Source organism: Jaculus jaculus, chromosome 4, assembly GCF_020740685.1.
Source record: "Jaculus jaculus isolate mJacJac1 chromosome 4, mJacJac1.mat.Y.cur, whole genome shotgun sequence".
NCBI classification, from domain to species: domain Eukaryota; kingdom Metazoa; phylum Chordata; class Mammalia; order Rodentia; family Dipodidae; genus Jaculus; species Jaculus jaculus.
Window position 1 is genome coordinate 146116386 of NC_059105.1, and position 121355 is coordinate 146237740.

Below are 121355 nucleotides of genomic sequence, written 5' to 3' on the forward strand. Positions count from 1 at the left end.
GATGGCTTCACAGGTTTGCCTGCAAAGCCAAAGGACTGAGGTTTGATTTCCCCAGGAGCCACATAAGCCATGTGCACAAGGTGGCACATGCATCTGAATTTCATTTACAGTTGCTGAAAACTGTGGCACACCCATTCTCACTTGTTCTCTCTCTCCCTCTCTCTCTCTAATAGATCCAATTAAAAAAAAAAAAATAAGCGGCATGATCTTCAGAGACATTCTCCTACTTGGCCTACTTCTGCCAGATAAGCCCTGTGTCCCAAAGATTCCACAACTTCCCAAAACAGACCTGTTCAGGACCAGGTCTTCAAACAAATGAGTCTTTGGGGGACATTTGAGACTCAAATCATAATCATACCCTGTCCACAAAATTATGATATAGTGCTGGGAAGTTTATAAATACATAAGGCAGGATAATGGAGGTATAACATTGACATTTCTATATGAAATCTACTGAATCCAACAGTCCTTGTTGGTAGGGATGGAGTAATAAAAGTATTTTTGAGATCAATGACTGTATAACAGGTACTGAGGCATGTGTTAATTTGTCCATGCCATGAAGCCCTATCTGGTACAGTAGTTGTAACTAAAGTTAGCTCCTGGGTAGTATCATTTGTGATACTACCCTGTCATGCCCTAAGGCTCATCTGTCATGTGCAGAGGATAAGTGGGTAAGTTGAGTGGGATCTGGTGTCCACCATTATCACGCATCTCTCAAGTTTTGTATGGAGTCATTAATATCTACAGTCCCCTCAGGCGTATGTTGTTGCTTTTGATTTTTTTTTCTCTCTCTCCTCTCTTCTCGTCTTCTTCTTTTTTTTTTTTTTTTTTTTTTTTTTTGTTTTTTTCTGAAGTAAGGTCTTACTCTAGCCCAGGCTAACCTGGAATTCACAGTCAGGCTGCCCTTGAACTCACAGAAATTCTCCTACCTCAGCCTCCCAAGTGCTGGGATTAAAGTTGTGCACCACCACGCCCAGCCAGTTCTTTTTTTTTTTTTTTAATGTTTTATTTACTTATTTACAATCAGAGAGACAGAGAAAAGAAAGACAGACAGAAAGAATGGACGTGCCAGGGCCTCCAGCTGCTGTAAACAAACTCCAGACGTATGCACCACTTTGTGCATCTCACTGTATGTGGGTACTTGGCAATTAGACCGTGGCCACTAGGCTTTGCAGTCAGTCACCTTAACTACTGAGCCATCTTTCTAGCCCTGGCTTATTATTTTCTTAAGTAGAGAAAATTCCAACTGGCCACCACAATAGCCCTCACGTCCCAGGTCATGAGCAATATTAATATGAGAATTCTATTAGTACTGAGTGTTTGTTCCAAATTATGCATCCTGAATATGGGAACATATCCAAAGGATAGCCTCTGGGACCCATTGTACCCACAAAACTAAGATCTGGGCTAAGATCTCATAGGTTACTTAGCTTCTTTAAGCTCAAACTATGAGCTGCAACATTAAATGTGAAATCTCCAATTAATGAGTCTGTATTGATAAATTTGTCCTAACCGAACTTACTCACCATTATCCCAAGCCCTTAATTTCCAATTCCATATGTTACTGAGAACTTGCTTGTGTCAATTAGAAAACTTAAACAATTCTTTAAAGTGTTATGCACTTTCTTGTGGAGTAATTTATACCTCACCTTGTAGGAGCCTCTTGGTCTGAGTTCAGTAACAAGTCCAATAGCAAAGAAGAGTGGTGGGGATGTGTGATGGTTTGAATTAGGTGTCCTACATAAACTCACATGTTTTGAATGTTTCATTCCCACCTGATGGCAATGTGGGAGGTGCCATCTTGCTGGAGGAGGTATGGCGTTGGGAGTCGGCTTAGTGGGGTCCCAGCCAGCTTCCCTTTGATAGAGCTCTGCTTACTCTTCTTGTGGTGACAGTTGTGATATTCAGCCTCTGCTCATGCCCTCTTTTCCCTACCACCATGGAGCTTCCCCTCAAGACTGTAAGCCAAAATAAACACTTTCCTCCTTGTTGTTGGGGTAAAACACATGACCAGCTACTTTTGGTCATGTGTTTTATCCCAGCAACAAGCATTTGGGAGGCTGACATAGGAGGATTGCTCTCAGTTCAAGGCCAGGTCAGCCTGGGCTAGAACAAAGCCTTACCTTCAAAAACCAGAAAAAAAGCTGGGTGTGGTGGCACACGCCTTTAATCCCAGCACTTGGGAGGCAGAGGTAGGAGGATCACCGTGAGTTCAAGGCCACCCTGAAAGTACAGAGTTAATTCCAGGTCAGCCTGGACCAGAGTGAGACTCTACCTCAAAAAACCAAAACCAAAACCAAAACAAACAAACAAAACAAACAAACAAACAAAAACCAGAAAAAAAAAGTAACTATAACAGGGTAGATCCTCAGGAAAAACAGAATCAGATCTCTATCTGGAACAGATTCTAGAAATCTAGTTAAATAGAGGGTGGGGAGAATGAATTTATTGAAGCTTAAAGATAGAAGGGGAGTTTGATAATGGCAGAAAAAGCTGACCCACTTTCACAGGTCCATGCCAAGAGAAAAGCAACCACCACCAGCACAAGTGAGCACAATTCAGGAACCCAAGGCAGAGCTAAAACACTGTATATCTTTAGTCCCAGTAGCAAACACCTTAGGGCTGGACCCTAGGATCCATCCACAATGACACCTCCTCCAGCCAAGCAGCTGGAGATCTAAATTACAAGTTTTAATAAACTCCTGAATCAACTGGGAGACATCCATTCAAACCCCCACACATATGAACTAGCTGATGCCATGATACAAGCCACACATGATAAGCTGGATGTCTTCCACAGCAGAAATGTATCTCACAGCTTGATTAGCTCCAAGTCCAAATCCACAGTTTCAGCAGCTTTGAAGACTGTGAGGGAGAATGTGTTCCTTATCTTTCTCCTAGCTTCAGGGACTTTGAAGTTTAATTTTTAATTTTTATTTTATTTTTGCCCCAGCAGTATCATTCTGGTCTCACATTCTCATGGTATTGTACACTTGTATTAGTGCCCAACTCTCTTCCCTTCAATACAGTGCCATACATACTTAATTAAGGGTCCATCCTACTGCCAACCATATAGATACTTGGATCTATCTCACTATGTGATCATGCCATCTCTAACAACCTTATTTCCAAACAGGTTCATAGCTGGTATTACTAGACATTGAGATTTTAGCTTATCAACCCCTAAGAGCTCTCCTATTAATTCTGCTCTTAGAATGTTAATATCTGGGCATATTACACACATTTTTGTCACCCCTCCTCCCCTTTCTCTGCTGAACTGGAAGTCCTTAGGTAAAATAATTTAAAAACTGACTTTGGCATTCTGTAAGAATTGTGTTCTGTTTCTGTACCTGTTGCCAAGTTTCATCTTTGTACACAGGAATTCCATTAAATTGTTTAGATCTTAGGTGTGAATAAACAGCCAACACTCACTAGATAATGTTTCTAAAAGAAGAGAGGCACACTGAAGTAGAGGGACTTACACAAACACGCAAAAATAGAGGGACAATAAAAATTGTAATATTTGGGCTGGAGAGATGGTGTGGCAGTTAAGATGTTTGCCTGCACAGCCAGAGGACCCCAGTTCAATTCTCCAGGACCCATGTAAGCCAGATGCAGAAGAGGATGCATGTGTCTGGAGTTCATTTGCAAAGGCTGGAGGCCCTGGAGTGCCCATTCTCTCCCTTTCTCCCTCTCTCTCAAATAAATAAGTGAAATATGTTTTAAAAAGAAAACAATAAAGTTATCTTAGAAATAAAGCAAAATAAATCGATGAAGGGGAATAAATTATCAATACTACAACATAGGTATAAAATAATTTTATATACATTTTTCTGCAGAGTTGCCTTCTGTGTCTTTTTTTTGTTTGTCTTTTTAGGTCTCACTGTAGCCCAGGCTGTCTTGGAATAGTCTCAGGCTAGCCTCAGACTCATAGTAGTCCTCCTACCTCTGCCTACTGGGTGCTAGGATTAAAGGCATGCGCCATCGCACCTGACCTGTGTCCTCTATTCTTACTGTAATCCAAACTTGTCTAGGCAATACAGTGTTCATTTCAGGATGTCTCTTTGCTGTCTTTTATTTTTTCATGGAAGTGAATCCTTGTATTATAAGTACCTATAGAGATGATATGAACCCACATGATATATTAAGGAGGAAGACTGAGAAAGGTACCATTTGATTTAATTTGATTCAGATGTCTCCCATAAATTTATGTGTTCTGAATGTTAGGTCCCCAGATGGTGACAATTTGGGAATTGGATCTTCTTGGAGGCAAAGTATTATTGGGGTTAGGCTGTTATAACTAGCACCCCCTTGCCAGTGTTTGGCACACTCTTCTGCTGCTGGTGTCCACCTGATGTCAGCCAATTGGTGATGTCCATCCTCTGAGCATGCCATCAATTCTCCCTGCTATCATGGAGCTTCCCCTTGAGTCTGTAAATCAAAATAACTCCTTTCCTCTCATAAGCTATTCTTGGTAGTATACTTTCTGCCAGCAACTTGAAGTTGACTGCAACAATAAAATTGGTTCTGAGAAGTGGGGTTGTTACTGTTAGCAACCTGAATGCATGGCTTTTGTCCTTTATGGATTGATTTGAGGGAGGGAAGTGGAAGGATTTGAGACCTTGGCCTAAGAGATGCCTTATAGTGCTATAAATATAGCTTGATAAACCTCTCTGGTTAGAGTTAAAAGACCTGAATACAGTAAGAACTGTGAGGTTTGGTTTATGAAGGTAAAAAAGAGCTTTGCCTGGACTGAGATGGAGGCAGTTTGTGTAAGAGGTTTGCTGTTATGCCCATGTCCTGAAAACTTGTGCAGGGTTACATTGTATAGACATGGACTGTTGTGAGCAGAGGGATATGGAACAGGGAAAAAAAAAAAAAAAGGAAAGAAAGAAATCTTGAGGCTGAAACTGCTATTCCTTCAGTTGCAATTGTTTGAGAGATTACAACCACTGAGATTGGGTCAGCTGATCTGCATTGGGACAACAGGAAGGATGAGCCTGAAGAGGCTTGAATGTGGAATGAGAATCCTGTTCATTAAAATCTACTTTATTTATCCCCTGGATTAACAAGTTAGTAGCTCACCTGCTACTGTGGAGTATAATAAATGTAGGAAATAGAGAGTGATTGAATTTGCAATTGTTTTGTATTTTGGAAATTACCATGGGCAATGTGAAGCAGGCTTGTTGGATTACCTGTGTGGAGGTCCAATGGAGCCATAAGGATGGACTGTGGGTTTCAGTGGAGACCCAATGGAGATGCCAGGACTGTGTGATGACTGCCAAAGAGAGCTGCAGACAATGGATAAAGTTTTCTGGGACTGTGAGTAGCCTAGCTGGAGGGGTGGAATTGGAACTCCAGAGACTAATCACTGGTTAGATTTATTGGACTTGGAGACTTGAAACAACAGTTTGATGTTTGCCCTGTTTGTTTTAAATCTTTAATTTCTCTACTATGCCCAGTGCCATCTAGTGCAGTGTGAATGTTTGTTTATTCTATGCCATTATGGTTCTTTTTGTGTGTGGGGGGGTTGCATATTATGGCTCACTTAAAAGATCTTCTACTATGAGGATATTTGAACATCACTGGGATTGATAAAAACTATGAGGACTTTTACAGTTGGACTGAATGTATTACATTTTACATCATGCATGGTTATCAGTTTATGGGGGCCAGGGGTGAAATGTGATGGCTTAATTCTGGTGTTCCCCATAAACTTATGTGATCTGAATGCTAGGTCCTCAGCTGGTAGCACTTGGAAATTGTATCCTCTTAGAAGCAGTGTATTTTGGGGGATGGGCTTGTGACTGTTATAGCCAGCTTCCTTTTGTCAGTGTTTGGCACACTCTCCTGCTGCTGTCCACCTGATGTTGGACAGGAGGTAATGTCCACTCTCTACTCATGCCAGTCTTTTCCCCTGCCATTAAGGAGCCTCCCCTTGAGTCTGTAAACCAAAATAATCCCTTTCCTCCCAAAAGCTGCTATTGGTTGAGTGGTTTCTGCCAGCAACTTGAAGTTGACTGCAATAAGATGCTAAAAGACCAATAATGCTATCACTTGATTACCAAAGGAAACCATTTTCTACCTACATAGCCACTCTTTCAATTAATCATGAGGAATAATGAAGTCATTTTCAGTGCTGTGAGATATCAAAAATAAATCTTGCTGGGCGTGGTGGCACACGCCTTTAATCCCAGCACCTGGGAGGCAGAGGTAGGTGAATTACCATGAGTTCAAGGGCACCCTGAGATTACATACATAGTGAATTCCAGATCAGCCTGGGCTAGAGTGAGACCCTACCTTGGAAAACCAAAAAATAAATAAATAAATAAATAAATAAAAATCTTTATTACATTCTTTCCTAGAATTGTATTTTTAAAATATTTTTTAAATTTTTATTTATTTATTTGAGAGTGACAGAGAGAGAGAAAGAGGCAGATAGAGAGACAGAGAATGGGCGTGGCAGGGCTTCCAGCCATTGCAAACAAACTCCAGACATGTGCGCCCCCTTGCGCATCTGGCTAACTTGGGTCCTGGGGAATTAAGCCTCTATCCCGGGTCCTTAGGCTTCACAGGCAAGTGCTTAACCACTAAGCCATCTCTCCAGCTCAGAATTGTATTTTTTGATGTGCTTAAGCCAAGCAATGGCTTAATGTGTAGAATGTGAGATCCAGGAGAGGAAGGGTCTAGCCAGAAGAGCAACAAAGCAGAGACATTCCAAAATGACCACTGTATTGGACCTGGAGAAAAACCGTGCTCTGATTTGAACTGGAGATCAAAGAAAGCTGCAGAGGGTCATAATCAGGAAAATAAGTGAAATTTGACATATACAAGCATTTCTAGACAACAAGGTGACAGTCAATTTCTATTGTCAGCTTGATTGGATCAGGAATCGAGAGACATGCCTCTATGGTATATATGTCAAGGCTTCCAGGAAGGAGATAAGACTTGTCCAGAGTAGAGACCCCTTCCAATGCACATGAAAAGTTTCCAGGAAAAAGCAGTGCTTTTGTCTGGCTGTCCTTGCCCCTTGCTGGTGAGTACACCTATCTCACTGCTGTCAGCCTTCACAAACATCAGAGTTCAGTTTCTTCAGCCTTCTACTGTGGACTGAAGATTCATACCTCTCCAGGAACCTTCAGTATCCAGACTGGGCCTGCGGTGGCAGCCAGCTTTGTGAACTGCCTCTCCAGTCTGCAGGTAGTCATTGTTGGACTGCCCAGACCATACTCTATAAGCCAGTCTCATAAATCCCCTTTGTAACACATACCCATTCTATCAGATCTGCTCCTCTAGAGAACCTGACATAGTCATTGATTACTTTGCTATCCAAGGATGCAACATGGAGAATCTAAAAAGGAAAGAGGGAGGAGGCATTAAAGGAGAAGGATGGAATCAGTTAGGAAAAAAGCTGAATAAATGATGGCCATTCATGAAGGGAAGGCTTGCACCTTGACCCCTCTACGTTACTAACTGCTAAAGACTAGCGTGTCAGTTAAGTAAGGAGATGCTAAGCAATCCCTTGTGGAAAAAGAACATTCATTTGACTAGCTTCTAAAATAGCACGCTTTGTGGAAATGGCTTCAGATGACAAATGATTACTAGATGTGGAGTTCCAAGTCTGACTGAAACCGTTTTGCTGAAATAGGAAATTAAAGTAACATATTATTACAAGGAATCATTACAAGTTTTAAAGAATTATCCAGCGACATTGCATGACATTTAACTTAACTTCCATTACCTGGCCAATTTTGGAACATGTCTACAGTGTTTTAGCAGTGGTTCAATTTATGGTGAGTAGATGCTTTAGTTCCAGGGACTGTAAACACCTGGAAGCTGTGGGGCATGAATACAGCCAAGATACTAATATACACTTGAAACTGATTCCCCATTGCCTCTTAAGAACTTGAATAAAATGCTTTAACTTTAAGTGTGAAACTCTTTTCTTGAGGGGAGGGGAGTGTTAGAGGTAGGGTTTCACTCTAGCCCAGGCTGACCAGAAATTCACAATGTAATCTCAGGGTAGCCTCGAACTCATGGCAATCTTCCTACCTCTGCCTTCCAAGTATGGGGATTAAAGGGTTACGCCACAATGCCCAGCTAAATAAATACATAAAAGCATTCATTCCAGGCATGGTGGCATATGCCTTTAATTCTAGAACTTGGGAGGCAGAGGTAGGAGGATTGCCCTGTGTTTGAGGCCACCCTGAGATTACATCGTGAATTCCTCGTCAACCTGGTCTAGAGTGAAACCCTACCTTTAAAAATCAAACAAACAAACAAAAAAAGAAAAAGAAAAAAGCATTCAAAGTGTTTTAATTTTTTTCAGCAATTAAAATTTCTTAAAGAACTAAAGATTGAAATGTTTTATTTTTTCATTAATAAAAAGGATGAATTATGCACTGTTATTTTTCATATTTGGAAAAAAGTATTATGTAAGCTGGTTTCAATAGCTACTTTTATTTTATGTCTATGGTAACAATCACATGTACTATTGCACATGACTATATTAAAAAACGTAAAAGCCGGGCGTGGTAGCATAAGCCTTTAATTCTAGCACTCAGGAGGGAGAGGTAGTAGGATCAGAGTGAGTTCAAGGCTACTCTGAGACAACATAGTGAATTCCAGGTCAGCCTGAACTAGAGTGAGACCCTACCTCATAAAACAAACAAACAAACAAAAAGGTAAATATTCCCTTTCCCAATTGAATATTAACAGTTATTTTCATTTTGTGTGTATCTGTCCACCTCACACAAATAAAACTACCTATATGTAGTTTGCATTGTTCTGGTTTTTAGAGATGAAAAAAATAGATGCTGTAATTTTTAAACAGCAGTTAGTATAGACAAATTTGGCCAATACTTTTAGATAACCTCAATGCCTTAAAACAGATGTGCCATAAATGCCACCTGCTGACCCACTGCTGCACTTTCAGAGTATTTGCAGTTGTTTCCTAGTATATTAAAGTGAACCTCCTTTCACATATATTTTTACATATGGCTTCTTTTGTTCCTATAAAACAAATTCATAAAAGTGGAAATTTCTAGATTAAAAAAATATAAAATTAACATGGGATACTAAATGACATGGTTAAAAAGAAGAAAAATCAGATAGAACACAGAGATGTAAAAGTGAAGTTTCAATTACACACAGATTGCTTTCACGCAAATAGGAAGAATGGAGTGTTTATTATATTATGTATATTATTGTTATATTGTACATACAAACCCAGTGGTTTGGATCATGATGACCATTAATGTGTTTAGGTACACTAGTAACTATCTATTTTTTTCTATTTTATTTTAATTTGTGTATTTGAGAGCGAGGAGAGAAAGAATGGGCACACCAAGGTTTCCAGCCACTGCAGACCAACTCCAGACACATAGTCTACTTTGTGCATCTGGTTTATGTAGGTGCTGGGGAATTGAACCTGGGTCAATTGGCTTTGCAGACAAGTGCCTTAACCCCTAAGCCATCTCTCCAGGCATATAGTGACTAGCTTGATATTAAACATTTAACCAAGTTTTTGGCTTTTCATAGGCAATTCAGTAAGTTGTCTATGGCAGATTTTTAGTTGACAGGCACTTTAATTGGCAAATGCCATTGCTCAATAGATTTTAATACAAAATGGATATTTTATGGATTATACCCAGTACCAGATTTTCAAGAGTTATATTGACCTTTCAAATAATATGCAATTTTTTGAGGCAAGCCCAACAGAATGGACTTTTTCTTTTTTGATAGAGAGATGGAGAATAATTTGGCACCACTGCAGTTGAACTCCAGGCATGTGCACGACTTTGTGCTCATGAGCCACCTTGGGTCACCTTGCATATCTGGCTTACCTGGGATCTGAAGAGTGGGACATGGGTCCTTAGGCTTCAGAGGCAAGCGCCTTAACCTCTAAGCCATCTTCCTAGTTCTAATATGCAAATTTTCAATGTCTGTTGTTTTCTTTCTAGAGCACACAAGATTTGAGAATCCAGATGAAATGAGTGATAATTACTTGGCTAGTAGTAATTAGTCTCATGAGAAATGCTGAAAGGATGTGCCTAAAGTAGACAAAAATATGTCCCCCCTGCAGGGACTATAGTATGTGACAATGGGTCTTGATGAGAACGTATGCTCACTCACTGAAGGGAGGGCTCCCTTTGCTCCAATGTGTTTCCAATAGTGTCAGGCACATAGGAAAGGTGCCATGCACAATAGTTGACTACACAATATTCATATTGAGCTGAGGATTAGGGAACATGGGCTTTAAAAAAAAATCACTTTTTATAATCATGGAAAATGCTAATAAAAATTTTTTAAAAAGTCATGTGTTCCCAGTATTTAAACAAGAGCTTAAGAAACATTCATTCTAAATCGTATAAAAACGCAACCGACTGCATTCAAGTGACAGGTTGGAGTACATGGGACCTTGACATACATATCCAACATCACTGTTCTACTTCCTAGCCTTAATTTTTTTTTTTGGTTTTTTTTTTTTGTTTTTTTTTTTGAGGTAGGGTCTCACTCTGGCTCAGGCTGACCTGGAATTCACTATGTAGTCTCAGGGTGGCCTCGAACTCTCAGCGATCCTCCTACTTCTGCCTCCCAAGTGCCTAGCCTTAATTTTTAAAGGCATTCCCAGTGCTAGATTAGCTAGTCTGATTTTAGGACCATCCTTGTGTGACATACTGTGTACTTTAGGTATGTGATGCAGCACTATTTAGAGGAGGGAAAACAGGTCTGTGATGGTTTGATTCAGGTGTCCCCCATAAACTTAGGTGTTCTGAATGCTAGGTTCCCAGCTGGAGATTTGGGAATTAATGCTTCCTAGAGGGAGTGTGTTGTTGGGGGCCGGCTTATGAGTATTAAAGCCAGTTTCCCCTTGCCAGTGTTTGGCACACCCTCCTGTTGCTGTGGCCCACCTTATGTTGGCCAGGGGGTGATGTCCACCCTCTGCTCATGCCATCATTTTCCCCTGCCATTGTGGAGCTTCCCCTCGAGCCTGTGAGCCAAAATAAATCTCTTTTACCCCGAAGCTGCTTTTGGTTGGGTGATTTCTACCAGCAATGCAAACCGGACTGCAACAAGGTCTGAAACCCAGAAATTACACAATTGGTACATTCAGTAAACTCTAAGGAGAGTCTTTAGAAAGCAAAGCCTGGTGCCATTATTTTAAGAATTGGTGGTGGTTACTTTCTGGATGATTGCTATGTGCAATATATATCAAGTCCCCTCCAGTGCAGGAAAATTCTGGAACATACCCAGGATGTTCCAAAAACTTCCCTCCTATTCCTGACTGTTCTCAGTCAGGCCCTTTAGACAAGCCTTAAGTTGTCTTCCGTCTCAACTAAGCATTTACTATGCACTGTGGCTGTACATTTGCAGACTGAAGTGTGTTCACAAAAGTAACATTAACTTTTAAAAAATTTAAAACCTTTATTAAAAAATTTACACTCTCCTTCCTGGTCTATTCTAATGTTTTTTACTTTTCTGACCTCCTCCAACCATCCAGGGCAATCTGTTCACAGGTCCAGTAATATGCAGGTCTTGTGCAGGTAAAGACAATTGCTGTGAGGTCATGAATGCACTGGCCTTTGTGTGAAGATACAATGTACTCCTTCTCATTCTTTGGCTCTTTCTGCCACTGTAGTCTCTGAAGTATGTGGTGTTAAACTGAAGCAATACAGATTTTTTTTTCAGATTTTTATTTTATTTGCAATTTTAGTTTCAGATTTTTTTTTTTTTTTTTTTTTTTTGCCAAGCCAAAGGGGATAGTGGCAGGGATATTTTGCTTCAAAGCTAGGTAAAATTACTACTTGGAAAAAAGTTTTACACATTTTTGTTTTAGGTGGTAATACAGATTTTAAAGAAACAAAACATGCAAATAAGGCCCTTTCCTTTCATACTAAAAATACAAGTTAGCCTGGTGTAGTGGTGCACACTTTTATGCCCAGCACTTGGGAGGCAGAGGGCAGTCTGAGAGTACATAGTGAGCCCAGTTCAGCCTGAGCTAGAGCGAGAACCTACCTCAAAAAACATAACAAAGGCTGGAAAGCTGGATTAGCAGTTAAGGCCCTTGCCTGCAAATCTTAAGGATCCAGGTTTGATTCTACAGTACTGATGTAAAGCCAGATGCACAAAGTAGGGCATGTATCTAGGGTTCACTTGCTGTAGGCCCTTGTACACCCATGCTCTCTCTGCTTAGAAATAAATATAAAATATATATAAAAAAACATATATATATATATATATATATATATATATAGAGAGAGAGAGAGAGAGAGAGAGAGAGAGAGGGGGGGGGGGGGCAAGTTTCTATTTTTGGGGGAAAAGGACCAGGTAAAACTATGATGTGAATCTGGTTTAACAAATAAGCTTTGCACTGGGCATAAAGATTAACACTACAAAAGGGACAAATAATTGGTAGAAAATTAAAATACAATAGGTAAATTTTTTGAAATAAAATTTGTCATTGGCTCGCCAAACAAAATATGCTTTCAAAAATTTCAGAAGCTTTTTGAAATTTATTTCTAAAAGTCACAAACTCTTAAAAAGTAACAAATCTATACTAAAGGTACGTGCAGCAGCAAAATAAAAATAAGCACAGGAATACAAAAATGAACATAGCAATTTTTTAATTAACACAGTATTCTGGATACAAGTATAATACCACTAGGTGAGGACTGCCTTTACCTCAGAAACCTATGATAGCATGGGTAGAGATAAATCAGGCTTTAGGATAGCCTCTTCACTAGTCACATTTCAATCAGTGCTGACCACAAGTTAATGCAATTCCTTTTAGGCTAAGATTTTCAGTGAAATTATACAGCTAATCCTCCATGTAATACAGACCAATTTAACATGTTTTAAGGTAATCTGTCCTCATTTAATGGCAAAATGGGGTAAGTCAAACAAGGAGAGTCCTTACAAAGGCTAAGCATCCTTTTCTTTTAGGCCACCTTAAATTTTATCTTGCTTATATGTGTTTCCATTAACATTCAAATACAAATTTAGGCAAGTTTCAGCTTAATAATCCTGCCAACTATGCTTACTAAAGTTTCTATGCAATTAATACTTCAGGACAACCCAAAGATGATACGTAACTGGTTACAACAGTAAGATGTAAAACTTTTTAAAAGTTTTCTGGTCCCTTAAAATTTAGTAGGGCCACAGGCATTAACTGGAAGTAGCATTTGTTAAATAGTAATAAAAAAAGCCTTAATCAAAGATGATAATGATAAAATATATAGGCTCTCATACACAATCTTTCTAAATTTTCACCCTGTAAAAAAATGATTACAATGTCTTTCAGGCTTGCTATATGCTCCATATAATTAAAAAGAAACCAACAAGAAATTCAACATTTCAACAAGCTAGAACTATTTACTGTAAGCATATAGTGAAATTCTGGAAAACATACTACTATACTTTGAGAAAACACTAATGGTAAGCATGTGTTGAAGGCAGCTTATAAATGAAACATTACATATTATATGATTATGCATACAACTTATCAAAAAGGCTGCTATTTTTCCAAGAATAGCATCACACTAAACACTATATAATTAAGACTGAAAGCTTCTGTACACATGTTCTCTCTGCCTCCAAAGCAGCACATGCCTCTTAGACATTCTCTTGTTATCATATACCCATTGTGGTCTCACAAATTTTTGTTTGAGCAGGCTAATATAATCACTTAACTATTAAACAAATTTAACCAGTTTCAGGGAACAAGTTTCATAATCAGTAAAGGAACATAAACATTAGCTTCCCCTAACAGAAGGGGAAACTCGTATGTGGGAATAGTTGCAAGCCTGGAAAAATACTTCTATAGGAACAGACTATGAAGTCAGTAATGAACTCAAATGTGAATTATCTTTCTAGTGCAACATCAGTCTCCTTACTAGACTAACAGCTGTTCTGCCATGTTTGTTGGTAGTACTAATTAATATTCAGACAATACTGAACAGTTCAAATCACATGGAATTCTGAAAAACTAGAATGATTATTTTTTACTCTGAAAATAGTGCTATAAAACTCAATTATTTTCTTAGCTTCTTCAGTGTCCTACCATCTTCATTTAAACATGGTCGCCTGCAATTCTTTCCTGAGGAAGTGAAAACCAAACCCATTGAGCTGTGGCCTTGTGTGCTTTACCAGCTGCAGCCTGTGTCGGGTGTTATGGGGGCTGCTTGAACATAGCCCAACAGGAGAAAAACATAAACTTCAAATTTTGACAAGTGATTTTTTTTTTTTTTTTTGGTAGCATTAAGCTTTAAAAGTAGAAAACAAAAATATAAAAGCAGATGGTCATTTTTCTGATAGCCTGACTTAGGGTTTACAGTCTGTAAAAGACCCTATAGACAACTGTTTCTTAAAGATGCAAACTGTAGTATTTTTACTAATGTTAGCTTTTTACTTAATGGAAATTTGTGGCACAATGACGTCAAGTCATATAAAGTTATAAAATGCCACTGCTTTGTAAGAGAAACATAAACTCCAATGTTTTCAAATATATTTTTTAAAAATATTAAAGCTCTAGTTCTGTTATCAGTTGCTAATTTAAATTTGAACCCCCTAATGAAGAGGACTTATCTGGGCTAAATAACTTTGATAACCTTACAGTATAGTGAGGTTCTAATAAACTAGACATGGCTGACCTTAACCAGAACTGATTATTTCTGACTCAAACAGCTAGGCAGCAAAAATCTACTACAAAAATCTTGCCCCAGTTTCCAGAAAACTGCTTACTTGTCCAAGTTTAAAAACTTTCTGCCATCAGAGGCAAAGCAGATAAAAGTGAAAGTAAAATTTGTTTTTAGTCTATTTGCCTAAATAAACTCTTCAAAAATCTTAAGGAAAAGTGATGTCTAGACAGCATCTTTATCATTTGATCTGTCAGCCAAAAAGTAACTACTAATTCCCTGTACAGAGGAAATTCAATTGCAGTATTTAAAAGATCAGTCCCATAGTCTTAACACCAAGACATGAAAAAGTTTGCAAATCCAAGACGATGCTTAATATGAAAGCCACTGTTCAAAAATTTGTGTTCATTGTAAGACTAAAATCTTGTCACTGCAAAATCCTCCACTTTAGTCTTTCAGTCACTTGAAGCTGCTACTAAAAACAGTACATCTTTAAAAGGGAGAGAGACAGGAAGTGAAGGAGAGTGAAGTGAAATACATATTAACAGTTTGAAATGAAGTAATTTTTTTCCTAGGGATCTCAAGCAGTAAGAACCTTTTTGTACATTCCCTTATGGATCTCAAGCTAAATGAACATTTTCTACCTTCCCTTCCACTTTAAAGAGGGTCCTCTAGTCAGAGTAATTCCTTTAAGTTACTGTGAGTGCTATGTCATGGCAGCAGCTTCAATTTCCTAGGCTAGACTCTTCAATCCGAATAACTAAGTAACCTCATAAGAATATTCATACATGGCAACGGGCTAAAAATGCAGGGCAATTCCTCCATGCACACGCTCAGGAGAAAAACCATCCATTTTAAAGATCACCATCAGGTACACTCTATACCTAAGTTTTGCTTTATACCACTGGTGACTAAAATTAATAGTTTTGCAGTGAGGTCTTATTTTCTTTCTGCCTGCAACTATATACACATTGCAAAACTATTCCATATCACATGATTTTAAATGAAATAAATATAAAAATGAACTACACAATCAACACGTTAACTTTAATACTCCACATTATTTATCTTGATCACAATGGTGATAACCTCCTTGTCAACAATCTTGTGAGTTGAGGAGCTGATTCTCATTCTCATAGCCATCAGGCAGATACGCTCTCCTCAGCTGGTCTGACTTAGGTATGGAGCCTCCATTCTTCACATGGCGAGACAGGAAAGCACGAACTGCTGGATGATCGGCCTTCTCCAGGGGGATGTTGGCTTCCAGGCACATTTTCACAAAGTCCTGGATAACACTGACTTTCTCTGTTTGTGCAGTACTGTTGCACTGGAGAGACGCAGTGAGTGGCCTCTGCTTCTTCCTCACGTTCTGCTCTTCAAATTCCGCCTTCCTCTTGGTATGAGTCTTTGACTTGAGGTGGTCACTAATGGCAGACTTGCGGACATGATTCAGAACCACATTGCAAGACGTGCAGAAGAGTTTTCCTCCGTCTTCGTGGAGCTCACCTCCAAATTCAGTGACTCGATCCAGGGGTGTCACATACAAAGCAGTCTTAGAACGATTACGAGCAGGTGGTGCCGTTACTACAAATCGTTCCATTCTGACTTTGAGTAAGGTTCTTTCAAGAGAAGAAAAACAGGTTAGTATTATGACAATACTCACTCGAAGTAATTAGCAGATAAAGGCAGGGTATAACCATCTTAAGATTAAAGACTTCAAAAAACTTAATTCACTGGATTCCTCAGGACTGCCAAAATTACTTTAATTTTTCTGGTAGGCTGTGTGCCCTAAGTCTCATCTAGTTAAGAAAGGCAAAACTAGCAAATTATGGGGAAAAGCCAGGCCCATTCCACGATTCTTATGACAGATAAATTAGAACTGAGAAGAAATAAGTCAAATTGTTATTCCAGGTGCCTCTTTTATTTTTTATTTTTATTTATTTATTTTTTTTGGTTTTTCGAGGTAGGGTCTCACTCTGGTCCAGGCTGACCTGGAATTAACTCTGTAGTCTCAGGGTGGCCTTGAACTCATGGCGATCCTCCTACCTCTGCCTCCCGAGTGCTGGGATTAAAGGCGTGCGCCACCACGCCCGGCTCCAGGTGCCTCTTTTAGAAAATCCTGATCACAAGTAAAAATCATGAATATTATTTATATTAATTTTGTCCAATTTAGATATGTGCTTAAGTTTAAGGAGTTCTAGGGTAAATATTTAAAGAATTTAACTTGGTACAAAATTTATAGTGATATGTGAGCTACTAAAGTGTATAAAGATGGGTATAAATTCCAAAGGGTGGTGGTAATCAAGCTATCCAAAGTAGTTGGGCTTGGTGGCCAATGCCCTTAGGCAGAGGTAGAAGGATTCCTGTTTCAGGCCAGCATGAGACTACAGAATGAGTTCCAGGTCAGCCAGGGATAGAATGAGACTCTATGCTTTAAAAAAAAAAAAAAAAAAAAAAAGTAACCAAACAAAAAACTAGAGTATCAGGTGTTTCCGAATTTTTGTGAATTGCTAAATTCTTGTTAGGATTCACAAGCACATCTGGCCAAAAGTCTATTTTAATAGGTCTACATTTTGTGTTTTTTCCACTACATTTTTTGATGCACAGCTCTCATTTGTCAGATTTTGTATTGAACTATTAGTTAAAATGACAGAGAAGACAGCTAGGAATCCTACCTAGTACTTAATGAATCATCACTGCAAGTATTTGCACTTTAAGTTAATGACATATATTTTTATATTCCTGACTATGATCAATGGCTGTAATCCAGGATTGCAAAACACTAAATGGTAAACTTTCTATGTATCTGGATTTCAAACTTGAAGTTATATATAATCTTTAAAAAAAAAAACCTGCATTTTTCTCAGGAATGCAGTCCATCTCTTTTTGGGACAACAAGGTCTCTCACTGGCCTGGAGCTCACCAATTAGGCTAGACAGGGTGAGCTGCAGGGATCCTCCTGTCTCTTCTCTACGTTGGGATTACAGGCTTTTTACACAGGCATTCGGACTCTAACTCAGGTCTTCATGCTTGTGAGGGAGGCATTTACCCACTGAGTTCTCTCTTCAGCTTACAAATATTTACCTCTTTTTAGTATAAAATGCTCAATCACTTGTGAACAGTCAATACTTTCCCCTGTCTTTTTTTTTTTTTTTAAATAGTTTATTTGAAAGCAGATATGGAGGGGTAGAGGGAGAGAAAGGGCATGCCAGACTCTCTAGCCACTGCAAACGACTTCCGATATACCTTGTGTATCTGGCTTTCGTGGGTACTGGTGAATGGAACCTGGGAACCTTCGGCTTTGCCTACAAACGTCTTAAGCACTGAGTCACATCTCCAGCCCACCTGTCTCAACATTAGAAGCTTGTTCATGCTACCACAGACGGAAATATCTATTCAGTAGAGCAAGTGATTCGGGTCACAAACCCAAAAGGACAAGAAGTTTTAAAAGCAGACAAGGTATTTTAAACAAATGAGGAAGTTAAGGGCAGCAACTTGCCAACAAAAATGAAGCAATAAGGAATTTACTCGAACAAAAATAAATAAGTAAATAAAACTCATCAGTTTTCAAATTTCAATGTTTACCGAATTAGTTTCCAGTTTTTTTGTTTGTTTGTTTTGATACTTAAGGTTCTCCAGCGCAAACCCAGGCACTTTTCCGTTTGCTCCAAGCGGGAAACGCCTTGAAATCAGATTTTCAACAAGTGGTGGTGGGGGAAGAGTTTCTGGGCTTGCACCCGGTTTTCCCTGCGGCGCCGGGAAGTCATGCCTATACTGAAAAACACCAACAAACAGAGAGGGCGAGGGAGAGGGGGGAGGGGAGGGGAGGGGAGGGGGAAGGGACGGGACCGGGACGGAAAGGTGAGGGTCGGCCCCAGCACGTCCCAGCCGCCCGCCGCGCACGCAGGTGTCTCGGGCCCGCCCTTCTAGGCAGCCTCCCGCCGCACTTCCCACCGAGTTCCTCCCGCCCGGGCGCGAGCCTCGCAGCGCCGCCCCGCAGGCCCGGGGCTCGGGCGGGGTGAGGCGGGGCGTCCCCGGCGAGCGTCTAGACGCCCTCCTCCCGCCGAGCAAGGTGGCGCCCCGGCCGTCGGCCCCGCTAGCCGGGCAGGGCCGCGTCCCAACGGTCGCCGGGGGCCCGGGAACTCGGCAGCCGAGTTGGCGGCAGTCCCCGGGCGGGGGCGGGCGGGCGGGCGCCGGCGGCCGCTGTCAGGCTCCCGTCTCCTCCTCCTCCCGCCGCCGACGGCGCCCGGCCCCGCCCCCCGCTTCGGGACGGCAGGCCCCGGGCCCACGGCCCGCACCAACGGCCGAGCCCACCTTCGGTCGGCGTAGCTCCTCGGAACGGTGGGATTGAGGCCGTGGTGAGGGGAAGTGGACGAGACACGCCGGAAACGAGAGGAGGAGGAAGAAAAGGAGGAGCAAGGCGTTGAAGGAGGAGGGCCCGCGGCCGCCGTCGTCCGCTCCAGCCCCGCCGCGGCCGCCGTGTCCCCCGCCGCTCCCCGTCCTAGGCGGTACTCAGCAACCGCTTTGCGGCATTGACCAATAGCCCGCGTGCCTCCCAGACTGACGGCCGGATCAGCCAGTGGCAGTTGCGGGGCGGGTCTGAGCATGATTGGCGGCTCTGCTTCTCCAGTGAAAGCTGGGGGCGTGGGTGGGCGGAGCCGGAAGTAGAGCCCAGCCGAGTGGCCCCTGTCCGGCTGGGGCGGAGGGAAAGGGGAGGGAACTAGAGGAGGAGGAGGAGGTGAGCCCAGGCAGCTACAGCAGCGGCGGCGGCGCAGGGGCTGGGTACGCGCTGGGCGGCGAGAGCCTCATGGCGGAGGAAGAGAGCGATCAAGAGGCCGAGCGCCTGGGAGAAGAGCTCGTGGCCATTGTGGAGTCCCCTCCCGGCCCCGTGGGGCTCAGAGCTCCGGGCGACGGCCGAGGCGGCGCCGGCGGCGGCAGCTGCGGTGGCGGCGCCGGGATCAGCAGCCGGGATTACTGCCGACGCTTCTGTCAGGTGAGGCGCCTGTCGGCCGCCCCGACTTGTCACCCGGCCCCCGGGCCTCTCGGCGTGTCCCGGCCTCGGGCCCCTGCGTGCGGGCTGTCTGCTGGACTCGATCCTGCCACGGGCCGGGCGCGCCAGTAGGAAGCCCCGCCGGCACCCACCCGGCTCGGGTGGGGGACGGGGAGCGGGTGGGGGGGGGGACGGGCGTACTTCGGGGTGCGGAGAAAGTGAGTTTGTTGGGTTGAAGGGCTGGGTAGAAGCAGGGTCAGCTGGCCGGAAAGCCTGTCCTGACAAGCCTCTCGCTCCCCATGGCGACCCCTTCCTGCCCGAGGGTCCCGCCTTTCTTCTGCGCCCTCCCTGTTCTTCTAGCTGCTTTCGGATCTCTGCCGAGGTCTCCGCCGGCCTCGCTCCTAATCCTGCGTTCTCTGGCCGGGAAGGGTGGCTGGAGGTCTCTCCCCGCCTCCTCGCTCCTGTCACTGCCACCCCTCCCCCTTCGGGGGTCTCCTGTCATCCCCTCTCTGGTCCCGCCGGGCCAGTTCTCCAGTTGGCTTTGGCGTTGACCCCCAAGCTCGGAGAGAGGGGCGTGAAGGGAGAGTGATTGTCATCTTTCCTTTTTTGACCCCCTTTTCCTGCCCGACGCACACGGTTTCTTAATTAACTGCTCACGGAGAAAGTCGTTTTCCTTAAACTATTGCTCCGGTTACACCACCCCTCCCCCTTCCTTTGCATTACAATGTTTTGTTTAGGCTGTAGAATTCAGTATCCAAAAAGTGACCGAAAATTTTCTTTACTCGGACAACTTGCATTAGAATTGGATCTAGTTTAGTGTTTGACTGCAGTAAAATATAGCACCAGTCTACTTAGGTAGGGATAAAGTTTGTGTAAAATACATACATTTATAGTTTAAGTGTTTTGTTATCATTCATAACACTTTTTATTGGAAAAAATACTATTTTTTAATCCTACCCCCTTTAAAATTTGTTTCTTGAATTAATAGGATTTAGTTTCTGGCTCCACCACATCTTGGTTGTTTGCAAGGTACTTAACCTCTCAGTGCCTCAGTTTTCCTTTTCTGTCAATTAGGATAATTGCAAATGGGCAAATAAGGAATTGGCTAAGTTAGTTATTCCTTTGATTGTGGAAAGAAGCATGCAATAGAGCTGACAAGGAGTGGGCATTACAGTTACTGACATTTGGTTTTATGCCCCTCTAAGTATTGAAAAAGTATGAAATTGGTATTTTCTGCTTTTATTGATGCTTAAATACAAATTGCTTTTGACATTTCCACCAGTATCATAGATAAGTTTGGAGACTGAAACAGCTGGTGGCATAGTGAATTTATCTTGTTCCCCATTTAGTGACTTTTTCGAAAGCGTATTTTTTATCTTGATAATTGATGCTCATTGAGGCTCAGTGCCTTGTTTCAGAGAATTTTGTCTTGTACTTGTTTTATGCTGGAAACCATAACCGTTGATAGACTTTGCCTCTATAGGAATTTTAAACTTTAAAATGATAGACATGTTTTTTTAAAAAATCATTTAAGTGAGGAAGGGAGGGAAAGAGACTGTGTGTATGGGTACCCCAATGCCGCTTGCCTCTCTGCAAATGAACTCTGGAACGTGTGCTTAACTTTTTGCATAAGGCTTTACGTGGGTCCTGGGGGAATCAAGCCCCGTTGGGTGAGCTTTGCAAGCAAGCACCTTTAACCACTGAGCAATCTCCCCAGCCCTATAAATTGATGTGTTTAGTGTATTCAAGGGCAGAAAAGGTTTTTGCATAGCGCTCCCTCGGCTCCCTCGCTCGCGCGCGCTCTCAGTGTGTGTGTGTTGGGGATTGCACCCAGGGCTAACTCTCCCACTTAGCTCTACTCCCAGCCTGCTATTGATCATATTAATATTGTTAATTTATTTAAAATAACTTCTCATTGCTGAAGAACCAGAAGTTTTGAGCACCAAAACATATTTGGAGAACTTTTGACTACTCATTTGTTGGTGGAAATAAACTTTTAACAAGTGAACCCATTTAGCTTGGGAAAAACTGTCTTCAATAGGGTTTGGGAACTGAGGCACGTGGATCACAAGTTCAAAGCTAGCTAGAACTACACAGTGAGACCCTGACTCAAAACAAACAACCAAAGCTTGATCATTGGCAGTAAAATATTTTAAGAATGAAATTGACTTTTTTTTTTTTCTAAAGGTAGGTAGGTTCTCTAGTTTAGGTTGACCTGGAATTCACTATGTTGTCTCAAGGTGGCGTTCCTCCTACCTCTGACTCCCCAGTGTTGGGATTAAAGGTGTGCACCACCACGTGGGGCTGAAATTGACTTTTATAAAAATTCTACCTACTGAATATCCAAGAATAAAACTGAAAAAAGGAAAACGTTGCAGACTTTCACTAACTGTATTCCTGTGCTGTGCTGCCATGATTTCATGTTACGGTGCTTCACCTGCAGCTTTGTTACCCACTGTGGGCTACTCCTGTGATCATCAGAACGTTGTGTCTGTTCTAACTCCACCTGTAGGTGAGCTCTGAAACTTTTTTCAATTTAAACTTTTAGAGGGAATAAAAGAATCACCTTTAATGAGTTAGATTCCATGTACTGTAATTAAATACTACTATATTGTTTTATTTACCAGTAAGTGAAACAGTGGCTTATAAAACCTAATTCCCAAAGATTATTTTTTCCTAAATATTTGATCCCTAATAACTTAATATTAAGTAATTTGCATTCATTAGTGAATTGCATAATGACGAGTAATCCTTAAAATAGAAACTATTGGGGAGGTAATATGATGGAGAATGGAATTTCAAAGGGGAAAGTGTGGGGGGTGGGGAGGGAGGGAACTACCATGGGATTTTTTTTTTATAATCATGGAAAATGCTAATAAAAATTTAAAAAAAATAGAAACTATATACGTAAACAAGTGATAGTTAAATATATAAATTCTAGGGCTGGATAGATGGCATAGTGGTGAAGGCACTTGCCTGTGAAGCCTAACTCCCCATAACCCACTTAAGCCAGGTGCTTATGTGGTGCATTCTATCTGGAGTTTATTTGCAGTGGCAGAAGGCGCCCATTCTCTCCATTTCTCTTTCCCTCCCTTTCTCTCTCTAATAAATAAATAAATATTTATAAAATAAATAAAAAGTAAAAAATATGTATTAAAATGGTAAATTCCATTCACATCTGAGCAGTAGTGAGAAGAAAGGCGCCCATTTATCTTCCTCCCTTTGTCCGGAAATATGCATCAAAATTTCTTGACGGTTGGGTGTTTGAAAGGAGAGGAGGGGGAACAATTATTTTATCATAAGGAAAAGGGAAATAGAAGAAGGGATAGAAAGTGGGACTGACTGCTTCTAGCACTTCCTCCCTTGGTCCTTGTTAGTTATCTTCTCAACAGATGCTTAAACAGACTTGCCCTTTAACCCTTATCTAATCTGCTTTGATGATGAAAAGGAGGGGAAGGTACCTTTTATTGAGAGCTTTTTAACTCTTAACCTTCAGGTATCAAGTTACATGGCTAGAACTGAAGCCTGAACTAACTAGTTAACTTATCTTAGATTCCAAAGAATGGGTAAACTGGGGTTGGACCTATTGAAAGGCAGATTAAAATGATAAGTCCCCAAATATTTAAATTTTGTAGGGGGGGAGGGGGGAGGCAAGTTGGTTCAGTGGAAGGGGAAAATTCTATAAAAGTTTAAAAATTATTCTTTCATTATGCCATAGTGGTAAAAAAAAAAAAAGGATATTTCAGGGAACAGGTTATTATTCTCTGTCTTGTTAGTTGCAGGCACCATTCCCCCAAGTCCTAAAGGCTACAGTAATTAGAAGTTGTTTTGGCAATATATTGTAAAGGAAGCAAGTGAAAGTACTTCTTCCTGATGTTGGTGTCAGGATGAATCTAAGATGAATAAGCATTTCTGGAGATACCTGGATGTTTTAACTAAAGTAACTGTAAGATTATTTTGTACTACATTGAGCTTGATAGCCATCTCATGAGGAAGACCTGGGTGTAACATGAGTGTTTGAACATACAGATTTTAGTATTGTAGCTAGCTTATAGATAGGCTTAAATAGATGGAAGGTATTAATGTTTCTGTGATGTGAAATCCCCTGAGGGTGTTAGGAGTGGCATTAGAGATAATCTAATCTGTTAGTAGGTTATACTTTGTATCTCATAGTGAACTTTAGAGAAAATTTAGAAATGTTATCATCCTTTAAATTCTAGCTTGTTTATAAGCATTCTGTTTATAACCAAATGCTCCTGGGGAAGCCCACTAAATTGTAAAGCAACTGCATTTTCTCTGTGGTGGGATCTCAGAGATTCTGTTTCCTGCAGGGACATTTGGTAGCCTCAGAATAGTTTCGATTGTTGTGACTGGCAGCTAGGGGGTAGAGGCCAAAGATGCTGCTGAACATCCTCTAAGGTACATGAGAGCCCCACGACAAGGAAGGATCCAGACTCAAATACCAGTACTCCCAGGTTGAGAAGCCTGCCTGCCTTTGTTTTGAAACTTTGAGTATTTTATTTGTATAATGCAAATTCTGACCAAAAAAATTTTTTTTAAAGTACTTAGTGGTTTTTAAATAAGTTGTAAGCAACTGGTGTGGTTTATGGATTTTTGTTTTTATAAAATGTATGTTACTTTTTTTTCAGAGAAATTTAAATATTATTGTCTTATGAAAAAATCAGCCCTAGTCTCTTAAAATTTACATAAAATCCCTAGTTACATGAAGTTTCTCAGTGTATATAGTACAATTTTTCAAACCAATTCTTGTCACTAATTGAAATTATCTTTTAATTTATCTATAATTTTATCAATGTACATAGTTTTAGAAGTCATATAAGGCCTGAATATGAAGAATTACTGTTTGCTGCTAATGGAGACCTGATGTAAGTGGTTTAAACAAGGTCAGTGTTTATTTCTCCTATAAAAAGTCTGACAAGAGGGGCTGGAGAGATGGCTCAGCACTTAAAGGTGCTTGCATACAAAGCCTGATGGCCCAGGTTCAATTTCCCAGTACCCACATAAAGCCAGATGCACAAAGTGGCACATGTGTCTCTTCATTTGCAGGAGTCCTTGACCTGCCTGTTCTCTTTTCTTCCTAACCTGAGTTTGTCTCATGATCCATTATATCTGATTTCCAAGTGACAGGAACAGGGTCTTTGTAATATTAGTGAAAAACATCTTTCCCTAAATTTCATTCAGTGACTTCTGACACGTTTAATTAGTCCCATCCACCAAGAATGTTAGAGCTATTTAAACTTTCTGTGTTTTCTTGACCAATTTACTATGATTCTATTTACGAAGTAAGGAAGAAAACAAAGATTGATATTATAAGGGCCTTTTTATTTGCCGTAGCTTACAAAACATATAATAAAAGCCATTCTCTAACATCCCTTTCCTTCTGTCCTTGTTCTTCAGTCCATCCCTTTATATTTATCTCTGATTAATTGCAGATGTGATCAGCTCGCCTAGTTGAGGGTGAAGGTAGGGACCACCTCCCCATTTTTCTTTATCTTTAATATTGTATTTTATTTTTTATTTTCTTTGTTTGAGAGAGGGAAAGAGAGAGAGAATGGGTTTGCTAGGGCTTCCAGTCACTGCAAGCGAACTTCAGATGCATGCGTCACCTTGTGCATCTTGTTTAAGGGTACTGGGGAATTGAATCGAGGTCCTTTGACTTTGCAGGTAAGCGCCTTAACCGCTAAGCCATCTCTCCAGCCCCTCTCCATTTTTCTATTCAGTATATCCAGTGTATGTACTCATTGAGTCTACCCCCATTTTCTTCCTACTCCTTTCCTCAAGGAATCACCCTTTCTCCCATTGTTCAGGTTCTTTCTTAAAGTTCAGGCTTTCCAGAAAATTAAAGGAGTTAAGTTCCATTGTTTTGACACTAGGGAGAACCTGGGGAAGATCCTTAAGCTGATTTTTGACTATGTAATGTTGACTATTCTTGTACTTCCATGTGTAATGCCTCAAATTCCTGAGATTTTCTGGGATTCTAAAGGCCTTATGCACAAATCAGCATGCTCCTAAACAACCCCTACTGATAGTTTGGATTTCAGTTTCTCAGGTCTGTTAGGTTAGTTACCCTGCATCCAGTTTCAGCTACCTAGATATAATCATCTCTCCTACATTTTCCTTTTCTTTTTCTTATGGGTTTAGGTTTTATAAAATGAAATCGCCTTCACTGTTATTTTAGTGGCCTTTGCAAGTGAGAACAAAAGTAAATGTGTGCTTACTTTGCCACATTTAACTAGACATCTCATTTGTTTTCTGGCTTAGTAAAGAATAATAGATATGGAGATAAAGAAAAGGAAAATACTGAAAGTGATTTATTTTCTTTAGCAAGGAATACCCTACTTTTTACATGTATGTGTTAGGCATGTTCATGTGTGTGTAGGTGTTCATGTAGGGTTCATGTAGGCACTTGTGAAGGCCAGAGGTTGATACTGGGTGTCTTCATCTGTGGCATCTTGTTAATACTTAAAAAGTTTGAGATTTTGGATTTTTGAGTTAGAGATGCTCAGGCTTAAGTATAAAAGCTACTGGAAAAACAGCAGTTGATTGCTCTTTTATAAGTAAAAAAGACCAAAATATGCCTAATTTCAAGCGGTGAGTGGCTTATTAACATATGCTTATGGCTGAATTTGATAATAGATAATTTTTTCTTACACCTGTTTATTTTCTGGGATTTTTCTGAATTAAATCTTTTATAAATGAAAGAAAAAAATGGAAAAATATTTATTTCCTTGACATACAGATTACTTTCAGAAACAAAGTACAGTTAATTTTGAGTATGATGGAATAATTTTCATGCATATACTATATGTGGTGTATGCATTTTTGTGCATGTGTGAAGAAGCCAAAAGAGAATGTGGGTGTGTCCTCCATTGCTCATATATGTGTTTCCTTGAAATGGAGTTTCTTATTAATTTTGGTGCTTGTGGGTTTTGCAAGGCCCAGTGATTCTCTGGTCTCTGCCCCGACGGCATTATAGGTATGCATGGATGGTCATGGCAGCTGTTTATGTGGGTTTTGAGGAGAAGAAGAACTCAGGCCCCTCTGGCCATCTTGCTCTCATGGGAAGCACTCGTAGCCACTGAGCTATCTCTAGCCCAGAACATGCTAAAAATTTCTGGCTCCTGAATATGTGAAATGTTTATCTTTTATATTTTAAAAAGGATGATTTGCTAAGTCCATCAATGAAATCCTGTTCTTAAGTAATGTATTGATATAAAGTCTTCATCAATGAGGTCCTAAACTGACATAAATTATTGACCCAAAGCCTTACCTGTATGTTTACCATTGCTTTATAAATAACCAGTAATTATATAATTAAAATTTTTTAAAAAATCTATTTCAGGCTGGGGTTGTGGCCTAGTTGATAGGTCTTGCCTAGAATACTTGAGCCATGGATGTAATCCCCAATTTAAATTTTGTAAATAATAAGGTAAAAGGAAGCATTTTAAACTTAAGTTTATTGCTTTTAAGTCTTTAAGTGATTTTTGTAGCCCTGTCAAAAAGGCACCAGTTGTGCTGATATTTTTGGCACCATTTTTTCTCATCTAATTTTTCTGCCAAAATGTGCTAAATTAACGCCTTAACCATTAAAAAATACTTTAAATCAAATTTAAGAAATACTTGTAGCTGGGCCTCAGGGTACAGGCCTGCAACCTCAGCTGCTTTTAAGGCTAAAGCAGGTGGATTTCATGTGAGGCCTTAATAGGAATTCCTAGTAATGCAAAAAGATTTATTTATTTATTCATTCATTCATTCATTCATCCATTTATTTTTCAAGGAATGATCTTGCTCTGGTCTGACTTGGGATTCATTATGTAGTCTCAGGCTGTCCTCAGACTCAACAGTGATCCTCCTACCTCAGCCTCCCAAGTGCTGGGCGGGATTAAAGTCATGTGCCACCACACCTGGCCAAAATGAATTTGTTTTAAAACAAGAAAGAAATCTGCTATAAGTGTCCGATGGTATATTAGGAAACATGTAAGCAATCAAATCTAGTGTATTGAGTTCTGTTTCAGTTGTACATTGATATATAATGGTGAAAACTTTAGGAGAGGGTAAAACACTGGTAGCAACATATATATGACTAGAGATTGATCCGTGAAGTATGTTATGTAAGATCCTAAAGTTGAGTACTCTGTATCATCAACTCCAAAGCAGTAGTGACTAGGAAAATAATGGAAATACTTCTCATCTAGGCAGTAGAGAAACTGTTGATGTGAATGTTGAAGCTTGTCACTTGCCAGGTTTTGCGGTACAGAGGTGTGTGTGTATTAACATTTTGATAAATGCCATGAAGGAGTACATTACTACATGGAGAGCTCATACACATGATTACTTTTAGATTCTTGAGCAAAGGGAGTTCTGCTGTGGTTTAATTTGAGCATGCTCAATTTAAGGTACTTAAGCTTCATCTTAGCAGAGTTTAAAGATAGCTGGACTTGTAGAAACCATAGCACAACAAGAGAGACCTGGTTTTTGTTGCTGTGTGGATGGTATTTGATGCTGGGTGTCCACATGACTTCTCTCTGGGGAAAAAAAAAAATTAGAGAGTAAGAAGAGGACTTAGAACTGAAGTTGAGGAATTGCAAGATTAAATGGTCCAGTCAGAAGGAATGAGCTTTTAAATGAAGCTTGAGAAGGATTAAATAACTAGAAAACAAGGGGATAGTAGTGTCAGAGAAGGCAAGGTGAGAAAATGTCTCAGAAATGGATGAGTGGTGACCAACAGCAGAAAACTTTTGAAGCTGGGTGTGGTGGTACACACCTTTAATCCCATCACTCAGGAGGCAGAGTTAGGGGGATTGCTGTGAGTTTGAGGCCACCCTGAGACAACTACATAGTGAATTCCAGGCCAGCCTGGACGAGAGTGAGACCCTACCTTGAAAAACCAAAAAGAAAAGTTCATTTGTTGAGAGGACATGGAACGGGTTGGAGAGGAAAGAGAACAGAGGTCTAAAATAGCAGCTACTTAGTGAGGTAGATTAAGTTTTCAAAACATAAAGCAGTGGTAAATGAACAGGTAAGAGTGCAAATACAGGACCATTTCAGTTTGCAGATATTAATGTAGAGCGACCACTAATATGTACCTGTGTTTATTAATGCCGATCTGCCTGGATAAAGGCATGGAGAACCTGACTCATTTATTCAGGATTGGATGATACACTGTAGTTGATAAATTAATTAAATTTGAAGAAAACTTTACAGGCATGTTTCCTAACTTTGTGAAAAAAACAGCATAGAGAAATGAAAGATGAAGAAAAAGGAAAAGTAATTAGATTAGTATAGAAGTTCAGAGAAAAATATATTACATACATATATGCACACATGACATGCATTTGTACATTATCCCAGTAAGAATGTACTCATTAATTTGTATTTCTAGAATTAGAGCTTATTGACATAACCGGGATGTTTTGACTATAGTTGAAATGTTCTAAATTATTATCACTAATTACTGTTGCTTTTTTGAGAAGTAGTAACATAGACACAGAATTTTAAAAAATGACCAAAGGTAGCAAAACTTACTTTTGTCTTAGTGTTATTTCCTATTGCTAAAATAGAATATAGCAGGTTGTATAATTTACAACAAATCTGTGTGGTTCTGAAGGATGAGATTCCAAGGTCCAGGGACTGCATCTGGTAAGGGTCTTGTTCCTGACTTCAATCACGATGGGAAGCACCGTGTTTCAAGAGCAAAGGCGCCTGTGCACTTGGGTTTCTCTTGTTAAACCACTAGTTGCATCATGTTTGCTGCTACCTTTGTGACATTATGTAGTTCAGGTTCCAAGGCCCTGACCATCAACATACCAACGCATACCATCAACAAATATTAAGTTTTGAAAACATGAACTTTGGGAGACATTCCAACTACAGCACCAATAATTTGATATGTGTGTATAACATTTGTAATAACTAAAAGGTTTTATTGGAATGTTTTATGTATGTATATGTGCTATATATGCATATTTCTCCTGTTGTGTTTGCCATCTGTCACCAAGTATGATAGTTGCTTGTCTGTTTTAACTCATTTAAGTTGCTACAATAAAATAATGTGTCATTCATTCAAAATGGCCTGGATATCCATGGCCTCACAGTGCCTGACACTACGTGCATAAGACCATCATAAGAGGAGGAAGAGATCATGACATCAAAAGTAAAAGAGGGGCTGGAGAGATGGCTCAGCGGTTAAGTGCTTGTCTGTGAAGCCTAAGGACCCTGGTTCGAGGCTCGGTTCCCCAGGTCCCACGTTAGCCAGATGCACAAGGGGGCGCACGCGTCTGGAGTTCGTTTGCAGAGGCTGGAAGCCCTGGCGCACCCATTCTCTCTCTCCCTCTATCTGTCTTTCTCTCTGTGTCTGTCACTCTCAAATAAATAAAAAAAAATTAAAAAAAAAAAAAGTAAAAGAGACTGATTGAGATGGGGAGGGGGTATGATGGAGAATGGAGTTTCAAAGGGGTAAGTGGGGGGAGGGAGGGTATTACCATGGTATTTTTTATGATCATGGAAGTTAATAAAAAAAATAAAAAAATAAAAAATAATGTGTCATTATTTTCATTTTTCAGATAAGGAAATTAAGACCAAGAGAGTATATGACTTGGCCAAGTCTTGTTGCTAACATGTTATATTTGGCTTTTGGGGCCTGGGTTACCTCACTTAGTATAATCCTTTCCAGATCCATCCATTTTCCTGCAAATTTTAATAATTTCATTTTCCTTATTGCTGAGTAGAACTCCATTGTATAAATGTGCCACATCTTCATTATCCACTCAACAGTTGAGGGACATGTAGGCTGGGTCCATTTCCTAGCTATTTTGAATACAGCAGCAATAAACATGGATGTCTAAGTATCTCTAAGGTAGTGAGATGAGTCCTTGGGATATATGCCTAGAAGTGGTATAGTCATATGGAAAATCTATTTTTAGCTGTCTCAGGAACCTCCCCCCCCCCACTGATTTCTATAATGGTTGTACCAGATTGCATTCCCACTAATAGTGTAGAAGGGTTCCTGTTTTTCCACATTCTTGCCAACATTTATTGTCATTTGTTTTCATGATGCTCACCATTCTGACAAGAGTGAGATAGAAATATCAAAGAAGTGAATGTGTCTCCATACTTCTTATAGGTCTATTTAAGTGGTTAATCTCATCTTGATTTAATTTGGGGAGGTTATATACATCAAGGAAACCATCCATTCTTTCAGATTTTCAAATTTATTGGAATATATATGCCTGTAAGGGCTCTTGCCTAAGACATGTAAGAACCCAGCTTTGATTCTCCAGAGCCCATGTAAGCCGGATGCACAAGATGGCACATGTGTCTGGGGTTTGTTTGCAGTGGGTAGAGGCCCTGGCACACCCATTTATTCTCTCTCTTTCCCTCTGGATCTAGTAAATAAATAAAGATTTCAAAACTTGCCATACAGCACAACAATAATCCAAATACAACACAGTTCTGAACCTTTGCTGCACTGCATGTAATGCAGCTCGCTGCCTGTGAGTGTTTTTGCAAGAAACTTTAGTGGCATTGCCAATCCCTCTCTCTCTCCTGTCATTGTTTTCATAACACAGTAGGGTTAGTAGTTGGGATGAAGAAAATGTATAGCCCAAAGTTACTAGTAGGCCCTTTAAGAAAAATGTGTCAGTCCCTGTCCTAGATTCTTATTTATTCTTTGCAACAATTTTATAAGCACTATTTTTGTCTTCATTTTATAAATGATGCAACTGAGACTCAGGCTAAGTAACTACTCTTAAAATTTATCTCTAGATACAGTTATATCTCAAGATGATGATAATGCTTGTATATGGATAAAATAGTGATGGATGATTATTTTCTCAAATATTATACAAACTATAGCAGTATGCATAACATTATGAAAAGAAGAATGTGTAAAAGTTAGGTAGATGAGCTATTAGAACTCATTCATTTTTAAGATTTCATGTAATCCTGAGTGCCTTTTTAAAATTTTTTTAATTTTTAATTTTTTTTTTTTTTGAGGCAATGATGGAAGCTTTTATTTAGGAAAAACACCAGCTGCCAGGACTGACTTTGAAGAGCAGAGCCCAGTCAACTTGAGATTCCAGATAGTGGGCTATATAGAGCTTTTCATTTGGTGGAAGGTGAGGAAGGGAAAAGAACTCCTATGCTCTTTACATTAGCCATTTCAAATAGCTAGGGTGTGAGACCGGAAGTGACCAGGTGACCTGGGAGATAAGGGGGCAGTCTTGGGACAAGGAAGGGATAATGGTCAGGGATTCCTTGAGGACTGTGGATAACCCACTTCCTTATGTCTTTGTTGTCCTGCTGTCCTTGGTGACTCCATTTTTGGGAGCCTGTCTTTAACATTGCAGCTTTTTGTTAATTAGGCAGAAGGCTAATTTTTTCATGTTGACCATAAGGGCGATAAGTTCTTATGGGAGAGGCTGGATAATGCAGTCTATAGGTCTCCCTTCAGGGCAGGTGATGAAGCAGTTTCATGGTGGCTAGAGGTGGCGGAGTGGTGAGCTCAACAGCACTAGTGTAGCATGTTGCTACAACTTGGTCCTGAATGAACCAGAGACTTCTTTTGTATCATCCCTATAATGAGCTATCTTCAGGGAAGTTGCTGGCAGATACCTGTTATAGAGAAGGTGAGCGAGATGGGCTCTGTGTACTCTGTGAAAAGGCAGAAGGGAGAAGAAAGGAGCTTGTTACTCTGGTCGATAGCTGTGACATCAAAATGCCAGGCATAGAGGGAGGATAAGCATTCAGAGGCAAGGGATAGAGGGCTTGGGGCAAGAGAGAGGAGGCAGGGGGGCATTTTGGCATCAGGGGAAGAGTAGGAACACAAAAGAGTTTAAGTGCAAGATTGTCCGTTGGGGTGGCAGTGTACTTATCCATGAGATAGGGTAAGGTCTAAGGAAGGAGGGGCCCCGAGGAATAGCTCTGATTCTTGCTAAGGCACGTGGAAGGAGCTGGGATCAGAGTAGGTGAAATTAATCAGGGATGGGCAGAGGCAGAAGACTTGAGTTAATGTTAGAGTCTAATATTGTAAGTCAACATAAGACAAGGGAACCTATTAGTCTGAATCATTGTTAATATTGTAGTTTATATTTTTCTCACTGGGTTAAGACCATGGAGGCTGCCAGAATTAACTGTATATTTTGCAGGTTGATAATGGCTCTGTAAGAGAGACTTTTTTAGGGACTTGTGAGGAGTTCTATGACTCTCAGCATTGTCATCTGCTAGGATAAGTCAAGATTGTGCTGACCAACTGGCCCCTGTTTTGGGATGCCTGAAGGACTGATTTTCCTCTGATGTGACTCTCCTGTTGCAGGTACATATCTCTGGGTCTCCATATCCTCTGATCAAGAAGACAGGTAACTTTACCAGAAGCTAGAAGTTAGTACTGTCCCATCATCTCCTGTGGCCTTCTGACCCGGGAGCAGGAACCAAAATGTTGGTTATCCTTTTAACTCCAATGTTTCCAATTGATTTTGGCTTCTACATATGGTTATTACTCAGGAAGACTGTACATATCTCATTAGCCAAACAGATTAGTTAAAAATGGGTACAAAACATATCTGGTTAGCAAAGCAGATCTGGTTAGAGAATGACACAATAATTCAAAATCATTTTGATCAATATTTGAGTTGTCAGGTGACAGTGTAAGCTATGTTTGTAACATAGAAAGTATGCACATTCTATCTTTTACATATCTGTCAATTACAAGTATAGGCAGAACATTTTAGTAGCCCTGAACATATTTTATCAATAACTTTAATCTAGAAATTGCCTGCCAGGAAAAGACAAGACAGTATAAAAAGTTGGCATCTGTGTTTGAAAACTACATTGGCTAGTCTGCATACCAATGTTAGTACCAGTTACTTCCCAAACTGGAAGTAGAATAGCAATTTAAGATTATTTTTCTAGGACAGGAAACATGTCTTAAATATCAGTATCTCTATAAGCAATGAAGTTAAGGTGCCAGAAATGAGACAATTAATTGAAACCTTGATTGAGACTGATTACCCATAACTCAAGAATAAAATAAAACTTGGTCACTGTTGAGTTACATTAAGAATACTATGACAAGTTAATTCCAGGTCAGCCTGGACCAGAGTGAGACCCTACCTTGAAAAACCAAAAAAAAAAAAAAAAAAAAGAATACTATGACAGACACGAAGTTATTTCTTAAATAAGTTATCTTTTACCATTGAACAATTTTAAGGTTTAAGTAAGGAAATATTTATGATGGTTACAGGAAGCTTAGACAAACTATATTAACATTGTTTGTGTGCAGTGGGTTTTCCTAAGACATGGGGAGCTGTTTCAATTTTCCTAAGAACAAAATTACAATAAGTCACTTTTAAATAAGAGTTAGATTATAACCTCTGATAATCACCAGCAAAACCAAAACCAGCATGAACAAGATGAAAAACATCTTGAAATTACAGTTTTAGCCAGGCATGGTGATGTATGCTTATTGATAGCCAAGCATCATGGACTTTGTGTATCAAGCTGGGGCCAGGATCCAGAGATTCTGTGTGCTTGCAGCCCCCTGGTTCTGCAAGGCTGGGAAGCTAAGAAAGAGCCATTTTGTTTTTTTCTTCCTAAATTCCAAGGAGAATTTTGGACTTCCTTCAGGGCTACAAGGCAGCTTTCTGCTCCTGCCATTTTACAACTCTTAAAGAGTAGGGAAATCTTGCATTTCTTTTTGTCTATGATCTTAATTACTTTTTATGTACCTTCTGGGGGACACTCAACAGTAAAAATTGGCTATGCTATCTAGTTCAGTGGGTGTGTTGGAGAACATCCCCCCAATGAAATGGCACTGCTCAGAACAAATCATTCTGTAGCCTTAAGGCTGTGAGCCACATACATACTCACACACATACATTGATTTCAAGTGCACTTTTCATATAGATTCCAGACAACCATTTCCCCTTCATATATTCATTCATTCATTCAGAAGGTGCATTCCCATTTTAAATTTCTGTTCTACTTACAACTCTAGAGACTACAATAAGGGCTGGAGAGATGGCTTAGCGGTTAAGCGCTTGCCTGTGAAGCCTAAGGACCCCGGTTCAAGGCTCGGTTCCCCAGGTCCCACGTTAGCCAGATGCACAAGGGGGCGCACGCGTCTGGAGTTTGTTTGCAGTGGCTGGAGGCCCTGGCACGCCCATTCTCTCTCTTTCCCTCTATGTGTCTTTCTCTCTATGTCTGTCGCTCTCAAATAAATAAATTTAAAAAAAAAAAGAGACTACAATAAACTTTGTTACTGGGCAGAAGGTCAGGAGATGCCGAGGGAGTTGGAGGAACTGTTTTAGTCAGGTCCTCTAGGATGTCTGGGTCAAAATCAGAGGGTGAAGACAAGTATGGGGGAGAGATCGAATGAGAGCGCATTCCTGAGACTTTGGCTAAAGGGACCTGGTGAGAAGAGCAGGTAGAGCAGAGGGAAGGCCGCGCGTGCATAATGAAAAATACGGTGTTTCAGACCATTTGCCTGTATGTTGGCAGAAGTTTTTAAATCAGTGAGAATTTGAAAATCAAAAGTGCCATTCTCAGGCCATATGTTGTGGTCAGGCAGAGTTGCAAAGAGGGATAAGGTCCAAGAATCCTAGAGCCTTTAAATTCTTAAGGAGCCAGGGAAAGAGCAAAACAAGGGTGAGAGAAAGGAACCAAGGCTTTAGCTGGGTTTAAACAGAACACCAATATGAGCTCCTGGCCTGTTAGGATGAATGGGGCCTGTACTTCCCACATGGGCAGAGGCCATACAGGTCGCAACTGTTGACTTTTTAGCTTGTTAGTGGGCAAGGAGGGCAACTGTGCTCCTAATGGTGAAAGCAGCTGGAAGTGGAAGATGAGAGCTCAGGAGGGAGAGGAGAGGGAGAGGGGTTTTCTCAAGATGTTCCAGCTGAGCCACAGGCACCCCTTAGGGTATGGTAGATGAGAACAAGAGACCCAAAGTGTCGAGTGTGTGTGTTTCTTGAGACATGGGGTTGGGGCCTAAAAGCGGCCAAGCTGTGGAGACTGGCATGAGGAGGGATGAAACCCGAGAGCAGGCCAACCTGAGAGGGGCACATACTGAGAAGTAGGGAGGAAAAGGGAAGAAGATCAAGGCTGAATCATGGTGGATGTGAAAGCCAATGCCAGGAAGAGATGGTCCGAAGTCTTCAGAGGATCAAATGGCAGCTTGGTGGTCTGCTTAGGAAAAAGGAGGTCTGGCCACCCAAGAGGGCAACTGGAAACCACCTCCGAGTCACGAGCACCAGATGTAAGGTTCAGGAGTGACCCAAGATGACAGAGATCACTCTGAGACAAAGATGAAAGCTTTTATTCAGGAAAAGCACAAGCTGCCAGGACTACCTCTCAAGAGCGAGGCACGGATACACATGAAACAGTGGCACTAGGGTCCCGCCATCTGTGCTACATGCTCTGAGGTTAACTCTGAGTGTTGTGAAGTTTGAGAAGCGCTAGGATGAACACAGACTTAGACATTATTGGTAGGTATAAGATTGGAAAAATAGACCGGCTCAGAACATGGCTTAGTAGTTTGAATTTAGTGGGCCAATATAGTGAGTAACCAGGAAACAGTGGAGGGATCATATGAAATTTAGCTCTTGAGAACATGACTTCCAGCTATGCCTCACCTCTGAAAGTTTCTGTCCCCTCCAGTAATGCCATCAAATTATGAGTCCATTGAATTAATCCATTTATTAAGCCTGACCACTTGTGATCCAGCCACCTTCATCTGAGGGCTGAACTTTCAGCCCATGAGGCTTTTTCATATTAAGCCATACACACTGCAAGGACCGTGCCAAGTTGTGTTTGTTTTCACCTCAGCAGGGTGTCAGCCAGTTCTACTGACTGTCAGACCCATGACTTGTATTCAAATTTCCTGGAAGGCCTCAGCAAGTGTCAGCTGGGCTGCTTGCTGTGTATTTATGGTTTTTGTGGCAGTTATGTTCCCCAACCTTTCTTCATCCTTGAAAAGTAGTATCTAAATTTCCAGCTTTTCCTACTTTACAAATTTCCATAGATTGTAACCCCAAGCCACGGGTTTTAATTGATGTTTCCTCTTTAGAAGTAAGACAAGCTAGGAAATTTTAATTCATGTTTCTTTGTGTTTTGGTACTGTATGTTGAAGTTAGTGTGAAGGCTGTAGCATTAAAGCTTCAGCTGTGTCTTCTAAAATATAACACACACACACACACACACACACACACACACACGTGCATGAAAAGCTCTAAGCCTAGTCCCCAGCCCCAGTGTTCTGTTCTTGTTGTATGTTTCTCCCTCCCCAATTTTGTGACAAGACAGTTTGAGTCCAGTGTTACCTGGCCTGTGGCCACTTCTCTCAAATTCTGAGGCCTATTGAACTTAATCATAAGGCACTCTTCCTGTGCCCCATACTTTTACTTATATAATAGCCACCAACAGTTACCTCAATAGAGCTGTTTTTGATGTTTCTGAATGTTTTTTCTTACAGTTAAGGACTATCTCTTGCGGGGCGGGGGGGGCTTGAGATAGTCTTAGTTTGGCCCTGGCTGGCCTAGCACTCACTCTGTAGTTTCAGGCTGGCCTCGAACTCACAGCAGTCCTCCTACCTCTCCCTCCTGAGTGCTGGAACTAAAGGTGTGCATCACCATGCCCAGAACCTTACTCTCTTTTTTTCTTTTCATAAGTTATTTTAATATCAAGGAAGAATATTAACATGAACTTCAAAAGTACTATTTGTATTTATAGTTCCAACATTGAATTAAACCAAGTGTTTAAGAGTTTTCATGTGTCAGGATTAATATTCAACCTGAGGTCCACAGGAATGTTGCAGAAAGAGGAGAAAATAGTGAACACCTTATAGTGCCAGTACCACTGCAGTAGAAGGCAAAGCTGACTACATTGAGAACTGGATGCTATGACATAATTGAATCCATGAAGACAGAATATTGTTGAAGAGATCAGGAGAACCTTGTTCAATATATATCCTTCTATACTTGTCCAAGCTCTTTACACAGGGAATATAAGGGGAATCTCAGGTGCCAAGTATGAAGCTGGACATAAGACAGGATTCAACATGAAATTAACTGCTGGAAACTTGGTCAATGGCACTGAAACATGGAAACACCAGGTACCCGAACCAAGTGGGTTGAGTCATCCACAATCATCTATGGACAAAAGGAGAGGAGTGTGCTATTCTGAGATGGCCCAGAAGACAGTCCCAAAAAGGCACACTTGAGAAATATATTTTGAAATAATTCTGAACTTGTGGAAATACATTCATTTCAAGGTATTGGGCTGAAGAGATTGATCAGTGGTTAAAGGTGCTGTTTTCAAAGTATGATGGCCTGTGTCCAGTTCTCCAGTACCCATGTAAAGCCAGATACACAAAGTGGTGCATGCTCCTTGAATTTGTGTGCAGTGTCAGGAGGCCTTGGCATGACCATACTCTTTTCCTAGCTGGCTCTTTTACCCTCAAATAAATAAATAAAAATACTTTTGAAAATTACCAGAATTATATGCACAGAATATATATACAGAATTGCTCGCACTTGTTTCTTCAAATTCTCCTTTTTTCCCACAGAACCTTACTCTTTTTGACCATTTGTTTTTTATTCTTAATTGTTCTTGGTCTTGTATAATTTAATTTTATTGGCATTCCATTTTGTCACATTTCTTCCAACAGTAGTAGGATATTTCATGTATGATCAACAACTGAGTTTTTAGTATTGCTTACTATTTAAGTGACTCTTGTTTGGCCATCCTTTTTTTTTTTTTTTTTTTTTTTTCAATGAATGCCGGATATTGCACTTGAGTGAAAATCGCCAGTACTTCAAAGCCAGCCTGGGCTAGAGTGAGAACCGGTCTTATGATTTATTTATTAGAGAAAGAGAGAGAATGGGAGCACCAGAGAATGGGAGAATGGGAGAATGGGCCTCTAGCCGCTGCAAACAAACTCCAGATGCATGTACTATGGTTTATAAGGGACCTGGAGAATCGAACCTGGGTCCTTAAGCTTTGCAGGCAAGTGCCTTAACCACTAAGCCATCTCTCCAGCTCCCCCCCCCCCTTTTAATGAATGCAATAGGATTTACTTCAATAGGAGTTTTCAATGGAAGTTTCATCTTGGTGGATTAGGCATGGCAGGAAAATACATACCACATCTTACCAGAACCAGGAAGCAGAGAACTACTCTTTAACTTTTGGTCCTTTTTATAAGGTTCTCACTTTACTCCAGGCTGACCTGGAACTCAGTCTAGAGTTCCGGCCTGGCCTCACACTCACAGTGATCTTCCCACCTCTGCTGGGATTAAAGGTCTGCACAACCATATCCAGCTTGATTCTCAATTGTCCATCAATGAGAAGGTAACTGACAAACCACCATAATGCCAGAGTAAATCCAGGATCTCTGATCTCATCAAGATGTGTTCAGTATCAGATTGAGCTACTGTCTTTCTGACTTGAGAGGAAGAAAAAGAAAAACCCTGTTCACTTGAGCATTAAGTCCAGGACTGACCCCTTCATTTCTCTTCAGTTTTCCTTAACTTTGAATTCCTAGAACACTTACCTGGATAGCGCCATGCTGTGTCATATAATTGCAATTTATAGTAATTTGTTAATTTAAGGCTCCTACCAACATGCCATTATGAACTGTTCTTCAACTGTAATCCAAAAGAAAACATCTCTCCATGAATTGCTTCTTGTCAGGTATTTCATTATAGCAATGAAAAAAAATACAGAAAGTTGGCACCTAGATGTGGGGCCGTTGCTGTGATAAACCTGATTATGTGGCACTTAGGCCTTTGGAACTGACATGTAGGAGAAGTATGGAAGAATTTAGATCTGTTTGGAACTGGTGCTAAAAAGGTTCTTTGGTATTATAAACAGAGCTTAGTGGGCCATTGTGTTGGGAGTTTAGAAATCAGAATGCTAAGAGAAATGCAGATAGTAGAGGCCTGGCTCATAAAGTTTGAGAGGAAAACAAGGATTCTATCAGAAACTGGCCTCGTTGTCATTTGTGTGTTATTCTGCCAAAGAATATGGCTGCGTTCTGCCTCTGTTCTGAAAATTTGAGTGAGAGCTGAATACAGGAGTGATGAATCAGTTTCTTAGGTGGAATAAATTTCAAGACAGTTTAGCATTCAGATTGCGGCCTGGCTACTCCTCACTGCTATTATTTGGATCTTCAGACAGAAAGAGTAAAAAGGTATGAAAAGTTTGGACTTTGGTGAGGAAAAGTATTGAGCAAGTTTAAGGTTTCTTAAAAGGAGAGTGCAGAGGACAAAAGATCTGTAATTGTTAAAAGATTAGTGAGTGCCATTAGGGCTGGAGAGATAGCTTAGTGGTTAAGCACTTGCCTATGAAACCTAAGGACCCTGGTTTGAGGCTTGATTCCCCAGGACCCACGTTAGCCAGATGCACAAGGGGCTGCACACATCTGGAGTTCCTTTGCAGTGGCTGGAGGCCCTGGCGTATCCCCCACCCCACTCACTCTCTCTTTCTCTCCCTTTGTGCCACTCTCAAATAAAAGTAAACAAAAAAAAAATTAAAAAAAAAAGATTAGTGCCATTAAAAAGAAACCTCTTTCTCTTTACTGGGACAATAGGAAAGATAAAGAGGTCAAGACCCACCTAACTGAAGACTCTTATCTAACTTGTGAAAATGTAAATTCTTTTAAAAGGTAGGGGCCTAAACTGAGAATGCCACTGAAGAAGCTTCTTGCTGGAAGCAACTGCTTAGGGAAGTGTTTCAAAGTCAGCACAGTGATCCAGTATGGTGGCACATGCCTTTAATCCCAGCACTCTACTTGGGAAATAGAGTCAGGAGGATTACTGTAAATTCAAGGGTAGCCTGAGGCTACATAGTTCCAGGTCAGCCTGGGCTAGAGTGAGACCCTACCTAGGACAAAAACACACCAAAAAAACCACTCTACCATAAGGTCAGTATAGAGAAGGTGATACAACCATGGCCCAAGGGGGCCCAGGCCTCATACCAAGCTGACAGCAGAACTTGGCACCATTGTCCATGTGGTACTGGTTTCACAGGCATGAAGGCTGATGCTATAAGTAAAAGTTAATGCAGGATAACTGATTTAATAGAAATCTATTTGAAAAAGACTGATAAATTTTCTGATTGAAAACCGAAATGCAAACAATCCTTAAGCTACATTCCTATAATCATAGAGTCATAAATAGGGATGTGACAGTGGCATTAATTGTGCCTAAAATTAGCTTTAAGTCTCGTGATCTACTCTGGGGACTGTGGTTTAAGGAACATGGCAGAAATACCTGGTGGTTTAAAAAAATGGCCAATATTTTGGGCTAGAGAGATGGCTTAGCAGTTAAGGCACTTGCCTGCAAAGGCAAAGGACCAGGTTCTCCTCAGAACTCAAATAAGCTAGATGCACAAGGGGGCGCATGCAATCTGGAGTTCATTTACAGTGGCTGGAGGCCTTGGCACACCCATTCTCTCTAGCTACCTGCCTATTTCTGTATCCCTCTCAAATAAAAATAAAGTATTTTTTTAAAGGATGGTAAATATTTAGAGAAGAGACTATAACAATTTTATGATAGCTACCACCTAGTATTTGACATACTTATGTTTTGTTTATATAATTTTAGGACTTCAAACTAAAACTGATGGATAGATATCATGGTTTTTGCTTCATGAAGAATATTCTGGGCCTGGAGAGATGGCTTAGCGGTTAAAGCATTTGCCTGCAAAGCTAAAGGACCCAGATTCGATTCCCCAGGACCCATGTAAGCCAGATGCACAAGAGGGCACATGCATCTGGAGTTCGTTTGTAGTGGCTAGAGGTCCTGGCATGCCCATTCTCTCTCTCCTTCTCTCTGCCTCTTTCTCTCAAATAAGTAAAAATAAAGTAAAAAAAAAAAATTAAATAAAAGAATATTCTGAGGCTGGAGAAATAGTTCAGTGGTTAAGGTGCTTGCTTGCAAAGCCTAATGGCTGGCATTCGATTCCTCAGTACCCATGTAAAGCCATATACACAACATGGCACATGCATCTGGAGTTCCTTTGCAATGGCTTGAAGCTTTAGTGCACCCAGTCTCTCTCTGGAAATAATTTTTTTTTTTTTTCAAAGAACATTCTCCAGGATTTGGTGGCACATGCCTTTAATCCCAGAACTTGGAAGGCCGAGGTAGGAGGATGAGTGTGAGTTCAAGGCCAGTCTGAGACTACATAGTGAATTCCAGGTCTGCCTAGGCTAGAGGGAGACCTTACCATGTTAAAAAAAAATGTGTTTCTGGTAATCATAGTTATGTTAATAAGGTGTCAATCTGCACAAGGGGGAAGGAGACCAACACAGAGAAAAATCAACTCCTATCAAATCAGAGAGCCAAAGCCTCAGAGGCCCCCAACACCTCATCACTGAAGCAGACCAAAAATGAACCCAACATGGCACAAGGAAATTTTGCAGAAGAGGAGGTGGAAAGAATGTCAGAGTCACATGTTGGGTCATGATATGCAGAGACATTTATCATACCAATAACTGGGGGCTAACTCCACAATGTACCACCCATTTACCTCAACAAGGAGGGGCCAATGGGGAGGGGGAGGTCATGGATGAGCCTAATAATGGTACCAAACTGCCTGTATTTGCTGAATAGAAAACTAATAAAAATTAAAAAATGAAAAAATAAGGTGTCAATCTAGTTTATTTATTTATTAGAGAGATGGAGAGAGAGAGGGAGAATGGGTACACTAGGACCTCTACCCACTGCAGATGAAATCCAGACACATGCAGCACCATGTGCATCTGGCTTACATGGATCTGGAGATTTGAACCTGGGTCCTTAGGCTTCACAGGCATGCACCTTAACCAGTAAGCCATCTCTCCAGCTCAAAGATGAATCTTGTTAGGGAAATGACTTGGCCCGTTGTGGTGGTCCACACTCGTAGGGTAAAGCTGAAGAGGTGGAGGCATGAGGATCAGGGAAACAACTTGTAGAATATCCTTTTAAATATCTATATGAAAAGTCCTCCTTCCAAAATATGGCATTTTGAATAAGATAAAGAATGATTCTGGGCTGAGGAAATGGCTTAGCTGTGAAGACATTTGCCTGTGGAGCCTAAGGCCCTGGTTCAATTCACCAGGACCCACATAAGCCAGATGCACAAAGGGGGCACATGCATCTGGAGTTTGTAGCAGCTAGAGTCCCTGGTGTGCACTTTCTCTCTATCTTCCTCTTCTCTCTATCTCTCAAATAAATAAATAAAATATTTTTAAAAAGAATCATTTCTATGCTTCATATTCTCCCTCTTTATCCAGATCATTCTAATAAACAAGTGTGTAAAATTTAGTAAATTGTCTTTAGATGTGGTGAATTATCTGCCAATAGCAATATTTCTATTGCTTTATCCTCTGGGAGTGATATAATGTGTATTCATTCTCTTGAGTGATAGGTTGTAGGGTGGTTGGTGTATGTTGCAGTTAGGTTCTTCTTGCTGGCAGAAATCACCTGGCCAATTACAGCTTTTGGGAGAAAAAAAAAAGTTTATTTTGGCTTAGAGACTCGAGGGCAAGCTCCATGATGGCAGGGGGAAAAGATGACATGAGCAGAGGGGACATCACCCCCTGGCCAACATAAGGTGGACAACAGGAAGAGGAGAGTGTGCCAGACACTGACAAAGGGAAACTGGATATAACACCCATAAGCCTGCCCCCAACAATACACTGCCTCCAGGAGGCTTTAATTTCCAATTGCCATCAGCTGGGGAGACTAGCATTCAGAACACCTAAGTTTATGGGAGATACCTGAATCAAGCCACCACAGTGTAAATAGTTGTCAAGATTTTTTTTTTAATTTTTATTAACATTTTCCATGATTATAAAATATATCCCATGGTAATTCCCTCCCTCCCCACCCCCACACTTTCCCATTTGAAATTCCATTCTCCATCATATTACCTCCCCATTACAATCATTGTAATTACATATATACAATATCAACCTATTAAGTATCCTCCCCTCTTCCTTTCTCTACCCTTTATGTCTCCTTTTTAACTTACTGGCCTCTGCTACTAAGTATTTTCATTCTCACGCAGCCCAGTCATCTGTAGCTGGGATCCGCATATGAGAGAGAACATGTGGCGCTTGGCTTTCTGGGTCTGGGTTACCTCACTTAGTATAATACTTTCCAGGTCCATCCATTTTTCTGCAAATTTCATAACTTCATTTTTCTTCACCACTGAGTAGAACTCCATTGTATAAATGTACCACATCTTCATTATCCACTCATCTGTTGAGGGACATCTAGGCTGGTTCCATTCCCCAGCTATTATAAATTGAGCACCAATAAACATGGTTGAGCATGTACTTCTAAGGAAATGAGATGAGTCCTTTGGATATATGCCTAGGAGCGCTATAGCTGGGTCATATGGTAGATCAATCTCTAGCTGTTTTAGGAACCTCCACACTGTTTTCCACAATGGCTGGACCAGATTGCATTCCCACCAGCAGTGCAGAAGAGTTCTTTTTTTTCCACATCCCCGCCAACATTTATGATCATTTGTTTTCATGATGGTGGCCAATCTGACAGGAGTGAGATGGAATCTCAATGTAGTTTTAATCTGCATTTCCCTGATGACTAGTGACGTAGAACATTTTTTTAGATGCTTATATGCCATTTGTATTTCTTCCTTTGAGAACTCTCTATTTAGCTCCATAGCCCATTTTTTGATTGGCATGTTTGATTCCTTATTATTTAACTTTTTCAGTTCTTTGTATATCCTAGATATTAATCCTTTATCAGATATATAGCTGGCGAAGATTTTTTCCCATTCTGTAGGTTGCCTCTTTGCTTTTTTCACAGTGTACTTTGCGGTGCAAAATCTTTGTAATTTCATTAGGTCGCAGTGGTTAATCTGTGGTTTTATTGCCTGAGCAATTGGGGTTGTATTCAGAAAGTCGTTGCCAAGACCAATATGTTGAAGGGTTCCCCCTACTTTTTCCTTTAGCAGTTTCAGAGTTTCCGGTGTGATGTTAAGGTCTTTAATCCATTTGGACTTAATTCTTGTGCATGGCGAGAGAGAAGAATCTATTTTCATCCTTCTGCAGATATATATCCAGTTTTCAAAACACCATTTGCTGAAGAGGCTGTCTCTTCTCCAATTAGTATTTTTGGCATTTTTATCGAATATCAGGTGGCTATAGCTACTTGGGCTTACATCTGGATCCTCTATTCTGTTCCACTGATCTACATGTCTGCTTTTGTGCCAGTACCATGCTGTTTTTGTTACTATGGCTCTGTAGTATAGGTTAAAATCAGGTATGGTGATACCACCAGCCTCTTTTTTGTTGCTCAGTATTATTTTAGATATTCGAGGTTTTTTGTGATTCCAAATGAATTTTTGGATTGCTTTTTTTATTTCCATGAAGAAAGCCTTTGGAATTTTGATAGGGATTGCATTAAATGTGTAGATTTCTTTAGGTAAGATTGCCATTTTCACAATATTGATTCTTCCAATCCAGGAACAAGGGATGTTTCTCCACTTTCTAGTGTCTTCTGCAATTTCTCGCTTGAGTGTTTTAAAGTTCTCATTGTATAGATTCTTTACTTCCTTGGTTAGGTTTATTCCAAGGTACTTTATTTTTTTTGATGCAACTGTGAATGGGAGTGATTTTCTGATTTCATCCTCTGTGTGTTTGTTGTTAGCATATATGAAGGCTACTGATTTTTGTGTATTTATTTTGTATCCTGCTACATTGCTGTAGGTTTTGATCAGCTCTAACAGCTTGCTAGTAGAGTCTTTAGGGTCCTTTATGTATAGAATCATGTCATCTACAAATAATGATAACTTGATTTCTTCCTTTCCAATTTGTATCCCTTTTATGTGTGTCTCTTGCCTTATTGCTATGGCTAAGACTTCCAAAACTATATTAAATAAAAGTGGGGACAGTGGACACCCTTGTCTTGTTCCTGATTTTAGTGGAAAAGCTTCCAGTTTTTCCTCATTTAGTAATATGTTGGCTGTAGGCTTATCATAAATAGCCTTTATTATATTGAGATATGTTCCTTCTATTCCCAGTCTCTGTAGGACTTTTATCATGAAGGGATGTTGGATTTTGTCAAATGCTTTCTCTCCGTCTAATGAGATGATCATGTGATTTTTGTCCTTCAACCCGTTTATGTAATGTATTACATTTATAGATTTGCGTATGTTGAACCATCCCTGCATCTCTGGGATAAAGCCTACTTGGTCAGGGTGACTGATCTTTTTGATATACTTTTGTATTCTGTTTGCCAATATTTTGTTGAGAATTTTTGCATCTATGTTCATGAGGGAGATTGGTCTGTAATTTTCTTTTTTTGTTCTATCTTTGCCTGGTTTTGGTATCAGGGTGATGCTGGCCTCATAGAAGGAGTTTGGTAGAATTCCTTCTTTTTCTATTTCCTGGAAAAGCTTAAGAAGCAATGGTGTTAGCTCTTCCTTAAAAGTCTGGTAAAATTCAGCAGTGAATCCGTCCGGGCCTGGGCTTTTTTTAGTTGGGAGATTATTGATAACTGTTCGGATCTCCATGTTTGTTATAGGTCTATTTAACTGATTAATCTCATTTTGATTTAATTTAGGTAGGTCATATAGATCAAGGAAATCATCCATTTCTTTCAGATTTTCATACTTTGTGGAGTATATGCTTTTATAGTATGTCCCTATGATTTTTTGAATTTCTCTGGAATCTGTTGTGATGTTACCTTGTTCATCTCTGATTTTATTAATTTGTGTCTCTTCTCTCTTCTTTTGGTCAGATTTGCTAAGGGTTTATCAATCTTGTTTATCCTTTCAAAGAACCAACTCTTTGTTTCATTAATTCTTTGGATTGTTCTTTTTGTTTCTATTTCATTAATTTCTGCCCTAATCTTTATTATTTCTTCCCGTCTACTGATTTTTGGTTTGCCTTGTTCTTCTTTTTCCAAGGCTTTAAGGCGAAGCATTAGGTCGTTTACTTGCGACCTTTCTAATTTCTTAATATAGGCACTCAAGGCTATAAATTTACCTCTTAGAACTGCCTTCATTGAGACCCAGAGATTTTGGTATGCTGTGTTCTCATTATCATTTGACTCTATAAATTTTTTGATTTCCTTTTTGATTTCATCATTGACCCATTCATCATTTAGTAGTGTATTGTTTAGTTTCCATGATTTTGTGTATGCTCTATAGCCTTTCTTGCTACTGATTTGTAGTTTAATTCCATTGTGGTCAGATAGAATGCAAGGAATTTTTTCAATTTTCCTGAATTTGTTAAGATTTGCTTTGTGTCCTAATATATGGTCTATTTTAGAGAATGTTCCATGTGCTGCTGAAAAGAATGTATATTCTGCAGCCTTTGGATGAAATGTCCTGTATATATGTGTTAAGTCCATTCCTTCTATGACCTCATTTAGTCCAGATGCCTCTCTGTTTATTTTTTCCCTGGATGACCTGTCAATTGATGAGAGTGGGGTGTTAAAGTCACCCACCACCACTGTGTTTGGTGTTATCTGTGACCTTAGTTCTAATAGTGTTTGTTTGACGAATTTGGGAGCCCCCATGTTAGGTGCATATATGTTTAGGATTGTAATGTCCTCCTGTTGGAGTGTGCCCTTAATCAATATAAAGTGATCTTCCTTATCTTTCTTGACTAACATTGGACTGAAGTCTACCTTGTCACATATTAGGATAGCAACCCCTGCTTGTTTTTATGCCCATTTGCTTGAAACACCATCTTCCAACCTTTCACCCTAAGATAATGTCTATCCTTTGTAGAAAGGTGAGTTTCTTGGAGACAACAAATTGTAGGATCCTGCTTTTTAACCCAGTCTGCAAATCTATGTCTTTTCGTTGGGGCATTGAGGCCATTGATACTAAGAGATATTATTGAAAGGTATGTATTTATGTTTGCCTTTTTTTTTTTTTTTGTGGTTCTGGTTCTACCTGTGCTCTCTTCTGTTAACTAGTATTTGAGTATTTCTTGTTTTTTTCTAGGTTCCTTATATATGTCCTTTTCCTTTTCTTCAGCATGGAGGATTCTATCAAGTATTTTCTGTAGAGCTGATTTTGTCTTCAAATACTCCTTTAACCTGCTTTTGTCATGGAATGTCTTTATTTCTCCATCTATTTGAATGGATAACTTTGCAGGATAAAGTAACCTTGGTTGACAGTTGTTATCTTTCAGAACTTGGAATATATCACTCCAAGCCCTTCTGGCTTTAAAAGTTTGTGTTGAATAATCTGCTGTAATCCTGATGGGCTTGCTTTTGTAGGTAACTTGATTTTTCTCTCTAATTGCTTTCAATATTTTTTCTTTGGTGTGTGTGTTTGGAAGTTTGATTATAATATGGCGAGGAGAGGTTCTTTCTGGGTTTTGTCTGGCTGGGGTTCTAAAGGCTTCCTCTATCTGCATTGGCACCTCTTTCCCAATTTGGGGGAAATTTTCTTCTATGATTTTGTTGAAGACGCCTACTATGCCTCTGGAGTGGAGTTTTTCTCCTTCTACTATGCCCTGAATTCTTATATTGGATCTTTTCATAGTGTCCCGAATATCTTGAAATTCCCACTCATACTTTTCTATAAGTTTGTCTTTCTCTTTGTTGGACTGCATTAGGTCTGCCACCTGGTCTTCTAGCTTAGATAGTCTGTCCTCTCCCTCATCCATCATACTGGTGAGATTTTCTACAGAGTTTTTTATTTCATTAACTATGTTCTTCATTGCTAGTAATTCTGACTGGTTTTTCTTTATTATTTCTATTTCCTTATTTATGTCTTGCATTGCCTTTTTTATTTCATTAAATTGGTGTCCTGCATCTTCTTTGATTCCTTTGATTTCCTCTTGAAGTTCCTCTTTGACTCCTTTGATTTGTTCTCTGACTTGTTTGAACATATTTACAATCATTCTTTTGAACTCTTTCTCAGGCATTTCCTCTAACTCTTTCTCACTGGAGGACATTTCTGATGCATTAATACTTTTAGGTGGGTTTATATTGTCTTGCTTTTTAGTGTTTCTTGTGTTATAATGTATATATTTTTGCATCCTGGATTAAGTTAATGCTTGGATTTTCTAGCTAGCTGTGTATTCTTAGCTGTATCAATTGATTTGATGTAATATATTTTCAGGGTAGGACCTTAAGGTGTTAGGTGTGGCTCTTAAGACTCTCAGAGTGGGCCGCGCGGGGCCTGGGCCGCGCGGACGCCGTAGTCGCTTGGCTCGCGGACGCGGGGAGCTCCGGCTGAGAAGGATCACCACTGACCTACTAAAGAGATCTCAAACCAAAAATAAAACCAGGAAAAATTGCTAGACTCAAGAAGGATGGATCCATGTTCAATTGGAGTCTAGCTTCTTACCACAAATGAGTGCCATAAAACCTTCTATACTCGTAACACAGGTTTCAAGACTTTGCAAGAATTGTCATCAAATGACATGCTTTTGCTTCAGCTTAGAACTGGAATGACATTTTCTGGGAATAACACAATTTGCTTACATCATGCAAAAATTTATATTGATAGATTTGAGGATCTGCAAAAGTCATGTTGTGATCCATTTAACATACACAAAAAGCTGGCAAAGAAAAATTTGCATGTAATTGACTTAGATGATGCCACATTTCTGAGTGCAAAATTTGGAAGACAACTTGTACCTGGTTGGAAGCTTTGTCCAAAATGTACCCAAATCATCAATGGAAGTGTAGATGTTGACTCTGAAGACCGCCAGAGAAGAAAACCTGAGTCAGATGGAAGAACTGCTAAAGCTTTGAGGTCACTGCAATTTACAAACCCAGGGAAGCAAACAGAATTTGCTCCAGAAACTGGTAAAAGGGAGAAAAGAAGGCTAACGAAAAATTCAAGTGTTGGCTCAGACAGACAGGTTATTCCAGCAAAGAGTAAGGTCTATGACAGCCAAGGGCTCCTGATTTTCAGTGGGATGGACCTCTGCGACTGCCTGGATGAGGACTGCTTAGGGTGCTTCTACATTTGTCCTGCCTGTGGCTCCACCAAATGTGGAGCTGAGTGCCGCTGTGACCGCAAGTGGCTGTATGAGCAGAAAGAGATTGAAGGAGGAGAAATCATCCATAATAAGCATGCTGGGTAATTCATGGCGTCAGACTGTGGGGTCTTATGGTCCTCTCTCCTACTACAGTGCAGCTACAGTCTGATGTCAGCAGACTTTGAAACATCTCATGTCACACCTTGGGCTTTTAAAATTCATCACTTAATGGACAGTTAGATATTTGTAAGGAGTTGGTCACTGAGCCTGTCTCAGCCACCTGGCAAGTAGTCTCAGCTTGCATGGCTCCTCAATCCCAGTTTTAGTGACCATGATTTAGTTAATAGTACCAGTCATTCAAATTCACTTTACCAGAGTATAACTCTTAATTGCATGAAGGACCAGCTCACCAGTCTACAGATCAATATGAAAGCTGTAGGTGTGTTTCATGCTCAGTGACCTATCACGTTAACTTCAACTTCAACTTCTCTGCACATGTTATATAATTCACATACAGCCAAGTGTGCCTATGACATTTTACAAGTCATCAGAACATTGGGTAGCAACAGTGATTCCAAGAGTGATGCTTGGATCAGTAAAAAGTGGAGTTGTAGATGTCACTGGTGATGGAAGCCTGGGTGTGTCACTCTAGTAGAAACCCACAGTGCCCCAGAGCAGTTAGCGAAAGGGACACTTTCCACCATTGGTGAGCAGAGTGACTATGATGAAAGGAATGAATGAGTTTTACAAAAAAAGATGGGGACATCTTTATGTTCCAGGATATTTATTATAAATTCAGAAATGTTGGAAGCTGACCTACAGGGCTCACTTAGTATGATGCATTATGTAATGGGAAAGCCATGCTTTGTTCAAACCAGACTCAGTTAATTTCTGGTAGTAAAACAATGTAGCTCACAATGCATAAATTTTCTTCATTTTATCATATGTTTACAACTGCAAGTTTTTCATATTTTGACATTTTTAATGACCATGGAACAATTGTAATTTTCCTTAATGCTGAGGATTGCTACACATGCAGTTTCTATGGTCTTGTGTGCAGTGCTATTAGCCGGACCCTCAGCTGCTGCAGGGAAATTCTTCTTGAGACAGCAGACTGGTCAATTGTCAAACTATTCTAAAAATAATCAATTTATAAGTGTGAAAATACAATTTTTCAACAAGTAAAAATAAATGCTTTAGTACTTTAAGTTTTTCATTGTTCATGCTCTGTTAAGTGCTCTTTGTAAAAATTTGTTCTTGATGACAAGAAAACCTATTCGTGTATAAAACATGGGTTTACATACAATATATAAATGAGTGTGCATTATATCTCTGGTATTAAAATTGTGGGGTGATTAGGTCTAAGGGAGTGATACTAAGAAAAGGCAGAGAATCACTGGTTAGTGCATAGAGTCTAAGTAAATGTTTTGGCTGTTGTTTAAATGTTAGTGTGAGAACATGCATGGGTGCCCTGTGTGGGGTATCTTCTCCCTGCTGTTTGTCTCAATGTTCTTACCATTTACCATGGCTGCTAAACCAAGTTTGTTTTGTTCTTGTAAATACAGTATTTCAATAAAAAAAAAAAAAAAAAAAAAAAAAAAAGACTCTCAGAGTATCTACAAAGATGTTCTTAGGGGTTGAGTTTCCCTGCTATAGGAGTATTCAAGCAGGCTGAGTGGAATAAAATACAGGTAGTACTAAACACTGTACATATTCAATCAAAAACAGCCCCAAGTATGTATGCAAGAGTAGTTATTATAACGACCAGATCCTCTATCAACAAAGAGGTTAAGATTTCTGGTCTGTTGAGGGATCCAAGTCAGCTTGCGACCAAGTGAAACCCTTCCCTGGTGCAATCCCAGTTACCTTGGATGATTTTGGTCTCAGTCAAGTGGCTGCCTGGGCCGTCGGGCTGCTGTTCTGCTTTCTGGAGCTGGGCACTTGCTTTTCCTGCGGGGCAAACCGAGCCTGGCAAGTGTGGTCCTGCAGATCAGCACCCCTGCTGCTGGAACTGCTGCTGCTCAAGCTGCCCCTGATGGGACTGTAGCCACTGCTGCTGAAGGTGTTGCTGCTGGACCCACCGCTGCTGCTGCCTCTGCTGCTGCTGTAGCTGCCACTGCTGGAGCCACCACTGCTGCTGAAGCTGCTGCTGCTGTGTCCACTGCCGCTGCTGCCGCCGAGTCTGCCGCTGCTGCCACTCCTGGGTCTCCTGCTGCTGGGGCCGCTGTTACCGGTGCTGGAGCCGCTGATGTTGCTGTCGAACTCTGCTCCTGCTTGGGTCCCGCTGTTGGCATGGCCGGGTCCCGGGCCGCTGCTGTGTTCGTGGGAGCTGGGCTCAGGCGGTGGGGGAGGGGAGGGAGCCGCAGCTGCTCCGGTTCTCTCGCTGCTCCATGTGTTCTTCTACCTTGCAGTCTGCTCCTCCGTTGCTCGCTGCCGCTCCCCCCTCACGTTTCCCAAGTTGCGGAGAGCGCGGTGTGAGGGAAAGCTCCGGCACCTGGCTTTTCCTGCAGCTCGAGCCAAGTCTGGCGGCTTTCTGGTGCGCGGCCGTGGTGGTTGGCCGAGCTGCGGGAGCCGCTTTTCCCGCCTGTGCAGGCTCTGGATGCTCTGGAACTCTTCTACTTCTCCGCTGCCGCTTCAATTTCCTATACACCTCACTTTTTAGTAAAAGTGTGTACTTTACTGAGTTTTTTTGGTCTTTTTTTCCCCCCTAGGCTGCTTTGGCGTGGTACCTACACCGCCATCTTAACCGGAAGTCTAAGATTTGTTTTTAATAGGGAGAATAGCATGGAATATAAAAATTTAGAGGTGCTTACTTACCATTTTGAAAACATTTATTCTTACCATAGTCACAGAGCTTACTAAAGACCTTCATGTTATAAAATATCACCATACAGAATAGCGAGCCAAAGAAAGACCATGCTTCATGATGTGTCCAGCAAGACTGGTTCAGATTGCTTGCTAGTATTGATATTATCCTTTGCAGATTCCAAATGCCTTGTAACTGTTTATAAGTCATTGTAGTGTTATTAAAATATGACCTCTAATTTTAGATTTTTCCTTACATGATTATCCTAATAGAAAGGATCAAATAGACAAATGATTATTTTATTTATTTATTTATTTATTTATTTATTTATTTATTTATATGAGAGTGAGTGAGAGCAAGAATGGGCATGCTAGGGCCTTTAGCCTCTGCAAAGGAACTCCAGACACATGCACCACTTTGTGTATCTGGCTTTATGTAGGTACTTAAGAATCAAACTCTAGTCCTTAAGCCTAGTTATTTTTTTGATCAGAGTTTTTCTTTACCTTCATTTTTCCATTGAGAATTGTGAAAACAGTGAATGTTCAAGTTATGTGTTCAGACCTTGTACTTTGGACACCTTCTCATGATATGATACAGACTAAATATCCACCATCAGCACATCATGCACTGTATCTTACTAAGTGTGTTGACAGGATGTACAGGGCCTTAGAAATAACAGTGATAATAATGCATGGCCATTTCTGATTTTCTGTATGACTATTCTGCATGGCCATTTTAATTTATTATTCTTTTTTATTAAATTTTTTTGTTTATTTTTATTTATTCATTTGAGAATGAAAGACAGACACAGAAAGAGGCAGATAGAGAGAGAATGGGTGCGCGAGGGCCTCCACCCACTGCAAACGAACTCCAGCGCACGCCCCCTTGTACGTCTGGCTAACGTGGGTCCTGGGGAATTGAGCCTTGAACTGGGGTCCTTCGACTTCACAGGCAAGTGCTTAACCGATAAGCCATCTCTTCAGCCCCAAATTTATTATTCTTTATTTCCAATGGGTACTCTAGGGCCTCCAGCCACTGCAAACAGACTCCAGATGCATGTACCACTTTGTGTGCCTAGCTTTACATGAGTACTGGGAAATTGAACTCTGGTTGTTAGGCCTCGCAGGCAAGTACTTTAACCACTGAGCATCTCTACAGTCCAAGCTATTTTAACTGTAGTGACTGTTGTTTTAACAAGTTGGTTTAGGAAGTGAATAACATTAATTGAAAAGATTGGTAAAGATTTGGCAGTTCATTACTCTGTTTCTTTTCCATGGTCATTGATTTTAATTTCATATATATATATCATGAATATAAATAGTTTAGTTTATGATGAACAATTCAGTTATCTACATTTTCAAATGTGAGAAGTGGAGGACATTTTCTGTACTAATGCGCTTTCCTGATGTCTCCTGTCAGGTGGTGGAAGACTATGCTGGGAGATGGCAGGTTCCTCTACCACAGCTTCAGGTTCTGCAGACAGCACTTTGTTGTTTCACGTCAGCCAGCGCATCCTTTCCCGATGAATGTGAGCACGTGCAGTATGTTTTGAGTAGTCTTGCTGTGTAAGTATTTTTTACACATAGCTACCTTATTTTTCTTGATGTATTTGAGAATTGATTTTCAGTTATTTCTGCTGAGGAAGAAACCCAAGTCTTTCCCTCAAGGAAATTTATTTTCATAAGTATTCAGACTTAATTGTTTCTTAATTTTTTAAAAAAATATTTTATTTATTTACTGGCAAGCACAGAGAGAGAGAGAGAGGGAGAGAATGCATCAGGGCCTCTAGCTGCTGCAAATGAACTCCAGATGTATGTGCCACTTTGTGCATCTGTCTTTATGTGGGTACTGGGGAATTGAACTTGGGTTGTTAGATTTTGTAGGCAAGTGCCTTAACCACTGAGCCTTCTCTCTGGCTCCAGACTTAATTATTTATTTATTTATTTTATTTTTTATTATTGACAACTTCCATAATTATAGACACTAAACCATGATAATTCCTTGTCCCCTTTCCACTTCCCCCTTCATAATTATGCTCTCCATCATATCCTCTCCCCTCTCAATCAGTCTCTCTTTTATTTTGATGTCTTCATCTTTTCCTCTTATTATAATGGTCTTGTGTAGGTAGTGTCAGGCACCGTGAGGTTTTGGATATCCAGGCCATTTTGTAAGGAGCTCTACCCTTCCTTTGGCTCCTGCATTTTTTCCCCACCACCTCTTCCACAATGAACCCTGAGCCTTGGAAAGTGTGATAGAGAAGTTTCAGTACTGAGCACTCCTCTGTCACTTCTCAGCATTATCGTGCCTTTTGAATCATCTCAGAGGTCAGCAGCCATCTGAAAAGAGAAGCTTCTCTATCCAAAAGTGAAAGTAACATTAATACATGGTTATGAACATTAAGAGGAGTGCTTACCAGGCAGTTTGGAGCATAAAAAAATTTAGCCAGACAGCAGCAAACGTCATACACCCATAGAGCTCATGACTTCCCCAGTGAGAGGTTTTCAGTATCAGGCATGTATTCCCTCCTGTGGAGCAGGCCTTCACTCCAATTAGAGAATGGTAGGTTTTCCCTCATAACCGACATGTCACTATTGCACCCATTGGCTCATTTGGCCTGGCTGGCCAAATTTAAGGCTTGCTGTGTCCACTGTTGTTTATCTCCACTGATGACTTCTTTCTTCCATGAATCTGCATGCATTGTAGCTTTTTCCAGCTTCCTGTCAGCTGGTCTACACAGAGAAGGTTTTCAGGTCAGCTCCAGCATTATTTCTCTGATCTTGTAGCCTGAACATGTGGAGTCTTTATCAGTAGGGTCTTACCTATTCTTGTGGGAAACCAAGAGTCTCCACAAATGGCCTGTAATGTTTTGGGGGCACCAGGGACCTTCCTGGTCAACAAGTCATGGGAAGGTATCCCATCCCTGGCACTGAAAATTTTCTTCTTTTTTTCTTTTAAATTTATAAATTTATTATGTTTAATCTACTAGCTTTATATAGCTTTAGTTTAAAAATTAAACTAAAGGGCTGGAGAGAGGGCTGAGCAGTTAAGGTGTTTGCCTTCAGAGCCTAAGTACCCCGGTTTGATTCCCCATGACCCACATAAACCAGCTACACAATGGGGCACATGTGTCTGGAGTTTGCAGTGGCAACAGGCCCTAGCATGCCCATTCTCTCTCCCTCCCCCTCTCCCCCCCCCCTCTCTGTCAAATAAATAATTCATTAAAAAATTAAACTAAAATAAAATAAAACAGTGAAATAAAGATACTATTTCAAAATCTAGGACCTTCCAGATTTCCAAATGCAAGAGTTTTTGAAATTTTGTATACCAATTGGAAGAAAAAGAAAAAAGTATAAATAGGAGCCATGACTTTTCATAAAGGAAAATTTTATGTAACTGAAGGATCGATCCTTCCTGGATTAGTTAGTTGCCTTTACAAAAGAGGTGGGGGTGGGGAGCGAGAGACAAAAAACAAAATAGAACAAAATTCCACTGTTCCAAATCAACTTGTTACATATGAATATAAGCCCACAGTGTCCTGGCAAACAACATGCTTTCATTTTTTTTTTTTTTTTTCCTGTCTCTTTCAGAGCTCAAATCCTGATTTATTTCAGCAGAGACTCCACAGGCAACAGAATGTTTGTGGCATTAGAATACTCATGTACACATATGTGGTAGTTCAACAGTGGTCTCCTTTCTGGGCAAGCTTACAAACCATACAAAGTTGGAAGCATCACTCAATATGAGTGTTTAAACTCAAGTAAGAAAAAGTAAAGGAAAGAGTGGGGAAAAATCTTTAGTAATAGCAAGGGTATTTAAAGGAAACACAAGAATGCCAACAATATTTAAACTGCCTTTTTTTTTGTCTTAAAAAAATTTTTAACTGCTTTTTTTTTTTTTTTTTTTTTTGCTTAAAGTATTTCACTCTAAATGAATGTCAGCTTTCAGTGGAAGAATGTCATTAATATACAGTGGACACCTTTGCAATGTAAATCCATGCCCTCTTTTTTTTTTTTAAAGTTGGTGAATTTCAACCTAGCAATTATTACAATAGATAGCTCAAACACATTTTAGCAATGTTGAAGTTGAATCGAGTACAAATCATATAAAATTTACATCATAACTAACATTTATTTCCACCTAAGACCGGGGATTCTCGAGCCTTCCGCATGGATCCCAGAGTCTTTTCCCGCAGGTGCTTTTCGAAGTCATCAAGGTTGTCCAGCTCCACTTCTAGTCTCCTTCAGCTCTGCTGCTGCCTCGGCTCTTCCCGTGCTGATGTGGTTGTGGCTGGGGCCATGGGGGTCACAGACACTGCTGAGGCCCCAGTCTTCGCTTTCTTGTGCTTTTTGTGCTTCTCGTGTTTCTTTTCTGTCTTTTTCTTCCCACCTCCTTCTTGATCTGAATCCTGGCAGGTGATGGGCATTTAGCCTTTTTGACTGGTACTGCAGGTGACCAGTTTGAGGATGGTGATTGAGATTGGACACAGGACAGAGGTGCTGGAGGCTTTCTTATCTTTTTTAGGCTCTGGAGTCCTGGAGACTTCTAGTAGGCCTAGTGCGTGGAGACAGGGACTGCCTTCTTTGGGTTGATGCTGATGCTCCTCTTTGAACAAGAGGAGGACTATTGACAGCTTCCATAATTATAGACACTAAACCATGGTATTCCCTCCCCTCTACTTTGCTTTGCAACACCACTTTCCATCATATCCCCTCCCCTCTCAATCAGTCTCTCTTTTATTTTGATACCATTATCATTTCCTCCTATTATGATGTCCTGTGTAGGTACTATCAGGTACTGCAAGGTCATGGATACCCAGGCCATTCTGTGTTTGGGAGATTGCATTGTAAGAAGTCCTACTTTTCTTTGGCTCTTACATTCTTTCCTCCACATATTCCACAATGGACCCTGAGCATTGGAAGGTATGATAGAGATATTTCAGTGTTGAGCACTCCTCTGTCACTTCATCTTAGCACCATGGTGCTTTCTGAGTCATCCCAAGGTCACCACCATCTGAAAAGAGAAGGTTCTCTCTCTAACCAAAAGTGAGGGTAGCATTAATGTGTGGGTATGAACTTTGAGAGAAGTGTTCACCGGCAGTGTGGCATGCTGAGCTTGGCTTTCTGGGCATGGGTTACCTCACTAAGTGTAATCCTTTCCAGGTCCATCCATTTCCCTGCAAGTTTCATAATTTCGTTTTTCTTTTCTTTTTTTTTTTTTTTTTTTTTTTGGTTTTTCGAGGTAAGGTCTCACTCTAGCCCAGGCTGACCTGGAATTCACTATGGAGTCTCAGGGTGGCCTCGAACTCACGGCGATCCTCCTACCTCTGCCTCCCGAGTGCTGGGATTAAAGGCATGCGCCACCACGCCCGGCTTTTTTTTTTTCTTTTTTTGGTTTTTCGAGGTAGAGTCTCACTCTAGCCCAGGCTGACCTGGAACTGGAATTTACTATGGAGTCTCAAGGTGGCCTTGAACTCACGGCAATCCTCCTACCTCTGCCTCCCAAATGCTGGGATTAAAGGTGAGCGCCACCACACCTGGCAATTTCGTTTTTCATTACCGCTGAATAGAACTCCATTATATAAACATACCACATGTTCATTATCCACTCATAAGTTGAGTGGATATCTTCCCATTCCGTACCTATTGTGAATACAGCAGCAATAAACATGCATGTGCAAGTATTTCTAAGGTAGTAAGACAAGGCTTAGGATATATGCCTAGGAGTGGTATAGCTGGGTCATATGGTAAATTTATTTTCCACTGTCTCAGGAACCTCCACAGTGATTTCCATAATGGCCTTACCAATTGCATTCCCACAGTAGTGTAAAAGAGTTCCTGTTTTTCTGCATCCTTGCCAGCATTTATTGTCAGTTGATTTCTTCATAATCGCCATTCTGACAGGAGTGAAATAAAATCTCAAAGAAGTTTTTATTTGCATTTTCCTGATGGCTAAAGAACAGTGTTTTAGATTTTTTTTTTTTTTTCGAGGTAGGGTTTTGCTCTAGCCCAGGCTAGCCTGGAATTCACTATGTAGTCTCAGGGTGGCCTCAAACTCACAGCAATCATCCTACCTCTGCCTTCCAAATGCTGGGATAAATGTATGCACCCCCATCCCTCCATAGCCATTTTTTGTTTTTTTCAAGGTAGGGTTTCATTCTAGTCCAGGCTTACCTGGAATTCACTATGTAGTCTCAGGGTAGCCTTGAACACATGGTAATCCTCCTACCTCTGCCTCCTGAGTTCTGGGATTAAAGGCATGTGCCACCACACCCAGCTCCATAGCCCATTGTTAATGGGGTTAATTAATTTCTTATTATTTAGTTTTTTGAGTTCTTTGTATATCCTGGATATTAACTGTCTGTAATGTACAGCTGGCAAAGGTTTTCTCCCATTCTGTAGGTTGCCTGTTTGCTCTATTCAGTGACATTTGCCGTACAAAAGCTTTATACTTTTCATGAGGTCCCAGCAGTTGATTAGTGATTTTATTTCCTGAGCAACTGGCGTTATATTCAGAAAGTTGTTGCCTATGCCAGTATGTTGAAGGATTTCTCCTGCCTTTTCAACTAGCAGTTACAGAGTTCCAGGTCTGATATTAAGGTCCCTGGGTTCATTTGGATTTACTTCTTGTGCATGGAGAAAGATAAGGATCTGTTTCATCCTTTTCTATCTAGATATCTAATTTTCCCAGCACCATATGTTGAAGAGGCTCTTTTCTCCAATGAGTATTTTTGGCTTTTTTTTTTGGGGGGGGGGTCATAGATCAGGTGGTTGTAGCTGCCCAGACATGTATCTGGGACCTCTGTTCTGTTCCATTGATCTATGTGTCTGGTTCTGTGCCACTACCATGCTGTTCTTGTTACTGTGGCTCTGTAATATAGGTTAAAATCAGGTGTGGTGATTCCATCAGCCTTATTTTTATTGCTCAAAATTGTTTTAGATATTTGAGGGCTTTTTTGTGTTTCCAAATGAATTTTGAGGTTTTCTATTTCCGTGAAGAATGCCATTGGAATTTTGATGGGGATTGCTTTAAATGTGTAGATTGCTTTTGGTAAGATTGCCATTTTCACAATAATGATTCTTCCAATCTAAGAACAAAGGATGTCATTCCATTTCCTAGTGTCTTACTCAATTTTTGTCTTGAGTGTTTTAAAGTTTTCATTGTAGAGATCCTCACTTCCTTGGTTATGTTTATGCCAAGATACTTTATTTTTATTTTTATTTTTTTGAGGCTATTGTGAATGGGAGTGATTCCCTGATTTTATCTTCAGCACATTTGTTGTTGGTGTATAGGAAGGCTGTGTTATTTTTTGTATCTGGCTATGTTGCTAAAAGTGTTTGGTAGAGTTATTTCCTTTTAAGTTTGAGAAGCATTGGTGTTAGTTATTCTGTGAAGGTCTGGTAAAATTCACCAGTGAATCCATCTGGGTCTGCACTTTTATTAGTTAGAAGATTTTTGGTAATTGCTTAGATCTCCATACTTATTATCGGTCTATTTAAGTGTTTAATATCATCTTGATTTAATTTGGGAGGTCATATAAATCTACAAAATCATTCGCTTTTCAGGTTTTCAAGCTTAGTGGAGTTTATGTTCTTAAAGTAAGTCCTTAATGACTTTCTGAATTTCTTTGGTATCTGTTGTAATGGTGCTTATTAATTTGTGTCACTTCTCTCTGTTGGTCAGATTTGCTAAGGGATAATTTATGTTTATCCTTTAAAAGAACCAACTCTTTGTTTCATGGATTCCTGGTATTGTTTTTTGGTTCCTATTTTATTAATTTCTTCTCTAATCTTTATTATTTCTTCCCATCTGCTGATGTTTAGTTTGCCTTGTTCTTTTTCCAAGGCCTTAAGGTGAAGCATTGAGTTGTTTACTTGTAACCTTTCTAATTGATTAATATAGATACTTAGGGCTATAAATTTCCCTCTTAGGACTGCCTTCATTTTGTCCCAAAGGTTTTGGCATTTATTTGATTCTATGCTTTTTGTTTTTGTTTTTGTTTTTGTTTTTGTTTTCGAGGTAGGATCTCACCCTAACCCAGGCTGACCTGGATTTCACGATGTTGACTCAGGGTAACCTCTAACTCACAGCAATTCTCCTATCTCTGCCACTGGAGGCTGGGATTAAAGGCGTGCACCACCATGTTCGTTATGATTCTATAAACTTTTTGATTTTCTTCTTGGTTTCCTCATTGACCCATTCATCATTTTGTAGTGTATTGTTTAGTTTATGTGATTTTGTGTATGTTCTATAGCTTTTCTTGCTGTTGACTTGTAGTTTAATTCCATTGTGATTAGATAGAGTACAGGGAATTATTTCAGTTTTCCTGCATCTGTTAAGGTTTGCTTTGTGTCCTAATATATGTTCCTATTTTAGAGAACACTACTTCATGTGCTTCCGAAATGACTGTATTCTGTAGCATTTGGGTGAAATTATCTGTAGATATCTGTTAGATCCATTTATTTTATAACCTCATTTACTCCAGATGTTCCTGTGTTTATTTTTGCTGAGATGACCTGTCACTTTATGAGAATGGGATGTTGAAGTCACCCACTACAACTGAACCTTAATTAGAACTTAATTCTAATAGTGTTTGAAATTGGGAGCCCCCATGTTAGGTGCACATATGTTTAGAATTGCAGTGTCCCCCTGCTGGAGTGTTTATTGAATTCATAAAGTTTATTGAATTCATAAAAATTCGTAAATCTACCTTCTTTCTTGATATCTTGTCAGATATTAGGATAGTGAAACCTGCTTTTTTTTTTTTTTAAGCCCATTTGCTTTAAAAACCATTTTCTGACCTTTCACCCTAACACAGTGTCCATCTTTTATGGAAAGGTAAGTTTCGTGGAAGCAATAAAGAGAAGGATCCTGGTTTTTAACCCAGTCTGCAAACCTGTGTGTTTGGGTTGGGACATTGAGGCCATTGATGTTAAGAGTTATTATTGAAAGGTGTGTATTTATTTTTGCCATTTTTTTTTTAGTTCTGGTTTTCCTTTACTGTCTTTATATTAACTGTTATTTTAGTATGGCTTATTTTTTCCTGTTTCCTTATGTGCTTTTCTTTCTCTTCAGCATGGAGGATCCTTTCAAGCATTTTCTGTAGACCTGGTTTAGTGTTCATTTATCCCTTTAGCCTCCTTTTGTTGTGGAATGTCCTTATTTCTCAGTTTTTATGTCAGTTTGGATGGACAGCTTTGTAGGATAAAGTAATCTTGGTTGACAGTTGTTATCTTTCAGAACTTGAAATATATCATTCCAAGCCCTTCTGGCTTTTAAAGTTTGTGTTGAATAATCTGCTGTTATCTTGATGGACTTAACTTTGTATATGACTTAATTTTTTTCTTAATTTTCATTTATCTATTTGAGAGCAACAGAGAGGGAGAGGCAGAGAGAGAGAGAGAATGGGCATACCAGGGCCTCCAGCTACTGCAAATGAACTCCAGATGCATGCCCCCCCCTCTTGAGCATCTGGCTAACGTGGGTCCTGGGGAATCAAGCCTCCAACCAGGATCCTTAGGTTTCACAGGCAAGCACTTAACCACTAAGCCACATCTCTCCAGCGCTGACTTAATTTTTAATTTTCTTTGGTTTGTGTGTTTTGTAGTTTAATAATAATGTGATGGTGGGAGTTTCATTTGTAATTTTGTCTGACATTCTAAAGGCCTCGTGTATTGGCATTGGCATCATTTTCCCATGGGAGAAATTTTCTTCTCTGATATGCCTTTGGAGTGAAAATCTTCTCCCTCTACTATGCCCTGAATTTTTAAGCTTGATCTCTTCATAATGTCCTAAATGTCTTGAAATTCCCATTCATACCTTCCTATTAGTTTGTTTTTCTCTTTGTGGGACCATATTTGATCTGCCACCTGGTCTTCTAGGTTAGATATTTTGTCCTCTCCTTAGTCCATTCTACTGGTGAGACTATCTATAGAGTTTGTATTTGACTTACTCTGTTTTTCATTTCTAATATTTCTGATTGGTACTTTTTCATTATTTCTATTTCCTTATTCATGTCTTGTATTGACCTCCTTATTTCATTAAGTTGCTTTCCTGTGTTCTCCTTCAGGAGTTTGTTTTCTCCTTTAGTTCCTCTGAGTTTTTTCTTTGAGTATAGATAATATGTTTTTGAATTCTTTGTTAGTTATTTCATCTAAAATTGTCTCATTAGAGGTCATTTCTGTTGGATTTATAATTTTGGGGTAGATTATACTGTCTTGATTTTGTGTGTGTGTGTTTATGTTTCTTGTATTGTAATGTAGAGGTTTTTGCTTCTTGAGTTAATTTGATGCTTGTGTTTTCTAATTATCTGCAGTGTTCTTAGCCATATAATAGACATTATATATCTCCAGGATAGGAGTTTAAGGTGCCAAAAGTAACTCTACGCTCTCAGAAAACATTAGAAGCGACCCTAGGTGTTGATTTTTGCCTACTTACTACTCAAGTATTCTAGTTGACTTGGTGGAACAATTTACTGGCCAATTCTAAAATTCTACTGAGCAATATACACATTCAGTCCAAACCAGCACAGAGTATTTATTTATGCAAGAGTGGAATTAAAACAAACAGATAATCTAATAAAGCCAAAGGCAGTAAGGGTGTGTGTTGCCCCACACCCTTAATTGTGTGGACTGGGAGGTTGAGATTTCTGTTGTGAAATGGGTTCCTGGTCAGTGTGTTGCCAGTCATTCCCTGCCCTCACTAATGACAGAAGAAAAAGACAGAGGTCCTATGAATCAGGAAACGTCAAATGCAACAATCCTCACCAGCAAAATACTGCTTATTTGAGAATGGTAAAGGCAACCAAGGATTTGAAACACATAACCTGGAAAGAGAAATTAGCACTTCCAGTGCAGGCCTATGTACTGTCCTTTGCGTAAGCAGGCCTTGTTTACCTTTTGGGATGTTTTCCAGTCTCCCCAGTGCCGAATGCCCACCTCAGTCCCTCTCTGTTGGGCTGTGGATCTGGTGATGTGATCTTCTTTGCTGAATGATGTTGGTGGGAGTGGGAGGGAGGTGAACAAGCTTTCTCCTGAGGTTCATGGCACTGATGATTGGGGGGTGATGGGAAGCTGTGCAAGATGCTTGTAGTTGTACTGGAGCTGCTCAGCTGGGCCCTGCTGTCTTCCCCTTCAGGTTTCTTGACTTTGCGAAGAGGCTGATGTGTGTGGCTCTGTGCAGGTTGGGTACACAGGGCCATGTACTGGGGCCACTGGGGCCTCAATGGGATTCTGGCCAATTTTTTCCTTTCTGGAAGATCTTAGTTTTTCCTGCTTCTCTGCTATGGTTGTTAACTTACACACTTTCCTTTTTTTGTAGAAGAGTATATTGTGTTCTTTTTCTGCTTATTTCCCTCCCTAGGCTGCTTTGGAGCGGCTAGTATGCTGCCATTTTACCCAGAAGTCCCTCAGACTTAATGCTTAACATTTAACAACTTTACTTTTAGTCTTAGAGTTAAACGGCATTGTGGCACAGAATCTTTACTACAAGTGCTGCATCCTGCTGCTGCCTTTTTGTTACATTCATTGTTTGTTTATTGATAGACCAAACAAACAAATGTAAGTAAGGGAATAGAATGTGTGATTGATCTTTTTGTCAGAGAAATGTTCTTTCCCATAGTTTGACTGCAAATGGAATATTCACAAAGTCAGACCATATTCTGGAACACATAGGACTCAGCAAACTTCAACAGTTTGAAATTAAATATATCAGAAATCCCAACTTTTTGAAATAAGATTGTACTTGTAAGAAACTGACAGGTTATAGAAGAAACAAGAAAAATAAATCATTTTACATAAAATAGCTATGACAATATAAGCCAACAAAATGTGGGATCATAGTTAAACTAGTTCTAAAGGGAAATACATACTTTTAAGTGCTTATATTGGAAATGGAAACAAAAATGTTGAAAATCAATGATTTAAGTTTCTCCCTGGAAAAGCTAGGGAATAAGCACCAATTTTACTTCAGGTGAAGGTGGAAGGAAAGAAAAGAGATAAAGTAGAAATGTAAAAAGTAGAAAAAAGTGATAAAGACAAGCTGAAAGGACAAACCTAATGACTAGAACATTGATGACCATTATTTCTATATGTAAACAAACAGAAGTGATCAGCAAGCTATCCATAAGTCAAATCTATCTATATATCTTTGTCTATGTACATCTACATCTACCTATTAATTATCTATCTAAATGAATGTATGAATCGGTGAACATTATTTCTAATCGCCAGATTGATTTGACAAACTCTGATGGTCTCGGGACAGCAGATGAGGCTGTGGTAGTTAGTAGAGGAAACTTCAAACAGGCCAAAATAATGTTAGGAAACTTAGTTTTTAAAAATACTTCTGAAGACGTTTAGATTGAAATTCTAAACTGGCACTGTGGTTTTCCTTTGTGACTTCCACTAAAGAAACAGTAAAGAAGTAAAGGGCATACAGGGACCATAGGCATGGGTCATCAGTGAATGAAAAGACTGCCAGTTTTCTGGGGTTCAGAAAGGAGTTAGAAGACTGACACTTGAAGTACTGAAAATAAATCACAACTTGGTGTATTTGTATTTATTTAGCTTTAAATTGTACTCATACCACAGCAGTGAATTGTGGAATCATTGCCACTGCAAAATAAAAAGAAGAAAGTATGTCTTAAAGATTAAGTGCATGTGAAATATTTGGGTTTCTTTACTTTTGCATATGCATATACTTATTTATAAAACTGTTGTGGTTAAAACAAGATAGGAAGTAGCTTATGTTCCTTGCCTGCCTCCACCAGTAGATACTGGACTTCAACATGCAAAGTGTGAAAATGTCAGTGGGAACTGACAACACTTGGGAGAACACAGATAAAGGAGTTATGTGCAGTGTACAGTTTGCATTCTGATGAAGGCTTTAGGGACAGAGTGGGTTTCCTTTCTTCACAGAAAGATTAAATGATGCTTATACAGTGATATTTGCAGTCTGACATTTAAGGATTCTTCTTGTAGTGGGTAACTATTTACTTAACTGTCCCTCAAAAGTTCACTATTCAGGGCTGGAGATATGGCTTAGTAGTTAAAGTGTATGTGTGTAATGTCTAAGGACCCAGTTTCAATTCTCCAGGTCCAGCGTAAGCCAGATGCACATGGTGGCACATGCGTCTGGAATTGGTTTAAAATAGCTAGAAGCCCTGGTACACCCATTTTCACTCTCCCTTCCTCTCTGTCTCTAATACATACATACATACATACATACATACATACATACAGAAATAAATAAATAAAATCTTTAAAAAAAAAAATCTTAAGACCTGAGCCGGACTGCACTGGGGCTGCACCTGCCCTTATGGGCTGAAAAGCAAGCCAAGGTAATTGCAGTAATGAATGCTGTGGAAGAAAACCAGGGGTCTGGAGAGTCTCAGAAGGTGAAGGAGGCTAGCCCTCCTGCTGTGCAGCCTGCTGACCTTGCATCTCCTACTGTGGCTACCACACTTGAGCCTGTGGGTCCTGATGCTGGGCACAAGATGCCACCGAAGCTGATGATGATGAGCCTCTTTTTTTGGTGTGTGTGTGGGGGGGGGGGTGCATCAAGCCTTTTGTTTTCTATTCTTTAGAAGGGTTTTCTGTTTAATGGTGATGATTTTGCTGTGACTGAAACAAGAGTGTTACTGCAGCAAAAATCAGCAATGACAAAGAAATAGCAAATACCTTGCGGAGGAAAGGTAGAAGAGAGGAAACAAGGAAATTCTATAGAAATTACACACACACACACACACACACACACACACACACATCTTGTTTTGTTTTACTGTGTGTCTTTTGTTGTCTCTAGCCTGATCAGATAGGAGCGCAAGTACAGAAAGTAAAGTAGAGACACTCAGATGGCAGAATCCACTCCCAGCCCTCTGAGCAGTCTCACCAGCACCAAATATTCCTGGTCATGCGAAACAGAACCCAACTAGCAGCTGGGAGCTGAGAACACCACACAAAAAACACTTCTACAGCATTCTCAGCTACCTGCTACACAGGAAACCTTGAAGAAAGTCAGTTTCTAGAAGCCTCTGTTTCTTGTTTACAGTTTGTGTGTGTGTGTGTGTATTAGTTAACTACTATTCAACCCGACTTCGTAACGGTGCTTTCAAACAGTGAAATGTGTGAAAACATCAGCGTCCACCTGGCCTTCTGTGCAAAGGATTTCACCACAGCATGGGGAAAGGATTTAGTTTAGAGAACTCGTGGTGTGGTGGGGTTCCTTTCCCCCAGCTTGGTTCTTAACAAACTGAAGGAGAAGGCATGGGGAAACAATTTGGTTTCTCCCTGGCAGAAAGGGGGTCTGCTAGGTGGTCAGGACATAGAGAAGCTGAGCGTGAAAGTCATCCAGACTCGTGCAGTAACTTTGGAATAGTCTCTAAAGATGACCTCCTTGGCAAAATGGCGGGGTGTAAGGAGATTTTGTCCCTGATACTGATTTCTCAGATTAGCCAAACCGAGGGCTCCTTATGGGATCAGAAATCCAGAGAGAGGAAATGAGACTAAAATCCACCTGGAGCAAATAAAAAAGCTTACGAAATGTTAAAAAAAAAGAAAAAAAGCTCACTATTCAAGACATGCTTATAGGAGTCCTACTTACCTCTGTACTATAGCTTTATTTTTAAGTACTAAGCTACCAAAGAATCATCAGACATTTGACATTGGACAGTGAAAGCAAACTGAATAAAACCTCTGAAAGAATTTGTTAAATTGAGAAACCAAAGTATTGTGATATAACAATTAGCATTTTCAGAGAGGTTTAAAAGGATGCATATAGCATCAAACAGCATCATGTTCTTTTAAAGGAATAATGGGATATCAAAACTTAAGATTCAAATTAAGTAAATATGGTGACTTAGGGCTGGAGAGATAGCTCAGCTGTTGTACAGCCTAACCATACAAGTTTTGATTCCCGGTACCCACATAAAACCAGAGGGACAGAAAGATGCGTGCTCTGGAGCCCATTGCAGTGGCTGGAAGCCCTGGCATGCCCATTCTTTCTGTCTGTCTCTCTTTTTTTTTCTCTCTGCTTACAAATAAATAAAACTATTTTAAAAATATATAATGGTTAGAATTTAAATTACATAGGAAAGCTGGAAGGCATAGAAGTTGAAAGTGAGGATATAAAATAGTACAGAAGACAGCAAAAGGACACATGTGACATTTAAACAGAAAGGAGGAGATGAGCTTTGGGGGTGTAGGGGGGTGAGAATAAGAGTGGGGAGTGAGAATCAACAAAAAAACTTGTATTTGAAAATGTCAGAATAAATGATACCTAAACCTCTGTTTGCCAACTAGAAGAAGGTACATATAAAATCACGAATGGTAGCACATGCTTATAATCCTAGCACTCAGGAATCTGAAGCAGGAGGATCACAAGTTTAAATCCAGCCTGTGCTACATGCAAGAAAAGAATATAATGCTAGATAAAAGAAATGAAGTATCTGTATTAATTACTAATCTTCAGTGCTTCCTGTAAGGAAGTGTTTGTGTTCAGTATTTATTGTACATAAAAGTATACTATATTTTCTATAGGACAAAAAAAAATGAGGAAATAGCAACACAATGATTCTATTAAAACAGTAAGTTTGGGCTGGAGAATGACTTAGTGGTTAATGTGTTTGCCTGCAAAGCCAAAAGATCACGGTTCAACTCTCTAGTACCCATGTAAGCCAGTTGCACAAAGGGGTGCATGCATCTGGAGTTCATTTGCAGTGGCTGGAGGTCCTGGAGTGCCCCCTTTTTTTTTTCTCTCTCTCTCTCTCAAATAAATAAATAAGTAAAATATATTTTTTTAAAAAAAGTAAGTTGTGGCCAGGGAGATAGTTCAGCAGTTTAATGTGCTTGCTTGCAAAGCCTGTCACCTGGGTTTGATTCCACAGCACCCCTATAAAGCCAGATGCAGAAGTGGTGCCTGTGTCTGGTGTTTGCAATGGCAGGAGGCCCTAGTATGCCCACGCTCTCTCCTCTTATCCCTCCCTTTTTGCAAATACATAAATAGAACATTTTTAAACTATAAGTTTTTAATGCTATTAATTTTGTAAAACTTTATGTTTAATTTAAGGACAAGATCAGAAGTAAGATAGGTTGTTTATTTCAAAGACTAAGCTAAGAGATATTAAGTTCTCATTTATATTATGTAATTGCAGTTTTGAGGTAATTATAGTGTGTACTAAGAGCATAACAAGGGTTTACCTGGTCTAGAATGTCAGGGGAATTTTTCTGATTCAAGTTAACCCTTGATGACTTCTGAAGGAGTACAAGGAGAAATTTGGAGGGAGAAAAACTTCCTGTGATTAGTAAACAGCACCAAATGCAACCTAGTAAGAAGTCAGACTATTCATAGTATGTGTTATACTTAAATTCTATTTGAAGAAAAAAATGTATCTGAAGCCGGGTGTGGTGGTGTACACCTTTAATCCCAGCACTCAGGAGGCAGAGGTAGGAGGATTGCCATGAGTTTGAGGCCACCCTGAGACTCCATAGTGAATTCCAGGTCAGCCTGGACTAGAGTGAAACCCTACCTTGAAAAAACAAAAAAGTGGAGCTAAATAGAGAGTTCTCAAAGGAAGACATACGAATGGCATATATGCATCTAAAAAAATGTTCTACGTCACTAGTCATCAGGGAAATGCAGATTAAAACTACATTGAGATTCCATCTCACTCCTGTCAGATTGGCCACCATCATGAAAACAAATGATCATAAATGTTGGCGGGGATGTGGAAAAAAAGGAACCCTTCTGCACTGCTGGTGGGAATGCAATCTGGTCCAGCCATTGTGGAAAACAGTGTGGAGGTTCCTAAAACAGCTAGAGATTGATCTACCATATGACCCAGCTATAGCACCCCTAGGCATGTATCCGAAGGACTCATCTCATTTCCTTAGAAGTACATGCTCAACCATGTTTATTGCTGCTCAATTTATAATAGCTGGGAAATGGAACCAGCCTAGATGTCCCTCAACAGATGAGTGGATAATGAAGATGTGGCACATTTATACAATGGAGTTCTACTCAGCAGTAAAGAAAAATGAAGTTACGAAATTTGCAGAAAAATGGAGGGACCTGGAAAGGATTATACTACGTGAGGTAACCCAGGCCCAGAAAGCCAAGCGCCACATGTTCTCTCTCATATGTGGATCCTAGCTACAGATGATTGGGCTTCTGCATGAGAATGAAAATACTTAGTAGCAGAGGCCAGTAAGGTAAAAAGGAGACATAAAGGGTAGAGAAAGGAAGGGAGGAGGATACTTAATATATTGATATTGTATATATGTAATTACAATGATTGTAATGGGGAGGTAATATGATGGAGAATGGAATTTCAAATGGGAAAGTGTGGGTGTGGGGAGGGAGGGAATTACCATGGGATATATTTTATAATCATGGAAAATGTTAATAAAAATTTTTAAAAAAAGTATTTGAAAAATTTATTCACTTACAAAATTAAAATTGTACAGATGAGGGGCTGGAGAGATGGCTTAGCGGTTAAGCGCTTGCCTGTGAAGCCTAAGGACCCCGGTTCGAGGCTCGGTTCCCCAGGTCCCACGTTAGCCAGATGCACAAGGGGGCGCACGCGTCTGGAGTTCGTTTGCAGAGGCTGGAAGCCCTGGCGCGCCCATTCTCTCTCTCTCCCTCTATCTGTCTTTCTCTCTGTGTCTGTCGCTCTCAAATAAATAAATAAAAAATTTAAAAAAAAATTGTACAGATGAGCCATATGCCTAAGATTCTTATACATACATACAAACATATGTATGTGTATAAATATGTAAGTTACTATATTCTCTAGCAGTTGTGTGTGTGTGTGTGTGTGTGTGTGTGTCCATCTTCACAAAATTCCCTATTCACATTATAATTATACCTATGAGAACAAATGCCTTTTGTAGGCTTGAAAACTGTAAACTATTTTTTTGTTGTTGTTAAGGTGACTTTACAGAAATAGAAAGTGGATTCTATTTTGATTCGTACTTGTGTATTTTTTCAAATGTTTACATGAATAGATATATTTGTCTTAATTCAGCAGTTATAATATTGTCTAACTTTACCTGGGTTGACTTCCTTTGTAAGCTGCATTTTCTGAAAATAAACAATCTTACTGTGTGTGTATTTGAATTAATAAAATGCATCTCAAACACTTTTTTAAGAAAATGAAGACTGAGAAGTTTGGAAATTTTTCTAAATTTGAGTTAATTTAATTCTGACTGGCCTTTTTCTGTTCTGTTAGATTGGTTAAATGTAAATGTACCTAAGTTTAACAAGTAGAACAATGCCAAACACCCTTAAACTATGTGGACCCTTGGGCAGAAAGTACAGAACATACCACTTTGTTTAAAATAAAAGCGTATTTTATCACTGCTTTGCCAGCCCCTTATTACTTGCTAGTCAGGTTCTCGTTGCCAGCAGAAATCACCCAACTAAGAGTAACTTGTGGGAAAAATGGTTTATTTTGGCTTACTGACTCAAGGGGAAGCTCCATGATGGCGGAGGAAAATGACATGACCAGAAGGTGGACATCACCCCTTTGCCAACATTAGGTGGACAGCAGGACAGGCGAGTATGCCTAACACTGGCAAGGGGACAGTGGCTATCATGCTCATAAGCCCACCTCCAGTAATGCACTGCCTCCAAGAGGCGTTATTTCCCAAATCTCCATCAGCTGGGAACCTAGCATTCAGAACACCTGAGTTTATGGGGACACCTGAATCAAACCACCACATTACTCAAAGGGAAGTTTGTTCATACATTTAAACAATACTAGATGACAGCGAGTGACAGGACAGTATATATTTGCCACACAGCCATGAGGTCCCCAAGGATCACTGGAGAATTAAATTAGTTCAGTTATGTACAGTGACAAAGAATAAGAAGTGTGTGTCCCAATATGTTTAGCTACCTAGACGACCGAGACTCTTCTTCATAGAGCAGGTATTTAGAGTAGCTAAGTACCTGGGGGCTATACCACACACAGAATGTGGATTGCTCTTTCTTTTTGATAAACTACATTTATCTTTTTGATAAAATACAGATGCTTTTTTGTACTTTGTTTTTGTGTTTTATTTATTTTAATTTATTTGAGAGAGAGAGAGAGAATGGGTGCACCAGAATCTTCAACCATTGCAAATGAACTCCAGACATGTGCAACTCTTTGTGCATCTGGCTTACGTGGGTCCTGGGGAATTGAACCTGGGTACTTTGAATTTGTAGGCAAGTGCTTGAACTGCTAAGCCATCTCTCCAGCCCTATTGCATTGTATTTTAAACTTCAGTTTCAACTGTATTTCAACCAAGTTTTATTTAATTCACTTGTACCTTACATTTAAACTTCAACAAAATTAGGAAACAGCCTAGAAATAAAAGGATTATTGGATTATCATTATACATTTGTTTTTCTATGAGGGGAAAGGTGTTTCTAATCACAATATATAGCACTGTTACGCTTTGTGACTTAATTATATTAACTAACTTATTCAGCACTTTTGCAGATGTTATCTTTAACTGGTATTTGTAATATGATTATACTTTATCTAAATGTTACTAATTATTTTTGAGGGAACTATATATTGTAAAGACTTCTGTTGACCTTATTTCCCTGAGGAAGACAGATGTTCCTGCTTTGGAGTAGCAATTGGTGGCATTAATTCTAATCTCATCAACATTGTTCTAATTTTTTTTTTCAATTTGTTGCTTTTGGTGGTGGTTTTTTACTTGTTTGTTGTTGATATATTTATATATATTTTTTTTTTTTGTCATTGCTGTTGTACTGAAGATTGAACCCAGAACCTTTCACATACTAGGCACATGCTCTATCACTGGGCTATTTCCTCAGTCCTCAACATTGTTCTTTTCCATACATAACTATTATATTAGAATATATAGAATATAGAATATTATATTATATAGAATGTTATATAGAATATATAGAATATAGAATTATATTAGAATATTTTGTTTTCCGTATTTTTTACTTTGTATTCAAAGTCATTATTAAGCATACCTATGTTATATTTGTTAAATTGTTCATGGTTAGAAACTGCATTTCCTATGGTGCTAGTTGTGATTGGCATTTTATTCCTATACTTTTGCCCTTTGTTGCATCTTTTGTGAAATAGTAGAGACTAGTTGTTTCTGGCCAAAGAGATCAAGGTGGACAACAGCAACAGAAGAGTGTGTCTAACACTGGCACATACATACAGTTTATTGGCAAATTGTGTTAGCAGAGATGGAAAGTGATCAAGTGATGAGATATCCATTTCCACCCCAATGATGGTCATGAGAGAAATCACAAAATCCATGTTTAGCATAACTTCTAACTGGTTTAACTCAAATGCTCCAAAATACAGGCATAGTAAAAGAAAAGAAATGACTATTGGCCGGGTGTGGTGGTACACACCTTTAAGGATTGCCCTGAGTTTGAGGCCACCCTGAGACTCCATAGTGAATTCCAGGTCAGCCTGGGCTAGAGTGAGACCGTACCTCAAAAAACAAACAACAACAAAAAAGACTATTAACAAGAGTAAATAGTATGTATATAACATGAAATCTAGCTTTTAGCTTTTAAAAATCAGACATATGTATGTGTGTGTATGTATGTATATATGTGTATACACACACACACACACATATGTATTTTCCCCAACATAGGGTCTCACTCTAGCTCAGGTTGACCTGGAATTCACTATGTAGTCTCAGGGTGGCCTCGACCTCATGGTGATCCTCCTAACTCAGCCTCCTGAGTGCTGGGATTAAAAGCTTGTGCCACCACACCCGGCTAAAAATCATACTTTTATCACAACAAAAAATTCTCTACTCTTAAGAGATAAAGCAGTCAGTAGACTCAGATGCAGATATAAGGGCCATGATGGAGAAAAAGGAACAATGTGCTTAAACAGATTCAAAATGTCAGCAGAAATTACTCTAAACAAGAATAAAGAGAAATGCATAGTATAGATACCTTTTCTGAAACAATGCAGGGCAGAACACAATGCAGTGACAACTTGAAAAGGATAAGGTGGGGGGGGACCCTTTCAAATGAAATACAACATACAGGTGAAATAAATGTTTTTAGTTAGGCCAAAACTGAGACAATTCATTCCAAGCAGATCTGAACTCGGAGGGAAAAAATGGTAAATGGTCTTTGAGCCGCATGCATGCTGGACAAATGTCTGGATACACTTAAGCAAATTAGTTAAGGTGTCAGTGGTAACAACTGAAGATAAACATAAATTTCCAAATTACCCTGGAGCAGGTGACACAATATTGCCCTTGAGAGGATTGGGTGTCCTCGATCCTCACACCATAGCGGAAGCAGTATAGATGACACAGGAAATGGAGTTGTGGCTGCATTCCAATGAAAGTTTCACAAACCTGTCAGTCACTCTGCAGGCCATATTTTTCTAGATGTTGGAATGAAATAACTTGAGTTACATAAATTTCTGTTCATACAATTATCCAGTATCCAGGCATTCTGATACAGCCATAAGAGAAGAGTAAGGCTTTGTTAAAAACAAAACAAAACAAAAACCACACACACTTTTGAGCTGGGCATGGTGGTGTATACCTTAAATCCCACCCAGCACATGGAGGCAGAGGTAGGAGGATTGCTGTGAGTTTGAGGCCATCATGAGACTACACAGTGAATTCCAGGTTAGCCTGGGCCAGAGCAAGACCCTACCTCGAAAAACAAAACACTTAATGTTCATTGTACATGAAGTCTCTATATTTCAGCCCTAGTTTAAAAGGTTAATTGGATTTTAACTTTTATAGGCTCTTTATTTGTGATATGAGTGGCAAGTATATATTTTCATTCATTTTTTAGGGTGTTTATGTTTTAATGCTTTTAAAAATCATATATATGTATGTACAAATATTAATGTGATTAAAATAATCAATAGTGCCCTTTGGCTTCTGAATTTTTGAATCATAGTTAAGAATGGACTGGGGACATGTTTCAGTGGATTAAGCATTTGCTGAACAAGCATGAAGAATGGCAGCTGGCCTGTAATCTCAGCACTCAGGAGGCAGAGATGGGCTCCTGTGGGCAAACTGGCTAGCTAGACTATCAGAATTGGTGAGCTCTGGATTGAAATAAGAGACCCTGCCTCAGTACTTAAGTCAGAACGTGGTCAAAGAAGACACAATATGGGCCCCTTGCCTCCACGCACACTTGCACACATGCACTCACATACATCCACACATTTGAGAACACATATGCACATATTCTACAAAAATGCATATAGGAAAAAAAATTCATATGCCAGGCATGGTGGTTCATGCCTTTAATTCCAGCATTCTGTGGACCAAGGTAAGAGCATTGCTATGAGTTTGAGGCCAGCGTGAGACTACATAGTAAATTACAGATCAGCATGGGATACATGGAGACCTTATCTGGAAAAACAAAAACAAAGAAAACTTAGTTGATAAGTTTAGGTTTGAGAGGTTTCCTTCTAATTTTTTTTTTTTTTTTTCTTTGAGGCAGGGCCTCACTATAGCTCAGGCTGACCTGGGGTTCACTGTGTATTCTCAGGGTGGCCTTGAACTTACGCCAATCCTCCTACCTCTGTCCCCCATGTGCTGGAATTGAAGGTGTGCACTACCACACCTGGCTCTTTCAGTTTTTTAAAAAATATTTTATTTATTTGAGAGAGAAAGCAGCAGAAAGAAAATGGGTCTTCCAGGGCCAGTAGCTACTGCAAATAAACTACAGATGCATGTGCCACTTTGTGCATCTGGCTTACATGGGTACTAAATTATTTTATTTTGAGAAAGGGGCAGAGAGAGAGAGAATGGGTGTGCCAAGGCCTCTCAGCCCGTGAATGAACTCCAGACGCATCCACCTCCTTGGCGCACGTGCAACATTGCATATTTGCACCACTTTGTATCTGGCTATGTGGGACCTGGAGGTTCGAACATGCATTCTTAGGCTTCACAGGAAAGTACCTTAACTGCTAAGCCATCTCCTCAGCCCAGTACTGGGTTTTGTTATGACACTTTCATACATGAATATAATGAACTATGATTATATTCATCCCCCTCCCCCAATAGCCTCATTTATTCCCCCTTTTCCCCTTCTTCACAAACTGTCCACCTTTAACCTCCATGTCTTATTTTTTTTACACTAAAGAGAAACAGCTGCTCTGAGTAGTTTGTTGGCTATCTCTGTATGTAGTCTGGCAGCACTTAAACGTGCTAGTGTGCTTCCACCCCATTGCTCCCTTCCACAAATACCATGTTGAGTTGTTCCCACTTATCGTAGGGTTACAGTCTAAGATCCCCAGTAGGTACAGGAAGCCACGGATAGTAACAAACCACGTACCTACTACTGGTTTTTCTACATATCCTGTACATGTCACCAGTGTTAACTTTTGTTTTATCCCCTGTGGTGGTTTGATTCACGTGTCCCTCATAAACTTAGGTGTTCTGAATGCTAGGCTCCCAGCTTATGGAGATTTAGGTATTAATGCCTTCTGGAGGAAGTGTATTGTTGGGGGCGGGCTTATGAGTGTTATAGCCAGTTTCCCCATGTTAGTGTTTGGTAGTCTCCTGTTGCTGTGATCCACCTTATGTTTGCCTGGGGGTGATGTCCACCCTCTGCTCATGTTATCATTTTCCCCTGTCATCATGGAACTTCCCCTTGAGCCTGTAAGCCAAAATAAACCTCTTTTTTTTCCCACAAGTTGCTCTTGATTGGGTGATTTCTATCAGCAATGCTAACCTGACTGCAACCTCCCCTGTTGTGTATTGTGCATCATTCCTTTTGTGTTTTGGAGATTTTTAAAGCAAGCAGCTTTACCAGGAAATGAAGATGACTGCTAGGATGCTGAAGGATCTGAAAATTCCCATCATACCCTCAATGTCTGACTCCATTTGGATGCATCTTGTTCTGTCCTTAGACCTTACTTCACTCAGTCTTGAGCTGAGCAAAGGCACGCGTAATTGTCCTCAAATCATTGCTGGGTTTTAGGCAAGACTCTGACTCTCAACTTTTTTTTTTTTTTTTTTAAATGAGACAAGGTCTCACGTAGACCAGACTAGCCTTTATGTAGCCAAAGATGGCCCCAAATTCCTAATCTTCGTGCTTAGTGCTATGATTACAGGTATGGACTATGCCTGGCTTACTTTCAGTACAATATTAATAAAGTAAAATAAAGTAAGGGTTATCTGAATACAAGTACTGTTACCTCAGACTGGAATACCTTCCAGTGAGTTGTTGGACAGGGAAGCACCTGATATCCCCAAAACATTATAGGCCATTTCCAAGGCTCTTAGTGTTTTAGTTTCCCTCCAGGAATAGATGGTAAGACCTTATTGCTGAAGACCCCACATACTTGGGCTGCAGGTCACTGAGAAGTCAAACTGAAGCTGTTGGCTAGTTGTAAGAACATTGGAAAGTGCTATGTAGTCTTTTGGGAAAGAACAGTCACCAGGGGTGTTAACTAGCAGTAAAGCCTGCAACTTGAAGATTGATCAGCCATACGAAATGTGCCAACTGGTGCAATAGTGGCATGTCTGTTATGGGGAAAACCAACTGTTCTCTTCCTGGACTGGAGACCCATTTCGTGGGAGGGAATACATGCTTGGTACTGAACACCTAGTGAAAAGCCTAAGGCTAGAGAGATTAGAAGCCCTAGAGGAGTAACTACCCTGCTTGACTAAATGGATATAGTATGTCCACCAAACTTCTCTCTAAACTCTTAGGTTTATGTCCATATATTAACGCTACTCTCATTTTCAGTTAGGGAAGCTTCTCTTTTTAGGTGACCAGTAGGGTGTCTCAAAATTCACTATAGTGCTGAGAAGTGATAGAGGAGTGAGTGTTCAGCACTAAGTGAGACATTTCTATCACACCCTCCAACACTCAGGGCCCATTGTGGAAGAGGTGGTAGACAGAATGTAAGAGCCAAAGGAAGGGGACGGGGTGCTTACATGCTGTCATCCAGAAACAAAATAGCCTTGATATTCATGACCTCACAGTAGCTGATGATACCCTACACAAGACCTTCATAACAGGAAGAAAAAAACGATGACCTCAAATAGAACTCAGACTAATTGGAAGGAAGGGATTTAATGGAGGGGGGGTGGATTTTAGAGGGGGAAAGTGGGAATGATGGGAGAGAATTATGGTTTTTGTCTGTACTTATGGAAGTTGTCAATAAAAAGTTTAAAAACAAAAACGAAAGTGCTCTGGGTGTGGTGGTGCACGCCTTTAATCCCACCACTCAGGAGGCAAAAAGGATTGCTGTGAGATTGAGGCCACCCTGGGACTACAGAGTGAGTTCAGGTTAGCTTAGGCTATGAGATCCTACCTTGAAAACAACCACAAACAAAATGGTTTTTTTTGTTGTTGTTGTTTGGTTTATTTTTATTTTTTCAAGGTAGGGTCTCACTCTAGCCCAGGCTTACCTGGAATTCACTATGGAGTCTCAGGGTGGCCTCGAACTCATGGCAATCCTCCTACCTCTACCTCCCAAGTGCTGGGATTAAAGGCGTTCGCCACCACGCCCGGCAAACAAAATGGTTTTTAAGAAAAGCAATGGGGCTAGAGAGATGGCTTAGCAGATAAGGCGCTTGCCTGTGAAGCCTAAGGACCCAGATTCAATTGCCCAGGTCCCATGTAAGCCATATGCACAAGGTGGTACATGCATTTGGAGTTTGCAGTAGCTAGAGGCCGGGGTGCACTCATTCTCTCTTTCTCTGTCTCTCTCTACTAAATAAATAAAATTTTATTACAAAAAAAAGTAAAAGCACTTGCACTTCAAAATAAACAATTTTTCTGTTTTGTTTTGTTTTGTTTTGGGTCTCATTCTAGCTCAGGCTGATCTGGAATTCACTGTGTAGTCTCAGGATGTCCTGGAACTCATGGTGATGGGATTAAAGGTGTGCTCCACCATGCCTGGCAATAATTTTTTTTAAAACATTTTTTTATTTATTCATTTGACAGAGAGAGAGAGAGGGTAGGCCTGCTAGGGCCTCCAGCCACTGTAAACGTGTTTGCCCCCTTGTGCATTTGGCTTACGTGGGTCTTGGGGAACCAAACCTGGGTCCTTTGGCTTAGCAGGCAAACACTTTAACCGCTAAGCCATCTCTTCAACCCAATTTTTTTTTAAATTTTTTTTTAAATTTTTTTTTTAAATTTATTTATTTGAGAGCGACAGACACAGAGAGAAAGACAGAGGGAGAGAGAGAGAATGGGCACGCCAGGGCTTCCAGCCTCTGCAAACAAACTCCAGACGCGTGCGCCCCCTTGTGCATCTGGCTAACGTGGGACCTGGGGAACCGAGCCTCGAACCGGGGTCCTTAGGCTTCACAGGCAAGCGCTTAACCGCTAAGCCATCTCTCCAGCCCCCAATTTTTTTTTTTTAAGCAGTGTAATACCTTGCTAATTGATCTGATAACCAATGTGGGATTTTTAAAATGTATTCATGTGGACATAACTATATTGTTACTAATATTTACATATATTTAATTGTATGGATGTATTTGTAATTTACTGTGGAGATTTTCACTCATTGCCTTATATCTTTGAACCTATGTGTGCATCTTTGAAGGATGAAATTCCTGTATGTGGAACTGCTAGGTCACATGGTATGTGCATGTTTTAAATTTCAATAACTTAATGCATTACCCATAAAAGAGCTATCACTTATAATTTCACCAACATGATATCATGGCTTGTTTCTATTCACCAGAACTATTATAGAGTATATCAATTTTTTAATATTTTTATAAATGTTATAGGAAAAATTTTTCATCATTGCAGTGTTCCTTATTCATGAGTTAGATACTATATCTTTTGTTGAAAAGATAAAACAAAATACCCACTTTTCTTGTAGTGGTTTTCTTTCCCAAATTTCTACTGCTATTTGAATGTGAAATATCCCCTACAAGCTGATGTGTATTAACACTTAGTTCCTAACTGGTGGCTTGTTTGGGATGGTTGTGGAGCCTTCAGAGATGGAGCCTTATATCTACGTTTGTGAGATTTCAGTCTCTAGTGATTTACTAAAGATAAAGCCATTTACCAAAATAAAACTACAAGTATTCTTAGTTGGATAGATAGTAAATGAATTTAAATGTATGAAGTAGAGATTTGTCATTTGTATTGTTTAAAGATTGCTAAAAACATTCAATACATTTATAATTTGCCATGTTCATGAGAAGGAATAGCATATATTCCTGAAAATTAGATAACTTTTTTTTTTTTTCTGGGCCCATTGTAAAGTTGGGTCTAGTTTAGTCTTCCTTTCTTGTATGATGAACATTTTTGCCACACTTGAATACTGCTGAAATTTGAAGACATTTCTCTTTAATTTTATTGAAAACATATTAAGAATTTTTTTTTTCTTTAGAGTCAGTGTCTCATGTAGCTTCAGCTAGCCATGAACTTACTATTTACCTGAGGGTGACCTTGAGATCATACCCATCTGACATGACCTCCTCAGTGATAGAATTACAGGCCTGCACCATCATTTTCAGTGTTATGTAGTGCTGGGATCACACCCAGGGCTTCATAATGTTGGAGAGCATATTACCACCAGATATATCTCAAGCTGTTTAGTTAGTTTTTAAAAACTAAAATTTTATTTATTTATTCATTTATTTATTTATTGCAGTAGGGTTTAGCTGTATCCCAGACTGACTTGGAATTCACTGTCAGACTCTTAACAGTCCTCGTACCTCTGCTTCCTGACTGCTGGGATTAAAGGTATACACCACCAAGCCCAGCTAAAACTATTTTAAAGTAAAATATTGTAACTTGATAATCTTTTAAACTGGAACAAAAACTCAAGCAGCTGGAGAGATGGTTCATCTGTTAGGGTACTAAAGTCCAAGGACCCCAGATTTAATTCCCCAGTACCCACATAAAGCTAGATGCACAAAGCGGCTCATGCATATAGATTTCATTTTCAGTGGCTAGAGGCCCTGACATTCTTATTGTCTTTCTCTCTCTCTCTAATAAATAATTTAAAATAGTTTTCTTTTTTAAAAAGGGGGCTGGAGTGATGGCTCAGCAGTTAAGGCACTTGCCTTCAAAACCTAACCACCTGGGTTCAGTTGCTTAATACCCACTTAAAGCCAGATGCATGAAGTGGCACATGCATCTGGAGTTCATTTGCAGTGGCTGGAGTCTCTGGTGCATCCATTCTCTCTTCTTTCTCTACTTGCAAATAAATAAATAAATAAAATATTTTTTTAAAAAAACTCAGGCAATGAAAGTTCATCCTTTTTCTTTTTTCCCTAGGAGTTTCTTTGAGTTGCTGCTGTTCTTTGGAAGAGATGAATTTTACGAAGAGCCCTTAAAGGATATTCTTGGTTCATTCCAGGTAAAGTGAGCCACCACTTCACATTTGATATACAGTTGTAACACTTTTTTTCTCCCCTAAAAATACTTCGCAATCTAAAAAGCTTGTTCAAGTTTTTGTGGTTGTAAGGTGTTAGTATTTAACATCATTTTGTACTGGCCAATAAAAGATGATGAAATCAGTTTTTAGTTATATTCTTAAACAGTTTATATCCATGATTCTAATTCTGCAATTGCTAGATTATCGCTGCTGCCAAGCTTATAGAATCCTGGCACATGTGGGTATAAGTAGTTCATTTTCTTGTAAAGCTCAAGTGAAGCATTCTTGTTAGGCGTCTTTTCACTTCATTGTATCCTTTGAAGGTAGTTAGGATATTTATTGTTATTCTTGTCATTTTTTCTTTTCGGCATGTAGTATAGAAGCACAAAGAGAATAAATCCAGACAGGATTGACATATTTCATGACCTCCTTTGTGTAGGATCAAAATATATTAGACTCTTTTACCATTTATTAGGGAAGCAATGCCTACTACCCAGACTTGCCAGTGTGTCCTTATTATCTCTTCAGTACTTCTCTGCAATGGAATAATGCAACACCTATTTTGATCCCCTCCTGGGGTAAATCACCAAAATGTCAGAAATATGTTAGTACAGTGTTAAAGAAAAGCTTATGGTCATTTAGGAATTTAGATATATTAGTTAAGTTGTATAAAACTGTTTACTTCTCTCTTTTTAACTTTTAGCAAAGGAGATAAAATACCTGTGCTCATTAAACTCCACATATATACACTTAGATACTTATTTATAAGTATCAAATAAATATAAACTCATTGCACAAGTGTTGAAGAAACCATATCAGCACAAAGAGAATAGAAAATGTTGTTATAATTGCAGCAAGCACAATAAATTGTTGATATTTTAGAACATGCTTTTACTTTCTTTCTATTTATTTATTTGAGACAGAGAGAGAGAGAAAGAGGCAGAGAGGGAGAATGGGCATGCCAGGGCCTTTAGCTGCTACTCCAGATGTGTGCACCTCCTTGTACGCATGTCCAACATTGCATGCTTGTGTGTCTGGCTTACATGGGACCTGGAGAGTGGAACGTGTGTTCTTAGACTTTGCAGGCCAGCCCCTTAACTGCTAAGCATTTCTCCAACCCTACTAAGTTTTTTTTTCCCCACTGCATGCACATATACATATGAAGTGTAAAGACAAAGTAGTCTATATGTACACATTCATGCTTTGAGAGGATCGTGGCTATGTCTGCCCATAGGAAGGTGGAGTCTATAGCCGTATCCTGTGAACACGCCCAATCTTGTCAGAAGGTAGAATTCATTTCAAGGAAGATTTTTTTTTCTTCTTTTTTAAGTTCAGAAACATTTCTTTCTTTTTCTAGTTTTGGTTTTCCCTTTTTGGTTTATTGAGGTAGGGTCTTATTCTAGCCCAGGCTGACCTGGAATTCACTATGTAGTTTCAGGGTGGCCTCAAACTCACAACAGTTCTCCTACCTCCAATCTCCCAAGTGCTAGGATTAAAGGCGTATTACCACCATGTCTGACTCTACACATCATATGTTGTTACCATCTTTTCCCTCCTCCCTGTTCCCATGCCACTGAGGGTCCTCCTCAGTGGAATTTCTTCTGGTATTCACCATGGGGTTGTGGGTTATGAGAGCTGCAGTCAGTCGTTTGGGGGGTGTGGTAATGCTCTGGACATTCCTTTCCACTCTGTGGCTCTTAAAATCTTTCCGCCCCATTCTGCAAAATTCCCTGAGCCATGATGGGTGTATTTTAAGTCTACTGTAGTATTGAGCTCTCAGCAGCTTTTGTATATCTGCTTTGGTACATTTTGAGTATCCTCAGTGTTTGTATCCATAACCCTGGCACTGGTTGTCAGGCTCACCATGGACACAGCACTCTTGCTCATCTCACCAATTTCTCTGTGGTTTCACCTGGGTCCTAGCTGATGTGCGTGGGGTGATTCACCTCAGTTCTTGCCTTCAACGCAGGGGAACCTGAGGGACCAGACCTGCTAATGCTGTAAGAGTTCAGGGTCTAAGCAACCCCACACCAGTGGCAGGGGAACGTGAGACTGAATTTTTGGCAACTTATTCTTGAACTTTTTTGGCTTGGCTAATATTTATTGAATCCCCTCAATTTTAGGTACTAAGTTCTAAGAAAGGAAAGTAGAAAAGTCCTGTAATTGTGTGGTTTAACTCTAGTATAGGGGCAAGAATCAAACCTTTATAAATCTTTGACAAAGTAACAGATTGTGCTAGAATTAAATAAGGCAGGAACAAGGGGATGGAGAATGCTGCCACAACGGTACAGGACAACATGTTGCTTTTAAACAGGGTGTCGAACAAGTACCTCACCAGAATGTCAGTTCCACAGTGAAATGCAAACCATATATATATATATATGTTTCTTCTTATTTATTTGAATTAAAGCATGAGAACACACCAAGGCCTCCACCTGTTGCAAACAGACTCCAGATAGAAACACCACTTTGTGCCTCTGGCTTTACATGGGTATTGGGATATTGAATCTGCAACCTCAAGTTTTATAAGCAAGCTCCTTTTACCACAGATCCATCTCTCCAGCCCAAGAGAAACAGTTTTTTTAATTTTTTAAAAAGTGCATCTGCACCACAGTGCCCAGCCACTCTACCTTTTTATTTTTGTTTGTTTGAAGTAGGGGCTTGCTGTAGCCCAGGCTGACCTGCAGTTTACTCTGTAGTCTCAGGCTGGATCCTCACAGTGATCCTCCTTCCTCAGTCTCCTGAGTACTGGAATGTACCACCACGCCCAACTTGCCTGCCTGCCTGTCTGCCTTCTTCCCTTCTCTCCCCTCCCCTCACCTTCCAAAAAACACATGTGCTACTTTATGCATCTTCCTTTATGTGGACACTGGAGAATTGAACCTGGGACCTTAGGCTTTGCAGGCTCTATGAAGCAGTTTTTAATTTCTATTTAGAATGTATGTAAACATATTTGTAGGCAGTATTTTATTTATTTGTAAGCAGAGAGAGATGGATATTGACTATGGGCACACCAGGGCCTCTAGTTGCTACAAACCAGCTCCAGATGCATGCACCTCTTTGTGCATCTTGCTGCATATGGGTTCTGGGAATTTGAACACTGGTCCTTAGGCTTTGTAGGCAAGCCCCTTAACCACTGAACCTTCTCTTCAGCTCTGTAAACATACTTGTGAACAGATAATAGCCATTATTTTTTTTCTCTTGTCAACAGGACACAATCAGTTACTCCTCACAATACAAAGAACCACCATCATGAATAAACAAAAACACAAAGTCCTCAAGGGATCCTGCTTTTATACTTGTTTTTGTGTTTGTGTTATTTCCTACTCTGATCCCTTCACTATCTCTACTTTTGGCAAAATTCTAAAGCCTATACCTTAGTTCCCATCTATTAAAAAGTCACTCTTCTTCTGGGGCTTCTTCCTATTTTGAATTTACTTGAGGGGTTGTTGTTGTTATTGTTTGTTTGTTTGTTTGTTTGTTTGTTTGTTTGTTTTGACACAAGATCTCATTCTCTCTCAGGCTAGCCTCAGTTTTTTATGGCAATCTTCCTGTCTCAGCCTCCAAATGCTGAGCTTACAGTTGTGAGCCACCACATCTGCCTTATGGAAACTTTCTAACTCCTAGGAGAGGTTTTACATTTTTGCTTCCATTTTAGATTTACCTAGGGAAATCATTCTTTATTTGGTGAACTGAGTTTCTTTTTTTTTTTTTTAATTTAATTTATTAGTTTTCTTTTCAGTAAATACAGGCAGTTTGATACCATTATTTAGGCTCATCTGTGATCTACCCCCTCCCATTAGACCCTCCTTGTTAATGAAAATGGGTTGTGCATTGTGGAGTTAGCCCCCAGTTATTGGTATGATAAATGTCTCTGCAAATCATGACCCAACATGTGACTCTGACATTCTTTCCGCCCCCTCTTCCGCAATATTTTCCTGAGCCATGTTGGGTTCATTTTTGGTCTGCTTCAGTGCTGAGGTGTTGGGGGCCTCTGAGGCTCTGGCTCTCTGATTTGGTAGGAGTTGATTTTTCTCTGCGTTGGTCTCCTTCCCCTTTGTGCTGGTATCCGGTTCACAAGGAAACAGCACCCTTGCTTATTTCGCCAGTTGTCCTTAGTTTCAGTTGGGTCCCTTTTGAGGTATGTTGGGGTAGCTCTCTTCTTAGGATCTGCATCTATCTGGAAAAGAGAAGCAGATTCTCCAACGGAGAGTAAGTTAGCACCCGGAAAATTGAGATAACACTTACTTTTTTGATAGACAGTATGATAGGTGTAGGCCCTCTTATACCCCGTGATTGATGGTAGCTTGATATTATAGAGTGGGCTTGTGTTTGGGTATGGTTCTGACTTGTTTCCCAGCTCCAGCTATGGGTCTAGTACCACTGAGTGGGTCAGTTAGCCAAATCAAGAGCAATTGGTTCCTCACCATGGCTGTATACCACTATTGCACTTGTGTGGGCATCACATCTGGTTATTTGTTGCTAATTAGGTTAAACAATGTGTTGCTTGGACAGATCTTGGTCATTTCCCCCAGTCGCCCATGTAGCGCCTTCTGGCACTAGACACACTGACTGTCTGGGGACTGACTCTCTCCTGGCTTCCAGTCATGTCATTCCATTTTACGCGCCAGCTGCGTATGGAGTCTTCAGCAATAGGGTCTTACCACTGGCCTTTGGTGGGTCATCAAGTACTCTGACAGAAGTCTGTCATTGTTTTGGGAAACCTTGTAGGTTTCTCTGATCAAAAGCTCATTGTGGATGGTAGGCCCAAGCTGGAAGTGGGGGTTACAGGTCAGTGTCCACTAAGAAATTGAGGAAAAACATAACTAATATACAAGAGTTAGAGAGGAGAGAGATAGAGGGGAGAAGGGGAGAGGGAGGGAGGGAAGATGTAGGAGATTTAGGTCAGTCTTGATCCTACCCTCTCCAGTGTCTTGTGGTTCAGGTGTTTCCTCTGTTGGTATTTCTTAGGCCTCTAATCTTTGGGACCTAGCACAAGTGAATATGTAGTCTTATTCCTAAAACTTTGGATTTATTAGGCTTGGGATTTCTCCAGACTTTTTTTTTAATGAGAGAGAGAGAATTGGCATTCCAGAGCCTCTAGCCACTGTAGTGGAACTCCACATGCTTGTGCCCTCTTGTGCACATATGCGACCTTGCATGCTTGCATCACTTTTTGCATCCAGAGTGGAACTTGAGTCTTTAGGTTTCCCAGTCAAGTGCCTTAACCACTAAGTTACCTCTTTTGTCCTTCTCCAGTCTATTCAGTGGTCTTGATAATACAATGACAGTTGGTCACTTTTTGAAATATTTTCAATATACTATACTAATGTAAAGTCTATATTCCTAAGTGATTCACCTGATTATTTATTAATTATTTTTTTATTAACAACTTCCATGATTGTAAACAATATCCCGTGGTTATACTCTCCCTGCCCCCTCCCCCAACTTTCTCCTTTGAAACTCCATTCTCCATCATATCCCCTTCCCCTCTCAATTAGTCTCTCTTTTATTTTGATGTCATGATCTTTTCCTCCTATTATGATGGTCTTGTGTAGGTTGTTTCAGGCACTGTGAGGTCATGGATATCCAGGCCATTTTGTGTCTGGGGGAAGCATGTTGTAAGGAGTCCTACCCTTTCTTTGGCCCTTACATTCTTTCCACCACCTCTTCCACAATGGACCCTGAGCCTTGGAAGTGATTCACCTGTTTTATATTCAGTGTTTTTGTTTATTTGAGAGAGACAGAGAGAAAGAGGCAGATAGATAAGAGAAAAAATGAGTATAGGCACACAAGGGCCTCTGCCACTGCAAAAAATCCCCAAATGCATGTGCCACTTTGCACATCTGACTTTTTATGGGTACTGAGGAATTGAACACAGGCCATCAGGCTTTGCTACCAAGAGCCTTTAACAGCTGAGCCATGTCTCCAGCCCTCATCAGTTTTTTATAGTAGTACTTGTTTAAGACTTTTTTTTAAAACAAAAATCATCAGCAGGACAAATATAGTTTTGCTCATATTTTAGTGTATATAAGATTACCTGAGGGAAAGATTTAAAAATTCAGATCATGATTTAGTAGTTGGAAACTGAAGGTCAGCAAGCTCCTAACAAGCTTCTAGGTCATACTGATGGTGCTAATCCCTGGACTGCAGTGTGAGCACCAAGGTCTTAACATTCTTATGTGCCTGCCCCTATTGTACCAAAGAAACTATGACACTGAGGGCCAGCTGGGTAAATTTCTTTGGGAGACTGGGTGACTCAGGCAGCTGCATCACTGAGAAGGCCATTCCAACATGGATTATGACTCATGAAAGACACATCAGTGGAGTCCCACAATTTACAGGCAGCTACAGTGTTTATTGCTTATATAATCTCAGGGAAGGGCTTCTTAAATCTCATTTCTTGTTCTTCCTGAGTCTTGTGACTCCCCAATAAATACTTCATTTCAGAGAAAAGACTCACTCCCTCATCCATGCATGTTGCAAACTGTGCATGTTGCAAACTGTGTACATCCCAGCTGTTTCACTTACCCTATGTCATGTTAGGCAAGCTACATAATGTATGTAATCTTTTCCTCACTTGTCAGGTAAGGATAATAGTTACAGTGGATGAATAGAGTCAGTGTATCGTTCAGTCAGTCAAGTGTTTGGCATCAGTCCTGACAAGAAGTTCAGGCAGGTAGTAATTACCTGTCTCATGAAACAAATACTACCTGGTTTTCTGCTGTTATATATAGTAAGACTATAGTAAGACCAAAATCTCTTAATCTTGTTCTGTTCTTACAAATCTGACCTCCTAAAATCTATGCTATTCAAATAGGAAATTTTAACTCAGTTTATCAATTTCATAATAATTTTCCCTTTGTTTAATTCTAAGATGAGCCTTCGTCTTTACGGATAGGTGTTCTTTTCTCAGCTTCTAAAAGTTGTGTTTTTTATTTATTTATTATTTACTAAAGAGAGAAAGAAGCAGTTAGAGAGAAAATGGGCACACCAGAGCTTCTATCCACTGTAAATGAACTCCATCCAGATGTATGCACCACTGTGTGCATCTGGCTTACATGGGTTCTGCATGATTGAACCTGGGTCCTTAGCCTTCACATTCAAGCACCTTACTTAACTGCTAAGCCATCTCTCCAGCCCTGAAAGTTCTTTTTTCATCTCAGCTTTGACTTCCAGTAATTTGCCTCAACACAATATGATATACTTCTCATAATGTGTTCATGTCCTCTTCAATCAGAAATCTAGATACCCAGTGAAATGATTAAAAAAAAAAATGCTGCTGGGCGTGGTGGCACATGCCTTTAATCCCAGCACTCGGGAGGCAGAGGTAGGAGGATTGCCATGAGGGGATGAGTTCAAGGTTACCCTGAGATGACAGAGTTAATCCCAGGTCAGCCTGGACCAGAGTGAGACCCTACCTCGAAAAACAAAAAAAAAAAAAAAAAAAAAAAAAAGCTGTAAAAATGAGGAAAACATTCATTGTCAATGCTGGAAACAAAGATAACAGCCTAGAGCCAAGCACTCAGAAGAAACACAAAGGCAAGGTGAGGGTCGAATCAAACAATACTGACGTGAATGTTATGAATCAGAAAAATACACGAGCAAAACAGACACAGTATGCTGCCCACCCTCAATGTATAACAGAGACTAAAGGCAGATGTTGGGGATTTGATGTGTGGCAAATCTCCTCTTGTTGGTGCTTCTCAGAAGTTCACTGGACATGTAGTAGAGCCTCCAAATCAGGATGTAGCAGCTCCCAGTACCCTCACTAGGAACAGTGGCTTTGCATAAGAGCATTCTCTGCATTGAGAAAATCAGGGCATTACCAAAGTGAAATGCAACTTTCCTAATACTCAGAGGTAAAAAAGTCTGTAATAGGCTGTGGTTTTCTGCCAGCAGAGTTTTCCTCTTGTAGGCCATCGAGCTAACAAGTAAGCTGCAATACACACAAACTTTACTCTTTGTTCTGTTTGCTCATGAAGAATACTGACTTATTCTTCAAGAAGTAAAACCACTCTTTGTTGTAGATAGTCTGGGTAAACAGCCAAACAGAAAACATACTAATTGTCATCATTTGCACAGAAAGATAATACAGTTAAGTTTTTCAAGGGATCTGTGTTTTTTTGCTGAGGCTGACTTTTAAGATATCTCTAGTGAAGCCAGGTGTGGTGGTGCACACCTTTAATCCCAGCACTCGGGAGGCAAAGGTAGGAGGATCACTGTGAGTTCGAGGCCAGACTGAGACTACATAGTGAATTCCAGGTCAGCCTGGGCTAGTGTGAGACCCTACCTTGGAAAAAAAGATCTGTATAGTGAAACTATAGAGAAGGTACAATCCTGAAGATGATATGGAGGTGAAATATTGTATGGAGATGAAACCACTAAATTAAACAATGTGATAAAAATAATTAGCTGCAGCAAAAATCCAGATTAATGAATGAAAGACTCCATAAAAATTACAATTCAGGGCTGGAGAGATGGCTTAGTGGTTAAGCGCTTGCCTGTGAAGCCTAAGGACCCCAGTTCGAGGCTTGATTCCCCAGGACCCACGTTAGCCAGATGCGCAAGGAGGAACACGCATCTGGAGTTCATTTGCAGTGGCTGGAGGCCCTGGCGTGCCCATTCTCTCTCTCTCTCTCTCTCTCTCTCTTTCTCTGCCTCTTTCCGTCCGTCGCTCTCAAATAAATAAATAAAAATATTAAAAAAAATAAACAAAAAAATTTTTAAAAAAAATTATAATTCATAGTTACATTCATGTTAGAATTTTCAACTTTCCAAATAAAGGAAAATTTGTACAAGTTTGGAACTCATGTGGAATTTAGAATTTCCACCAAAGAGTGAAATCAGGTAGACAGTGAACTCTGGAAGTAACTAACACCAGATTAAATCATGTCTCGAACTTTTCAAGGTTAATAAAAGAAATAATAACAGCTACCAAATGGCATAGTTTATGAGAGGGGACAACAGAAATCAAATACTTGGTAAAGGTAAACAAAGTGAGTACATGGTTTTTTAATCAGGCAAACAGGCATGTGCTAACCGACCAAGACAGAAAATTTACTGATAGGATCATTACAGAGCAAATCATGAAGCAAATAATTTTTTTTTTTTTTTCGAGGTAGGGTCCCAATCTAGCTCAGGCTGACCTGGAATTCACTGTGTAGTCTCAGAGTGGCCTTGAACTCACAGCGATCATCCTACCTCTGCCTCCGAGTGCTGGGAATAAAGGCATGCACCACCACGCCCGGCTCTAAAAATTCTTAAACTATTGTTTTTATGGTTATTATGAATATTTTATCAATATCAAATGATTCAGAAACAATAAAATATAAATTGTTAAGTGAGCATGATAATCTAGAATTTAGTTCTCAGGTTATGGTAGTGAGTGGATGAGATAAGGAAGAATCAACTATATTTTGAGGAATTTAGGTTGAAGTACATAAAAGATCAGTTCCTAAGCAGGAGAGAGCAAAATGTAGGAAGACTTGCATTCCATTATATATATACTGTCATAGGGCTGGAGACATGGCTCAGCAGTTAAGGTGCTTGCTTGCAATACTTAATGACCTGGGTTTGATTCCCCAGTACCCAGTGTAAGGCCAGATGCACAAAGTGGTGCATGCATTTGGAGTTCATTTGTAGTGGCTGGAGGCCCTGGCATGCCCATTCTCATTCTCTCTGTCTCTTTGCTTGAAAATAAATAATTATAATGTTTTAAAAGTAGCTGGGTGTGGTGGCTGCCTTTACTCCCAGCACTCAGGGAGAGAGAGATAGGAGGATAGCAGTGGGTGTGAATTTCCAGGTCAGCCTGGGCTAGAGTGAAACCCTTCCTCGAGAAACCAAAAAAGAAAATTTAAAAGTAGGTATACTGTAATAAGTGTCACTGGAAAATTTAAAGTACTGATGCCCAATGCCATAGTCAGATTCGTGGCTTTCTATATCTTTATTTCCTAGTTTTAGTTTTCTATTAGCATATATTAGTTACACATAATAATAGGTGTCATTATGACATTTTCATACATGTGTATAATGTACTTTGACCCTATTCCCCCCTTCCATTACCTTCTTGTTCCCCCCCCCCCTTCCACTGATTCCCTTCTTCATAACTAGTCCCTGCCACCCCATTTACTTTTTTTTTTTTTTTTTTTATGGTTTTTCAAGGTAGAGTCTCACTCTAGCCCAGGCTGACCTGGAATTCACTATGAAGTCTCAGGGTGGCCTCGAACTCATGGCAATCCTCCTACCTCTGCCTTCACAAGTGCTGGGATTAAAGTTGTGCACTACCATGTCTGGCTCCACCCCATTTACTTTTAAGGGGGTCATTTCCTCCTTGTGACACAGTGAGTTTAATTAGGGTTGTGTCCATGAGCAAGGGCGAGGGATTATAGGCATGGACAATTTACCAATGGCTACATCACTGAGGTAAGTGTATCTCCCTCCCCAAACCAACCCTTTGTCTGGGAATAGCTCCTGTGGGAGGGGTGAGGCCTTTTTGTCCTGTGTTTGCTTTTTGGGTTTTTGGGTTTGTTTGGTTTTTTCTTCTTTGACTTTTCAAGGTATGGTCTCCCTGTAGCTCAGGCTCACCTGTAATTCACTACTGCCACACCTGGCTTTGTTTTGCTTTTTTTAAAGGTTACTCTGTTTCCTTGGGGCAAATGTGATTTGTCCTTGAACCTCCACCAACACCTAGACTATAGCCCCTAGGTAAAATACTTTCTAAGTTCTAGTATTGTCATTCAAAACAACCTTGCTGTGATAGTTGAAAGAATCCCACAATGACAGCTTTATATAAGGCATTTTGCGAGAAACAGTTTCAAAATTTCATTGTAATTTCTTTTTCTAAATATTTTATTTATTTATTTGACAGAGAAAGAGGGAGGGAGAGAAAATGGGCAGGTCAAGGCCTCCAGCCACTGCAAATAAATCCAGATACATGTGTCCCCTTGTGCAACTGGCTAACATGGGTCCTTTGGCTTTGCCATCCCTCCAGCCCTCATTAGAATTTCTAATCAATTAGAAGTTCTTCCCTGTTTCTGCTCAGATGACTTCCCCTCCCTCAGTCAGTTTTTGCACTGTCACCAAATCCTAACTCTATATCCTCTTCCTCAGTATATGTTTAGATTTGGTGGACAGATACTGACCTTCATCCAGTCTCTCCAATAATTCAGTCTTAATCCCTAAGTACTGGTAGGCATGTTTGAAAAACAAATGAAGGATATGAAATAAATTCAATTATTTATGACTAGTCTTCCTTTTTTAAAAAAAGAAAAAAAGAAAAACATGGGCTGGAGAGATGGCTTAGCGGTTAAGCGCTTGCCTGTGAAGCCCAAGGACTCTAGTTCGAGGCTCAATTTCCCAAGGCTCATGTTAGCCAGATGCACAAGGGGGCACATGTGGCTGGAGGCCCTGACGTGCCCATTCTCTCTCTCTCTCTCTCTCTCTCTCTCTCTCTCTCTCTGCCTCTTTCTCTCTGTCTTTTGCTGTCAAATAAATTTTAAAAAAAATTTTTAAATAAAAAAAGAACAGAAAAGCATAAACCCTAGAGAAGTATTATACTTGCTGGACTTTTGGTGATCACCAAGCATCATGTACAACGAAGTGGGGGAAGAGATCAGTGAATGTATTTTTAGGGTGAAATCTACATTGACAATGTAAAGAAGAAAAGAAGCTGGGCGTGGTAGCACATGCCTTTAATTCCCAGCACTTGGGATGCAGAGGTAGGAGGATCACTGTGAGTTCGAGGCCACCTTGAGACGACATAGTTAATTCCAGGTCAGCTTAGGCCAGAGTGAGACCCTACCTTGAAAAACCAAAATAAATAAAAAAAATAAGTAAGTAAAAATAATCTTAAGGTTGGGCATGGTGGCAAATATCTTTAAACCCAGCACTCTGGGCCAAGGTAAGAGTATCATTGTGAGTTCAAGGACAGCCTGGGCTAGAGTAAGACCCTACCTTGAAAAACCATAAATCATCATCTTATACATTTGAGAAACATCTTACTTTAGCTCTTAAACTTGTGTAATTATTTTTTGTTGTCCTAGCCCAGGCTGACCTTGTATAACTGAAAAAGGGAAATGAGGCACAGTTATTTCAAGCATAAAAATTTAATGAATTTGAGGGCCTAGAGAGATGGCTCAGCAGTTAAGGCACTTGCCTGCAAACCTAAGGACATGGGTCTGATTCCCAGTACCCACGTGAAGCCATATGCACAGTGGCACACACGTCTGGAGTTTGTAGCAGCTGGGGGCCCTGGCATTCCCATTCTCCCCCCTGTCTACCTCTCTCTCTGTGTTTGAAAATAAATAAAACCATTTTTAAACATGTAATGAATTTGAGACAGGTAAGTCCAAGGAACCAAGTGCACACCTCTAAAAGAATGCTCAGTATCATTGGGTTGTGGATGATTCTGGAAGGCCAGTTTATAGATGGAATTAGTCATTTCAAGGGTACTAAGCAAGTGTGTGCATTGATAGTTATCCCGTGTAGTATTCAACTTGCTTATAAATAAAGTTCTTATATTTTGAGCACTTTGCTCTCTAGTATTTTCAAAGGTAGCATAGTAATCTGGCATTTTGAAGCTAATTTTAGGAGCAATTAATGTTGAGATAATGGTTGTTCACTGAAAGTAGTCTTTGTGGTGTCCCAAAACAAAAACTAGAATTCTCAGCATCAGTTCTTGAGGCACTTCATATGTCCTTAGATAAACCACAGATAATTTAGTTATAAAGACTTATAGAGGAATGTTAAGTGGTAATGAAAATTGAAACAAAGAATTGGAATGATTTATACATTTATCCATTCAAACAAAATTTGTTAGACATTAAGTAACTTGCTCAAGTGTAGCCTGGACCACATAGCCAGAACCTGTTTACGAAAATACAGAATGCTAAAGATACATTCAGATGGTAGCTATCAATTCAATTTGAAATTTAATGACATCTTTTAAAACAAAATTATTTTGAGGCAATCTCCACAGACTGGCTTTTTTAAATTATTTTTTAATATTTATTTATTTATTTGAAAGAGAGAGGAATAGGCAGATAGGGAGAAGGGGGGAGAGAGAGAGAGTAAACTCATCAGGGCCTCCCAACTGCTGCAAACGAACTCAAGATGCATGTGCCACTGTGCATCTGGCTTTATATGGGTACTGGGAAGTGGGACACATATGTTATGTTTTTCAGACAAGCACCTTAACCACTGAGCCATCTCTTCAGCTCAAGATCAAATACTCGTGTAACTTAAAGGCAATCATATGATTTTCTATAATTTTGAGACCAGAAGTGATAATAGGAATGACAACTTACCTACAAAGGAGTTTGCGTTATATAGAAGTAGAAAAAAAGATCTAAATCTTCCGTTAACCTAGCATTCTTTCTAGTATGTCATATTCCTTGATGATACTAGGTATAATGATTAGCCATGTGTTTATAATACTGTATATGGAAAAAAAATCAGAACAGGTATAAAGAACTCCATTGCTTTTCTACTTATTCTTATTTGGGCTGGAGTCTTACTGATCCCAGAACTTGTTTTTTCACAAGTTCCATCAATTTTCAGGTCCCTCCCCTTCAGGACAGCTGTTTATATGTTACAAAGTAAAATTTGTAAAAGTTTTTTGTTTTGTTTTTGTTTTTCAAGGTAGGGTCTCGCTCTAACCCAGGCTAAGCTGGAATTCATTATGTAGTCTGAAGGTGGCCTCGAACTCACGGTGATCCCCTGCCTCCCGAATGCAGGGATTAAAGGCATGTGCCACCACACCCAACCAATTCTATAAGTTTTTAAAGTGCTTTGCCATAATAAAAAATTTTAATTGCATACTATAGATTATTATGAACATTTTGATTTCATGGTATTTATGAAGTTTTTTTTTTTTTTTTTTGAGATAGGTTCTCATATAGCCTAGGCTTACCTTGTATTTACTATGCAGCTGAAGACAACCTTAAGTATATTCTCCGCCTCCCTGATCCTGGGATTAGAGGTCATTGACACCATGCCTGTTTATGTGGTGCTGGAAATTGAACCCAGAGTATTGTGCATGCTAGACAAGCACTTAAACTAATGAGCTGCTTTCTCTTGTGTTTTAAAGGCTGTTGTTGTTATTTTGTAAAGTTCACTATATTGGAGATCTTTTACATTTTTGCTTAATATTTGCAATGGTAACTTATATATGGAATTAATTTGATACATAGTTTTCTGTATCTTTACTCTGGAATCTACCTCTCATTCAAAATAAGACAAATGTTCCTTAAACTTTTATTTATTTGCGGGGGCTGGGGAGGGAAGGAGAGAAATAACAGGAAGGAGAAGAAAGGAAACGAAAGAGCAGGCACACTGGAGTCTTTTGCCACTGCACCATCCAGATGCATGCATCACACCACGTTGTGAGTAATACTGGCAGTGGCAGGGAGGTCCCTGTCCCCACACTCCCCACAGAAATTTTTTTTTACTTAAAAACAAAGCACATTCATTCACACTACTATCACTCAGTGTTGTTTGTAATCAAATTAAGAATAGTATTTTAGCCAGGCGTGGTGGCATAGGTAGGCAGACGTAGGAGGAGCACAATGAGTTCAAGGTCAGCCTGGGCTACAGTAAGACCCTACCTCAGAAAAATAAAAAAAATAAAAAGTTACAAATCTTTATTTTGGCCATGGTGGTGCACACTTTTAGTCCCAGCACTCTGAGGCAGAGGTAGGAGGATCACTGTGAGTTCAGTGGCCAGCCTGGGACTACAGAATGAGTTCCCAGTCAGCCTAGGCTAGAGTTAGACCCTACCTCAAAAAACTCAAAAAAAAAAAAAGCAAATCCAAGAAGTTAGCAAATATAATAAGTCTAGATGTGATAAATTGAATAAAAAAAATTTCATTAATGTCAAATTATAATATGACTTTTAAAAGTACTTAAATTGGTTTAATGTATACTTTTAAAAAAATCCTGTGCTGTTCTTTTTCTGGAACATGAAAGACAATATATAGAATGGATGAAAAAAAAGTTATAATGGAAGACAGAAGAGTCCCTAAAACATTATATTTTTTAAATCACTTTAGCCGGGCGTAGTGGCACACACCTTTAATCCCAGCACTCAGGAGGCAGGGGTAGGAGGATCACCATGAGTTCAAGGCCACCCTGAGACTCCATAGTGAATTCCAGGTCAGCCTGGGCTAGAGTAAGACGCTACCTCAAAAAACCAAAAATAAAAAATAAAAAATAAATCACTTTAAATAATCTACTTTTATTTATTTAATTAGTTAGTTTGGTTTTTCTAGCTCGGGCTGACCTGGAATTCACTATGTAATCTCAGGGTAGCCCTGAACTCATGGCAGTCCTCCTACCTCTGCCTCCCAAATTCTGGGATTAAAGGTTTGTATCACCACACTCAGCTTATATACCTTTAAATTTTAAAAATGCCAGGTATCACTACTTACTTTTTCAATGTATGTAAGTTTCTCCTCCTATGTCTTTATCCCAAAACTACAAATCTAATTACCCAAAAAAGGGAAGTGGGATATTGTATATTTCAGCTTTCTAGCACAGTTTAGCTTATATATTTGTCATTTATTCAGTGTAGAGCAAGGGGCTTAATGTCTTTGTGCTAGCCAGAGTATGCATCCTGAGTAGTGTCTACCCTGTGCCCTTATTACTAGCCATTTGCCTGCCATTGTTAGCAAGGAGTTTTTAAGCCTTCCTATAAATCTATCTGAGCACTTAATTTTTAGTTTTTGCAACCTGGTTCTTTTTCTAGAAATGATTCACACATAAGTTTTTTCTTAAGTTAAACTTGATCCCTCTTGATTTTTTTTAAGTCCAATTATGTACATACTGTGCAACCTTAAACATTAAAATTTATTTGTAGACTAATGGGGTTTTGTCACCCTGTCTTGTAAATTTAGTAGCTGTCTGTCTCATTTGACCATTAGTCACTTTATTGACAATAATGATCAAATGCAGTTCTTTTTTGTTTGTTTGTTTGTTTTGGTTTTTTGAAGTAGGGTCTTGCTCTAGCCCATTCTGACCTGGAATGCACTATGTAATCTCAGGGTGGCCTCGAACTCATGACAATCCTTCTACCTCTGCCTGCCAAATGCTGGGATTAAAAGCGTGTGCCATCGTGCCTGGCTCAAAGGTAGTTCTTAACCCCTTTAGTTTATTTATTTATTTATGAGCAATAGTCAGGCAGAGTGAGAGGGGGAGAGAGAGAGAGAATGAACACGCCAGGACCTCCAGCCACTGCAAAGGAACTCCAGTGCATGCGCCACCTTGTGCATCTGGCTAACGTGGGTCCTGGGGAATCGAGCCTTGAGCCGGGGTCCTTAGGCTTCACAGGTAAGCGCTTAACTACTAAGCCATCTCTCCAGCCCCTTAACCCCTTTAGATTCACAAAGCCAAAATGATTTTTCTCTTCTAGGAATGCCAGAATCACCTCCGCAGATATGGAAATGTGAATCTGGAACTGGTGACTCGAATCATTAGAGATGGTGGCCCATGGGAAGATCCAGTGCTGCAAGCTGTTCTTAAAGCCCAGCCCACGTCTCAGGAGATAGGTACTTCAGAAGATAAAGCAAAAGCAACATTTGTGAGAAGCAAGCACAATTCTGTTTCCTAAATTAGAGCAGTAATAGTCGTTCTTTATCTTGTAATACAAAATAATGAATTAATGTATTTTCAAATGAAGAATATTTGTCATTCTTTCTAACCTGGCCCAACATGATTTATTTTTACTTTCATTTATTTATTTATTTGACAGAAAGGAGGGAGAAAGAGAGCGAGAATGGGCACACCAGGGTCTTTAGCCACTGCAAACGAACTCCAGATGCATATGCCACCATGTGCATTAGGCTTATGTGGGACCTGAAGAATTGAACCTGGGTCCTTAGGCTTTGCAGGCATGTACCTTAACCACTAAGCCATCTCTCCCGCCCTAATAAATCTTTTTAAGTTGGAACAACTTTTTGAAAAAAATAATAAACCTCAAAACTTGTGTTGGAGATGTGTTCCCGTGAAGATTGGAACTCTGAATTTGTTGTCAAGATTATTGTGGTTTATACAGTACTGTGTATATAATAAGTTAGCTCAGTGCCTGGTCCAAGTAAATGCTTAATTGATACTCTTGTTGATTGAATGAATGATCACATAATGAATGAGTGAATGAATTAATTAAATGGATAAGTATATTTTAGTTACAAATACATTAGAGCAAGCTTTACTAAAAGAAGTTGTCTTATACTCTCACTACCTCCATCTTTCTTTGTGTTAACTTCCCTGTCAAACATAGATGGTAGTATGAACCCTTGGAAGACAAAGTTCCCACTGAGGCAACAGGGTTGTTTGTCTCCAGTTAATCCTTCAGTTTAATATTGAGCTTTGGGTTGTGTTGGACCACCAAAACTTAGGATGAAAACTCAGCAGTAGTGAATAAGCAAACTATGCAGTCTATGAAGTGCATTTATAACAAAGCCAAGGAGAAAAGATAAGTCCTTTCAACATGGGAACCTATCAGATCTTAGTCTGCTAAGAAAGTCACAACACTAAAATGTGCTGAGCAGGTTAGGCTGTTTCCATTTGTCCCACATGAGTAGAATGAATGGTGAGGGGAGAAGGGGCTCTGATTGCCAGGCCGAAGAGTAAAGCAACACTAATAAGTGAAGCTCTATGAAAATGAGAGAAGATAAACAGGTAAGATTAGGAGAAGCAGTTTTGGAATATGATCAACACTACACAAAAAATATACTGGTGGGGCTAGAGAGATGGCTTAGTGATTAAGGTGCTTGCCTGCAAAACCAATGGACCCAGGTTTGACTCCCCAGGACCCAGGTAAGCCAGATGCACAAGGGGGTACACGTATCTGGAGTTCATTTGCAGTGGCTGGAGGCCGTGCCCATTTTCTCTCCCCCACCTCCATGCCTATTTCTGTATCTCTCTCTCTCAAATAAATAAATAAATAAATAAAGACATAAATAAATAAATAAAAATATTTAAATTACATGTGTGTATATATACATACTGGTGTATGTAACAGTGATGTGTGAGAGAACTCTTGCTTGATATGTGTTCCTTGGAAAGGACTTAAAGGAAATGAACATTTAAGAGGGGTACACTTGAACCTGAGCAAGAAAATGGTTTACTGAAGAAAATAGAGTCAAATATAGGCAAGACAAAGGTCACAACTGGAAGAAATTGGAAAGCATGTACAGAGAAGATAGGGTGGGCATAGCATAGAGACAGCTTCTGAAGAAGTAAGAAAGTTTGGGTGATTAAAGGTATTCATGGCTTTTCTGTGTAGGGGTAAGAGGAAGACTTGTTAGCTGATGAGAAGGTTGATGGCCCTTTGGGCTGGTAATCACATTAAAATAATGAAGATTCCTTTCTTAAGTATACTAGCATTATTAACTTCAAACTACTGTTTGCTTATCATACATTCTAAACAGAATTGCAAGGCAAATGTAAAGACAAAATAAAACAGTACTCATAAGTACATTCATAAATGCTGTTGAAAGATGAATAGTTTAAAAACTTTGGTATTCAAAAATCAGAAACAACATCCTAGTTTTGTCTCTACCATTGACAAATTCTTTGTTATTGGACAAGTCATTAATCTTCTCTGAGACTCAGTTTTGAGATGTCCAAAACGTACATATCATACCTGTTATCAGGTTGTTAAGTCTAAATAAATTTTAATAGTTTAGGATGCTTCTATAGTTTGAAACTGAAAGAGTAAGTTTAAATTCATAATCCACCTTAATGATACCTGAATATATCCTAATAGGCATACCTCTTTGGCATGAATTAATGTTATTTCAATTTTTGTGTTTTTCAAGGTAGGGTCTCTTTCTGACCCAGGCAGACCTGTAATTCACTTATGTAGTATTAAGGTGGTCTTGAACTCATGGTGATCCACCTACCTCTGCCTACCAAGTGTTGGGATTAAAGGCATGTGCCACCACGCTCTGCTTCCTCAGATTAATTTTATTTTAAAAGTAAAGTAATAATTCAGCTTTTTCATTAACTTAGCTTTTGTTTTTGGATGATTAATTCGAGTGAATGTGGGGTTCAAAAATAAAAAGTATATTTAAATAACTGATTAGTTAGGTATAGTTTTTTGTGGTAAAGTTTCAAACAACAAAGTTGGAGTCTTTTTTTGACAATAGCTTGTTTTTCTTTTTAATACAGTGAATAAATATTTAAGTTCTGAAAATCCACTGTTTTTTGAACTACGTGCCAGATATCTAATTGCTTGTGAACGCATACCAGAAGCAATGGCTCTTATTAAATCTTGTATAAATCACCCAGAAATCAGTAAAGATTTGTACTTCCATCAAGCTCTCTTCACATGTCTGTTTATGTCACCTGTAGAAGATCAGCTTTTCCAAGAGGTACTATTTCAAGTTATTTTGCCTATTGCCATTTTAACACTACATAAACCAGCAAACACTCAAACTGAGAAAAGAAGTTTTGTTGTTGATTTCCCTTTTCAATAATACCAGATCTAGAGATCACATCATTCATTTGTGTTCTCTTTTGGCAACTCTGAATTGTTAATTCAGAGTCTGATATTAACAGATGATGAAATACAGTCTTATTCATTAAATAAAAATTAAGACACATCATGATTTTGCTTCTGAAATAAAATACTAAGCAGTTTATTTTATTAAGATAAAAAAATATGCCTGGCATGGTTGCACACGTCTTTAATCCCAGCACTCTGTGGAGGCAGAGGTAGGAGGATCACTGTGAGTCCAAGACCACTCTGAGAATAGAGTGAATTCTTGGTCAGCCTGAGCTAGAATGAGACCCTGCCTTGCAAACCAACATATATATATATCTTCCTAATTTGTAATGGACAGTACAGCACTTTTTGTCAAAATCTATGTGCTATACAATGACATTATGAGAGCATTATAATATTTCTCAGGATTTCTTTGTTTCACTAATTACAAGTGGATTTTTAGACATTTTTAATGATATGAAATGACTCTTCCTTTTAGCATTTATTGAAAACTGATTGTAAGAGTGGAATTGACATCATCTGTAACACTGAAAAAGAAGGCAAGACAACTCTTGCCTTACAACTTTGTGAGTCCTTTCTGATTCCACAACTCCAGAATGGGGACATGTACTACATATGGTGAGTGTTCCTAAACAGAAATGCAAATAGTAAATGGAGAATAGGAGGAGAATTGATTAGCAGACTTTGATTTCCTTAAAACTGTGTAAAAAGATTAATTTTTTTAAAAAAGTGAGCTGTGTTATAAAAAAAATGTGAACTGTAGAAACTAGAGGTATTAAAATGAAAACAATCACATGCCAGTTATTGGTAGATTAAATGTTTAAAAAGTGTTTGTTTTAATGAAACAATTATTTTTAGAATTAAATACTCAATATAGAAGATGGGGTTAAAAATGATTTTTAAAACTATTTAAAAGTAGAATATATGAGAGCAATTTACCTTGAAATCATGTAACTTAAACTGTAGCAGAAAAGTGGTTTTAGTACCTGTCTTTCAAGTACTAGTAGATGAACTCAGGTGTGTAATTACAAGAGTTTCTTCTTTAAAAAAACATTAAGTAGGCCAGGTGTGGTGCTGCATGCCTTTAGTCCCAGCACTTGGGAGACAGGGGTAAGAGGATTACTGTGAGTTTGAGGCCACCCTGAGACGAAATAGTGAATTCCAGGTTAGTCTGGGCTAAAGCAAAACCCTACCCCCAAAACAAAACAAAACAAAAAAAGTGAACTCTAGATACATGCCTCACTTTGTGCATCTGGCTTTACATGGGTTCTAGGGAATTGAACCCGGGTTGTTAGGCTTTGCAGGCAAGTGCCTTAACTACTAAGCCATCTCTCCAGCCCCCCTAATTAGCAAAAGGTTAATTAATTGCTTCTTGTCCTAAAGGACGCACAATACAAACACACTATTATAATCATTTTGCCATTTCCTTAATTTGTAATAGGAAATTAAGCTTCATTTGCTAAATATAATCATTTGAAATGATCTTTGGGGCGGGCAGGGAGGGGGAGGCTGGAGAGATGGCTTCCCTATTAAGGCACTTACCTGCAAAGCCAAATGATTCAGGTTCAATACCCCAGGACCCACATAAGCCAGATGTACAAGGTGGTGCATATGTCTAGAGTTCATTTGCAGCAGCTGTTTCTCTCTCTCTCTCCCCTCTCTTTCTCAAATAAATAAATATAAGTGATCATGGGCTCTAAACAGTTTTTAGTTAATGCTTTCAAAATTTCAAATTTTTTTTTTAAATTTTTATTTATTTATTTGAGAGCGACAGACACAGAGAGAAAGACAGATAGAGGGAGAGAGAGAGAATGGGCGCGCCAGGGCTTCCAGCCTCTGCAAACAAACTCTAAGACGCGTGCATCCCCCTGTGCATCTGGCTAACGTGGGACCTGGGGTACCGAGCCTTGAACCAGGGTCCTTAGGCTTCACAGGCAAGCACTTAACCCCTAAGCCATCTCTCCAGCCCTCAAAATTTCAAATTTTTTAAAAATTTCCTTTTTTATTTCTCAAGGTAGGGTCTCACTGTAGTCCAGACTGACCTGGAATTCACTGTGTAGTCTCAGGGTGGCCTCGAACTCACAGTGATCCTCCTACCTCTGCCTCCCTAGTGCTGGGATTAAAGGCATGCACCACCATACTCGGCTAAAAAACTTTAATTAATTTAATTGAGGGGGCAAAGATGTAGGGAAAGAATGGGTATACCAGGGTCTCGACTTCAAATGCACTTGACACATTGTGCCGTCTTGTGCATCTGGCTTACGTGGGAACTGGGAAATAGAACCTGGGTCCGTAGGCTTCACAGGCAAGAACCTCAACCACTAAGCCATCTCTCCAGCCCTATATTCTTAGATGCTTATATCACTGTCTTAAGCCAGACAGGATATGCATGTCTCTAATTAAATCATGTAGGAGACAAAGGAGGAGAATCTTGAATTTCAGGCTAGCCTGGGGTACATAATGAAATACTGAATGTAAAAAAATTCCACCTTACCCAACTACCAGTAGTTTGAAGATAAGTACCTGGAAATCATACTTGAACATTCTTCTTTCAAAGATTGAAGTCTTCATGCCCAGAGGTAGAATCAACTAATTAATTGAGAATAAGACTGGGGCCATGCATAGTGGCACATGCCTTTAATCCCAGCACTCAGGAGGCAGAGGTAGGGGATTGCTGTGAGTTCAAGGCCAGCCTGAGACTACAGACTGAATTCCAGGACTGCCTGGGTTAGAGTGATACCTTATCTTGAAAAAACAAAATTAAAAAAAAAAAGGAGCTGGGTTTAGAAACAAGTATCCTTGTTTTCTGTGTTTTCTAGGGAGAGTATGTTTTACTAACAGTAACTTTTCTTCAGAACAGTGCTGTGTTGACTATAATTGAGAGTAGAGGAGAAGGGATAAGGAGGAACTGGTGAGATGTACACTTGTAAATAATTTTCAAAGGTCTTTTCCTTTGGGGAGACGTATATTCTCTGTCCTTAGCTCTGTCAAGCTGCTTTGTAGATTTTTGTTATCTATTTATTATGAATGAGAGATAAAATGATAAGTACGCCAGGTCCTCCTCCCACTGCAGAGGAACTTCAGATATGTGCTACTTTGTGCATGTGCATCTGCCTTTCCATGGGTACTAGGGAATCAAACCTAGGCTACCAGCCTTTGCATGCAAGTGCTTACTAGCACCTTTAACTGCTAAACTATCTTTCCAGCCCTTTGAGCTATTTTTAACAAGGTGGTTTTGTTTTTTTACTAATAACATAACTGACCATGTATAAATGAGCATAGACTATCAGGAAAATATACATGATTTTCTGCTTTCAGTGGAATTTCAGTGCTTTAGGGAGGGGCCTTACAAATGGAACAAAGCCTGTCTTCTGATTTGGGGTACAGAAACTCTTAAGAGTAGAAACTTCCGGGCGTAGTGGCTGTAAGTTCAAGGCCACCCTGAGACTACATAGTGAATTCCAGGTCATCCTGACCGAGACCTTGCCTTAAAAAAAACAAAATCAAGCTGGGGGTGTTGGTGCACGTCTTTAATCCCAGCACTCGGGAGGCCAGAGGTAAGAGAATTGCCATGAGTTCGAGGCCACCCTGAGACTCCATAGTGAATTCCAGGTCAGCCTGGGCTAGAGTGAGACCCTACTTCGAAAAATAAAAAAAATAAAAAAAAACACACACGGAAAATGTTAATAAAAATTTAAAATTAAAAAAAAAAAAACAAAATAAATAAACAAACAAAAAAGGATAGAAATTGAATGAATGACTACCTGTCCAGCCAGAGAAAGAATTTATCTTCCCTTTTTGGACTTCCTTCTGAGTAGTTTGAGGTTCCTTCTACATTTCCTTTAAATTTCTAAATGCTGGGTTCATTTTCCTTGCTTGAAAAAAATTCATTTTTTAACTGTAATGTGAAAAACTGAATTTTTATCTGGGAGTGGTGGTGCATGCCTTAAGTTCTAGCACTCTTGAGGCTGAGTTAGGAGGAGGCCATCGATGTGAAGCTAGCCTGGGGCTACAAAGTGAATAAGCCAATGGAACTTTTAAAAAAATATTTTACTTATTTATTTGAGAGAGGGGCAGATAGAAAGAATGGGCACACTAGGGCCTCCAGCCACTGCAAATGAACTCCAGGTACATGTGCTACCTTGTGCATCTGGCTTATGTGGGTACTGGGGAATCAAACCTAGGCTCTTAGGCTTCACAGATAAGTACCTTAACCACTAAACTGTCACTCCAGCCCCAGTGGAACTTTTTATGTTTCACTATTGTTAATAATGGTGATGTAACAGTAGCTGCTAACATTTGGTGAGGAGTTCCTGTATTCTATGTGTTATATGCACATTATCCATTTAGTCCAGTAGTCTTATAAGTAATTATAGTCAAGTTATTCAGTTAGGAAACAGTGAAACAGGATTCAAATTTAGACAGCTTGATGTGGCCTCTGCTGTTAAGTATTATTATGTTTTGTTAATAAACTTTTTTGTTTATTTATATTTATTTATTGAGAGCAAGAGACACAGAGAGAGAAACAGGCAGATAGAGAGAGAATGGGCACACCAAGGCCTCCAGCCACTGCAAATGAACTCCAGATGCTCTTGCCACCTTGCACATCTGGCTTATGTGGGTACTGAGGAATAGAGCTTTGAACCAGGGTTCTTAGGCTTCACAGGCAAGAGCTTAACCACTAAGCCATCTGTCCGGCCCAGATATTATTTATTGAAAAAGTCTACAACATTAGTTTCTAAATTTGCAAATAGGATATTAAAAACCACAATGGACAGTTTTTAGGTTACCTCAATATTAGTACATTGGGATTAAAATTTAGGTTTTTAACTTATTTTTTATTTATTTATTTTGGTTTTTCAAGGTACGGCCTCACTTTAGCCCAGGCTGACCTGGAATTCACTATGTAGTCACAGCAATTATGAGAAAGAGAGAGATATGTACGCACACAGCAGGGCCTCTAGCTACTGCAAGTGAACTCCAAATACATGTCCCACCTTGTGCATCTGGCTTTATGTAGGTATTGGGGAATCAAGCCTGGGTCCTTAGGTTTTGCGAGCAAGTGTCTTAACTGCTGAGCCATCTCTCTAGCCCAGAGCTTCTGTTTTGATTTAAAGGAAAGATGTCTTAGGTGTGTCAGCATTCCTTATCACTGAAAAATTATAATTTCTGATTTTGCTTTTTGTGTGTATGTGTGTGTGTATGACTTTTAACCTCCTACAAGTATAGCACAGTAGTCTGTGTTTTTCAGCTGTATTTGGATCTGTGTTTTGATACACCTTTTATTTTTCTCATTTACAGGGAATTGATTTTCATATGGAGTAAACTACAGCTTAAATCCAACCCTTCAAAACAGGATTTTGTAGACCAATGTTACCAGCTTTTAAGAACAGCAACTAATGTGAGAGTCATATTTCCTTTCATGAAAATCATTAAAGATGAGGTAAATAGCATATTTATCTATTGAATTTTAAATATCCAATAAATTTAAATGACAGTTCACTGAAATCTGAATACTCTGCAAATTTATTTGGTTCTGTAATTTTTATACAAGGAGAGCTTTTTTGTTGTTGTTGTTCATTTTTATTTATTTATTTGAGAGTGACAGAGAAAGAGGCAGATAGAGAGAGAGAAAAAAATGGGCACGCCAGGGCCTCCAGCCAGTGGAAACGAACTCCAGATGTGTGTGCCCCCTTGTGCATCTGGCTAATGTGGGTCTTGGGAATCAAGCCTCAAACTGGGATCCTTAGGTGTCACAGGCAAGCGCTTAACCGCTAAGCCATTTCTCCAGCCCAAGGAGAGCTTTTAATGCCACATTGTTCATGTATCACATCCTCCTCCCACAGCACCAAACTTCCAACATGGTACAAAAGGGTATACTATCGCAAAGGAGACTGCCTTTACTTTCACGTCATTCTTAATCCATGAACCCCTCTTGGCTTTCTTTTTTTGTGGCCTGCCACTCTTTGTTTATCTGTGGGCCAGATGTAGGCTAAGAGCCCTCCATCAGGACTAGCAACAATCAAATAATATAAATGATGTTGCTGTGTTAGGCAGACTGTATGTCTTGAGTCAATAGTCCCTGTGTTTAGCCTGTGAAAAGACCCAGACGTCCGATTTAAAATCTCTTCTTGTCTCCATCTCTTCTGCATATCTGAATATAATGTTCTTTTGGTAATCTTTTGGAATTTCAGGATAACAGGATTCATTAATTTTTGTTTTTATATATATTTTAAATATATTTTATTTATTTGTTTGAGAGAGAGAGAGAGAATGGGCGCGCCAGGGCCTCCAGCCACTGCAAATGAACTCCAGACGCATGTGCCTCCTTGCGCATCTGGCTGATGTGGGTCATGGAGAATCGAACTGGGATCTGTTGGCTTTGCAGGCAAATACCTTAACTGCTAAGCCATCCCTATATTTGTTTTTACATATTTTTTAAAAGAATACTTTTACTTTATCAAGTCTTGTGTGTCATATGTGAAACATTGTTTCTGTGACTGTTCTGTTTTAAACAACCTACACAGAAGTTGACCCTTTGAGAAAAAAAAAGGGTATACTAAGCCAGGTGTGATAGCGCACACCTTTAATCCCAGCACTGAGAGGCATAGGTAGGAGGGTTGCCATGAGTTCAAGGCCACCCTGAGACTACAGAGTGAATTCCAGGTCACCCTGAACTAGAGGGATATCCTACCTTGCAAAACCAAAAAAAAAAAGCAAAGGGTATATTAAGAAAAATAATTGAAATAGAAAAAAAATCTTGATCTATTTTGCTTAAGATTTTATATAGGAATAATTTTTCTATATGAAACTGTTCATTTTCTTATGACTAACATTAGAACTGTAATTACTTTGTAAATAAACTTTATATGTATCTCTAGGTAGTATTTGCATTCAGTACCCATTTTAGCTTCAGTAAATTGACTTTTTTTGAGCCTTCAAAGAATGGGGCTCAAATATTTTATTTATTTATTTATTTAAGAGAGGGACAGAGACAGAAGAAGAAGCAGAGAGAAAGAGAGAATGGGCACAATAGGGCCTCTAGCCACTGCAAACCAATTCCAGAGGAATGTGGCCCCTTGTGCATCTGACTTATGTGGGTCCTGGTGAATTGAATCAGGGTCCCTTAAGCTTAACAGCAAGCACCTTAACTGCTAAGCCATTTCTCCAGCCCTTTAATTGACTTTTTTTTTTGTGGGGTTCTTTCAAATATATAAGGTGATATCAGTTAAATAGTTATCTCAGTATTTGAGAGAGGGAAAGATAAAGAGACGAATATATAAAGAGAATGAACGCGCCAGGGCCTCCAGCCACTGCAAACAAATTCAGCAGATGTGCTACCTGTGCAGATGGCATATGTGTGCACTAGGCAATCAAACCTGGGTCTTCACAGGTACGCACCTTAACTGCTAAGCCACCTCTCCAGCCCTTTTCTTGTACGTTTTTGCATGTATCACATTCATTGTCTAATCACTCATTACTTGTATAATCACACATCATCATATTCCCATGATATGAATAGGAGCACTGTGTCCAAGAATTTTTTGTTTCTAATTCATTCTGTTACTTGCATTCATAGCATTCTTACTAAATAGAGAACTATGGTATAGAGGTATAGAATACTTACTAACATTTGATATACATCAGAATAATTTGTAAAACTTTATTTTTTAAAATATTTATTTATTTATTTGAGAGAAAGGGGGAGAGAATGGATGCACCAGGGCCTCCTGCCTCTGCAAATGAACTCCAGATGCATGTACCCCCTTGTGAATCTCTTACGTGGGTCCTGGAGAATTGAACTGGGATTCTTTGGCTTTGCAAACAAATGCCTTAACAGCTAAGCCATCTCTGTAGCCCTAATGAAGACTTCAGAGATGAAATAAGTATTAAAAACAAGTTTAATAGCTTTCACTCTACCAAAATCACTTTCATTTCATGTGCCTCAGTACTGTGAAAATGTGTGGTTACAATATTGCTTAGGATATATTACAGATGACCTAAAGGGCTTCCAGCTGGGTTCTAAATGATAGATGTTCTAATTTATAGAGCACGTTTTATTTTCTTGTCTTTTACAATTCTCCAGTGGTATTAGTAGGACAACAGTAATGTGGTCAAGTGGATTTGAAGGCCAATGAGACATCCCTGAGATCCTAAAGAGATAAACACTTCACTAAATGTTGTCTCTTCAGTCAAAAAATACCCAAGGATTTTAGATATGGAAAAAAAATAGTATGTTCCCTTTTTGATGATCTTAAAATTTTTAACCTTGCACATCTAAGTATATTATAGTTTTAAAAGTTAGAATAGGAGATATAGATAGAACTTAGGGGAAATCAAGATATAAGGAATTGTGTTTTGAACCAGTGTGTTTCATATTTATTATACCCAAGAAATCTAGGTGGGAAAAATGTTTAAAATTACATATAAAGCCAGGTGTGGTGGCACATGCCTTTAATCCCAGCACTTAGGAGGCAAAAGTTGGAGGATCACTGTGAGTTCGAGGCCATCCTAAGATTACACAGTGAATTCCAGGTCAGCCTGGACTAGAGTGAAACCCTACCTTGAAAAACAACAACAACAACAACAAAAAGATAAATAAAGTTACATATAAATTAATCCTTCTGCCAAAGAATGTGAGAATGGCACCTAAAGTGAATCTAGATTTGTAAGAAAACTTGTATGTGGTGTGATGTGTGTATAGTGCTTGTACTTGTGAGTGCAGGTTTGCATGCCATGGACAGGCCAGAGGACATCGGGTGCATATTTTAATAGGAATATTTTCCTTTTTCCAGGTTGAAGAAGAAGGCTTGCAAATTTGTGTTGAAATATGTGGTTGTGCTCTGCAACTGGACCTTCATAATGATCCTAAAACAAAATGTCTGATTTACAAAACAATTGCACATTTTCTGCCAAATGATTTAGAAATTCTCAGGATTTGTGCACTCTCGGTCTTTTTTCTTGAGCGTTCCTTAGAAGCTTACCATACTGTTGAGGAGCTTTACAAACGGCCAGATGAAGAATACAATGAAGGCATCAGTAGTGTTCAAAATCGGGTTCGTTTTGAGTTACTTCCAATTTTGAAAAAGGGATTGTTTTTTGATCCTGAATTTTGGAACTTTGTAATGATTAAAAAAAACTGTGTGGCATTACTGAGTGATAAATCAGCAGTAAAATTTCTAAACGAGAATACACTGGAAAATTCTACAGTTAATCGAAAGACAGTGAAACGGCAAAGTTTAGATGAAGGTCTTGATGCTCGCCCAGGTCACAACACTAAAGAGACTGAGCCCGAGAGGTCTAGGGTGCACCCTAAAGGTCCTGTTAATACAAAGAAAAACTTTACTGGTCTTAATACTTCCAAAGTAGATCACAATGTCCCCAGGCACCGGTGCATGTTATGTAACAAAGAATTCCTTGGTGGTCACATTGTAAGGCATGCCCAGGCTCATCAGAAGAAAGGCAGTTTTTCATGTGTCATATGTGGTAGAAAATTTAGAAACAGAGGACTTATGCAGAAGCATTTAAAGAATCATGTTAAGAAGATACAGAGACAGCAGATTGCTACAGTACGTCAGGATAGTCAGGAAATCATTGCTTTGGAAGACAGAAAATGTTCCAGTTCTTCCATTTCACTTATAAATGGGAATTCTGGTAATAAGGATTTAGAAACAGAGACACTGACTGCTTCCAGTGATGGAAACAAAGAAGCTATCCCTGAGCACATGGATAAATTGGTTGAAATTCCTGCTGGTATACCAGAGGATGCTGTTCCAAACATTACTGAAAATGGCATACCTGATGCTTCTTTAAATAATGTCTTCAAACCTTTACCTCAGTGTGTAGATGACTATGAGGAGGAAGAAAATGAAGAAGGTGATTATGAGGTCGATTATGACCTGAATCAAGAAGGCTCAGTGCTTCATAAAATCAATGGAACTGTGTGCCATCCAAAAGATGTGTATGCGACAGATCAAGAAGGAAACTTCAAGTGCCCTGCTCTTGGCTGTGTCAGGATATTTAAAAGAATTGGATTTCTAAATATACATGCAAGGACTGTACATCCAACTGATTTAAATGTGAGACAAACAGTTATGAAGTGGAGTAAAGGAAAATGCAAATTTTGCCAAAGGCAGTTTGAAGATTCTCAGCATTTCATAGATCACCTTAATAGACATAGTTACCCCAATGTATACTTCTGTTTGCATTTTAATTGCAACGAGTCCTTTAAGCTGCCATTCCAGCTTGCCCAACATACAAAAAGTCATAGGGTATTTCAAGCTCAGTGTAGTTTTCCAGAATGCCACGAGCTTTTTCAAGATCTCCCTCTGTTGTATGAGCATGAAGCCCAGCACTACTTAAGTAAAACACCAGAGTCATCTGCACAACCAAGTGAAGCAATTCTTCTGGATGTTTGCGCAGACTCAAATCCTAATCACCAGGAAGTTAACTCATCTAGCAGTGAGAAACAAACGATGAATCTACCAGTTTCTACTAGCAAGTCAAGGAAAGATTCTACAGAACCAAAGACATGTATAGAAACTATGGAAAAGAAAACAGACAGTTTAGTTCAGAATGGAAATGACCATTCAAGTATAAGCTTGATAGACCAAAAGATGCCTGACACAGAGCCAAATAGCTACCGCAAGAGTGGTTTAGTCAATGGACACAGTGAGATAGAGCAGATACCTTTAGCTTCCTCAGATCCTGCTCTGAAAACTGATACAAACAGCATCAGAACAGAAAATGGTTCTATTTTACCCAGTGTTGTCCCACAAGAACACAATGTCCTGCCAATATCTCAGGCATCATCCAAACCAAATCATACAAGTGAACAAACTTCATATGGCTTAATTTTAACAAAGCCTTATGTCAGACCATTGCCTCCTAGTTACCTTGATGAACGGTACCTTAGTATGCCAAAACGCAGAAAATTTCTGTCTGATAAAGTAGATGCCTGTTCTGATCAAGATAACATTTATAAAAAACCAGCAAAAAGATTAAGATGTGGTAAATGCCTGACCACCTACTGTAATGCAGAAGCACTTGAGGCTCACCTTGCACAAAAGAAATGTCAGACACTCTTTGGATTTGATTCAGATGACGAAAGTAAGTCCTTTATATTCTGAATAGAAATACCTGTTAAAGTAGAAAAGTACCATAAATATGGCTATGTTTTTATGAAATTAAAAACGTCTTGGGCTGGAGGGATGACTTAGCAGTTAAGGTGTTGGCCTGCAAAGGCAAAGGACCCAGGTTCGATTCCCCAGGACCTATGTTAGCCAGATGCACAAGGGAGCACATGTGTCTGGAGTTTGTTTGCAGTAGCTAGAGGCCATGGTGTGCCCATTCTCCCCCTTCGCGCCCCCCCCCCCCCCGCTTTTGCTCTGTGTCCTTCTTTCTCTGTCAAACAAATAAATAAAATACTTTAAAAAAAAAATCTTGATGGGGGCTGGAGAGTTGGCTTAGTGGTTAAGGTGCTTGTCTGTGAAGCCTAGGAACTCATGTTCAAATCTCCAGGACCTGTGTAGCCAGACACAAGTGCTCAATGTCACACATGCACCACAAGGGGGTGTATGTGTCTGGAGCTCCTTTGCAGCAGGCTGAAGGTCCTGGTGTGTCCATTCTCCAACCACCCCCAAAATATTAAATTAAAAAAAAAAATCTTGCCAGACATGGTGGCACATTCTTTTAGTCCCAGTACTTGGAAGGCTGAGGTAGAAGGATTGCTGTGAGTTCGAAGCCACCAGGTCAGTCTGGGCTAGAGCGAGACCTTACCTTGAACACGCCCCCCCCCCCCCAAAAAAAAAGATCTGCATAAGGCTGGTAAAGCATGACTCTGACTCCACACATCATTTTCTTTAATTCACAGCTACTGTTGGGTGACCAAATAATATTAATATTCATGTTTTATATATTAGACAAACTTAATCAGTATTTCACATTAGGCTGTGGATATGTGGAAGCTGGAACCCAAGCACAGTTTTCTCTCACTGGTCCTACATTTTCTACTATTCAAAGACTTCTTTTTTTTTTTTTTTTTTTTTTTTGAGGTAGGGTCTCACTCTGGCTCAGGCTGACCTGGAATTCACTATGTAGTCTCAGGATGGCCTTGAACTCTTGGTGATCCTCCTACCTCTGCCTCCCGAGTGCTGGGATTAAAGGTGTGCGCCACCACGCCCGGCTTCAAAGACTTCTTTATTCCAAGTTTCATATAATAGAAAATTTAAAAAGAAACTGTTATAGAAATTTTTTCATGTGCATGCCAAAATGCAGACCAGGAAAGACTCAGTCTTTGTCAAAAATAGAAGTTAAATAATTGAAAAACAAAAGGAACAAAACAATGTTTGCTTTTTTATGAATATCAGTATCCTTTGAGAGAAGGTATAAACAGAAACCCACCTAAGAATTTCAGTGGAACATCTATAAATGAAATTATTTGTTTTATTTTACAGGTGCCTGATAAAAGTGTCTCAGAAAGACCTGTTGATCAAGCAGTAGTGTGAAAAAAGCACTACAAGAAGATGCATCATCAGTTTGCTATTTCCTTGATGGCCTTAATTTTAGAGTGGTCTCGGATTACTAAAGATAAAGACAAAGCACATTTTCGGGAATGAACTTGCAGAGATGTGCTGGCTTAGACTCCAAAAGGGTTATTACAAAACTCCCAAAGTACCAGTTATCCAAGAAACCACATTTTTTTAAAATAAGTTTCTGGTGATAAATAGCAGCATGTCCAGTTTTGCCTGTGTGAAAACATGCTCGGGCAGCTGTCAGAAATGACAACCAGCTATGGCCTTACTGAAAGGGAAAAGCTAACCCATTATAAAATAGGAGGTGGAAGGGGAGCTGGTTTACAATAAACACTAAAGCATACTGAAAATGGGATTTATTTTCTTGTCATGCATAATCAGATCATGTCCTTCTTTCTGGTCAAATGTGTTTTAAGGAACCATTGCTCTTTCATTTGTGATATAATTTAGAAGCTGATACATAGAAATAAAGCTTGATCTGTCACCATGTTATCTATTAAAGGTTGTAACTTCTTTTCAGATGATTAGAGAGGTCATAGTTCAGTGAATGGCATGCCAACATTGAAAATTACAACTGCTTTGCTAATAAGCTCTTGATAGCACCTTCAACTTAACACTTTCATAAAGCAAGTCTATATATTTAAAAGGCAGCAGTGTTAAATAGAAAGTAGTGTCAGTAACTTTGGGAGCCATGTAGGAATCTAAGACCAATACTGGCTATGTAGTTGAAGGAAAACACTGAATTGCAAATTCTTCAATGTGAATAATGGTAAAAGCACACTGGGATATTTCTATTTGTATATAGTGTGAGGACATTTGCTGGTTGATTCACAGTAAGGTCCTTTGGGCACTAGTGTGAGTTATCTAAGTACAGTCCTGTGAAAACAATTGGCTTAAAAGTATGTCAGCTAAGAATCAGGTTGAGAGTTCATTTTATTCAGTTAGGAGAGTTAATTCCAATGTAAGCCATACTACTCATGTATTTTATTCATTAGTGATGAATCTGGTCCAAATAGTAATTTTTATATTTAAGGAAGTATTTATGCCAAAATTTGCACAGCAGGAACATAATAAGAGATATATTAATTTCTTATTTTCCTTGTAATCAGTAATTTTCCTAAGGAAGATTTTTAACTTATTAAATTATTAAAACAATAAATGTTTTACAAATATTCTTTTAAAGTATATTCTGGATGTTTCCCACCTGTCTTATTATTGAAATGAAGATGCTAAAAGGACACCTTCACCTAATAATTGTTCATTAATTCAAAGTGGGATAAAATAAAAAGCACAAAGGCAAATTATTTTAAAAGAATGTCAATCAAATATTCCAGTAATTCCAAATGATAGTTTTGTTAGAAGCAGATAATCTCATCAGACTTCTACTATTATAAATTGTAGGATCATTGGAGCTTCTTGAATGCAGTTAGGAGAATGGGACATTTCCAGGGTGGCATCCAGATTTTTTGAAATTATGATTTCCATATCATGCTGTATCAGATGATCTAAAAATAGTCCCAACTTTATTATTAATCATGGGCATTCAGTACTATGCAATGATGGTCATAAGTCCATTCCAATCACATCTAAGTTTGTTTGTGTTTTGTTATGTAGCCTACATTAGGCTGTGAAATTTACATGTAGATAATAAGTACAACTCATAATCAGGTTTTCAAATCCTCTTAAGGTCAACGCTAACAGAGTGTTTTCCATACTTCCTGATACTAAAAGTGTAATAATGGACTTTTATTTCAGTTCATTTTAAAAGTTCATCTTGTAATAAAAAAAGTATATTTGGAAACTGGCTCGTTCGACAGTGACTTTTTTTGAACAATACTTTCTGCTTTTGTATGTTTTCCACAGCATCATCTTACCATATGTTAATTTTTTACAAGTTGTAGCCACTGACAAGTCTTAAGTTCACAGTATTACATTTTCATGAATTTTGAAGTTTATGCTAGAATGTTTTAAACATATTACACCTGTTATTTGTCACTAAGCTTAATTTGAGGTTTTTATCTCTACTTTTGTGTTGCCATGAGAAAATTTTCTGAAACATCAAATCGGTTTATATTTAATGAAATCAAGTAATGTCATATAAAATTCTATTTGACCACATTCTAACCTCTTTATTTATCTACTCCAATAAGGATTATTGAAAGAGTGTGTATATTTTATTATGCCTGTCTTTTAAAATATAAGCCTATGTCATGTTGCTTTTTTAGGTGTTTAAATTACACATTTAGGGATTCAGAAGAAAGGAAGCTTTCTTCTTACACAACCTTTTCCTTTTTACTTCTTTTCTACTTCTATTTTGAGGATACATGGACCAAGTTTAAAGTCTTACTTTCTAAATTAAAAAAATTCCTTCAAAAAATGAAATACTAAATTTCTGCTATGTGTCAGTGAGGTCAAGAAAAAAAGCAAATCTGAATTTTTGCTGCTTAGACATAGAAGACAGAAAAGTGGAATCTCTGTGGACAAGGACACTGGTACTTTGGGCTCTAGCCATACTCATTTTTTAAAAAACCATCAATTATGAATAATTTATATTATTGAACTTGTGATTCTTTTCAAATCACTGAAGGTTCAGCTGTGCTTTCATGTTTGGTTTAGTAACTATTGTATGAATGAAAAACTTAAAAGGGATGATAGTGTTTATTTTCTAATTTATTTGGTACTGTAAAACACCTTTTCAGAATGAGTAAATGCTGCATATGCATTTTGGAATTGTTCATATGTGAAAGATAATACAGATTCAGCAAGAAAGGAAATTTGTGCTTCCTTGTTGAATATTAAATTATTTTATTGTGCATTTTATAAAAGTACAAATTACAACTGAGCCATTGAACTGCAATAAATCAACAATAGTGTCTCATTTCAGAAAATTTTTGTATTGTACATAGATTTGTTCAATAAAACATTGTCCTTGTTGGTAATGCAAGTGTTCAATTTTATGTAGTACACTGATTTAAGAAATAGTTCATCCCAGTTAAGAGAGAAAATGAAGTTTGTATGTCTCCCAAAAGAATAGACAATGTTGTTATCATTATCAGTTTATTAGATGATTTTTCTTAAATACAAGAGAAAAATTTTTAAAGTAGACTTCTAGACATTTTCACCGATACCAAAGGCAGAAATAGTTGATACATGTTAGCATGGCTGTGTACTCTGCACTTCCGTTCCTGGGGCACAGCAGTGTCAGCATGACCGAGTCTCCACATTTCCTGTTCTTGTACAGTAACTGAGTTTCATTGTGACTGAGTACTCCACACCTCATATAGGTAAAAGAAAAACCAGAATTGACCAGAAACAGACAGTTGCAATTCTTCAAATAAACTTCATGTGAAATTTAAAAGACTGAAGTCACTTAAAAATATTAGGATTGGGGTGGAGAGATGGCTTAGCGGTTAAGCGCTTGCCTGTGAAGCCTAAGGACCCCAGTTCGAGGCTCGATGCTCCAGGACCCACATTAGCCAGATGCACAAGGGGGCACAGGCGTCTGGAGTTTCTTTGCAGTGGCTGGAAACCCTGGCGTGCCCATTCGCTTTATCTACCTCTTTCTCTGTTACTCTCAAGTCAATAAAAATGAAACAAAAAAGGTTTTAAAAAGATTCTTTAAAAAAATATTAGGAAAAGCCCTAGCTAGGACATTCTTGTAGTCTCATTTAGTCTAGAGGGTCAGAGTATGGCGTGAGTTCAGGAGTTTGTACAACAGGGATATCCTCATTTCTTTAAAAAGGGGGCAGGCATCTGGGTGTGGTTCAAAGGTGATGTGCTTATGATACATGAGGCCTAGATTTTGATTATAGAATTAAATTATGAACATAACTGTACCCCCAAATGATGTTTTGGGACATGAGATCTTTTTTGGTTCACTCACAAAGAAAAAACTTGCAAACATGAAAGAGGTTTAAAGGTTCACATGGAGAAAAAAGCAGGTTTATTTGGTTCACAATTCTGGTGCTAGGAAGTCTAAATAGCAGGGTTCCACCCTCTGGTTGCACTAGCATGATGGAAACACAACCAGTGTGCAGAAGAAACATGCCAACAAGAAAGCAAGAGTAAGGAGGATCCAGACTCTTCTAGAAGCTCTCAGGAGCCAACCAAGTCTTTCAAAAACTGCATTATTCCCTCCAAAAAGTGATCCTCTGATGTTGGTGTTTTTTGTTTTTTTTTTTTTTAATTTCCAATTCAACAGGCTTCAATGTTTAATGCTAAATATAAATAGCCATTTATCTTGATCATACTAAATTATGTGCTTACTATCTTAATATATTATGGACTAGGCTTCTTGCACATGAACTTTTGGGGCAAGCTCAAATCATACCTATATTCAAACATTTATAAAACCATACTGTCTTCAAGAATTAATAGACATAACAAGGAGACATTTGGATCATACATCGAGACTAGTCATCCAATATGAAATAAAAAAAGTTTTAAAGTCATTAGTGGATGCTACGATACACGGAAGAAGTGGTTTCTACTTTACTAAGTTACTATATGCCAATTATTTATATATCACTTGTAATTGTTAAAACAATGCAAGGTTAATGGGAACACTGCTTTTTCAACACCTGAGTCATAAAGGTTTAACCAGATTCAGGAAATGCAGAGGTGAGACTGAAAAATCGCATGTGTCCTAACATTCCAGTTAACCTACCATGCAGTTTTCCGTACAAACAGTTTATAAAGGGATATGTCAAGTAGAACCAGCCTTGCCTGAGGAACAGTGATTTCAGGGTCAGGTTGAGGTCTAGTTCACAGACCTGGTCCATCAGCAGCAAGTTAGCATTGCCCAGAAACTTGGTGAGAATGCTATGTAATGGATGAAAGACCAATTGAACACATTGCTGCGATGAACATCCAAAGCAGAGTTTATGGGAGGAAAGTTAAGTTTACAGATCCAGGAGAAGTTCCATTAGTGGTAGAAGCAGCAGCTTCCCTACATCCAAGCAGAGAGGAAAACTGCCACAAGCACAGCACCAGCACCAAAACCAGCACACAAAGCAGCAGCAAGCTGAGCTCAGTGCTCTGCATACCTTTGGCCTGGAGTTCAGATACCCTCTAGAGACACCTCCAGCCAGCAGCTGGAGATAAAACATCTGATTCTACTGGGGACATACCTTCAAACTACCACATAAAGCTTCCAATTTAAGGTTTGAAACCCTACAGCTATAGCAGTACATCACATTTCCCAAGAAGATAAACAAATGCTCCCTAAATTCAGAAACTTTTTACAAAAACTTTCTGGATTTAAAAAAAAAAAAAACAAAAAAAACCTCCATTAGTATTTTAACAACCTCCACCGGGAAATATCTTAGACCTAATACCCCAAACTCCTCTAACCTAGATAATGTATCTTTGTTTAAAATAAAAATACTGGATTTACTTTGGTTTACCTGCACAACATCCAAGTCTTTCACTTTTTACATAAAGTATATAGGACTGGCATGGTAGCGCACGCCTTTAATCCCAACACTCGGGAGGCAGAGGTAGGAAGATTGCCGCGAGTTCGAGGCCACCCTGAGACTCCATAGTGAATCCCAGGTCAAGCCTGGGCTAGAGTAAGATCATCTGATGGATGGATCTGGAAAGGATTATACTAAGTGAGGTAACCCTGGCTCAGGAAGCCAAACATCTCATGTTCTCTCATATGTGGATACTAGCTAGCTACAAATGGTTGGACTTCTGTATGAGTAGGAAGAAAACTCAGTAGCAGAGGCCAGTAAGCTAAAAAGGAGATATAAAGGGAATAGAAAGGGGGGGGCTTAATAGAATAGTATTATATATGTATATGTAGAACAGATTAATGGGGGTGAAAAGGCCTAAGTGAGGTCAGGGGAAGGGAAAGGTAGAGGGAAGGCTAAACAAAATCTGAGAGGATATAAATAAATCATATGGAAACCTACTTTTTTGGACAATGGAACACACAGGATGGTAGTTTTACTGTGAAAACCTAAGTAATTAAGAATGCCACACTGGCCGGGCGTGGTGGCGCATGCCTTTAATCCCAGCATTTGGGAGGCAGAGGTAGGAGGATTGCCGTGAGTTCAAGGCCACCCTGAGACTCCATAGTGAATTCCAGATCAGCCTGGGCTAGAGTGAGACCCTACCTCGAAAAACCAAAAAAAAAAAAAAAAAAGCCACGTTGAGCAAGCATGGTGGCGCTCACCTTAAATCCTACCATCAGGAGGCTGGGGTAGGAGGATCACTGTGAGTTTAAGGCCAGCCTAGGACTATGTAGTGAATTCCAGGTCAGCCTGGGCTAGAGCAAGACCCTACCTGGAAAAAATAACAACAAAAAAGAATGCCACACTGAGCTCAGACTTCTGTAAAAGGTGTCAGCTATTCTTTCAAGTTTATAAGAATTTAAGTTTATTATGGCTATTCAGTCTCAGACTCTAGTCCTATGGAAAATACCTCCTGCCCTTCTCATTGTGCTGTTTTATTTATTTATTTATTTATATTTTATTTTATTTTTTTTTTTTCCTGAGGTAGGGTCTTGCTGTAGCCCAGGCTGGCCTGGAATTCACTACGAAGTCTCAGGATGGCCTCAAACTCATGGTGATCCTATGTCTACCTCTGGAGTGCTGGGATAAAGGTGTGCATCATCATGCCCGGCTATTTGTTTTTATTTTTTTTTAAATAGTTTATTTTTATTAAAAATTTTTATTTTTATGTGTTTATTTGAGAGAGACAGAGTCAGACACAGAGAGAAGGAGGGACAGAGAGAATGGGTGCACCGGGGCCTCCAGCCACTGCAAATGAATTCGAGACACATGTACCATCTTGTGCATCTGGCTTATGTGGGTCCTGGGTAATCGAACCTAGGTCCTTTGGCTTTGCAGGCAAATGCCTTAACTGCTCAGCCATCCCTCCTGCCTCTTGCAATTTATTTTTAAAAATATTTTTACTAATTTATTAGGGAGACTGTGAGCGTGAGTACAGGCACGTCAGGGTGTCCTGCCACTGCAAACAAACTCCAGATTCATGCACCAGTTTGTGCATCTGGGAAATGGAACCCAGGCCATCAGGCTTTGCAAGAAAGTGTCCCGGAGCCAATCTCTCCAGCCCTCAAGATGCTGGTTTTTTGTTTGTGTGCTTGTTTTCCAAGGCAGGGTCTTACTCTAGCCATGCTGACCTGGAATTCACTATGTAGTCTCAAATTCACCTGATCCTCCTACCTCTGCTTCCTGAGTGCTAGGATTAAAGGCATGCACCACCACACCCCGCACAGGCTTTTAATTTTTTTTTTTCACTTTGGCTCCCTTTATAATTAACTCATCACCCTTTTCCTGTCCCACCTAGCTGTGATTTAGCATTTCTTAGGGTATTAGTATTTCTTTAATATTTCTTCCACCAAAAAGTCTGGTCTACTGGTTCCTATTTCCTTATTAAAACCTACTTCACTGCGCTGGAGACATAGCTTAACGATTAAGGTGTTTGCCTGCAAGGCCAAAGGACCCAGATTCAACTCCCTAGGACCCACATAAACCAGACGTACAAGGGGGTGCACACATCTAGAGTTCGTTTGTTGTGGCTGGAGGCCCTGGAACACCCTCTCTCTCTTTCTACCTGCTTGTTTCTGTATCTCTCTCTCTCTCAAAATAAATAAAATTAAAAAGAAAACAACCTACCTCACCCACTGTTCATTGTCTCAGTAAATGGCAACTCTTGTCTAAACCAAATCTTGCAGTCATAACAGACTATGAAATCCTTCACTCTAACTCAAGCCACCATCATCTCACCAGTACTGTAATATGCATTCTTTAGTCTGTTCTCACCCCCAGTGTTCCTGGTTTTCATTTCATTCTTCAGTTTAAACCTTCCAATACTGGGCTGGAGGGACGGCTTAGAGGTTAAGGCACTTGCCTGTGAAGCCTAAGGACTCAGGTTTGATTCCACAATACCCATGTAAGCCAGATGTACATGGTGGCGCATATGTTCGGGTTCGTTTGCAGGGGCTGGTGGCTCTGGCATGCCCATTCTCTCTGTGTGCCTCTTTCTCTCTCAAATAAATAATAAAACATTAAAAAAACTAAAAACAAAAACTCTTCCAATAGCTTCACAATTCATATTTATTCAAAAACGATTTATTACATGCCTACAATGTCCCAGGCTTTGTAACAGGCAATGAAACAAGAACAATCCTTGCTTCACAGAGCTCACCTACACTGGGGTGGGAGGGTGTGGGAGCAGCAAACCCTACACTATACTGTAAATGCTACAGAGAAAAAAACAAGGTGGGTAGAAAATATACAAAGGGTGTTAGTGGTGATTGAACAGAGTGATGTAAGATATCTTCCCTGATAGTGATTTTTTTAAGCAGGAACCTGAATAAAAAGTAAGGAAAATGAGTTATTCTAGATATCTGAAGGATAAAATATCTCAGGCAAAATAGCAAAAACAAAGACTTTAAACTGGGAACCAGCAAAACAAATGGAAAATTCAGATGACAAGGAAACCCTCTGAGACTACTCTGGGATAGGAGACTCAGAAACTTAGAATAATAAAAATTGAAGTCAGAGACCAATGACAAAAAAGAAAAAGAAAGAAAATAAAGC

General features: G+C 39.5%; 2 protein-coding genes and 1 pseudogene across 5 annotated transcripts; 2 read left to right on the forward strand and 1 right to left on the reverse strand.

The window, feature by feature from the left end:
- Nucleotides 1-12609: 12609 nt before the first annotated feature.
- On the reverse strand, nt 12610-19120 carry Cggbp1 (CGG triplet repeat binding protein 1). 3 transcript variants are annotated; one of them, XM_045147612.1, is made up of 3 exons: nt 18951-19120; nt 18222-18405; nt 12610-16255 (listed from the first exon to the last, which is right to left on the reverse strand). In XM_045147612.1, the coding sequence occupies exon 3, from the start codon at nt 16234-16236 to the stop codon at nt 15733-15735; it is 504 nt and encodes a 167-aa protein (XP_045003547.1). In that variant the 5' UTR covers nt 16237-16255; nt 18222-18405; nt 18951-19120; the 3' UTR covers nt 12610-15732. The 3 variants fall into 3 exon arrangements, with proteins under 3 accessions (XP_045003547.1, XP_045003548.1, XP_004663319.2); XM_045147613.1 differs by having other exon boundaries at nt 18222-18410; XM_004663262.2 differs by lacking the exon at nt 18222-18405.
- A 292-nt stretch (nt 19121-19412) lies between these two features.
- Nucleotides 19413-115724, forward strand: Znf654 (zinc finger protein 654). Of its 2 annotated transcripts, XM_045147285.1 has the most exons (9): nt 19413-19629; nt 53829-53974; nt 80646-80727; nt 97154-97289; nt 99916-100118; nt 100731-100870; nt 105554-105695; nt 109048-111361; nt 112708-115724. In XM_045147285.1, exons 1-9 carry the CDS (start codon nt 19444-19446, stop codon nt 112713-112715), a joined length of 3357 nt encoding a protein of 1118 aa, XP_045003220.1. In that variant the 5' UTR covers nt 19413-19443; the 3' UTR covers nt 112716-115724. The 2 variants fall into 2 exon arrangements, with proteins under 2 accessions (XP_045003220.1, XP_012805277.2); XM_012949823.2 differs by lacking the exons at nt 19413-19629; nt 53829-53974; nt 80646-80727 and having other exon boundaries at nt 97221-97321.
- On the forward strand, nt 48929-49827 carry LOC123460073 (annotated as a pseudogene).
- Nucleotides 115725-121355: the final 5631 nt, after the last annotated feature.

What these genes read in the sequence shown, in the direction of transcription:
- Znf654 (XM_045147285.1), top strand. Translation starts at nt 19,444, where the DNA reads ATGGCGGAGGAAGAGAGCGATCAAGAGGCCGAGCGCCTGGGAGAAGAG. An exon ending in GCCCACGTCTCAGGAGATAG is followed by an intron (nt 97,290 to 99,915) that starts GTACTTCAGAAG and finishes TTTTTAATACAG; the next exon opens with TGAATAAATATTTAAGTTCT. An exon ending in AAGATCAGCTTTTCCAAGAG is followed by an intron (nt 100,119 to 100,730) that starts GTACTATTTCAA and finishes TCTTCCTTTTAG; the next exon opens with CATTTATTGAAAACTGATTG.
- Cggbp1 (XM_004663262.2), bottom strand. Translation starts at nt 16,236, where the DNA reads ATGGAACGATTTGTAGTAACGGCACCACCTGCTCGTAATCGTTCTAAG.